The 144,179-nt window shown below is 41.4% G+C and overlaps 4 protein-coding genes and 1 long non-coding RNA gene across 8 annotated transcripts in view; 1 reads left to right on the top strand and 4 right to left on the bottom strand.

Annotated features, from left to right (window-relative positions):
* The window catches only part of LOC117270083 (anthrax toxin receptor 2-like), a 22,221-nt gene extending 11,005 nt beyond the window's left edge, over positions 1 to 11,216 (bottom strand). The window contains exons 1-8 of the mRNA XM_033647529.2: positions 10,915 to 11,216; positions 10,297 to 10,368; positions 8,515 to 8,586; positions 8,251 to 8,332; positions 7,844 to 7,948; positions 4,711 to 4,779; positions 1,873 to 1,953; positions 1,719 to 1,779 (exon numbers count right to left, since the gene is read on the bottom strand). Of these exons, the coding sequence (XP_033503420.2) occupies positions 1,719 to 1,779; positions 1,873 to 1,953; positions 4,711 to 4,779; positions 7,844 to 7,948; positions 8,251 to 8,332; positions 8,515 to 8,586; positions 10,297 to 10,368; positions 10,915 to 11,039 (667 nt within the window). The 5' untranslated portion in view covers positions 11,040 to 11,216. The remainder of the gene's footprint in view (positions 1 to 1,718; positions 1,780 to 1,872; positions 1,954 to 4,710; positions 4,780 to 7,843; positions 7,949 to 8,250; positions 8,333 to 8,514; positions 8,587 to 10,296; positions 10,369 to 10,914) is intronic.
* The window catches only part of LOC117270085 (uncharacterized), a 30,410-nt gene extending 14,018 nt beyond the window's left edge, over positions 1 to 16,392 (bottom strand). Inside the window, exons 1-2 of the long non-coding RNA XR_004502764.2 lie at positions 16,276 to 16,392; positions 14,623 to 14,696 (exon numbers count right to left, since the gene is read on the bottom strand). This is a non-coding gene — a long non-coding RNA (uncharacterized LOC117270085). The remainder of the gene's footprint in view (positions 1 to 14,622; positions 14,697 to 16,275) is intronic.
* A 452-nt stretch (positions 16,393 to 16,844) lies between these two features.
* On the top strand, positions 16,845 to 26,444 carry LOC117270084 (progestin and adipoQ receptor family member 3). Of its 3 annotated transcripts, none has more exons than XM_033647531.2 (7): positions 16,845 to 17,013; positions 17,457 to 17,702; positions 19,130 to 19,292; positions 20,364 to 20,519; positions 20,685 to 20,882; positions 21,051 to 21,141; positions 22,879 to 26,444. In XM_033647531.2, exons 2-7 carry the CDS (start codon positions 17,506 to 17,508, stop codon positions 23,022 to 23,024), a joined length of 951 nt encoding a protein of 316 aa, XP_033503422.1. In that variant the 5' UTR covers positions 16,845 to 17,013; positions 17,457 to 17,505; the 3' UTR covers positions 23,025 to 26,444. The 3 variants fall into 3 exon arrangements, with proteins under 3 accessions (XP_033503422.1, XP_033503421.1, XP_033503423.1); XM_033647530.2 differs by having other exon boundaries at positions 17,441 to 17,702; XM_033647532.2 differs by lacking the exon at positions 17,457 to 17,702.
* Positions 26,445 to 33,721: 7,277 nt separating this feature from the next.
* slc26a1 (solute carrier family 26 member 1) lies at positions 33,722 to 48,157 on the bottom strand. Of its 2 annotated transcripts, none has more exons than XM_033647058.2 (8): positions 48,029 to 48,157; positions 37,650 to 38,115; positions 37,095 to 37,301; positions 35,916 to 36,162; positions 35,514 to 35,745; positions 35,005 to 35,188; positions 34,600 to 34,887; positions 33,722 to 34,476 (listed from the first exon to the last, which is right to left on the bottom strand). In XM_033647058.2, exons 2-8 carry the CDS (start codon positions 38,037 to 38,039, stop codon positions 33,895 to 33,897), a joined length of 2,130 nt encoding a protein of 709 aa, XP_033502949.2. In that variant the 5' UTR covers positions 38,040 to 38,115; positions 48,029 to 48,157; the 3' UTR covers positions 33,722 to 33,894. The 2 variants fall into 2 exon arrangements, with proteins under 2 accessions (XP_033502949.2, XP_078018067.1); XM_078161941.1 differs by lacking the exon at positions 48,029 to 48,157 and adding an exon at positions 42,430 to 42,569 and having other exon boundaries at positions 33,726 to 34,476.
* An 11,198-nt stretch (positions 48,158 to 59,355) lies between these two features.
* LOC117269425 (5-hydroxytryptamine receptor 4) lies at positions 59,356 to 143,122 on the bottom strand. The gene is made up of 7 exons (XM_033646426.2): positions 142,955 to 143,122; positions 113,807 to 113,888; positions 111,332 to 111,496; positions 110,150 to 110,350; positions 108,417 to 108,570; positions 104,327 to 104,991; positions 59,356 to 60,270 (listed from the first exon to the last, which is right to left on the bottom strand). The coding sequence occupies exons 2-7, from the start codon at positions 113,827 to 113,829 to the stop codon at positions 60,177 to 60,179; spliced, it is 1,302 nt and encodes a 433-aa protein (XP_033502317.2). The 5' UTR covers positions 113,830 to 113,888; positions 142,955 to 143,122; the 3' UTR covers positions 59,356 to 60,176.
* Between the last annotated feature and the right edge of the window lie 1,057 nt (positions 143,123 to 144,179).

Raw genomic sequence — 144,179 nt, 5'->3', positions numbered from 1 at the left:
ACAGCAAAAGTGATGACTGGGCCAATTAAAGTCAATAACATAAAGAGTCTAGAGCAGTTTACATTAGCATGTTAAAATGCTCACAATGCTAACATGCTCATGTTGGGTAAAATGTTTACCATGTTCACTACCTCAGTTTAGCTTGTTAGCATAGGCATTTCTAGCCCATTTTTTGGGGGGGCTGAAGCACCCCTAAACTGAATCCCAGCACCCCTAAAATTTGAGAGATTTTTTTATTTTTTATTTTATTTTTTTACTGTATGTCCTTTTTTAACAAGCTAGAAAAGTGTCGTCGTCGTCCGTCCGTCCGTCCGTCCGTCCCCCCCCCCCCCCCCCCCCCCCCCCGCTGCATTTAATCGTAGGTCACTGTTTATGTTGTTAGGTAGGAGTTAGCTGACATTTTTTCTAGCTAGGAAACGTTACAGGTGGTCAGTACCACTGTCCTCTGTTTGAACTGGAACGAGAAAAGCTAGCTGTTGTGTCATGTGCATGTGTTAATATTAAAGCCAAGGTGCTCACTATAGGGGGCTGGTTTACTCCAGAAACATGCATACTGTTTATGTGAATGTTGAGGAGCTGCTGTATCAAAATGAGTTGTCTTCCCCCAGAAATTAGGGTTACGGTATGTTTCTTTTATGATTCCAATCCATTCCTCTTTTGCTGTGGCTCAGGATTTAAATAACCTTCATCAGATTTGATGGTTTAGTCACAGACTTTCCCAAAAAGTGTTTTTCTTTCACAAATGTGGGAATGAAATTGCGTTAAAATGTACAAAACGGTGAAATTTATCTTGCCTGGCCAGGCAGCTCTCTGGGTGCTCAGCACCCCTAAACCTCTGTTCCTAGAATCGCCCCTGCTTGTTAGCATGCATAACATTTACTAATTAACATTCAACAAAATGTACAGCTGAGGCTGATCGGACTGTCATTAGTTTTGCAGGTAGCTGGTCATTAACCAATTTAATGGACAAATCTAATTGTCCACCTGATGATGGCACTAAATAGCCATCACTGTCAACCTCATAGTGACAATAGGAAGTCAAGGGAGCACCAAAGGCATTAGGCTTCATCCTGCGGGGACCATGAGTGTTTCCACAATGCTGAAGGATGTACTCAGTGACAATCCCACAGTGTAGAAATACCCCTTTACAAGTAAAAGTGCCTGCATTTAAAATTTTACCCAAGTTATTCTATAAAGGTACTGGCATCAAAATATACTTAAAGTACCAAAAGTAAAAGTACTCATTATGCAGAGTGGCCCTTTTCAGAAGAGTAGTAGCCCAATACTAATATTAATACACTTAAATGTTACATAATGGTAAAAGTGGTGCTAATTTTAACTACTTTATTTACTTTTTATATTTTTCCCACTACAAAAATAAATAGTCTTCTCTTAACCCATTTTGTATTATCAGAATCTGAAAAGTAACTCATAACTAAAGCTGTCAGATAAATTGAATGGAGTATACAGTACAATATTTCCATCTGAAATTTAGTGGAGTAGAATTAAATATTAATAGAAAATGGAAATACTCAAGTACAGTTACCTCAAAAGAGTACTGTGCTTGAGTGAATGTACTTGGTTACATTCCACCACTGCATTTCCATCACTGCTGTGGAGACACACTGCTAGTGTGGCTAAATGCATTTTACATAGTAATATAACTTATTTACATCATATTTTTTGCTGCATTATTATATTCAAACATTACAACTTACCATTCACACAAACACTCGACGGCTCTATTGTGAAAACATCTGCACATGTCTGCTTCAGGATCTGTGTGGAAGATACAGACTCAGGTTGTAAGTGTGATGTCACTCTCACACTGTGTGCCTGTTAATGTTTTTGTTACATGTGACGTGACCTCACCGAGTTGACGATGTCTTTGAGGGCATGAAACCCGGACAGCACTGGGAAGACTTGTTCTGTGCCATCTGCTATGTCAGCAAGCTGAGACAAAAATGAAAAGTTTACCCTTCTTCAAAATCATTTAATTTTAAGAGCTTATACAGTACAGGCCAAAAGTTTGGACACACCTTCTCATTCAATGCGTTTTCTTTATTTTCATGACTATTTACATTGTAGATTCTCACTGAAGGCATCAAAACTATGAATGAACACATGTGGAGTTATGTACTTAACAAAAAAAGGTGAAATAACTGAAAACATGTTTTATATTCTAGTTTCTTCAAAATAGCCACCCTTTGCTCTGATTACTGCTTTGCACACTCTTGGCATTCTCTCCATGAGCTTCAAGAGGTAGTCACCTGAAATGGTTTCCACTTCACAGGTGTGCCTTATCAGGGTTAATTAGTGGAATTTCTTGCTTTATCAATGGGGTTGGGACCATCAGTTGTGTTGTGCAGAAGTCAGGTTAATACACAGCCGACAGCCCTATTGGACAACTGTTAAAATTCATATTATGGCAAGAACCAATCAGCTAACTAAAGAAAAACAAGTGGCCATCATTACTTTAAGAAATGAAGGTCAGTCAGTCCGGAAAATTGCAAAAACTTTAAATGTGTCCCCAAGTGGAGTCGCAAAAACCATCAAGCGCTACAACGAAACTGGCACACATGAGGACCGACCCAGGAAAGGAAGACCAAGAGTCACCTCTGCTTCTGAGGATAAGTTCATCCGAGTCACCAGCCTCAGAAATGGCAAGTTAACAGCAGCTCAGATCAGAGACCAGATGAATGCCACACAGAGTTCTAGCAGCAGACCCATCTCTAGAACAACTGTTAAGAGGAGACTACGCGAATCAGGCCTTCATGGTCAAATAGCTGCTAGGAAACCACTGCTAAGGAGAGGCAACAAGCAGAAGAGATTTGTTTGGGCCAAGAAACACAAGGAATGGACATTAGACCAGTGGAAATCTGTGCTTTGGTCTGATGAGTCCAAATTTGAGATCTTTGGTTCCAACCGCCGTGTCTTTGTGAGACGCAGAAAAGGTGAACGGATGGATTCCACATGCCTGGTTCCCACTGTGAAGCATGGAGGAGGAGGTGTGATGGTGTGGGGGTGTTTTGCTGGTGACACTGTTGGGGATTTATTCAAAATTGAAGGCACACTGAACTAGCATGGCTACCACAGCATCCTGCAGCGACATGCCATCCCATCCGGTTTGCGTTTAGTTGGACGATCATTTATTTTTCAACAGGACAATGACCCCAAACACACCTCCAGGCTGTGTAAGGGCTATTTGACCAAGAAGGAGAGTGATGGAGTGCTGCGGCAGATGACCTGGCCTCCACAGTCACCGGACCTGAACCCAATCGAGATGGTTTGGGGTGAGCTGGACCGCAGAGTGAAGGCAAAGGGGCCAACAAGTGCTAAACACCTCTGGGAACTCCTTCAAGACTGTTGGAAAACCATTTCAGGTGACTACCTCTTGAAGCTCATGGAGAGAATGCCAAGAGTGTGCAAAGCAGTAATCAGAGCAAAGGGTGGCTATTTTGAAGAAACTAGAATATAAAACATGTTTTCAGTTATTTCACCTTTTTTTGTTAAGTACATAACTCCACATGTGTTCATTCATAGTTTTGATGCCTTCAGTGAGAATCTACAATGTAAATAGTCATGAAAATAAATAAAACGCATTGAATGAGAAGGTGTGTCCAAACTTTTGGCCTGTACTGTATATGAAGAACTTCACATTTCGGTGTTAATTCTCGCTGCCTCTTTGGGAGGTCTTCTGCCTTGTTTCACTTCAGTGCTTCAGCAGCGTTTAGGGAGGGAAGGTCTGCTTCTAGGAGATGAAAGCTCTGGACAGCTGGCTGAAGCTTTCATCTCCTGCTTTAATGATAGCAGAACAGGAAGCCTGCCTGGCATTATTTAATTAGAGAGTGATGTAATTACTTCCTCCTCAGACCACAGAATACACTCGGTCAGTAACCGGGCAGAGGGACGCCTGCACCCGTGGACTACTGAAAACTTTCCCAGTCATGAGTTGTACAATTGTGAAGCCATTCAGATGTGCTTATTAATGCTTGTTATACAGATCATTACTGTCACAATAATATCATTAAGGCTACTGCAACAGCAAACCAAACAGCACTAATGCAGGGATGATTTAGGGTGGAGACTGCCACTTTAAATGAAATATTGTAGTATCATATTTCTCAACAAATGTAATTAAAGTCCTTCTCTTTGCACTGTCGATTTTATTATGGATGACCTAGTGTCAACACAGTGAGCAGAAGACATTCGGGCTCATTCTTATTCAGCCTTTGCTTTCATCCTTTCATCCTTCTTTGTTCTGAACACAGTGCTCCCTTTCAACAACCTGATACCTGCACAGGAAGAAGTCAAAGTCTCTTCAAGGATATGATAACTCAAAACATGCCGCCTTACAAAAATTATTCCATGTTTTTACATAAACCAAATGCAGCATGAACCACAAACTATAAATCCCTGCCAGCTGCTCACCGCTCTATCCTTAGGAGGTTTCAGCTGGACTCAAACAGACTAAGCAATGAGGTCAAGGTGTGTTAATAAATCTGGGCCAAGAACAATAGCCCGTTGAAGCTCTGACCACAACCTAACACACGCTGACACACAAAACACAGAAAGCCAAATAAAACCTCAGTGTTTGAACAACCAACAGTATCAGGAGCAGCAGAGAGACGTGTACTTTCTCACAGTGCTGCACGGCTCTCAGAGGCGAATGAGTGAGAGTAAAGAGAGAAAAAAATTAAGTCCTCCTACCTGTTTTTGGTCAAAGTCCATGACCCCGACACAGTACACTCTGGCTCCAAACCCTCGGGCTTTGTCAGCCTGGGAACACAGAGAGTGAAAGTCCTGAGTCAAGTGCTGCTACTGACACACTGATCCCAAGTTTATGATCAGTTATCATCAAAGAAGCAACTGTTAAAGTTCAGTTCGGTACGCTTTATTTCCATTTCCACTGTGAAAAGTTGTGGATGGTACCAAAGGAACCGTTCCGTACCGTCCCCATTTTTGGTCCCCCCTCTGTTGGGGTACCTAGCACACAGATCTGGTACTAAAAGGTGGAGCTGTGAACACTGCAGTCTGTTGATTGGTCAATAGAGGACGGTCACTCTGCTCAGGGCTGAGTTGTGGCTGGTCTTGAGGCTCATGTAACCACCGTTCATACTGTGGAGAGTTTTATTAGTAAACTGTAACTATAAAATGAAAGGATGTTTTGCTGCGTCTTGAAGCAGCTGGAGTCTGAGAAAAAATAACTTAAAGCTATAGTTGGTAATCCTGTTCAGAAACACTTCTTGTTATACTGGGTGAAATGGTCCTTCCATCCTGAGAGTAGTCAATACATAATGTGTTCAGAAAAAGGAACGAAAAAAATCCGACCTCTGTGGCAGCTGCAGGCCTGTAAAAACTCTGACCAATCCCTGCCATTCGGTGCAAATGGAAAGAACCAATCAGATGCCTTCATGTCTCATCCTGCCTGAGCCCCCCTCCGTCCCTCCCTCCCTCCTCCCTGCGTGCACTTATCACGTGTTACCGTTGCCGGAAATATTGAGCACACTCCTCAGCAGAAATACCGAGTTAGCAGGAGTTTACTGAACAATGGCAGAGAAAATGCAGCCAAAAGTATCACTTCCAGCGTTACTTGTAACAGCTCGCCCCGCTAAACAGGCTGAGAAGAGAAAGTCGGAGGCAGAAAAGGCTGCGACGAAAAAGGTATTGGATAAAGCGAGAGGACAAACCAGATGTCAACATCAGTGCAGCTTTTGAACGGTGGAGACAACTGAGGGAGCTGAAGGGCCTGAAAAGTAATGCAGAGGTTGCTGTCTTTCTGTTGGACAGGTAATTATATGTTTGCTTCAGGGGGGGTTTGTTATTTTACTCGCCTCTCCTCTGCCCTGCTGGCTCCTACTGCAGGATGCGCGTCCAAGTTTGTGGGACCGTGGCTTTGGACGGAGCACTGACGGGAGGGGGAGGAGGGGGTGGAGCTTAGAGGAGGTGCCGCTTTCAAATCTTGCTAGCTCTCCAACATTACCAACTACAGCTTTAAAGCTATAGTGCGTAACTTCTACAGGTCTGTAAATGTCCGTTTCACCCAAGCCACTACTAGAGGAGATGACACAATGCTGATTAAGCCGATCGGCTCCTCTAACATCTTGCGGTATTTTTCAATATATATCATTTTTAGTATGCGTGTCGACCAGCGACATTCCCGCACTGGCGCACAGGAAATGCTTCCTCACAACAAGAAGGGAGGGGGAGGACGAGCGGAGAGTGTCACAGCAAGAGGTAGAGCGCAGGTAGAAAGTGAAAGCAACATGGTGGAGAAGCGGCCAAGACACGGTTCAGAAGTGGATCCTACCACAAAGATAAACCCTGGACGTTCGGCTGAAGGTTTATTAGCAAAGAAGGAAAGTGACCGACGGAGAATGCAAACAAGGATTTGTATTGGTGTCGCTTTTCCTCGGTGGAGAGCCCCGAAGGAAGAAATTGGGCTGAGGGCAGACACGGATGTTGCCTTGCTGCTGTTGGATAAGTAAGTGACTTGGTTTATAATTATATTATGAGTAGTATGTGTTGCTGTTACATGTACTGGACCTAGTACTTGATTATTTTCTTGGAAATGGTGCTATGAACGTAATGTAATGTTAGCAGCCTGGTGTTCGCCACGTTGTGTAGCATTGTGTACACGGTGTGAAGCAAGTGTTACTCTGTGTACAGGGTGTGTAGCGAGTGTTACTCTGTGTACACGGTATGTGGCGACTGGCGAGTGTTACTCTGTGTACACAGTGTGTGTTGAGTGTTATTCTGTGTACATGGAAGTGCCGCCGGCTTATTAGTTGTAATAACGCATTATCCGCTGGGAGGCGACAGAAGTTACGCACTATAGCTTTAATTCACTGGGCCTACTGCCGGCAACTTTTAAGGTGGAACTTTAACTTGAAATGTTATTCAATGCCAAGTTGACGACGTGAATCCATCAAGACACCTTAAATTTCACTGTGACAACTTTGACCGTTACTTTAGTTTTTATATGACATTACTTTTAGTAATGAGTGGATCTTCAAGCATTTATATTAATTTCAGCTCTCACTCTCACTTTTCCTCACTCTGAGAAAAAAAAAGTGTTGAGTGTTGTTCCTGTGGGCTACGGCAACACTAAACACCTGAGCTTGCCTGAGTAGGACTAAATGCATACACCTGCTACCTTTAAATATCCCATGTATAGAGACTCTCACTGCAGCCTGTTTTATTTTGTTCTGAAAGCGTATAACCTCGTTCTGTGGACGATAAACGAGTTGCAGACTGATAAAGGAGGAAATACAGTGAGTGCTGGAAGGAGCAGTGAGTGACAACAACCTTGCCCACATTTAAGAGTACTGTTTGCATCAGAAACACTAGGGTATAGGTACCACATCTGAAGCATTACTTTTGGTTCAAAAGGTACCATACTGAAAGTGTTTGGTGGAAATGGGGCTTTTATGGCTGATATCTCCAGCATTCAGAAACTTGCACCAAAACAATCTAGTCTGATAAATAGCACTACAGGTAAGAGGAAAAATATATTTTTCTGGATTTTGGGATGAACCGTCCCTTTAAAACTCACCATTTCCAAAACATACTAGTAGGTTAGATATTTTTCTTTTTCCAAGCAGCAACTGGCTCAGTTCACCCCTTGAAACTGTTATTTCTTGACACTGAGTGTTGTAATTCAGTAAAACAACAGAGTAATTTGAGCAGCGTGAGGATGTGTCAAACAACCTTGATTTTGATTGTGCAACATTGAAACACACTGATAAAACAATAATGGAGAAGAAAACACAGAGACACATCCAAAAAATACAAAGAAGAACCATCATAATTATCATCCGTGAAGTGTGTGTGTGTTTAATACCTCCTGGACAGTGAGTTCATAGGGGAAAACCTCCAGCTTGCCATCAGTCAAAACAATGATGATGGTGGATGAGGGCGAAGTTTGTGTCTTCATCTGCTCTGACACCTGAGGAGTGGATGTTGACACACACTCAGTGCAGGTCACACACACTGTGCACACATGTAGCTTTGAAATCAAACTGACACTAAAACTGTTGTATGTGTTGCCAGACCTCTACTGCTTGAAATATCTACTTAACATATCATCTTCTTTACTTTTTTATCTAAGAGAATAAATCAGTAGAGTATGACAAGGTTCAAGGATCACAACACACTGAAGTTTTTTGGTTGTTCAAATGTTTTAGAGTAGCTTTTACAAAAGCAAATTTAGTGGGTTAACAATGGTTCCTGATGGATGAGTGTACCTACCGCTATCAGGCCCTCATGCATGTAAGTTTCACCAGCAGGTTTAATTTGGCTCAGCTTCTTCAAACCATCGTCTATTTTAGACCTGTGAAGCCACATCACAAAACACAAGTTAGTACAACACAGTTAAAATAAAGGCCGATACGAGTCCAGTTTCTGTGTGATCTGGTTATCTGTGTTTGGTTGTTTGCTTTTCAGTTTGGAGGAGGAGGAGGGAGATGGGTTAGGGGAGTGAGGCAGAGAAGGACAAAGAATAAAGGACCGTACCTGTCTCCAGTTAGTGGCAGTATTACGACCGCTTTGGCTGAAAAGACGATGTAGGAGACCCTCATCCTGGGACTGAAACACACACACATACAGCAAGCTTGTGATTCTTATCTGCAGTATAAAAGCACGTAAAATCTGAAACCAAGTTTGTATCTTTTAAGGTAAAAAAATATAAGTGGGTCTGGTACTCGTGTCAACAGAGAGGATTCCTGTAAGTGCTAGTCTTGGTCTCGTCCTGAACTTGACCACATTTGTACTCAGTCTTGTTTTGGCTTCATACAAAGAGGACTTGGGATTTTGTAACAAGACCGGTCAAGACCACAACTGTGAGGATATCACTTAACTGCCTGTACAAAAATGACTGTTGAATAAAGATGGTTATGTTAATTCCAGGTCCTTAGCAGAAAATTCCCACATAAAATTGACTTCTGCAATGCCTTTTGATAATTTTATGAAGACATTTCTCATGATACATTAGTACTTACACACATATACAGTATGACAAACCACAATAAAGAACAATAAAGAGGAATCTTGGGTGCTTTTATGGGAATTTGGGATCCTCAAGATCATTTTTTGAGGAGTGCCTATGGTGTGCATGTTCCACATTTTATTGTTAATGAGTGATGCAGTGTGGGAGTCAAACTGGTTTGGTCTTGGTCCTAACTCAGTCTCACCCTGCCTTGGTATTGGCCTTGCCTCAGTCTCGATACACTCTGGTCATGGTCATGACTTGGTCTCGGTTTAGGTGGTTTTGACCACACCACTTATGTATTACTTTGCTTTTGATTGGACCAAAAAATATATTTCCAGTAGGATGTAAACATCAATCGCAATAGGATTACATGAAATAAGATAACAATGAAAGTGACATAACATGACATACAATGACAATGCATTATTATTATTTAAATCTGTATTTTGTTGTTCTGGTACTTACTGTTTGCAATGATAGTAAACTTGAATCTAATCTAATGACATTATACGACATGACAAACCATAGCCGCCACAATAAAACATGACACAACATATGTACTGGATGGATGGAAGGATGGAAGGATGGATGGATGGATGGATACATCAAATCAAGCAGTCTGGGCCACCCACTTCATCAAGTTAAAGGTAAACTACATGTGTGAGGAGGGAATAGTCCACCTAAGCCCACCTTTAAGGTAAACATTGACCTCCATGGTAGCTGTTACTGATCCCGAATCACTAGACAGCACGGGACAATCTTGATGCCTTTCTCACCCACTGAAAACTGAACCCCTAACCTCGCCACTGTGACTTCCTCTCTCTACCCTCCAGGCTGTGAAGGGGTAAAGGACTGCCTGTTGTGGTCAGCACCACCTTCAACATCTGGCGGAATGATTCTGCTCATATTTAGCAACCCCTCATTAAACCTAAAGATATCACACACACCCTCTGCCCCGTTACCCAGAGGGGTTTTGGAGCAGTTGGTGGCCTTGTATGATGTCTGCTGCCCGAAATAGACGTGGCCTACTTTCTACTCGCTACTACTGTTTGTACTATAATTTAAAGACCTATTACGACTCCTCTGTGTATAAAAAGTCTTTTTTTCATCACTTTAAATATGACTGTAGTTCAAATTCCATATGCTTGGATGTCTGTGAAGCACTTTTTCACTTGTTTTTGAACTGAGCTATATAAAGTTTTGTATTACTGCATTTTTCTGAGGCTATTTATGGTATGAAAATCCCAAAAATCTAAGGAGGAGGGGATGAGAGGAGAAGAGAGAGACACAACAGCCTCTTTGCTTACCTGACAAACCTGTTGGTGAGCTGCTCCACAAATCCATAGATCTCATGCCAGTGTCCAAACACACTGCCTGACCTGCAAAAACAGGCAGCACCAGGGTGATAAATAACACTCAACCACACACGAAGCATCAACAACAAGATTTAACAGCAAGCATGCCTGACCTTGACGACAACAAGGGTGTATACAGTGGGAGGTGTATGGATGAGGTAAACCAGATATTTGTATGGCTTATATTTTCTGCATTTCTGCCAGTATATTCTGTTGTTGCATATAAACTGAGACCAGATGATGTACTCTGTTGTTGCTGGAGAGTCTATCAAGAACTTGGTTTGTTAATAATTAACAACAAAGTACACTGAGAGGGCCTCTGGAGAAAAGTGAACTTTCTCCAAGTGTACACATCAAACACTGATGTTCAGAGCAGAAAATATTAAAGTAAACTCAGCCAAACCTGCAGTGAAGCAGCAGAGGAACATGGGAACTAAACACAGCCATACATGGAGAGGACAGAGTCAAGACTGTCTCTGCACTTAGGTAACAAATATTAAATTAATATACTGGCCTGTCCCTGTTGGCTCTCTCAAATAAACACATGCAATGCAAACTGTATTCACTCACCTGTCTAGGACAAAATAAATATCAAATGCTCCATCACAAGAGGCGTCCTCGCCGTCATGCGACAATGAATTCACGCAAACACTTAGAAAAAGCAGGATTTTGCAACATATCCATATCAGATCCATATTCCATGTGTTTCATATCAGCAGTGTGTTTGTTTAAAAAATGAAATCCCAAAAATCAGCAACTGTGAGTCTGTCATCATCTTCACAGCATCAGCCCGGTGGTTCACATGTTGAATCACTGCTGGGTGGAAACACAGTAGGCTACATGTGGGTTCTCTGACAGCACTCTGATAATGAAATAAACGGGGCAGGGCTGCTACAGCTGCTGCACACCACTGTCACACAGCAGCAACACACACAGAGCAGGACTTCCTCCAGGATCCTTCAAATTAAACTGTAAACATCAGTGCAGAAAAATACTACCACTACATCCTTAATAAATTATTGTACATCATGTTACTTTCTTTTTACAATTCTCATTTGGGCAGATAAAGGACAGTTGCATATGGCACCTAAAATTAAAACAGCTGTTAATAATAATAATAATAATAATAATAATAATAGTTTATAAAGATACGGAGGGATAATAAAAAGACAATAATAATGTTGTAAAGATACCATAAAGAAAAGTATAATGCTACAATGTCAGATTCTAATTGGACAGTATAGTCTACATTTTCAGGTATATCTATATATGTACTTTTATCTATCTATCTATCTATCTATCTACCGACCTACCAACCAACCAAACTACCTACCTACCTACCTACCTACCTACCTACCTACCTACCAACCAACCAACCAACCAACCAAACTACCTACCTACCTACCTACCAATCAACCAACTAACCAAACTACCCACCTACCTACCTACCTACCAATCAACCAACCAACCAAACTACCTACCTACCAATCAACCAACCAACCAAACTACCCACCTACCTACCAATCAACAAACCAACCAAACTACCTACCTACCTACCTACCAATCAACCAACCAACCAAACTACCCACCTACCTACCTACCAATCAACCAACCAACCAACCAAACTACCCACCTACCTACCAATTAACCAACCAAACTACCTACCCACCTACCTACCTACCAATCAACCAACCAACCAAACTACCTACCTACCTACCTACCAATCAACCAACCAACCAACCAAACTACCTACCTACCTACCTACCTACCTACCAATCAACCAACCAACCAAACTACCCACCTACCTACCTACCTACCTACCAATCAACCAACCAACCAAACTACCTACCTACCTACCTACCTACCAATCAACCAACCAACCAAACTACCCACCTACCTACCAATCAACCAACCAACCAAACTACCTACCCACCTACCTACCTACCTACCAATCAACCAAACTACCTACCTACCTACCTACCTACCAACCAACCAGCCAAACTACCTACCTACCTACCTACCTACCTACCTACCAACCAATCAACCAACCAACCAAACTACCTACCTACCTATCAAATAACCAACCAAACTACCTACCTACCTACCTACCTACCTACCAATCAACCAATCAACCAAACTACCTACCTACCTACCTACCTACGTACCAACCAAACTACCTATCTACTAGTCTGAGTGGGCGGAAGTTCGCTGCATAGATCAGCCACTGAAGTCCTGCCCTACCACCTCAGGTTGCAGTTTTCAACACGTCCTTTACTAACTTTTGCGGTGTTTGGTCTTGCGGGGATGTAGCCATTTTTCTGCCATGGTTTGCGTCCTGTAGGTGATATTTTTGTGGGCGTGTTGCACCAAAACCTGTTTCCCCCCGGCAATATTTTTGCAAGCGCACCGTTGCTGTGGCACCGCCCAGAACGATTGTGATTGGTTGAAAGAAATACAAGCAGCCGGGGCGTTTTTTTCTCCAATGTCAAAGTGAGAGTCGGCCCAGCCAGACCTTTCTTTTCTTGAGAAAGGTCTGGTGAGCGAGACTACCTATCTACCTACCTACCCATCTATCCATCTATCTATCTATGAATAAAGTAAATACAAAAAAACCTTAAACTGTAGTTTGTAAAGCAATTACATAAATGTACTCCTATTATGTAATTTAATTAAATACATGTTATGTTACAAAATACCATAGGTTGTCAAAATAACATAGGTGTAGATTTTGGGGTACATATTTACAATATGTCTGTTTGTCTCTCCCATTAAATACATGAAATTGTGGAGGACTTTTATTTTGACACAATTAAAGACATTTATGCCATAACTTGATGCAGCAAAGGCTCAAATTGGTGCATTATATTTCATCAGAATGCAGGAAATTAAGTATATGAGTATCAAAATTCTCTGACGGCAGCTCCCCAAATCCTTTGTCTCATATATGTAACCCTCCGCCATGTTTAAATGAAACCTACACCCTTACAAAATAAAACAACATAATAAAGAATGAAAAGATTTTATTTGATTTAACGTTATTCCTATGAATGTGAGTGTGAATGGTTGTCTGTCTCTATGTGTCAGCTCTGTGATACAGAGGCAACCTGTCCAGGGTGTACCCTGCCTCTCGCCCAATGTCAGCTGGGAAAGGCTCCAGCCCTCCACAACCCCTAACAGGATAAGCTGTTACGGAAAACGAATGAATGATAAAAGAATGAAAAAAAAAATCTAATCTAATGTTATTCCTATATGCTATATCTCACACCACTGGGCTTTTATTTTGAAGGCAAATTCATTCATCTTCCTGTGTCGCAGATGCCATCTAGACTTGACATTCAGCAGCTAGAGCAGCTGGCATCGCGACTGACTGAGATAACAATACAAAGAATGACAGACTGATGGTTCAGCTGACTAATTATAACTACAAAAGAAAGTATGTGAGGCATAAATATCCCCATGTTTTAAAACAGAAGTAAAGGAAGCCATATCCCTCCTATAAAACAATGAATCCCCTTTTGTTCATATGTTAAAAGTGTCGTTATAGGGGGTGCCATGTGTCAAGATTTAATAACAGTTCAGTCAATGAACAACCCAGCAGTGGCTTATTGCAGCAATTTTTTCATTGAGTCATAAATCACTGAGTAAAATTAACTTTGTACTGTTTGCCTGATGTCTTTTTTTCTGTTCATGATAAACAAGTGCATCGTGTTCCTGTAAATCTGTTGCAGATGGAAAGCAGAATTGAATATGCTAACACAACGCCCTTGGTATGTCAGAGTGATTTGCTGCTTTGCATGAGTCCGATCCAAAATGTGAATCCCCAAAGGAAATTACTCCTTTGTCTCAAGAGGAAGGACGGGGCTTACTGATTCTTCCAAGCATGTCCTTTGAACACCGGAACATGACCACGTCCTCAAATGCACACTATATCATGTTTACAGGCAGAAGCATTGAATATGTTGAAAGCAAAATTGTCTTTCATACCTTTACATGTTTATCATCAACACATTCCAGGAGTTCGTGTGTGGTGTAATGCTGTAATTAAATATTTCATTGTGTTTGCTGCGATTCAATGTGATGACTGCCTGTGGCTTCCCAGTACATTTAATTTCAACTTTGAAGCAAGATGAAGTCATGACAGTAAACAACTCCAATAATAACATACCAAAGTCATTGTGTCAGCAAGTTGTATCTATTCTGTTTAATCCTGTGCTAGCCAGGGATCCCCCTTGGATATTTCATGGATGGCTGTTTCGGATTATGAGATCTGTGCCTTACTTTTTGGGTGTAGCAGTTGGACTGGAAGGCAGAGTTGCTGCATGTCTCCTCCAATCATTGTTCTATCTCTCGTCCTTTCAAATGAACACAAAGTGTGCAGTTTAAAACAAATAAAGACTTAAAATATATATAGGAAAAAGAGACAACCAAGTAATGGTCATAAGGCAGATAATCAAGGTCAGACAATTACAAATCAAATTGTTTTTTCCAAATTTAAAGGGACAGTTCACCGCAAAATCAAAAACACATATTTTTCCTCTTACCTGTAGTGCTATTAATCGGTCTAGATATTTTTGGTGTAAGTTGCAGAGTGTTTTAGTTATCGGCTGTAAGAGATGTCTGCCTTCTTTTGAATGTAATGGATCCAGATGGCACCTGGCTTGTGGTGCATAAAGTGCCAAAAAGAAGAGAAAAAAAGATCAGACTAAATAGATAAATTAAAAAGCTCCACAGCAATGTTTCTTTCCAGAAATCATGATCCAATTAATCCACAGACCTTGTCGTGAGCAGCTTCATATAGGAACTACTTTCTTTCTATTGAACCACACACGCCAACCAAATCACTGTGCAGAGGGAGGTGTGCATCTGCTAATGGACGAGAGGCTTATGCTTGTGACAGTGCACAACGTAAAGCTAACAGCAGATGCACTCTTCCCTCTGCGCAGTGGTTTGGTTGGTGGGTGTGGTTTGCCATCCATATTCATCTGCTTATCCGAGGCCAGGTCGCGGGGGCAGCAGGCCAAGCAAAGCACCCTAGACGTCCCTCTCCCCAGCAACACTTCCCAGCTCCTCCTGGGGTATCCCAAGGTGTTCCCAGGCCAGATGAGATATGTAATCCCTCCAGCGTGTTCTGGGTCTGCCCCTGGGCCTCCTACCAGTGGGACATGCCTGGAACACCTCCAACAGCAGGCACCCTGGAGGCATCCTGATCAGATGCCCGAACCACCTCAACTGACCCCTTTCCACGTGAAGGAGCAGCGGCTCTACTCCGAACTCCCTCCAGATGTCTGAGCTCCTTACCCTATCTCTAAGGCTGAGCCCAGCCACCCAACAGAGGAAACTCCTTGCATCCATGATTGCATTCTTTCGGTCACTACCCAGCACTCATGACCATAGATGAGGGTAGGGACATAGATGGACCAATAAATCAAAAGCCTCACCTTCTGGCTCAGCTCCCTCTTCACCACGACGGTCAAGCACAGCGCCTGCATCACTGCAGATGCCACACATAACAGGCGATCCATCTCACGCTCCATTCCACCCTCACTCCTGAACAAGACCACAAGGTGGGGTGTGGTTTGGTAGAGAGAAAATAGTTCCTACACAAAACTGCTCACAACACAGTCTGTGGATTATCCTGAGTAACCGGGTCATGATTTCTGGAAAGAGAAACTGCTGTTGAGTAATTCAAATTCATTTATTTTTGGCACTATGAACACCACAGGCTGAGTGCCGTCTAGTCCGATTACACTGGAGAGAAGGCAGACATCTCTACGGCCAATATCTCCAACACTCTGCAACTCACATCAAAACAATCTAGATTAATAAATATGGTAAGAGGAAAAATATGTTGTTTTGATTTTGGGGTGATCCGTTCCTTTAAAGCTATTCAAAGTGGAAATGAGATGATTTAAAACTGGAAAAGTTGGATACCTGTATGCCAGAAGGAGTGCTGATCTTGTTTCTTCCAGACTAAAGGGAGTGATGGCAGAAAGGAGACATCAGCAGTGCATTCCAGACATGACAGCCAGGCTTTCCTTTGACCTCAGCTGAAAAACAAAAGCAGAGATAGTATTTCTTCATGCCACTGCTGGTTAAGTTTACGACTGGTCAATCTCTTAATCAGAGACAAAACAAATTAAATTTCTTTTCGGGCGTAGCCACAAGTCTGGTGTATGAAATGAGAAACATTCATACTGTCAGCAGACAATCTGCAGTGTAATTAAACTGCTGCCAACATCAAGGGCGTGATTTTTTATTTCAGCTTTGGTGGAGATATCTACTGGGAACTGCCTCAAACCACTGTAATAAAACACACTGCAGGACATTTAATGCTTTAATAGAGAGGAGAGACCTAATTCTAACCCTTTGAGACATTAATTTAATATAGGATTTAGGAGATATTTTGTAGTAAAGCTCATGAGATTACTTTATTTTCAGAATGAATGAATGGCTCCAAGTACAATCCTCCACACTCACCACATGGCGGCGGTAACGCACCGTTTACTATCAGAAAAAGTAGGACAGGTTTGCTGGTGTTATCCAGAAGCTGAGGATGTGTGTTTATTGTTACCAAAATGTAATATTTTAATCCCAACACTAGCTTAATAGCCATCCAAATATGGCTGAGTTGCGCGAACAAGGATACTGGCGGTCGGACTGCGACTAATGGTGAGCTCTGTCACCCTGTTTTCAATCAGTGAAGCAGGTTAGCAGGCTAGCTAGCAACGTTAGCATGAACGTTAGCTAGCTGGAATTTAGACTGCTAGCTAACATAGCTTGGCAGTAACCAAACGGTCTGACACTAAATTAAAAAAACGTTAGTATCTTTGTTTTGCTTTTTTAAACATATTTGTTTCAGAGTGAAATACTAGATAAATGCTGTTGGGTGTGTGGTAAGCAAATAGTTGGTAAACATTACCGTTAGCTTTAGCTAGCTAACATGTAAACACACGTTTTTGAATGGGATTAACTGACACAGGCAGTTGTGTCATTAGCGCTAGATGTTAGCAGTGCTATCTGCCGTTGAATCTCAATCATGTCACTTGGAAAAACAGTTTCACCATTGTAAGCTAATTTTAAAATGACCTCCATGAAGGTGCCTCTCTCCCCAGCCTTACCCTCCCCAGCTTGCCTTGCACCAGACGAGCTGCCGAGCACAAGATGCTGCTTAAGATGCCTCAGAAGCTGCTGAAGACTGCCCATTACATAGAGCTGGGCAGCTACCAGCACTGGCCGGTGTTGATACCTCAGAGGATAAGACTGTACACCTACGAACAAATCCCCCTGTTTCTCAAAGAAAACCCCTACATCACAGATGGCTACAGGGCCCACCTGCCCTCCAAACTCTGCCTGAGGAGGTGGGAGTCATACAGAAATGATCAGGGACCAGTTGCACAAAACACCTTCCTTAAGTTTTTTCCTTAAGTATGACACTTAAGGCTTAATTTCTCTCTTAAAGCACATTTAAACACAAGTCACCTTGACTGAAGCAGAATAGGATGCTTAAAACACATGCATGAGAGGCAACATGACTGTCAGGTACATACGTCACACATCAGCGAAAGCCACATCAGGAGGACTCAAAACGCTAATGAATAAAAGTAAGTTTTGAACCTGGACTTAAAGAGTCAATGGAGGGGGCAGACACAGCTAAGGCACCATCACCCCTGAGTTTAAGTCTGGAGCGTGGGACAGCCAGGAGCCCTAGGGCAGCTGACCTGAGGGACCAGGGGGTAGAAGAGGGGGTTAGGAGGTCTGCAATGTAGGATAGGGCCAGACCATTAAGGGCTTTGTACACTAACAGGAGAAACTTAAAGTCAATTCTGAACTTTACAGGCAACCAATGGAGAGAGGCTAAAACAGGTGTGATATGGTCTCTCGTCCATGTACCTGTGAGGAGCCACTTGGAGGCAGGATAGAGAGAGGTCTGACTAATACTGATGAACAGAGAGTTACAGTAGTCTAAACAGGAGGAGATGAGAGTGTGGGTGACTAGCTGAGGGACTTACACAGTTGAACAGAATCCCTTAAAAGTTTTCTTTAGTTAAGTAAAAAAGTTTGTTGGCCTGGATTCACGCTTGTGATGCCTGTTATTGTCTCACTAAGTTGGCTTATAGTAAGTGAAAAAATGGCTGAAGAAAAGAAGACAAGAAAACCTTAATAGTCAGAGGAGGAAAAGATTATAGTCCTGGAGGAATACAATCAGAGAAAGCAAAAACTACAAAGTCAATTTGATCCCCAAATACCACAAAACAAAACAATTACAGGAAGAAATTGCAACGAAAATTAAGTCAGTCAGATCTAAAGTGTAAAATCAAAAGTGTATCCATCGGGTTTTCCTGGTCACAGAACAGTTTTCTCGGGTGTTTTTTTTTTTTTTTTTTCCAATTTATCACCATAAACTCAGTCATGTTGCAGTTAAGATAGAATCAGAGGTACCTTAAGTTTTTATTTTTACCTTGCTTTGGTAGGTCTTTCATGCAACGGTCTAGGGATTCCTTAAGTATAAGACAAAGTCAAGGATAAAACCATAAATACTTAAGTGAACATTTAAAGGAAACCTTAAAAAGAAGACTTAAGGGATTTTATTTTGAGGAAACCTTACTTTACTAGAAAATCTTAACTTCAGGTGTTTTGTGCAGCCGGCTCCAGAATTTCAGATGGAGTTGCTGTATGTAAACATCTTGCAACTTATAAAGTATGAGCATTACACTGGTGCATGTTAGTGTGAGTACAGACTGTCCTTGCTGACATGTGCATCTTTGTTTCCTGTTTTCTGTTGTAGTATTTTTATGCTGTCCAATGAGACTGTGAACATCTGGAGCCACCTTCTGGGTTTCCTGCTCTTCTTCTCTCTGGGGGTCAACGACCTCTCCACAGTACTGCCAGCCTCTGGAGCGAACAGAGAGGACTATGTCATCTACGCTATAGGACTGTTCTGCTTCCAGGTAAAACTTACTTTGCTTGTCTTTCCAGCATCCACACAAGAAAAATGTGCCTGGTCCACAGGTGTAGGTGTCTGTATTTTTATTCACTGAGTGCTGATCCTTTCTCTAGAGCACAAACTTCTTGTGTTTATTTGAACTGAACTATTTTACAAGTTTACAATGAACATCTTCATTAGCAGAGTATCTGCACTGTACATAAATAAAGTATGTATGGCCTAACAAACTGATTCATGTAGGTTCACGTTTCCTGACACAGGTGCAATCAGTTCACCTCAACCCACCCAGGTGTGTAAGCTGTGTGTAGGTGTAACTGTTGTATAGGTGGAGCAAAGTGTATCGTATTATAAAGAGCTACAGTGGTTCATTGTAGAGACAGTTTCAGTTGTGTCTGTGTTAGCTGTGTATGGTTTGTGATATAGGTTGTGTAGCAGCTGATTTGATTTGATTTGATTTTATTGAGATCCCCATTAGCTGCTACACCTGGAAGCAGCTACTCTTCCTGGGGTCCATTAAAAAAGGACATAAAATAATCAAATGTACATAAAATAAAACTAAATTACAAATAATATGAAAAGCTGCATAGTACCCATAATGACAAAATTATCACCAACTATATATAAAGAATAGTTATAAAGAATAAACAATCATTCACGAGAATAATTATAGAATACTAATTATAGAAGAACAATAATTATAAACAAGATAAAATTTAAAAAAAAAAAAAAATCATAATAATAAAAAAATCAAAACAAAACATATTCAATACAACAATAACATACCAATTGTTGGGATGATGATGATGGGATTGGAAACTTGTTAATGTCATGAATTACAAGCCAGTGGATTCCAACTTACAGTAAGTGTATAGAGTAGTATGTGTTACCTGCCCATCCTCCTCCTTAAACACATTTCTTTGTCCATATAAATTGATCTTGTTAGTAGAATGACCCATAAATCCTAAAAGGTAACACATAAAGATTTATTTCCATGAAAAACTCTCACACAAAATAAATTTGTGTTGGATGTTCCTTTGCAATATATCTGTAATGGTACAGTGTGTTTTCTTCTTAGGTGTGCATGTTGTGCTCTGTGGGGTACCACCTGTTTTCATGCCATCGATCAGAGAAGACTTGCCGTCGCTGGCTGTCGCTGGACTATGCAGGCATCTCTGTTGGCATCCTGGGCTGTTACGTACCTGGGATCTTCTACGCTTTCTACTGTAACGCTGTAAGTGCACTCAAGATGGCGATTTGTATCACAGTGATGCAGATAAAAATGCGTAAACTTAAACTGTTCGATAATTGTTCTTTTTCTCAAGATGTTACACTGATAAAGAAACAGATGTTCAAGCTCTTGATTAGACTACTTAATCTTTACTCTTCTGTCGTGCAGTTTTGGCGACAGGTCTACCTGCTGACAGTGCTGTCCCTAATCCTGGCTGTCTTCTGTGCTCAAGTCCACCCTCATTACCTCAGCAACGAGTGGCGACGGATACGAATGGCGATCTTCTGCTGTGTGGCTGGCATCAGCGTGGTGCCTGCATGCCACTGGGTCTGGCTCAACGGAGGATACACCACTGATGTTGTGAAGGTCAGGAGACACAGTTATATTAGAGAACAAGCTAAGTGAGAGCTTATGCATGTGCACTAAGTGTTCTCAGGTGATCATGTAACAAGTTTCACTCATGAATCTCAGCACTTTCTCCTCCTGACTGTTTAATGTTCAGCCTAACAGACTTTGTTTTTATGGTATGTGCAGCTGTTCCTGCCTCGTGTGATAGTGATGTACCTGATTGCTGGATCTGCCTTTTTGTTCTACGTCACCAAGATACCAGAACGCTATTTCCCTGGTGAGTCTTTCTCCTCTGTCTCTCTGTGTGTACGAGCCTGGAGTAGGATGCATTAGTGTCAAACCAACTGAGATATTTAGAAAAAGCTTTTTAAAAAGTAATTAAGGTGACTGCATGTCTGTTAATAAAGCAAAGTTCACACTACACAACTTTTAAAGACGTCATATTGCTATACATTTCACACTACCAAATTTCTGTCTTGTATTTGGGGGTCTTAAAGAAAGACGTTGTGTTTTTCACACTACATGACACACACACACATCAAGATGTTTCACTGAGAGGAGTCCCTGATGAGTATGTCTTGTGATGCACAGTTCAAACCAAAACCTGTCCAAAAGTGACAAAGCAGCATTCTGCTATAAGTTATTAGGCTGATAACTCACAAAAACGTTGCATGCAATAGTCCAATAGTCCACCTTCCACCTTCTCTTTTCCTTCTCTCTTTATAACTTTCTCTTCCTCTCAAACACACACAGCATGAAAAGCGCCGCAGCTCTCTCTGTCCACAGCTTGTGTCTTGTGCTCTCACTGCCTGTAGCTCGCCAACAATTCCCCCAACAGGTCCTCATATCTAACATGCTAGACATCAGGGGAGTGTCTGCAATGCATCAACGAGCCTTTCAGCTTGTCTCTTTAAGCAGTTAACACATAGTGCTTGAGTGCCGATTTGTGTGCGCCAATTTGCTTAGTGCTAATTGGATCTCAGCGTTCTGTTGGGTAGTTCCAAAAACTGTTGTCGAGCAGAAAATCGGGGCTAAGCTATGTTTCTGTCATGAGCTTAGCTGTGGCTCAGACCCTTCTTGTCTGGAACAAAACTACATCGTCTCTAAAACCTCACGGATCTGTCCTCAGAAGTAAATAGTAAAAATATTTCACCATGTATTATTATATGAAAGCAACACTTATATTACCATAAGCATCAAAATAAAGCAACCGAGTTGTCACAACTACCTCAAATCATTTTATAATCCTGTAATTTTGACAAACTGAGAAGATCAGTGTGTTAATAAATTTTAAGGTAAGGTAGTGGACATGTTGTAAGTTTGCAGCACCTGAATTGTTCAGTGTAATGAAGCCAGAATTACAGAAACATGAATCAGAGATGCATTGTAAGACAGATTCATACTGTGATTTTCATTTAAGTCAAATATATTTGACAGATTATTTACACTGCAGTAGATTTTAAGGAGGCAGTGTTACTATTATAGCGAGAAAATGTTGTACAATATCATTTACATTTGATTTATACTGATAAAAAAACAATTTTGTGATACCCTGTAGTGCAAGTAGACTAGAAATGATAAAACACACATTGCATTGCATCAGAAGTATTTGTTACACTCTTTCCGCAGTGGTGAGTGAGGTCATCTGGTCTGGAAAATCAAAGAACTGTTAATGATTTCCTTAATTGCCACTTAACGAGTGATCGCACAGTGCTGATGGCCCATTTTTACTGCCGATAATTTTGACTTGTCATGGTGGGAAAATCCTAGGTGTTACTCATAATGTTAATGGTGGCTCTTTTCCATTCAGGGGTCCCAGTAAAGCATCACAGTGTGACAGTGAGCTGTGTGTATAGGAGGACGAGGATAGACTGACATGTTTAGGTCTCATTCCTGTCGTATTAAATTTCCCCCTCAAATATATTTTCATTCTTGTACATTGTGAATAAAGTATGACAATTAAGAAAAGCAATATGTAAATAGGATTTTGAGCATTTTCCCCCTCCGCTTCCAGGCCAGATGAACTACCTTGGCGCCAGCCACCAGCTGTGGCACATACTGGTGGTGGTGATGTTTTACTGGTGGCATCAGACAGCTGTACACATCATGCGCTTCAGGCACAGCCAGTCCTGCCCGACCCGGACCAGCAGCAGCAGCTAAGTTAAACTGATCACATAATGTTACAGAAAGGCAATCATTAACTCACTATGTTAATATTTAAAGACTTCTTACCAGTTAGCTGCTGGTTAGAAGGTGCTGCCTAAAGGTTTTTCAACCACTAACTACCAGACACTCCTGACTATTAGGTGTAAAACTCACGGTAGCTAGCATCTTTAACTGAGCTGCTGGTTACTGTTTGGCTCATGTTAAAAGTCTGCTGTCTCCAACAGTAGATATAAGCTAAGTGCTACTGTAAATCTTCTCTCTTAACCACCATAACCATTAAGAATGATGCATGAAACAGGAACTAATTTGTAGAAACAGACTAAGCTTGGTGTTTTTAATCAGTGATCATGTCATCTCATGATTGATTGTAATATTTGTGTACAGAAGCATTGAAAAAATATCCAGACAGATTCTTTTGAATCAAATATTTTAGCATGTGTGAACAATGCCTTTTTTTGCATCTGATTTTGTTCTGTGAGTTCCTACAAGATTAGATTGTATGAAATGTATTGATCAAAGGTGGAAAACGCAGAACAAAAACATGATTGGAAATTCCACATATGGACACTGTGAACTACGTCTCTGGGAGGAATAACGTCTCCACACTTGAGCATTTGAACAAATAATTAAAGGCCAATCAACGATCAATATGCAATATCTAAGAAAAAATGTGGGAACCATATTGAGGTTGTAGTGATTTCTTTTCTTAGCACTGCTTGATTTGTGGTTTGTTGTTGTTTTTGGTGTGTACTGTTTTGCCTTTGGAACACATAAGGTGGCAGTTTTGAAAATAGAATATTTAAAGGAGCACTTCACTCACAAAATAGCAATTGGTGTATCAGTTACACACCCTGTGTTACATTGAATTCATGAAGGAAATTGTTGTTTTTCTCGCATGCCTTTACGATGAACGAAGAACCCAAAAAACAGAGAAAATGCTTGATGAATTAAAGTAATGGGGGTCCATGTATAACAACAGCAAAACCATATCAGAACATCCGTTTACAAACTCTCACACAACTCATGCAGTATAACCCAAGTCTCATTTATCTAGGTGTATGCTTAGTACTTCCCAGACACAAGCTTTTTTTGCTTTAAATCTTAGCATTAAAACATGTACAGCCCTTATTAAACACTTATTTATCACTTATTAAAAATACTGCATTAACAGACTGGCGGGTGAGTGACTAGCCTGACCAAGAGCGTGCGTTTTAACTCTGCTCAATGAGCAGCACTAGCAAAGTTCAAATGCATCCTTTTCCTGGTGCGCTACTCGTACGTGGAAGTGTTTTAAAAAATAAGGTTTTAGTTAAAGTGCATGTGTTTGGGAAGTACCAAGCATTAGGGCTGTCACTTTTTATTCAAGTTTCAGACATTCGTTTGGACGTGAGGTGAAAAGTTCATGTTCGAGCTGTAATTACCTGTTCGAAATGTCGGTTGCAGTCTCTACAGGTGCATCAGACAATTTAATGTAGTTTGCCTTGTGATCCAACAGAGGGTGCTCTAAGAATTCACTATCATGTTGACCTATTGCATGCCTTACTGACCTATCACTAAAGGAAGCTAATGTTAATGTGTTGTTTTGCTACGAAAATGGAGGACAATAGCGAGCAAAGCCGTCCTGAGTGGACAATCACGACTCGAATTTATTCGAACAAATTACGGGTCATTTTAAATTCGTTCAACCTTGATTTTTTTGGAAAAAGCGACAGCTCTACTGAGCATACAAGGGGATAAACGCGACAGCATGAGTACTGTGAGAGGTTGTAAACTGTTTTTAAATGTGGCTCCCTATGACTTCAATTCAGCAAGAATTTCCTCTGTTTTTGGATTTTTCATTCATCATGAAGGCATGTGAGAAAAAATAATGTTTTCTTGATGAATTTAATGTAACACTAGATGATTTACTGATATACAAACTGTCATTTTGTGGGGGAAGTATTCCTTTAATAACTCGTTACAGTTGCCAAAGCCAGTATGTTACTGTAGGGCTGCACCAGGCAAGATGTCATATCAGCCTAAACACCAGAGCAACAGAGTTAAACAACATGTTGTACAATCACCCGTTTGCTTTAATTGTCATTATTAGAGCACTGGATTTAATCATGTCAGTAAACAGGATGTGTCCTCAAAAGGCAAGTGATTTAAATTTCCTGACTAATTAACTGTGGCTAGATCCATTATCTCCATCTCCACTAGACATCATGCTGCATGATTTTGGGGTCAGCAATGTGTTAAATCTTTACTTCTTTGCCCACTTCAGCTTCCACTTGTAAAAAATAAGTGTAAACAGTGACATTAAGGAGGATATTTCCTTAAATTTGATAAAGTGGAATACAATTCTGGCTAGTAGACACGCACTTGACCTTCACTTACCTTCACTGCACATGGTTTTGATTTTATGCTCTCTGTGATTCATGCCACCTCTCCAATACAATGGAGGTGAATGGAAATTCATTTTTGGAGCACATGGCATTAAAAAATGACATTTAAAAAAATATATATTCTAGCAGGTTTTTAGGGACTATTGTATGTTTTTGTCCGAAAGTTGTTCATAAATCTGAGCCAGTAAAACCAAGACTATCTAAAAATGTTTATTGTAATTTGGATGAAATAACCCTTGAACTGCAACTTCAGACAGACGATGAAGAGAACAAAAAGGCATTTATGCTGACAGTCCAGTGAGCGGTAGCACTTACAGTAAGCTCTCCCTGATTGGCTGTTAAGGCAGGTTGCTATTAGTGATTATCAGACGTCACCACTGCAGCCGTTTTATCATAAACTATCATAAACTATCACAAAGGCTGGGTGTCGTCGTTATTATTGATTGTTTGAACAAGGCCAGTGTACAATGTTTATTCCACGGCACACTTTGGGAGATATTTTAATGTTTAGTATTTTATTTTTACATGATTCCAATTATGTTTGTACTTCATTTGCCTTATTATCCTCAAGTATTTGTACTGTAAAAGCACTGTCTGTTAAAATCTGTTTTGGGTCTTGAATCGAACATAAACCAGAACAAAAAAATGATCAAACTCAGACCAATATCATCTTTGCTGTTACACCACAAAGCCAGTATTGTTTGTTATTTTTATGTATTGCAATTTAATGTATAGAACAACTTATGGATTTTAGTTAGAGCTGCAGATCTGCTGAAAAAAGTGACTTTATTTTTGCCTTTTTGAGTGTTTTTATTTCCGAACGTGAATATCTAATTATCAAAAACCGCTTGATCTTTTGTTTTTTGAATGATCTCATGATTGTGTTAATCTTGTGTTTGTGTTTTCCTTGAATATCATTTGTACGATGAAGCACTGGCGCTGATTTGTGAGATGTATATTTATATCAGTGCCTCTGTGAAAATCTATTTTTAAACATTTTTGAATGAATAAAAGAATGCTGGGAAATAAATAGTTGCTGAGATTTTTTTCTGTTGTTCACCTTATTGAACACAAGAGGGCGGCCTTGATACAAAAATTGCCTCTACAAGAACTAGTCCAAAGAAATTGTGGGTGCACATTTTCAGATTTTTGCATATCACACCAACAAACAAATTCTGTTAATCCATTTCTCCCTGATAAAAAATAATATAGATAAATGTAATTATATAGCACTTTTCAAAACAGACGTTACAAAGTGCATCACAAGACAATAAAAACAGTTAAATAAAGCAAGAAAGTGGTAAAACGAAGTAACTTCACAAAGTAGGAACCATGTTTATTGCCCCATTTGACCACTTTACCCCTCCATTGTCTTCTGTGGAGGTGAGTTTCTCAGGACTTTCTGTTGAGCCAGGGTCAAGAGATTCACCTCAGTTAGCACTTTGAAAATTACACGCTTGTTAACCACAGGGATCTCCTGATGACTCAGCAGGTCATAGGTCAAATCGCATGCTCTCAGTGTCGCTCTCACAAGCCTGAAATATACAGTAAAACTTCCTCTGTCTAACCTTACTATCGTGCAAGAAGACTGGCAGATGCTTCAGATTTTTTTGGATAAAAAGAGCAATCATTTTGTGATTTATTTTCTGTCTAATGGCAACGCTATCATCCAGAATGACTGCTATTGTTCCCCAGTGGTTTTGTAAATGTGATGGTTATGAGAGAAAATGATATACCATCACTAAATCACCTCATGCAGTAATGAATATCTGTGCAAGTAGCGTCTGATACTGTAATGATGGGAAATCATCCTGAAAGTACAGTTGGCTTATAATTGATTTTTGCTGGGTATGCAAGGACAGTTGAGCACAGAGAAAAAGCAGAACTTTTCTGGAGCTGAAATACTGTATTATAGCATAACCGAGAATTTCTACATCTGGAACAACCTATGAAAGTTCTGAGATGAGACTTCAAGAACCATAAATGTTTCTTAATGTGCCATATAAAACTCAGTAAAACTCAATAAGATAATGACTTTGTTATGCAGTCGTTTAGTATTGTGATAAATAATCGTACTCACTATCTTGCTGAGTGTTAGATGAAAAAAAACGATGACACTCTCATCTGTCTGTTAAATTTGTAGCTGAAGGTTACCTTAGTTTAGCTTAGCATAAAGACCGGAAACAGGGGGAACAGCTAGCCTGGCTCTGTCCAAAGGTAACAAATCACTCCCACCAGAACTTCTGAATCTTGTTTGTTTAAAGTGTACAAAAATCAAAGTGAAAAAACAATTTCACCTACTTTAGGGGGTTAAAGAAGTTACTGCTCTGGCTCATAACCCCATCAGCCCATTCTCATTCCCACAGTGTCAAATACAGCAGCTTGGTCAATGGCCATCGGCGTCTGATTCCTACCCACATGGCACCCTTTTGCATTTGTATGGCTGTGGCTCGATCCCCTACTCCCACATGTTGTAGTATCTTTAGGCAAGAAACTGAACCCCAAATTGCTCCCAATGGCTGTTCCATTGGTATATTAGAGTGTGTGAATGGTTAGTAAGTCACAGGTGGCACCTTGTATGGTAGCCTCAGCCACGAGTATGTGACTGTGTGTGTGAATGGGTGAATGTGACATGAAGTGTAAAAGCACTTTGAGTGGTCGGAAGACTAGAAAAGCGCCATAGGTGTCACTTCACTATGTCACATTCTGATGAACTTGCTTAAGTAAAGTTAAGTAACAAATGTAGTTATTTCCACTCAAATCATTGTGTTTTTTTCTAAACCTAACCATTTGGAGTACCGTGCTCTGATGAAATATCTTCATCTCAAAGGAATGTCACCATCTGAATCCCACCAAGATAAGCTCAATACACAATGCCTCCTCATATGCCACAGTCAAACACTGGGTACAAGAATTCAAGCATGGCAGGGAGAGTGTTGAAGATGAGCCAAGGTCTAGAGACCACCAACTGCCACCACCGAAGAAAACCATGTCCTTGCCCTGGACACGATCATGCAAGATTGGCGATCGTCAATGCGTCAAGTAGCAGACAGGTTGGGCATCTCACATGAGCGAGCAGATCATATTCTGAAGAATGAGCTTGGCTTCTCAAAAGTTTCTGCTCAATGAGTCCCACGTCTTCTGACTCCTGAGCAGGCAGAATGTCAGTTTGAAGCATAGGGCCACTGACCAAGCTGCCATATTTGATAAATTGGGAGAATGGCGAATTGTCATTTTTACACTTCAGTTTTTTGTACGAATTGAACAAACAAGATATGACATGTTAAATAGTGAGCTTAGAGGTGCTGCCAGACTGAGCCAAGCCAGGCCCTGTTTCCAGTCTTTGTGCTCAGCTAAGTAAACCAGCTGCTGGCTGCAGTCTTATATATAACGGATATACATGAGAGTGGTATCAAAAAAGGGAAATCCAAGGCACTTTTCTTTAAATGTATAGAAAGCCTTTATTTAAAAAATGGCTGTTTCATATAGAAAAGGTTAAAACATGATGAAAGTGGGTTACAGCCCACGCGTTTCGGCACAAAAGCCTTCTTCAGGGTGTGCCTGAAGAAGGCTTTTGTGCCGAAACGCATGCCTTCTTCAGGCACACCCTGAAGAAGGCTTTTGTGCCGAAACGCGTGGGCTGTAACCCACTTTCATCATGTTTTAACCTTTTCTATATGAAACAGCCATTTTTTAAATAAAGGCTTTCTATACATTTAAAGAAGAGTGCCTTGGATTTCCCTTTTTTGATATCAACATTCCCACCAAAGAGCACCTTCGTCACATGATTAGATGAACCTTCTGAGCACTCTGAACTTTTTTGACTGAATACATGAAAGTGGTATCAAATTCTCATCTTACTGTCCACCACAAAGCCGATAAGCATAAGATGATACCTCCACGGTTAAAGTAGAAATAAATTCAGATGACTTGTAATTGTATAACCTTCCATTTTTTTTCCCACTGTTATAAGTTTCACTAAAGGAGACACCTCAGTTTCAGATTGTGTCTTTCAGTTTTGTTGCAGTAGTGAAATAAGCCATAGATTATCTCTGTGACAGGTGCGTGACTTAAAATTTTCATACAGTACAGGCCAAAAGTTTGGACACACCTTCTCATTCAATGCGTTTTCTTTATTTTCATGACTATTTACATTGTAGATTCTCACTGAAGGCATCAAAACTATGAATGAACACATGTGGAGTTATGTACTTAACAAAAAAAGGTGAAATAACTGAAAACATGTTTTATATTCTAGTTTCTTCAAAATAGCCACCCTTTGCTCTGATTACTGCTTTGCACACTCTTGGCATTCTCTCCATGAGCTTCAAGAGGTAGTCACCTGAAATGGTTTCCACTTCACAGGTGTGCCTTATCAGGGTTAATTAGTGGAATTTCTTGCTTTATCAGTGGGGTTGGGACCATCAGTTGTGTTGTGCAGAAGTCAGGTTAATACACAGCCGACAGCCCTATTGGACAACTGTTAAAATTCATATTATGGCAAGAACCAATCAGCTAACTAAAGAAAAACGAGTGGCCATCATTACTTTAAGAAATGAAGGTCAGTCAGTCCGGAAAATTGCAAAAACTTTAAATGTGTCCCCAAGTGGACTCGCAAAAAACATCAAAGCGCTACAACAAAACTGGCACACATGAGGACCGACCCAGGAAAGGAAGACCAAGAGTCACCTCTGCTTCTGAGGATAAGTTCATCCGAGTCACCAGCCTCAGAAATCGCAAGTTAACAGCAGCTCAGATCAGAGACCAGATGAATGCCACACAGAGTTCTAGCAGCAGACCCATCTCTAGAACAACTGTTAAGAGGAGACTGCGCGAATCAGGCCTTCATGGTCAAATAGCTGCTAGGAAACCACTGCTAAGGAGAGGCAACAAGCAGAAGAGATTTGTTTGGGCCAAGAAACACAAGGAATGGACATTAGACCAGTGGAAATCTGTGCTTTGGTCTGATGAGTCCAAATTTGAGATCTTTGGTTCCAACCACCGTGTCTTTGTGAGACGCAGAAAAGGTGAACGGATGGATTCCACATGCCTGGTTCCCACTGTGAAGCATGGAGGAGGAGGTGTGATGGTGTGGGGGTGTTTTGCTGGTGACACTGTTGGGGATTTATTCAAAATTGAAGGCACACTGAACCAGCATGGCTACCACAGCATCCTGCAGCGACATGCCATCCCATCCGGTTTGCGTTTAGTTGGACGATCATTTATTTTTCAACAGGACAATGACCCCAAACACACCTCCAGGCTGTGTAAGGGCTATTTGACCAAGAAGGAGAGTGATGGAGTGCTGCAGCAGATGACCTGGCCTCCACAGTCACCGGACCTGAACCCAATCGAGATGGTTTGGAGTGAGCTGGACCGCAGAGTGAAGGCAAAGGGGCCAACAAGTGCTAAACACCTCTGGGAACTCCTTCAAGACTGTTGGAAAACCATTTCAGGTGACTACCTCTTGAAGCTCATGGAGAGAATGCCAAGAGTGTGCAAAGCAGTAATCAGAGCAAAGGGTGGCTATTTTGAAGAAACTAGAATATAAAACATGTTTTCAGTTATTTCACCTTTTTTTGTTAAGTACATAACTCCACATGTGTTCATTCATAGTTTTGATGCCTTCAGTGAGAATCTACAATGTAAATAGTCATGAAAATAAAGAAAACGCATTGAATGAGAAGGTGTGTCCAAACTTTTGGCCTGTACTGTATACTTAAACCTTTTTAATCATTGACAAACCCAGTATGGATAAACAGCTGACTCAGTATTTTTACAGTTAATAAGTAAAAGATATACCTGAATGTGTGACTGTGCTGTGGATAATTACATGGACTATGTAAGCTCGTAGCTGACTCTCTGTTTGTGAGAGGGGCAGTCACACAAAATGCTGAGGTAGCACTGTTGCTCAGGTTGACTTTGACCACAACAAGACATGCTGTAGTGTTTGAAAATGTGATAATTATGTTAGCAATAGCCATTACTCCATGGACTAATGAATAGCTGTGTGGAGCCTGACTCAGCAGAACTGTGTTAATGGTTAAGGCTGCACAGGTTGTCAACACTAATCAGCATTTTGGGAAGCTTTCATTTGGAGGACCTTTACTTTGAAACATATTTGACTTGAAAATCGATAATCGATACACCCTTGATATGATAAACATCTGTTAGTAATGACAATAACTCAGACACAAGCTCGTCGCTAAAAACTTGTAAGTTTAATTCAAGTATTGGACATTAAGGCAGTATTCGTATGTAGGTGTTGAATGTCAACACTATGTCAACAATGAAAGTCAAACAGACTCCCCCAAAAACTTGATGTAATCATTATCATGATTAAAGTTAAATTAATACATGGAAATTACAGTTGATGACAAAATAAGTGTATGAAAATACAAAATGCTAACGAGAATGTCTACATCTTATTAAAACACCAGTTCATCAACAGTTGACATAACACTGTCATGACGTTTGACATGAACATGTTCATGTGAAAGTAAAAAATACATCCCTTTGAACATACATAAGTTGGGATACTTTCAGAACATTGTAATTGTTTTAATTAAAATTTCACACTTGGCTCCAACATAAGGAAAACAGTGCTCTTATTTTTCAAGTGGCAGAACAATTGATTGAACAAATCAGTGGCAGTGAAGTATTTTGATAAAATTCGTGGCATCACCTGCTGCCATTACTTTAAATATATATTTCAGAAGCATCAGATGAAAACTTGCTTTTGTCCAGCACCCGAGAAGAGATCACAGATGTGTGTAAATCCTTTATTTTATGAGAACAGATCTATAACAGATATAGCTGTCACTGGTGGGTGACCAGGGCAAGAGTACAAGTACAACATGTTGTAATGAGCCCCGGTTAGCAGGTAAGGCTCTTTCTGTGTGAGACTGAGTTTGAAAAAGCTCTCAGTCCGTGTGAGTTACGTAAAGTGTCTCTTCCAGCAACTGTTATTCAAATCTGAAAGGGTTTAACTGGCCTTTTAGAAATGATTTTGAGGTCCAAGGTAATAGTTTGCAACCCACGAAATACCGTTCATAGTGGATGAATCTCCCTGTCTGAACTCTGGACTCCTGGATTAGAACCATTATGGACTTTGGCCAAAGGCTTGTAATGACATAGAAAGGGAAAAATGCTTTCATCACAACAAACATTGCTTTCGACAGAGCATCACAAATGTTTTATATGACAGACCCAGATTAACTAGAGACTGTCTTGCAACGGGATCACTCCAGCCGCATCGTGAAATGAGTTTGGACCAGGTCTGTAAAGTGGGGGTAGAGGGTCAATTGCCCCTTTCCCTACTTCCTTTCCCAGTACTCCTGGCACCGTTGCTTGGACCACACCCGTCTATGAACTCGGCCTTCATTGTGACCTCAAATACACACCTGTAAAATTTTGTGATTGCGTCTTTTATGACTTAGACATTATCGTGGTGACACAGTCTGTCCGAAGACAGGAAAATAAACACGTTACACAAGAACCACTTCTGTGGTCTTTGTGTTTCAACAGGTGTCTTCAGGACCACATTTTGCCATGATGACACACAAACAAACTCACAAGGTAAAAAAAATACCAGCCCTGTTGTCGTGGCTGGTAACCAGCAGCTAAATAAGAACTAGCAGTTAGTCTTTGACAACGCTGGACACTAGCTGTTGCCATTATCTGCCAGAGGCAAGTCATTCTGTGATAAAAAAAATAAATTTACTTGCTTATGTATACAGTATGAATGACACTAAATTTCCTTCTGCATCCCCTGTATTGAAAAAAAATCCACTGGATGACAGAAAACATGGTTGCAGAGGACTTGAACCACATGCTGTACTTTATTTTCTGTCTGCCACTGAGGAAGGTTAAGAAGGAGCGTCTCCGATCTAAGCAAGCAAAACCGTCTGTTGTCTTTCTAGGAAAACTCATATTAAAATACCACTGAGAAAACTTGTTTTATGATACAATGTTGGAATCAGATATTCTGGGCACTTTATACAACAAAAGCTCGGTGGAGTAAAGCTGGAGGAGGAAGGGGCTTCTGTTTCTAGAAAGGAGTGTCCCGAAAGTTGCCTAGGAAGGCACCATGTGCAATTAATCCTAGTTGTTGCAGTATCTTCCACTTAAGAGCTATAGGGAATACGACCCCGTTCAGTCACTTGGCATTATTTTAAAAATAATGTCACCTTTCTACTACATAGATGACCTAGTTTTATTCAATGACCTTCTTTCCATCAATAAAATTGCATTTTAAATGTTGAAATGAATGCTCATTTGGCAGATCAGGCTTTAAGTGGTCTGGTTTTTAGAGGGGCAAGGCATCAGATATTTACTTGGTATTACAAAACACTTCCTACTTGGGTTCTCTTAGTATCCCCATGTTTTCTTGGATGAAGCTTCCTAAAAGACGTAACCTATTGTAGTATTGTTATAGGTGGCAAGATAGTATACCTAATTTCCTTCTCCTTCCTGCTGCTCTACACCACGGAGTCCTCTGCCCTGCTCTCTGCTGCTACAAACATACTGTTTGCATGGAGAACTGCCGCATGAACTGTATGAAACAGCAGGCTGCTCATGTCTTCATCGTTCTTCCCGAAGAACTTTCCCTCTTGCAGGGTATCAATGACTGAGGTGTTACAGTTTGCGAAAAGCACGTTCACCCCGATCTCTTTATATTCCTTGACCAGCCCTTTAAATGTGGCCATGCCTGTCGAGTCTATGAATGGGATGGCAGAGCAGTCTAGAACTATTGTGTGGAAATCCAGTTCTCGTTGGATGAGTCCAAGAACGACCTCTCCGTTGATTTTGTCCCCATTTACCTTGGCCTGCTTCAAGGACATCTCTTTGGCCTTCTTCTCTGCCTTTCGTCGCTTAGTCAGCTCCAAGAAAGGCTCAACTCCGACACCTTTGTAGAGGGATCTGAGGAATGCGTCCTTGTTGGCGTAGTACAGAGGAGCCTGGAAGCGGAAAACGTGAACTCGAGGTGGAGGCACGAGGTTCTTGTACTCCTCTATGTCCTCGTAAAGATCGGTGTCATTGGCCCGGCCCAGGAGAGACATCTGACATCAGACATCAGATTAGATGTTATTACTAAAGGCCAATATTTGTCTTATACATGCTGGAGTGACTGTCATTTGTATCAGATTTTAAAAAACATTATAAGTATCAAATGCATTACTCACCTTAGGGTTCTGGGTCTTGAAGATGACGCAGATCATGGAAAAAACTACTCCCACCAGGAGCCCCATCTCCACACTGATCAGAGCTGTGGCCGACATGGTGACCAGCCAAACAATGGCATCGCTCCGACTGTCACGCCATTTAGCTGGGACATCCTTAAACTTCCTGAGTGCCCCTCGAAGGCTTACAATGATGATACAGGCAAGAACACACTTCTGAAGAGAGTAGAAGAAAGGTGCGAAGAAGAGGAGGACGAGGAGGACGACCAGGGCACTGATCAGACTCGATACCTGATGGAGGAACAGAAACATGGCCTCAGGACAAACTTCAGTCGTGTTCCTAGAAACAATTTCATTATGCAAGGAAGACAAGTTAAGAAGTTAAGAATTTCTAAGTATAAAATGCACCTGTGTCTGGCAGCCTGTTGAGTCCTTCACCATGGTTTTTGCCAGTGCTGCACTGGTGGTGAAACAGTGGAAGAAGGAGGGGATGATGTTACAAAAGCCGATGGCCAGCATCTCCTGGTTGGGTCGAACCGTATAGCCATTTTTCTTAGCAAACATCTCGGACAGCGACACCGTGAAGGCAAAGCTACAAGACAAAACAAAGGTGATTAAGGTGACTTAATCTTTGTTCTCAATCTGATCCAAACATGCTTTAAGGCATCCAACAAAGTGTAAATAAAATAGTACTTATGACTTTATTTGCATCCATAAATGTTTTGAAATTAAGACTCAGTTGTTGTCTTGTAAGGATGTTGTTTTGATCTGTTTCAGGATGTACTACAATGCTAATTTATGAGTTATCATCATTCAAATGAGCACCTTTATGGCTATTAAATTGCAGTTGTGACAGCCCAGATAAGAGACACATGTTGATGCCAAGCAAACATGTTGTAAAATGGGTTGTACATTACCTAATGACAGCCAGAGGAATGGCATCCAGCGCCAACTGTGGCATCAAACTAAAGCTGGGCACCTGGGGAGGAATGAACCCTGTGGGTATGTGACCAGAAACACTGGTGCCATACTGGCTGTTCAGCTGCCCAAAGTGGCTGGCCAGTGTAGCTCCTGCCACAACTACCAGCTCAGTTGGCAGAGGGATCTTTAGACGATCCTTGTAGCGCTCCTGGATCTCTTTCCCCGCCACTGTGATAAAACAATTCATAGTGTTAATCCATCGAAAATGTATGGGCAATACCTGTCCTTGTCCCTCATCATTCTGGGAAGTGCAGTATATCATTAACCAGAAGGGCATGAGGCAGTGCATAACAGTGACTAAACATCTGATGGTCAATATGTAAAATAGATGTCTTTACCTAATACAGAGATACAGATGGCGCTGGTGATGAGGTCACACACGTTGGTCTTGTGAATGTTGGCGAATATGTTGAACCATGTGACAGCAACTGTGCCGTAGCCCTGATGACGGGGAATCTTAAGACCCAACAGGTACTTAGCCTGCACAGTGAGGATGGTGAAAGAAGCTCCCGTGGCAAAACCATCGAGCATGGGAGCCGAAAGGTAGACAGAGACAAAGCCCAGTCGAAACACGGCCATCAAGACCTGGTGGGCAGATCGGGAGGTAGAGGAGGAGAGAAAGGGGGAGACAGAAAATGGATAGGAATGAAAGTCACTTTATAGAAGGAAATATCTCAACGTTTGAAGCATGGATTGGCACAAAGTTTGGTACAGACATTCGTGGTTTCCAGATTATGTATCCTAATGACTTTGGGGATTCTCTGACTTTTCCTGTTGCATCACTACGCGGTTTACATTTCTGGTTCAGAGTAAAATTTCTCAATTACCATTGGAGCGATTGGCCGAATATTTGGCAAAGACATTCACGTCCCCACAGGATGAATTGTAACTGGTGATCTCCTGAGTTTAATTAAACCAATTGCCAGAAAAAAATGTTGGTATTGTAAGTTTTTACAAAACACAGATATATTATGCATGTTATTATGTAGCAGATATGTTGAAACTTTAAAAATTTGAACAAGGTTGAGATGAATGTGTGGTTAGGTTTAGGTATCAAAATCACTTGGTTATGCAAGGAAATTGTTTTGGCTTAAAATACCCAGTTTTGGGGGCCCAATTTCTTGAAGGAAAATTGAACCCTAGCAATGTCTATGTAAAAAAGAATGACTTTTCATGCCTAAAAAGCTGTGGGAAAAACAAAATGACCATGTTTGTTGCTTAAAAACATAACAATGACTTGCTGAATCACAACTGGTTTTGTTGTTTGTTGGTCTCGAGCAGTGGTCAACAGCTAAGCAGGCGGCATCTCGTCTAAGTGTTGTGCCATCCACCTTTTCCTCAAGTTCCACAAGACAAAGTCAGCTCATGTACTACGACATTTTAGAAACATGATATGTGCCAATATCATATTCGTGGTTGGCAGAAACGTACAATGCAAATATTTTCTTTTGGCTTTGGTTTAAAGACATTGTTCCATTGCACTGTTTGTGGTCCCAAACTGCACCTGCATCCCTTACCTGATAGATACCAGCCAGGAATGTGAGGGCAGCAGCAATGGCGATGGAATAACATTCCTTCCCACACTGCATTCCCATTAGCTCCACACTGTGAAATGTACCAGCTGTGAGGTTAGTGCCCAGTGTGGCATTAAACACATCAGGGCCAGATGCTGTTGAGTCCTCATTGAGGTCAAAACCTGCCAGGAACATCTCCTTATCCACCACCTGCAGGCAAGTCGAAATCTTAATTAATCAATGAAATGAAAGCCAAGAAATACAATTGTAAAATAATGAGTGAAAAATAAAATAATGAACATTTTGGGTGATTGTATGCAAATTTGTGTTTCTTCCCCTGCATGCTGAAAAACCAATAAATATTTTTTTATGTTAATCATAAATTATATGTTTAATTAATCAGTACCCTTTTGATTTACATTCTAAAATAAACTAAACAAGAACATGTTGTACTACTTTAGAATTTTCACTTGTGGGAGATTTACCAGTAAAAAGTACATCAACATTTCATTTAAGACCCAAATTATATGATTATTTTGTGCACCTGTGATCCATTACCTGTCCCACCATGAGGCTCATGAGGCTGAAAATCCCCACAGAGACATGTCTGGACGTCCCCATGAAGAAGTAGATGATGTTGGCATAAAACGAGGTGTATAAACCATAGATGGGCTCCACTCCTGCCAGCAGGCAGTAGGCGATGGCCTGCGGTACCAAGATGATACCAACGATCAACCCGGACATCAGGTCGCCCCAGACATACTCTCTGAGCTTGTATTTAGGCAGCCACTGTACAACGGGGAAGAACCCGGTCAGGGTGGACCGAACTTTTGGCACGGAGCAGGTCACACTCTGCCTCAGCTTGGATTTAAGGACCGAAACTGTGGGCTGTCGCTGGCGAGCCCGGCGTTCCAGGAGAGGTGGTGCGACCTTGGTGACCTCCTCCATGGTTGTGGGGAGGAAGAGGTGGCAGCAAGGTGAGAGGAAGAGGCAGGGGAGGTGGGTAATGTGGTCAGCTGTGCTCCTGGGAGGTCATTATCAAGACAAAGGAAGAGAAGGAGAAGAAGAAGAAGATATACTTTTTTAATCCCTAAGGGGAAATTCAATTTCTTTTTCACTTTGTTGTCACATACACATAGGCCCAAAATACACATGCACAAATATGACCGATGTCGTAGTGAGGGGGCTGCCTTGGACAGGCGTCCTGAGCAGTGCCAGGGAGGAGAACGGGCACCCCTTCAGCTACCAGTCCACGCTCCATATTTGGTCTGTATGGAGACTTGACCGGTGACCCTCTGGTTCCCAAGCCAAATCCCTACAGACTACTTCCTGTGAGATTTATCAAAATAAAACAGTAAATATCAGTGTCCATACATAACATTCTGTATCTTCCTGTTCACAGTAGCATGTTTGCCATATGTTTGAATTCTGGGGCCTTTAATTGCTCTGTTGGGACAGTGCAGGTTTTTTTTTTTAGGTTGGCACATCACCTTTAAACTCCTCACTCTGCCCTTTGTGTTCAGTCAGGATTACGATTTAAGTGTTGCAGTGAATGACTTTCTTATTTCCCAACAAACCAATGTCCAAATCAAACAATTTACCCAAGACAACTGTTCTGTTAAACTTCAATGAATAGTTATGCAATAATACAGACTGGTCAGTATATTTCACGGCAAAGGTAACTGACCAACAGTTGGCTCAGTGTTAATGAGCTCCTTTTCCCAGAGCACAGGTTAGTCAGTGACTGAGATGTGCTGTTGTGAGCCAGTCATAGGGAAAACTGCACTGTAGTTATGTACACTGTGAATAATCAATTTGTAGCAACGTGCAGTGTTGGGTTGTTTAGTCTGCTGTCAGTATTATTGCCTGTTCCATACAAGAGTACAATCCAATGGGTGCAGTATTGATAGTAAGACTGAAGTCAATTGGCTAAAAGCTTTCTTAGCCATATGCTAAAAAAACAACCTATGAGTTACAATTAGCCCTGGTTTTAACGAAAAATGCCTCAGATTCTACTCTTTTTTTCATCCATATCTCTGTCAGTCCTTCACCTGTACTGTTTCTTTTGATAGATTCTTTACTACTGGTACCAGTGCCGCACTCTTTGTTGTGGTCTGATATGTAGGTTGAGGCTAAGTGAGGACAGGGTTATTATAAAAGTATGCCAGAGCAATGGGAGGGAAGAAAAACCGTCTATATACGAACAGCAAAGAAATTGTTCAATCACTCTTGGTGCTGTTTGAGGAAAGGATGCTGTCTTGAGACATTATTAGCCATGTTAGTGGTGTGGCTCTACATGTGGTGTGTTAATGGAATACCAAGAAATTTGTACAGACATTCATAGCTTTGGTTATCCTTTGACTTTTTATCTAGTACCACCATGAGGAAGATATTTTGGCCACAGCTGTGCTCTGCTACTACTTAAAACTATCTTCTTACTATCAGTGTTGTAGTCAAGACCACCTAAACGAGACCAATGGTGTGTCTCAAATCACATACTTCTGTTAGTACACTTCCATGTAGTATACTATGTGCACTATCTACTCATTGGCGTAGCGCGAAATTCGACAGGGTAGTGTTGTCTCAAACCAAACAAGGCCGTTTTGCACTCACCGGAAATGACGACCACAAATTAGCTAGTTAGCAAACTAGCATTAGCATTTGCGTTACCGTATCAAATCATTACCGACTGCTAAATTAACCCAATAAACACACTGCTGGCTTATACCCAACAACAGTATAGTGGTGCTTAGCGCAAAAAACACATGTATTTATACAATGCAGCGACGTTCACGGTCGCACAGTCCTCGGCCGCTATTTCCAGTTTGACGAGTGGTCCCTCCACTTCCACTACGTAGCCAAGATGGCGACCATTGAGGGCGAGAAGTGTCCATAGTTCCACACTCAACTTCTTGACCGTTTTGAGTGCACCATCCGGGTACTCATAGTGCACTGCATTTTCCATACTTCTCAGTGTGAACGCACTTATGCACTCAAAATATTAAGAGTAAGTACAGAAGTACACTATTTGAGACACAGCACAAGTCATGACCAAGACTAGAGGGTATTGAGACCGAGACAAGACCAGTAAAAGTCAAATGTAGATTTCTCTTCATTCAGCTCTTTTATTGTCGTTCTCTATTTATGTTTGAGTGTACCTTGATAAAATGATGAAAGGGCATTGCAGAGGTGAAATTTATGTGTGGGAATTTTCTTTTGTTTTTCTATGAGCATACATACACACACACACGTAAGGAGCTGAAATTAACTTAACCATCTTTATTTAACACTCCTTTTTTGGAGTAAAAATGCTAAAAATCTCAGTACTGTTTATGTAAGTGTCTAACTGGGGAACTGTGGGAAGGACAGTTGTATAAGGCTTTTATTTTAGCAGTACACAATGGTCTAAATTCTGTTTCAGCGGGTTTTCATGGAAATTATACCATAACTGGTCTTAACAACCTAAAATTGGCACTATCTTTTAACTTATATTTTATCCAATTAATTAATTAATTAATTAATTAATTGTTCAACACGACAGTCATGAATGAAGTTACAGTGATCAATGGTTTGCAGAAGGCTTTTCTTACAAGGTTAGCCGTTTGCAGCAGCAGCTGTGTCTCCGCAGAGATTATCATGTTGCAGAAACCATAAATACTCTAAATGGTGTGTTATCAGCCTGTGCCATCACAACACTGGTATGTGCTATGATTTAGACTTCCTGTGGCCGAACTGGCAACCCTTACAGACTGATATAACAGGGGAATGATTTTTTTCTTATGTGTATTTACATCAGATTTGACATTTTGCGGTGGTTTCAATTAATTAATTAATTAAATTTCATTGTCTTTGCATTTTCTTCTTTTACTGATCACTGTTTCTAGGCAGTTTTACTTTTCAGGATGATATTTGTTCACTTTGCATTGGAATTACCCTTTAAATAACCCAATACAGAGGCCAGTCTATGTTCACATGGGTCCTATAAATCCAGCCTGACTTTCTGAACAGATAAAAGACACGGGAGATAAAAAATGAGGCTGTGCAGCTTTGAGGTACAAGAATATTTCCAAAAAGAGACTAAGAACACAAGAAGTACCTCACGCTGGTGTTCAACACTCCTGCCAACAGATAAATAATGTCCACCTGAACAAAGTTTTCTTTCAAGTAGAGAAACACAGACACCTGATTAACAGCTGAGCATGACAGGAATCACACTGAGGACCTTTTGGAAGCAAATAATACAAGTCACCTCAGTGTCAACCCTGAGACATTACATTTAAGCTGTTTCTGTGAAGCGTTTCAAATCAATGTTCTCCGCCTTTAATCATGTGATAGTAATGCTTACAAATGACCTGAAAGCTTCCCTCCTTTGTCTTTCATGTAAAGTTAAAATCTTTTTCTATCAAGTGACGTTTGAAGTTTAAAGGGGCAAAGATAACTACATACTGACTTCACAGATGAAAAGGTTAGCTGTAACAGAAAGCACAGAGATGACTCCTTGAAGTTGTCACCAGTATTTTTCACCAACATAATATCTTAAAATCAAATTTTTTTCAATCTACTGCAGCAGACAGCAACAAAATAGGTAAGTAAAGTATGTGCATATATGATATATGATGTAATTTTGTTGGCCAAAAGTATAAAGTTATCCTAGTTTTATGACAAATATGACTTTTCAAATTCTTTGGGGTGATGATTTCCTGAGTCTTTAAAAGCGCGGCTGAACCACTGGAGCCAGGAATACAGTAATTATCCCGAGTACACTTTCAAATGTTAAACACAACAATAAGATAGAACATGACGTAACCATGAAAGCTGATAGTTCCGCAGTTTGACAACCAGACAAAAATTCCCCTTCCACCTTTGCTTTGCCGCTTTTGATTTAGGGAACAGGTGCTTTTCAGAAGATGCTTATCATTGTCGAAAGCTGCACATCAAACTGTTTTTAATAGATGATCATCATTAAGGAAACTGGTTATTTCTGAAAAGCCCTTCTCAAGTGCTTAATTTGAGATAATAAAGATGACTCATGTTGAAAATGCATAAAGAAAAGATACAAAACGTGCTCCTTTAAAGGCTATAAAAAGGACCAAAGATCAACATCACCAATTTAGTAATGCTCTCCAAAATGCCATATCCTTTCTTTATCAGAAAATCAAGTCAAAGTGACACAGGCAATCCTCCTGATTGGACCATGACAGCAGAACTATAGGAGTCAACTCCAGTCTCATCGCCCTCTTTAGCTGCTTTTCAGTAGGAGTAAAACCAACTCTGAAAGCATCAGTGATCACTTCTTGGACACACACTACCAGTCAGTAAAGTGTGATAACATACTCACTTGCAGAGTCACAGCCACAGGGACAAACAGGACCACAAGTCTCTGATGCGTTGTATTTAAATCAGCTCTGTGCTGACTGCATTAACTTCTTCTCATTCTGTCTCTCTTTCCTCCGCTCTGTCTCTTTATATGTTCTTCTCTCTGTGTGTCTGATGTCATCTGAGGAGTCAGACAGCACTAGATGCGAGTGTGATCTCTGCTGGATAAATAGTGAGATAAGAGCAGCCCTTTGCTCCCCCTCAACCTGTTCTCTATTGGTTTGGCCGCCAGGAGTGGGTGGGGCTTGTCAACATAAATGCATTTGTGTGCGTGAGTGTGTGTAGAGGAGGCAACTCCGGGCATGAGGTTAAATCCAGTCAACTTTTTATGAGATCACAGTGTGTGTGCCCTGTAGGATGCCTGGGCCTGAAATCACGTTCGCAAAGTGAAAATGAGCACAGACTGGTATGTCTGCATGTCATATACTGTTTAAATACAACCCAGTGACACAATGAACTACATAGCAAACAGAAGATAAACTGTGTCTGAGGTGCAAAAGGTAAGGAAGTGCCCCCCTTATCTGTGTGAACTGTGCCAGAAACAACCTACATATATGTCTACTAGCAAATACACTCAGAGTAGATGTTATTGTTGTGTTGAAAAGAGGAACTTACAATGTTTTGTACCGGCCAGGGTGAAAAAAACTCACACTGTGATGTAATAATCACAATCTGCATCTGCTTATGTATCATATAAGTGTCTATAAATTGAATCTAAGCACATGATCTGAAGTTTTAGCCGTGCACCTATACAAATCTGATCTACTAATCTACTTTTAAAGGTTAACTATCTATAGAGCCGAATTGCACTGAACTGAACTGTGGGAGGAAGCCGGAGTGCCCACAGAAAACCCACGCTGACACGGGGAGAGCATGCAAACTCTGCACAGAGAGCTCCCCTATCCTGGGTGCGAATTAGTAACCCTCTTACTGTGAGGCGAGAATGCCAACCATTGCACCACCATGCTGAAAAGGGAGTCAAAATTGTGAATGTCATGCGGGACAGAGGCAGGGGTTCCCAGAGAACGGCTGGAGGCTCTAGAACCCATGGTAGTCAAAGCGGGTGATGTGAGCTGGATTCCAGAAGAGGATCTAAGAGTACAGGAGAGTGTGTAGATACAGTACAGGCCAAAAGTTTGGACACACCTTCTCATTTAATGCGTTTTCTTTATTTTCATGACTATTTACATTGTAGATTCTCACTGAAGGCATCAAAACTATGAATGAACACATGTGGAGTTATGTACTTAACAAAAAAAGGTGAAATAACTGAAAACATGTTTTATATTCTAGTTTCTTCAAAATAGCCACCCTTTGCTCTGATTACTGCTTTGCACACTCTTGGCATTCTCTCAATGAGCTTCAAGAGGTAGTCACCTGAAATGGTTTCCACTTCACAGGTGTGCCTTATCAGGGTTAATTAGTGGAATTTCTTGCTTTATCAATGGGGTTGGGACCATCAGTTGTGTTGTGCAGAAGTCAGGTTAATACACAGCCGACAGCCCTATTGGACAACTGTTAAAATTCATATTATGGCAAGAACCAATCAGCTAACTAAAGAAAAACTAGTGGCCATCATTACTTTAAGAAATGAAGGTCAGTCAGTCCGGAAAATTGCAAAAACTTTAAATGTGTCCCCAAGTGGAGTCGCAAAAACCATCAAGCGCTACAACGAAACTGGCACACATGAGGACCGACCCAGGAAAGGAAGACCAAGAGTCACCTCTGCTTCTGAGGATAAGTTCATCCAAGTCACCAGCCTCAGAAATCGCAAGTTAACAGCAGCTCAGATCAGAGACCAGATGAATGCCACACAGAGTTCTAGCAGCAGACCCATCTCTAGAACAACTGTTAAGAGGAGACTGCGCGAATCAGGCCTTCATGGTCAAATAGCTGCTAGGAAACCACTGCTAAGGAGAGGCAACAAGCAGAAGAGATTTGTTTGGGCCAAGAAATACAAGGAATGGACATTAGACCAGTGGAAATCTGTGCTTTGGTCTGATGAGTCCAAATTTGAGATCTTTGGTTCCAACCGTCGTGTCTTTGTGAGACGCAGAAAAGGTGAACGGATGGATTCCACATGCCTGGTTCCCACTGTGAAGCATGGAGGAGGAGGTGTGATGGTGTGGGGGTGTTTTGCTGGTGACACTGTTGGGGATTTATTCAAAATTGAAGGCACACTTAACCAGCATGGCTACCACAGCATCCTGCAGCGACATGCCATCCCATCCGGTTTGCATTTAGTTGGACGATCATTTATTTTTCAACAGGACAATGACCCCAAACACACCTCCAGGCTGTGTAAGGGCTATTTGACCAAGAAGGAGAGTGATGGAGTGCTGCGGCAGATGACCTGGCCTCCACAGTCACCGGACCTGAACCTAATCGAGATGGTTTGGGGTGAGCTGGACCGCAGAGTGAAGGCAAAGGGGCCAACAAGTGCTAAACACCTCTGGGAACTCCTTCAAGACTGTTGGAAAACCATTTCAGGTGACTACCTCTTGAAGCTCATTGAGAGAATGCCAAGAGTGTGCAAAGCAGTAATCAGAGCAAAGGGTGGCTATTTTGAAGAAACTAGAATATAAAACATGTTTTCAGTTATTTCACCTTTTTTTGTTAAGTACATAACTCCACATGTGTTCATTCATAGTTTTGATGCCTTCAGTGAGAATCTACAATGTAAATAGTCATGAAAATAAAGAAAACGCATTGAATGAGAAGGTGTGTCCAAACTTTTGGCCTGTACTGTATGTAGCACAAGTTTTGAAACTTAACGCTTCTTTACATTTCAACAACGTATTTATTGATGTGTAGTTATGTGTGGGCACAAAAACCCCTTGGCTATGTTTAGGAAAAGATCATGTTTTGGCATGGGATACCTGGTTTTGGGGCCACAATTAAGGCAGAAAATGCCGCCAATGTCTCACTAAAAAACCCAAAACAACCTGTTTCATTGTCTGCTGGTCTCAAACAGTAGTCTGCAGCTTGGTAGTGTCATGCCATCCACCAACCCCTCCAATTCCTGATGATAATGTCACTTTAGAGACATTTATATGGTACGTATAAAGTGTACAAATGTAATTTATCCATTAACGTACAAAGCCAACAAGTAATGTACCAATAATCTCACATGTTATCAATTAAAAAGTGGTTTGATATTCTCACTAAATGCTTTATACTCAACCAATCAGAGCCAAACTCAACACACACTGCATTTTTTGTCATATAGCTAAACCTTGCTACTTCGAAAACATACTTAACTGCAATTTGAGTTTCAAAATGGTGTATATTTTGCTTCTGAATAAACAACTCATTTGACATTATTTAATTTGATGTGAAAAAAGACACTATCCTAGTTACCAGTATGCAAAAATGTAGCCCACATAATAATATCAGTGCTAACCATTTTACTAAGTAGTGTGAAAATCTCCTGGCATAGACGTGCGTGAGAAAGATCAGTGAACATCTTGTCTGTACATGTAGCTGTCAAAGGTCTGTTATTTTTGTGAGTCAGTGCATCCGTAAGTTCAGACAGGCGTAAAAAGTCTGCAGCTTTCAAATAATTAATTAACCCAAGAGAAAAGCTCAGCAGTAACAAAAAGGAAAAAAACATGATGCCCTCTGTGGATTACTTGCCGCAAGAAATGTAAAACAAGTCCCTGCAAGTGGATTAATAAAGGCAAAAACAGCGGCTACTTCATAAAGGGAAAATAAGTTAATAAATCTTAAATACTACAGCGTTTAGCAGCGACACAAATTATACATGATTTTGACTTAATAGGATAAATGCGCTTGGACACTGGCACAGTCTGTCTGGCATGTTCGGTACAAAGTCTGAAGCTGTTGGACATCAGCCTGTGCTTGTAGGTCTTGTTGGGGGCATGTGAATCTTTAACATTGAATCTTTAAGTTGAACTGGTCAGCACACACACACACACACACACACACGCTTCTCTTGTGACAATTACCATTCCTTGTCCACAACATTAGGAGCCTGGTTTATTAGAAATCAAACGTGTGAACACTAGAACATGTTTGTTTTATTTGTCATTACTTTGCGTAGTTCTTTGTGTTGCATAACAGCTGCCTGTCTTGTCTCTGTGTAGTACAGGCTCTGTCCCTGTGTATCATACTGCTTTTATCATTGATTGTAATTTTTAATGTTTTTATAGCCCAGACACACCAAACCAACAATACAGAACTAGTGGTATTGACGGCTGACTGTTGCGTCACCTCACCTCACCAACTAGCTCATAGTGCCATATTATCCCACCAGAACACTGCGCTCTGAGAACGCAGGGTTACTCGTGGTCCCTAAAGTCTCCAAAAGTGGATCAGGAGCCAGAGCCTTCAGCTATCAGGCTCCTCTCCTGGGGAATCATCTTCCTGTTACGGTCCGGGAGGCAGACACCGTCTCCACATTTAAGACTAGACTTAAGACTTTCCTCTTTGATAAAGCTTATAGTTAGGGCTGGCTCAGGCTTGCCCTGTACCAGCCCCTAGTTAGGCTGACTTAGACCTAGTCTGCCAGGGGGGCCTCCTATAATACACCAGGCACCTTCTCTCCTTCTCTCTCTCTCTGTCCTTTGCTAACACTCATGTCCTGTTACTGCATCTTGCTAACTCGGCTTCTTCTCCGGAGCCTTTGTGCTCCACTGTCTTGCAGGTTAACTTATATTGCAGCGGTGACTGGATAGTGGTTGTGCTGCTGCCGTGGTCCTGCCAGATGCCTCCTGCTGCTGCTGTTATCATTAGTCATACTTCTACTGTTATTATACACATGTGATTATTGTCACATATGTATACTATCAGATATTAATATATACCTTCAACATATTGTACCACAATAGCCAGAATTATTATTGTAATATTATTACTTACTATGCAGACTTCAAACTCTGGCATATTTTCAGAAATATTAATAATATGCATTGTCCCTGTCAAACAATAAAAAGAAAGGTAATTAAGAATCAGTAGTTTTTAGCAGTGAAGCTCCACTCACTGTGACTGAGAGTCATTGTTTAGGGAATAATTTATTTTTTTTTATCACTAATAAGAAATGAGACTCTGAGTTTATGAGTGTCTGTTTTTTTTAATAAACAGAGCTAAAATTCACTGTCTGAGACAAAAGTGTGTGTGTCTGTGTGCTGCCTGGACTGAATGGCATCATTGTCAGCGTGTAGACGTGGCAGTTCACTTCATCTTCCTCAAACACAGCCAGCTACTGTTGGCGGCACATTTGTAACACACGACAGAACGACACTGAGGGTGTGTGTGTGTGCATAACATGACCATATCCACAGTATGACTGGAGTATAACTGTCCACAGACAAAAGCAGACAAAACCATAAGATGTTGGTAGTCTTGTCATCTTGGTTGACCCCTCACTGTAAAGCAAAAACCACCCAGGCTGAGAGGATTACTGCACTGTCCCTTTAAATGCACCGGCAGCATCCATCTGTCTGCCTGTCTGCTCCACCGTCTACAAGCTTCATCACCCATCCAGCATGATTTTTGGACACTATTTGTTATTCTGGCACGTGAAATGAGGGGGGACTCACCCAGAGAGGACCAGAGGAGCAAACAGGAGGCAACATCAGCCATACCTCCCTGACTGGTGCCTCTGCATCCACCATCAGTCTCCTTTACACCCGTCAGCTCTGCTGCTCTTCCTCTTCCTGCCTCTCTCTCTGCCTCTTCCTACTTCCTTTTGCAAAGCATGATGGGAGCAGCAAGCCCCCTGTCTCGTTAATGTCTGTGGACTGGAGCCAAGCGGAGGGGGAGGGGAGAGAGGAGGAAGAGATGGAGGGAGGGAGGAGGGACCGTTGCCTGTGGTTGATGGTTACCATGGTGACTAAGCTCCAGCCAGTGTGCGTGTGTCTGTTGTCAGAGTGCTGCTGCCTTAATTGATGATGTATTTAAAGTAATATAAACAGTGACACTTTCCAAGTCTGGTGATTTTATTCTAGATATCAACATATCTGAGTCATCTGAAGAAAATTCTGGCATCGTATGGTTCTGCAAAGTTTCTGCAAACCACATTTGTACATTTCATATGCATATCAACATTTCTAAAGTGACCTAGTTCTGATTACATGTATATGAGCTGAGTTTCTCATCATGAGGAGGAGAGGATGGTGTGACGCGTTGGTGATCAGTTGTTTTTTAATGAGACATGTGGCACTTCCAGCAGCATTTGTGGCACCAAAACGGTGTATTTTAAGCCAAAATAGGATCTTTTCCTAACCCAAACCAATCTTCAGAGAAATGCTGGCAGCGTACGTTTCTGCTCACCATGGATACATTACATTTGCACATTATTATGATGCAGATACTTGACTTTATGGTTCAACAACACTGTGTTCCACATGTTGTTAACTTCAGGGACAAAACCCACCTGTTATGGTCAGGAAAAGATCATATTGTGGCTTAAACCTTAAACTTATACCTGGTTTGGGTGGCACTATCCCTGCAGGAAAACCAGCCACATCTCAGTAAAAACAGCAGTGATGGGACGCTACAAAATACCCACATTTATTGCCTAAAATGCTGCTGGAAAAACGGGGTCATCCCTATGTTTCCCGGGTTCTATGTTCCCCACTTAACCCTGCAAAAAAGCTTCTATGTTCCCCGCTTACACAAAAAAGGTTCTATGCTTCCCACTTGGTTGAGCGGGCAACATAGAACCCGGTAAACATAGAACCTTTTTTGTGTAAGCGGGGAACATAGAAGCTTTTTTGCAGGGTTAAGTGGGGAACATAGAACCTGGGAAACATAGAACCCTGGAAACATAGGTGCACTCCTGGAAAAACAGCTATGACATCATGGCAACAATGGGTCTTTGTTGTTTGTTGGTCTCAGTGGTCTGCAATTAGTCTGCAGCTCGGCAGCCATCTTTCCTAAGTGACACACCTACCATGCCCTCCACCCCCTGGTGATAAAGTCACAAAGTCATATACTATGTCACTTAAAATATGTTACTGTGATACATTTGAAATATACAGCCTATGACAGGTTTTCATGGTTTGCAAAAACCTACAATACCAACAATGCAACTGTGGATCGGAGGTAGAGTGGGTCGTCCACTGATCGATCAGTGGTTTGATTTCGAAGTATCCTTGGGCAAGACACTGAACCCCAAATTGCCCGCAATGGCTGTTCCATTGGTGTGTGAGTGAGTGTGAATGGTTACTGAGTAGCAGGTGGCACCTTGTATGGTAGCTTCAGCCACCAGTGTGTGACGATGTGTATGAAAATGGGTGAATGAGACATGTAGCGTCAAAGCGGTTTGAGTGATCGGGAGACTAGAAAAGAGTTACACAAGTGCAGTCCATTCCCATTTACCATTTTTAGTGACACTATAACATACAAGCCATGGTTTATAGAAACGTACAATGCCAACATTTATTCTGCCGACTGGGTTGTTAAATGCCATAAAATTACAAGTACTGACAATCCAAAGCATGATACAGCATATCTCTGCTATTGAGCTCCATTATTACCCAAAAGCTATTAAAACCACATTAAAAAGTCCCAGTGTTAAACTGGGTGACACATTCCTGCGTAGTCAACATGTATTAGATTGCTGATGATGAGTCAACCCCAAATACACCACCCTGCTGCCAGAAATACTCAATAGAACACCTAGTTGTATTAATCCTCCACTGAAAATGGTTCCCAATAAATGCACTGTTTCCTCCTGTTTACACGATGTTTGTCAAAAACTACAGTGCCCAGCTGTTTCAGGAATTTAGCCTATTTCAAAAATGAGTTGGAGAACTGCTTAATACTAATTATAGTGCTGTCTGTCAGTAACTTTCCACTCACCTACATCTTGTCTTTTTTTGTCATTATATAAACACAAAGGTTACAACAGATCCTGCGTGTCGGTAACGTATTAACCTGTGGGTTTGCTTCGAAACTACAGTAATGCCAAATTCTACTATAATACTACTTGTGTATGTGTGGTATGTGACTAAGTGCTTAAAGCTGATCTAAATAACTGTTTTATGTGGAAAAAGCTGCATTTGTCAGACCTCTAGAAACAGGAAGGAAATTTTAAACTCAAAGTTGATAACCCCGTGACATGCCCCAAATTACCCTTTCTTCTCCCCCAACGTTTCTCAAGGATTACAAGGGTCCTTCAGCAGACACTGAACACAAGAGTTTGTTCATTCTACTTATCATTAACTCCTTGAGGTTTCTGAAGGGAACGTAAATGTTTAAGGAAGATTAGCTGTAACACAAGAAAAGTCACGCAGACAAAATGCCTGCCGTCAAGTTGTTTACTTTGATAACCTGTAACAAAGTTAAAGACTTGGTGTGACTGAAAAAAGACATCTTGTTGACTCAGCAGAACTAATCAATCACACCCTTAAACTCACAGGCTCTTTAAAATGCACTCGTCACTTTCCTCAGAACATGAACCACTTGACTCATTGAACCAGGTTTAAATTTAGTGATGAGTCTACAAATGTTTCATTCATGTCCATGCAGTCTGGTGCAGTGTTCCAGGAAAGTGTGGTACAGTTATTACACAACATCCTCCATGAGGACGTGGAGTACACGTTTTGGTTTAAAAAGTCACCAGCAGCATGAAAAAATAGTAACGTTAGCTATTTCTGATTAACCACGTCAGAATGATGTCACTCACAGGGCGTCAAAATACACAGCTTGGGCAGAGTAGTAAAAAGAAGCAACTGTAAGGCTATTGGGCTCTACCTGTGATGTGTTCAAAAAATCCATGCTGAAGTCCAGATGAGTTTTATGATGTTTATTTAAAGATAAGAGTGACACAGGACAAGACTTATTTACGTAACATGACAATGTGAAGTCAATGGAAAATACCGCAGCCTAATCTTCTTTGTTTAAAACCTGCCATCCCACTGAGTGAACAGGTTGGTAATGTAAAACTGTGCCAATTACCCGAAGTGATAGTTACAAAAAGAACATGTACCACTTAAACAAATGATAAACAACACAGGGTGCTCCCAGTGTCATTATAATGACACCAGGGACACACTTAAGCCTCTGTGTGAGACGCACCAGGCTTTCAACTCCAATAAACCCATCCATTTAATTGTTAGACATTCTGGACAATGGATGTATGAAGAGTGTGAAAGCCGGCTTAGGGTAGGCAGGAGGATGGGTCCAACAAGCACAGGACTTTGACCCAGTAGCCTAGAGTTTGTGTCTCGTGTGAAACTAAAAGTAAACATTGAGTTATTTTTTCAAGTCAGTTGTTACTCGCATTAATCAGTCGTTACTTAATTTAGTCAACTCACTCAACTACAATCTTTTCCCCACTGTAACCAAGTAGTTTTGATGCTGTCTGTTCCTGGAGTCACAGACACACAGTGACAGGGCTAACTATTAGCATTACATGGCTAACATTAGGTTTAATGTCAGTCAAGCCATTTTGCTGTCAGTGTGAAGTTAACTGCTGCTGCTGGGCTTCTGTGTTAGCTTGTGCTATACAGACAGATAGAACAGAAGAGGAGCCTCTCAAAAATGCCTATATAACATTGCAACAAGCACCGCAATTTTTTGGAAAAGCTTCCATGAAATGAGGCATTTCAGGCAGCAACAATCACAAAAAAAGCCTGTGAAAACCTCGAGGGACTGGTAAAGCATGTGGCACGCAACTACATTTTTTTAACAGCTTATCAGCAATGAACAGTCACTGACAGCTGTTTGACAGCCAAACAAAAATGTCAGAAATTCTTTCTTTCTTTTTTCTTGCTTGTTTTTCTTCTCTCTTTTCTTCCTTTCCATTATAACAAGTGTGCTGCTGTGGAAGTTCCTCTTTGTACTGAGTTGGCAGCTCATTGATTGCACCTGATTGATGGCTCATTGACTGCACCTGTGCCTGCTATATTTAAGTGACCTGAAAGCAGGAAATCTGTAAGCAAAAGAGTATGCATGGGTGCACCAAGCATGCAATATGTCTGCACTATGCAATGAAGCTGCAAGGAAAAAAATATTTGAAGTGTTTAAGGCTGCTTGATTGTATTTTTTGTGTGGAAATAGTAGTATAAGTTGTTGTTGTTTTTTACAACAAAGTAATTCAGCAGGGAAAAGGGCAGAAAAGAACATATACAGTCATATAAAACCAATAAATCTGCAGGAATGTCAAAACAATGCTAAAATTAAACCAAAGGTGACAGTGACGATGACACTTTAGGGTTTGTACTAGCAGAATGTATCATACAACATTTCCATCGCTGTTTAACAAGTCTGTATCACAGCAGCAGTTTTGTCATGGCAGGAAAAGCACAGGTGCCAGCAGTAACATTAATGATGACTCAGTTCTACTGAAGTGTGTCAGTGAGCTACAACAGTGTGACAGAGCCAGCATGCACAACACAGGGACCCTGAAAACAATGCAGCTGAATGTATTCAGTTTTAATTAATTTTGTTGTCTACACCTGTGCTTTTCCTACTCTAACATGTCAAACTGTCTATTGCGGAAAAAAGGCCTACTGCTGAAACTCTTTACAATATAAAGTCACAGTCAACCTGACAGTTAGACAGCAAGACAGTTTTATAGCTAGTATTGTAGCTACATCTAGTGGTTAAAGAGGAGATAGACATGTAGGATGTTAGAGCTGAAATTACAGCAACTGATGCTGCTTCTATCTCTCTGCAGTCTGTAACTGAGCATACACACATAGCCTACTTCATACAGGGCGGTTACATAGTGTTTTCAAGAAGGGTGTGGGTCTCAGTGCTCACTTTAAGTGGCTTACTCTGTTGATCAGGTTGTATCATTGTGTTAGCCTCATAGCATAGCAAGTCATGTTTTGGCCAAAACACAACAACGATTGCAATCATTGTTTCTGAATTGTCTTTAAGCAAAGCATGTCATCAGGCTCAGGGTGACCCATTTGGGACAGTCTAGTGAAAGTCAGACCCTAATGGTTCCTTTAGAGAAGTTCAGGGGAGCAAATTGGCAAGTTAACCAGATGTGTGTGGCCAAACTGACCAGTTAATCCTCATCCTTGACGTCTTTTCTCTTGAAACACTGAAGATAAATGTTTGGAAACACCTCTGATGAAGCATGAATCTTTGTGTCACACCTATTGATTGTTTAAAAATACAAGGGATGTAGTCAGAATGACGTCACCTGTTGGTTTTGTCATAACCCGGCTCCTAGGCCATGACAGATACGGGAAGATACAGTGGATGACGTTAACTCAAAATTGTAACAAAGTAAAACACTAAAAAAACTACATGTGGAGTGTGGCTAATCAGTAAATCAGTGATATAGATTTGAGTGAGTGAAAATAGTGTAGTGTAATTTAATTCCCCAGGAGCCCTCAGCCCAGGTGCTCCGAATCAGCCTTTGCAATCCCGTGATGCCTTCAAGAACAGCAGGGAAAATCAAATACAGTTGACTCCAATTTTTAGGCCTCAACTTTGACAGTTTGACCGTCGCCATATTGTTGTTTTTTTGTCACTAGAAGTGACCAAACTGGGACAAGAGGGTGGAACTGTGGAGGAGCGAGGTGTGGACTTGACTAACTGACTGTGGGGATGCCTCACAGACAGCCTGTCACTCAAAGACATGACGTTCATGTACATAAATTTAAGCCTTATTACATTTTAAACATGTGAGTTATATTTTGAATTCACCCACTGTATAGTTGTCATGAATGTGGAAATTAGGTAAAGAGACCAAATCTGTTTTTTGTAGCATGCTGTGAACATGTTTATTTGTGCTGTAAGCGTTTTAACATAGGAGTTTACGGGGTTTGACTCGCTTTTGGAGCCAGCCTCTAGTGGCCATTTGAGGAACTGCAATTTCATGGTTTCATTTTTCAGCCTCAGAGGTTGCCGCAGGGGGCAGTAATGAGCCCAATACAGCTTGGTGCACCACAATGAGTGAGACACTGTGCTAGAAAACTTAGCTGGAAGAGGGACACAAAGGTGAGATGTTTGCTTTATCAGAAATGTTTTCAAACAGTATTTTGGGGGGTTTTACAAGAGAAAAGGTCAAAAGGATAAGGACTAGCTGGTTGGTTAGGCCTCAAGCTTCTCCATGGGAGCCAATCCTGAACCTCGCTAAGACTTTCTGTTGGAAGCTGGGACATGGTCTCTGACCCCATGGTATCTATGGGGTATGACCAAGCAGCCTCCAGGGCTAAAAAATGAAGTGCCAAAAAACTGCAGTTCTTTAAATGGCTGCTTGAGGCTGGCTCTAGAAGCCAATAAATTCCCATAGACACCAAGGTTAAAGCGACCAACTCTACAGCAAAATGAACACATTTACAGCCTGGTACAAAAAACGCTCAGGTGCTCTTTAACTTTCTGGGTATGCTCGAATGGATGGTGGCCAGTATACAGTAGAATGTTTTTAAATAGAAAGCTTATGGCTTTTGTTAATGGTCTTTTATTTAAGATCTTTACAATAATTGCAGAACATTTTGCAGATTTAATGACGTGTGTTCCTCATCTTTATTTTTCATATAAAATATATTCCAACCCAAAGTTGACTTCGACTGTCTCTATGAAACGAATCTCCCTATTTTCTATGATTGTGTGCCTCCCATTTAGCCTTTTAGCAAGTGCTCAAATGGCGCATGTGTTTTACATCAATAATATGACATAATATGATGCTTTGACTTCTCCTTTTTTTAGCCTCCTTGAACCTGGCTAGGCTCACGGTTATTGCTTTGATGTTAAATCTCACCTCTTACCTCCACATGGAACACGATAAATGATAATCCCCTGAAGGACTTTATTAAAAAATCATATTTTAAATCCTACAGCAAAATGTTTTTACAGTGGACATATCTCTTAGAAAAGCAGATTATGCTGGATTCACGCAGGAACAAAAACTAACATGACTAATTTCCAGCGGCCCATAGAAGGATGAAATACGGCATCCCTGTCTCATATGGGGTTAAAAATAATTTTCTGTTCCTCTGCTAACTTCCGAATAATCTCCGAGCCAAGATGCTTTTAGAAAACCTGGGTCCAGCTCTGGCACTGCTGTGCTATGAGACAAAGCCTTGAGATCTTCATGCTTTAGACAGTAAGTAAACCCGAGGAGATTGTGTTGGAGTCAGTGAGTATTGAGAGGGCTCACAGAATAATGAAAATCTCCTCTGGATTGTCCCTGATTGGTTAATAGCAAGCAGACTCGGGGGTCAGCACCAATCAACCCAGCAAATCAAGTCCAAGATTGTTTTCAGAGGCGAAGGGAATGATCGGGGATAATCATGTTTGCTGTTACCAAATAGGCTTCCTGACGAGGGGCTTTGTGTGTAATTGCCGTCTGCCACTGCCAACAGCAATAAAGGCTTGTTAAAAATGTGTTTCAGGCCCACACGGTATAGTATTAGTCTGGGCTTGATGCTCATATTGTCTTACTGAAGATGGAGCTCAAGTTATGATGTGGATACCATGACATAGGATGTGCAAAGACTGAAATAGTTACTCACCTGCCAAAAATGGGGGAAAAATGTATTTGCTTATAAAAAACGAGTCGAAAGTTCTCACCATATTTGACATGTGCAGGGCAGTGGTTCTCAAAGTAGAGACTGGGACCCTCCAGGTGGTCATAAAGTGTATTTTGGGGGGTCATGATATGGAACAATACCACTTTACGAGGTACTGTACACCTTGCTAGTACCAGGTGGGACCCCTTTTGCCTTCAGAACTTCCTTAATTCTTGGTGTCATAGATTCAACAAGGTGCTGGAAACATTCCTCAGAGATTTTGGTCCATATTGACATGATAGCATCACACAGTTGCTACAGATTTGTCATCTGCACATCCATGATGTGAATCTCCCGTTCCACCACATCCCAAAGGTGCTCTATTGGATTGAGATCTGGTGACTGTGGAGGCCATTGGAGTACAGTGAACTCATTGTCATGTTCAAGAAAGCAGTTTGAGATGATTTGAGCTTTGTGACATGGTGCATTATCCTGCTGGAAGTAGCCATCAGAAGATGGGTACACTGTGGTCATAAAGGGATGGACACGGTCAGCAACAATACTCAGGTAGGCTGTGGTGTTTAAACCATGCTCAGTTGGTACTAAGGGGTAGTGATGGCCAGATGAAGCCTCATGAAGCATTTTCTTTATTTCTGAGCCCACTAGATGGCGCTTTTTGTTCAACAAAAGGTTTAAAACACACTGAATTGCCATTCTTTGAGACTCTCTCTTTAAACCAAGAGTGCCATCTAGTGGGCTCAGAAAATAAAGAAAATGCTTCATGAGGCTTCATGAGGCCATCACTACTAAGGGGTCCAAAGTGTGCCAAGAAAATATCCCCCACACCATTACACCACCACCAGCAGCCTGAACCGTTGATACAAGGCAGGATGGATCCATGCTTTCATGTTGTTTACACCAAATTCTGACCCTACCATCTGAATGTGGCAGCAGAAATCCAGACTCATCAGACCAGGCAATGTTTTTCCAATCTTCTATTGTCCAGTTTTGGTGAGCCTGTGTGAATTGTAGCCTCAGTTTCCTGTTGTTAGCTGACAGGAGTGGCACCTGGTGTGGTCTTCTGCTGCTGTAGCCCATCTGCTTCAAGGTTGGACGTGTTGTTGGTTCAGAGATGGTCTTCTGCAGACCTTGGTTGTAACCAGTGGTTATTTGAGTTACTGTTGCCTTTCTATCATCTTGAACCAGTCTGGCCATTCTCCTCTGACCTCTGGCATCAACAAGGCATTTCTACCCAGAGAACTGCAGCTCATTGGATACATTGTTGTGCTTGTTGCGATCCTGCCAAGTAAATTCATGCAGGTTTAATGAGCTGTAACTGCATTACTCTACCAACGCTGATCTAACACGGCACTAACGTCAGGATCTGGAGACATTTGTATGGCTCAAAAGACTTGCCACATTTGATAAAGCTGATATAAATGTATTTAGACTAAATCATTGTTAAATTCTGTTTATTTATCATCTCCATCACAAACAATAAAGGGCAGAGTGAGCTATTAAAAGTTGTCACACTGTAACAAGACATTCATTCAGCTCGTCACCTTTGAAACTGGACTTTGTGGTTGCGTATTGAAAATAAAAATGCAAGATGATGAGTTAACTGCTGTTTTCTGAGGCTGAGATGCAGAGAGACACTGAAATGAAAATGTGATGACAGAGTGTAGGCGGCTGGTATCACACCTCTGTGTGTCGATCTCCTGAATGTGTTGTGATAGACAGACAGATTGAGACAGACTGAATTTAAATATATAAACTCAGCATCAAACATCAGAGAATTAAATCTGTAATAAGGACATTTTTGAATCTACCTTCAAATCACATGGCTGAGTAATGTGAGCGGGTCCCTCGTGCTGACAAACCCAGTGAGAGGAACAGCCAGCTCTGCAGTTCCTCATCGATTTTAGCTGTATTTAGCAGCTTTTGGCCACTGTTTGTTCATTATTTTGTTTTTTCCAAGCCCTGGCTCTCACAGGCCTCCTGTAAGTGAACTCGCTCTTAGAATACGCTACATGCCAGACACAAAACTGCAGGGAGCCAAAACTAATAGCTAGAAAATGATAGAAAATAGAGACCAAATCAGAGCTAAAGTGAGAGTGAAAAGTGATCTCTAGTGGTCATAAACCACTTAATGCAGCAGTAAAACAGTCGAACCATCAAAGACTCAGACAAATCTCGTCATTTGAGAGACATCAGACCTTCATATTCACCTTGGCCTCAATGTGCTTATCATGTTTAATGAGGAACATATTCATATTGTTTGCCAAAATGTTTACAAAACTGATTGTTGGATATATTTAATCATAAATATGAAGTGTTATTTAGATTTGAGGATCAAAGGTATCCATCTTCAGGATCATTTTCTTTAGAAGGGTTTGTCTCCTCAGCCTCATCATGGTGCTTTCCAGCTGTTTTCATCCAGCTGCAGGTTCATGTTTCACTGTGTGGGTCCTGCAAGAGAAAGAAATATTTGATCTGCAGCTACAGAATTACAATATACTCACTGGCCACTTTATTAGGTATACCTTGCTTGTTGGACCAGAACTTCCTTAATTCTTGGTGTCATAGATTCAACAAGGTGCTGGAAACATTCCTCAGAGATTTTGGTCCATATTGACATGATAGCATCACACAGTTGCTGCAGATTTGTCGGCTGCACATCCATGATGTGGATCTCCCGTTCCACCACATCCCAAAGGTGCTCTATTGGATTGAGATCTGGTGACTGTGGAGGCCATTGGAGTACAGTGAACTCATTGTCATGTTCAAGAAACCAGTTTGAGATGATTTGAGCTTTGTGACATGGTGCGTTATCCTGCTGGAAGTAGCCATCAGAAGATGGGTACACTGTGGTCATAAAGGGATGGACACGGTCAGCAACAATACTCAGGTAGGCTGTGGTGTTTAAACCATGCTCAGTTGGTACTAAGGGGCCCAAAGTGTGCCAAGAAAATCTCCCCCACACCATTACACCACCACCAGCAGCCTGAACCGTTGATACAAGGCAGGATGGATCCATGCTGTCATGTTGTTCACACCAAATTCTGACCCTACCATCTGAATGTGGCAGCAGAAATCCAGACTCATCAGACCAGGCAACGTTTTTCCAATCTTCTATTGTCCAGTTTTGGTGAGCCTCAGTCTCCTGTTCTTAGCTGACAGGAAATCTGTGTGAAATCCCAACAGACCAGCCCATCTGGCACAAACAACCATGCCACGTTCAAAGTTACTGAAATCACCTTTCTTCCCCATTGTGAAGCCTTCCCCCTAGTAAATTCCTACATATGTCCTAATCGCTCCCTCCAGGAAGAGTGATGTGAACATTGGCAGTTAAGCTTTCTCCCATGCTGCAGTGATGTAGAGCTGTACTACCACAACAACATCACAGCTGGGTGTGAACAAAGATGCAACACAATTCAACACAGAGGTAAGTGCAACAATATTTTATGTGCCATGAAAGGTTTAGGCAAGTGTTTCATCACAACGATCAATGACAGAACTGTTTGTATGATGCTGTATTTCATCACAAACTGACTGTGAAGTCCTCAGCCTTTGGTGTTTGTTTGTAACTGTTTCAAAATGGAATATGACATGAAGGATATGAATAAAAAAACATCCACTTTTGACATTACATTCAGCAGTTTCAGAGTGCAGTTGATGCTGGTAAAAAACAAGAATACAAACAATAAACTGGACTTAATGAGACCTGCAGTCACCTGTGTGACCAGCTGGTAGTTACAACTATGATGTCATCACAGAGGTTAAAAAGCAGAAGAGGCCTCTTGCGTCGCCAACCATGTTAACCAAAGTTTGGCTTGTAGTCTGCTGTGGTTTTCTGTGGTGCACGATGTTGACTCACGTCCTGTGATCCGGATGTTTCGACTGAGAATAAACACTCTTTGGGTTTTGGAGAACCTGGAGACATATTGGCAGTGTGTTTCAGTCCGTAAGCACTCAATACTTCAGCTCTGCACCAACATGGTTCATTTTTTTCTCATTTTGAGTCACTCAGATCTGACCTTCTGTGCTGGTCTGATGCTCAGCAACAGTGCCTCTAACTCTGGACAGCATCAACATACGTTTTAAAGAAAGTCATATGATGATGCTGGATCATAGAGTGCATTTCCAAAGACAACCTCCTCAGGCCAGGTCAGCTCACAGCCACCTGTTGAGATCACAGAGGTCGAGAAGTCTCCATCTCTTAGTCCCCCTCATCAGCTGATGGTGTCACAGCTCTGTTAAGACACCCTCATAGTGGTCCAAGAGAGTCCTGGGACTCCTGGTCATTGGCCAGTATTGTCCGACCGTTGTCGCTGTAGCTCCGGTTTGGCAGGAAGGACAATCTGAAAAAGAGACAGACTTAAGTCAACTTTAACAAGCCCAATACTGATAAATGTCTCGTCCTTTTAATTTTCATGAAATTGCACCCCATTTTTAGTTTATTTAGCTTTTTTTCTACACATGTGCCATGTATTTACACTCTGTAATTACGTCTCTATATTAGGGGTGGGAGTCACCAGAGGCAGGGGCCACGATACGATATTGTTGCAATATTAAACATTTGGGATATGCTGGGTATTGCAAGAACATGTATAGTGTTTGTTTGTTTTTTATTTTGATAGGGACGATGCAATTTATCATAGTTCCAGTACAGAGTAAACAACCCACAATACATATACTTAAGTACACATAGCACAATACGCCAAAACACTTACACTAATACCCTTTAAAAGTTTGAGCACATTTAGCTAAGAATGGGTACAGCTCTGGTTTGCTTTTCGCCAGCCTTTAAACTTTGTTGTGAAGGATTTTAAATCACAGTTGACAGCCTTTAATGGAAAAAGATGATTGTCCAGATTTAGATTTACAAAATGATATTTTACAATTGCCTTGATTAAGCTCACTTGGGCCTTCCAGGCTAAAAAAAGCTGCCCCAGGTAGGTGTTAACCAGCGGCTCTGCACCTTTTGCACCTGCAACACCTCTACAGCACACTTGACACACATCCATGCACGGCTGTCACTACTGAATTTGCTGATTTACACACTCCATTGTTAATAAATTATGCTTGTTTTAACTAAATCTTTTGTGTGGACTTCCTCTTATTGTGTTCACTGAGCCAGAAAATTGTGATTTACAACCGCAAATTATGTCCCCAAAGGAAAACTTTGTCAGCATCTGTAAGATGAAGTTTTCAGTCTGTTCATCTCCTTTCAATCATTTTTATTGCAGTAAAATGTATCTGGTGGCCTGAAAAAGTCCTTGATTTTATTCTTCTAGTACGCTACTAAAAGTTTAATTTGTATTTGCAATATTAATAATTTATATAATTTTAAACTGATATAGGCATCTGTGTATCAATTAGATATTGCAAAGCAAAATATTTCAGTAGTTTGCTGTATTGATTTTCTCTCCCGCCCCTACTGTAGTAGGTTGGGACACACTAGCAATCTTTTATAAGCCTTATTGACTTTTTTTTTTAAACGTATTGATTCATGCGTGATTGATTTTGTTAATTCTTTTAATCTCACAGTTGCACAATAAGTAGGCCATCCTACAGGGTTTTCCCACTGACTTTAATCTGTCTCGGATGTCAGGACATCTATTACCACACGGACTTGCACAGTAAGAATAAAACAAATCAAAGCCCAAACATAAGATAGCAAAAAAAGTCAAATAATCAAATAAAAACAGATTTGATTGATATTGTAAGAAAAGGTCAGGAGGAAAAGTTAAGGTCAAGGCACAGTTGTATAAAAGCAGAGAGGAGTTTCTGTGGCAGAGTCAGTGGGAACAGAGAAGGAAGGAGGCATGGGAAATGAAAAAAAAAGCGACTGGGAACTACTGTCGACATTCTTCTCAAGGTAGGCAGTTAAGTCCTGTGTGAAGAGGGAGGAAGAGGAGGGAGACATGGGGTGAAAAAAACAACAACCCTGAAGCATACAGCAGATAGTAATGGTTTAAAATGTCAGAGGGACATTTTAGCATGTGTTTAGTTTCTGCAGCCACAATTTATTTAAAGTACAAAGATAAAAATACTTAACAAAGCAAACAGGAAAAATATTTAGTGATTCAGTGTGTTGTATGTTTTCTTTGGTCCGTGGACCAAGCTCAGCAGTAAGATCTATTTGTTTATAATCTGAGTGGATGTTTGTCCACAATGTTCTGGTGGTTTTACAGCCTGGACAGTTTTATTGTTTCAAATACAGAAGTAATCTTTCTCAATTATTACTTATGTCCCACTACGAGTGTGTGGCAGAGACTCTGCCTTCTGCTTCAATCTTATTTTCTTTTTATTTAGCTGTGCTCAGGACATTCCTGGGCACAGCCACTGACTATAAAGATGGACAACATGTCAAACAAAGCCAAAATATCCCAGATTCGCCTGCTGGTGATGTCATTTGGAGCCAAAGTCGGCGCAGTAGCGATCCCCACAGGATCAAGTTTCCACCTAAACACCTGTCTGACAAATCATTTGATCCCAAGCACATAGATTAGCACACGTAGCTGTCAATCATGACATCAAACGCTCTTTGTATAGCATCGAACAACTAATAAAAACCAAACTTACGAGAAAAATGAACTCTTAAATATACATCAGCATGATAAGAACTACCTGAAAACAGAAACAATCTTCTGTAAGAATTTATTTGATGTGTACTTTGATGTTTTAGTTTGGCCCATGTCCCATCTGCTAACATGGAGCAGGCGGGTTTATGACCTATACTGCATACCAGCTGCTGTCATGTCGTCCATCCTTATTATACAATCTATGGGAAAAGCGCACAGGTAAGGTTGGGACTTTCTACAATAGCGGCCAGGTGCCAGACTGTGAGCAGCATTCCAGGAGGAAGAAGATTAGATAGATAGAATAGAAAGCCTTTATTGCCATTGTCCAAGTACAATGAAATTAGGAGTGCTACTCCTGGTCAGTGCAATTAATTCAAGACAGATTATGGTAGTTTTCTATGGTGTCTGTGTTGGTGGAGTCAGGAGTTCTGATGGCCCAAGGAAAGAAACAATTGGTAGAGGGTCCCATGGCCCATGGCTGCTGCAGCAAGGACATAGCCTTTGTACATGGGGTGCCAGCTCTACTAGTACCCTTTTCCCATAGTCACTGTTGGCCATGCTGCACCGATTTGTGTTTCCATTGTCAGTTTAGATGCTCCATGCCACACTAAGCTACACCGCCGATGGACCTTCTCAAGAGTAGGTCCAAAAGCCAGGCCACCTGCCCTCAGGCAGGTAGCGGTGACGTCTTGCCAACCACAGCCAACTCTAACGACTCCACTTCTCCAAACAAGTGTGTGTGTGTTGCGAGACTCTACTCACCTCTGTCTGCAGGAGACCAGAGAGAAAGGCGTTTTAAAAGTCTCTGTACTTTTGTAGCTTCTAACTGAATCTCTGTGGTTTGGAGTTTAGTTTCGCTCCTGCGTCCTCTTTTTACTTTAGATATCTGCTTTATTTTACTGTTTCAAGTTCGCTATCAGCTGTATTAGAAGTTGTGTGAAGTTGCTGTTTGAAAACTCAACATTTCCTTATTTTGCTGCTTCACAATAAAAGTTTATACAGAACAAAATAACGACTGACTTTTATTGTGAAAAATCTATAAGAAATCAAATGTGTTTATCACTGCATTAGTGGAACTATCTCAGTGGCTTTTCTTCAATAGAGACAAGTGTAATAATGAAGGATAAGGAAGGAAAGTGAAAGCAGAAACAGCCACAGTGAGATGTTGACGAAGAGCTGCAGACAGCAGGCTCTTACTGCACCTCTGCAAACAGCTCACCTCCAACAGGTAAACTTCTTTTACCTGCCCTGCTGTGGGAAAACATGTGGCAAAAATAACAGGAGACTTAGCTGTGGATCAGCACTCTGCTTTTTTAACGTCATCACTCAAGACAAGCCATCATCAGTTTAAGACACACCTTCAAGACGGTAGCCTTGTTGTAATGAAAGCAAATCCCTGCTGTGCTGGGCTGATGGCCCACACCAAACCAAATCAAGCCAAGCCGACCCGTAACTGCCGAAAAAGGGGTACAAGTGAGCTACTGGGTGCCCCCCAGAGCACAACAGAGCAGAAAGGCTACTGTGAAGAGACTCGAGTTGATGACGACTGCAGTTTGCAGCTGCAAAAAAAACCTTTGCGAGTATGAAGCCAAAGCCAAACTGTAAAGTTTATTAGAGTAATGCACATATTCAAGAAGTATAAACTGTTTTGCATAGTTTGCCACTTATCTTAAAATCAGGCAAATTCTTGTAAACTTAGCTGCAAGCTGAGACAAACAGCCCCTCAGGGAGTGAGGAATGAAACTAACCTAAACTTCTAAAAACCAATCTAGTAATAAACAAGAACTGATAAGATAAGAGTATCAATAGAGCACTGAACTGATAAGGAGTATCGATAACAGTAGTAATCTTAACAATACCCATGTAGCCCCATTCACTTTAACTTGTTTTCAGTAATAAGCAGTTGAGCGTTCCACAGAGAGAACAGAGAGGAGTGTGTCTTTCCACCAGTGTGTGTCACTGGTTAAACTATACATGAACTTTTACTCAATCCAAGAACAAATGGAAATCCTAAACTAGCCTGAAGTGGCAAAAAGTCCTCGACTGTGGAAGAATTTAATAATGTGTCCTTAGTGCGAAGACTGTGGGACCTCACACGCAACTAGAAAACACACACACACTCACACACACACCTGAACGGAAGTCCGGGTGGATTCCCCCTGGTCAGTCCCTGCGATTACCTTGTTGTTAGCAGACCATTCACCACAGTAACCACAGGAACACACACACACAAGCACACACATGCACAGAGTCCCATGTGGAGGCATATCCAGAGTGCGGAGGCGAGGGGGGGAACTATAAACAGAAATGTTCTGTAACTTCTGCTCCTCTGTTTTGTGTGTTTTCTGTCCAGCGAGTGTGTTTATACTCTAAACACACTCTTGTCTGTCTGTCTCTCTGTCTGTCCGTCTGTCTGTCACACACACAGTCGCGGCAGAGACTCCCAGCAGCCACCAGGGGAGAGGATCAGCATTAGATAATACTGAGGAGGAAATTCAGGGAAACAGGCATCCGGATTACAAACAAACATGGAATGAGAGTCTGAGGTCAGAAACCTCACCACAAACATGAAACCATGTCCTCTACAAATTACATTCAAGCACAACTAATTTGCTCTGGCAAATTTGTTTTGGAGGAAATGTAACTGCGGCAGCATTTTGTTCCAATGCAGGAAGTGTCGCTTGGGGTGGATTGTTGGGAATAAAAAGTACAAGAGAGCGGGGTTAGCTTCCTGTGTCCCAGGTGTGGTTTGGATTGGGATGCTAAAACTCTCGATTAAGGTCAGAAAAAAAATCTGTAGTAAAAGATGTCAACATGATTCAAGATTCAAGATGGAGTTAACTTAGGCTGACTTTAGTACTGAACCCAGACCACAGTCTTTCCTTGACCTTTACTTGGTGGTTTGAGCTGCCCAGGGTGAATCTTGTCAGGAAAAACAAATGGTGGACGCTAAAAATATCAACGATTTACAGATGTGCTCAATAAAAAGGTTTTAGTCTTGACTTGGAAAACAAAGTAACCCTGGGCAATGAGGTGTCAAACTGCGGTAGGTTGTACATTTTTCTGTCAGTATTTCCTGTTTGTACACATTATTAAAACTACAGTACCCAACATTTGACCAACTCATTGCCCACAAACCCTTCAGTAAACTGCCAACAGTGTGTCAAACCAGCTTGCATGGTTTTGATAATAATAAGAATAATAATAAACTTGACTTGAATAGCACCTTTCAAAACATTTAAAACACAAGGAGAATAAAACAAATAACATCATAAAATTTCATCTAAGCAAAGGATAAAACAAGGAAGGCCAAAACTGAAGTCAAGATAATAAATGGGAAACAAAATCAATAAGATAGCGATAAAATAGACAGCTCAGATAAACTCAGGATATGCTTTCCGATAAGAGTGTGTTTTTAGGAGAGACTGAAATGAAGCCAGTGACTCAGACGGGAACTGCCCATTGGTTCGACAGCCCATTGGTTCGACATCCCATTGTTCCGACCATATTAAACTCATTGTTCTGAAGTCCGTTCTGAAATCATCATGATGCCCTGTGGTTAAGGTCTGGTTAGGTTTAGGCACAAAAACCACTTGGTTAGGGTCAGGAAAAGATCATGGTGTGGGTTAAAATGAAAAAGAAAGTGACAAACACATAAGCCGTGAGCCTGCTCCGCCTCAAGCCGGTCGCGGCGCACCATAAGCCCGCCGCGAGCCATTCAGCACTGCGGACAGTCGGACTAATGGGATGTCGAACCAATGGGCTGTCGAACCAATGACATGGACCCACTCAGACAGCCTTATATCCTCAGGCAGGTTATTCCAAAGCCTCAGGGCCCTGATTGTAAAAAGCTCTGTCCCCTTTAGTGTTCAGCCTGGACTCTGGGACAAGCAGAAGACCTCTTTAACTTTAAGCAGTTAATGAAATCAGAATACGATACACTAAAATGCCCCTGCAGGAAAATTTGTCTTGGACTTAAATGCTGCATACATGACACATCCCATATCATCTTAAACCTGAAGCTGTTACACAGGAACAACATTTTTTTGCCTCCTCCTTTTAACCTCCTGTCTGTTTCTGTATACTGACACCATTTCCCTCAGTGGAAACGAAGCTTGTATTTACGTGTATTTCACAGATAAGAAACAATAGATGAAGACAGTAAAGCCTCCACTAAAATAGCATTTTAAGTTGTGTGTGATTTATCCTTCAGGGGTTTATACTTCGGGATTTATCCTGGCTTCTTATGAGCAGAGGAAATCTCTGCTCGTCGCTAGGCTAATGATACCATGTAAAATGCTATAGGCTGGTGCTAATAACGTTAGCATGTTGTATTTGCTTGGGAAACGTGTTTAGTATAAGACAGTTGTTTTGTCAGTGAACCTTGTGAGTTGTAATGGAGCCAAATTATGTACCGTTACCTTTGTTAAATGTTGCTGTTGTGCCTGGTTTTATATGAGAAGAGGAAAAGTCTGCTAGCCGCTAGGCTAATTTATACAATGTCAAACGCCACAGACTTGTGCAAATAACGTTAGCATGTTGTAGTACCAAGATTTTCTGTGGTTGACTACAGCCCTAAAGTTATTATTACATCATGAGATCAAATCATGAAAAAAATACTACTTTAATCAAATATTAGTCAAATTGTGGGCAGAACTGAAACAGTGTAAAGACTATTTATACCATAGTCTGGGTGAATACTCTTCTGATTGGTCGGCAGGTATGCATTAAAACCCTTTAATGCACACGTAGTTTGGCTAAACTTTATAGCTGTCTAAATTCATCCGCTAACCAGCCTGTAACCATAGCAACATTAACAAGCGCAGCTGTCAAACTGTCAACTGCCGAGGGAAAAAAAACACTGCAGCCGTCAAACAACATTCGAGGGAAAAAACAAACAGAAATGACTGATTTTAACTTATTTGGAGAGTACAAGGATTTTGAGGAATGGGATGCCTACTACTAATACTTTTGGCTTTGTTAAAGCGATTGAGCCTCATCCTGTCCTACTGTGACTACTGTAACTGCCGTGGTTGTAAAAGGGACTAGTTTATTCCTTGTCATGACAATGGTAAGCTCTTGCTTCAAAAACTTTCGATTTTGAGTACGAAACTTTCACCAAAAGTTGTCGAATCCTTTTATTCCTATATTCTTGGCAAATGACCATGGTATAAGCGGGTTAATCCACTAGTAGGTGTGTTCCAAACGGTTTTAATGCACTTCGCAGAGGCGAAGTGCATCGGGTAGTTCTTCGTCGGGTAGTTCTTCGCCCCCACGTCGTGCATTAAAACCGCTTGGAACACACCTACTAGTGGATTAACCCTTACATTGCTGACAACTGTCTATTTTCCAGTCATACCTAGTTTATGGAATTACAAGACTGTTAAGGGACCTCAGTGTGCAGAAATACAAAAGAAAAATGGCTTCCTTCCTTTTTCCCTCGCCAAAATTTAAATAGCTTTGGAGCATTATTTGGCCCCCTTTCCTTCAAGATTGCAAAACATGGTTGATACCAGTGGATGTCTTAGATCCTCTAGTTTAATAATATTATCCTCACTGTAGCTTTGTATACAATTGTATTGTCCATGATATTGTACTCTTGTACTTGATCTAATTTAAAGGTCAGCCATTGACCTTTTCATGCCTCCCCGGCCTTGGGCTCACAGTCATCTGTACCCTTTGACCCTAACACTAATGTCAAGCCAAGCTCCATCTCACTCTGCATAACTACAGTAGCCTGGTGAAGAGGTTGAACATGGCTGAATGTCTGAATATTAAACTAACCTCTGTCTTTTTTCAGCATATGTGTTTACATTTTGGCACATCTGCATCATGTAAAAGTCATGCTATGCTGCCCTTCCTGTTTGCACTGTGCAGACCTGGATTAGTCTGATACTGACGACAAGGTCTGAATCTGACAATTATCAGCTGAGATCTGAAGGAATAAGGACGTCTATCTGGACATCCTGACACAACTGTAAGGAGGGAATTCAAGTCAGCAAAAAAATGTCTGCCAGCAACAGTTGTCCCCACTGCCTCGAGGAAGATTACAAGTTTATTGAGTTCATTTTAATCGAATTGTCATGCAGAAATCCTCAAACAGACCCTCCTGCGAACTTATTTTTTTCATCTATTGCTCTTCATGAGTCAAAACAAAGCCCTGCTTATTCCAGAGATATGACCCCGCACGACATTATGTGAAAACTACATGCAACATCTTTGTAGGGATGAAGTTAAAAACCATTTTAAGTCAATCATAAACAAATTTGTGATTCAGCATCATTAAATTAATGCTTTCCTAAACATCTGGGAGCATTTTGGATTCATGCAGCAGCTTAAGACTCACATTTAAATTCACATGCGCAGTTGGATCAAAACACTAATATACTGCTTAGAGAGCAAAGATGATGTTTATACTTCTTATCACCACAAATTCGAATTCTCATTCAGTTGAGACACGGGTCACTTGGCTGGACTGACTTATATGGTGTTCTTCAAAAGCAAAACACGGACGTATTATCCTTAAATCTTCTCTGTGAGGCCCCAAGTAGATGTTTTGACTTCGTATATCAGATGATACATGACACTTAAACATATACACGTTAAACATATGAGCCCCACACACTGCACATATCTTCCCTCTGACGTCCAGCAGCAGCTTTTGACCACGAGTGTAGCTTCAATTCAATCTATAGCATTAAAAATTGGAACAGATACCCCCTGCCCCCATAAGAGAACATTCCCTGTGTTTTGTAATTTTCCCACATGTTCAATCAAATCTCATAACATCACTTTCATGAAGAAACCGCAGCGCTGACGCTTTGTCCAGAGATATTAGTGGTCAACTCCCAACGGAGCGTTCCCTCATGTGTCTCCTCTCATCTGTCTCACTTTCTGCTTCTTCGCCGTCCAATTTTGGGGGTAAAAAAGGAAAAGGTGAGAGGGGTGTCTCTTGCAGTACGTGTGTGCTTTTTGGTCATTTTCCATAATTTTCTTCAGTTTGAGGGCGGTGAAACGTTTTGTGCGGCTGTGTCAGCTGTCCGTTATGATAAAAATAAAAACTTGTAGGGAACAGCGGAGCCTCGTGCGCGGTCAGAGGGAGAGAGAGCAGAAACGACTTGCGGTGTTTTGCTAACTCCTCTCATGGGAATCTTCAAATATGTTCTGTTTCTATTCTGACACTGTGAGCAGCAGGGGCGAGGACAGCAGACGGTTGTTTGTGTAGGATTTTCATGACATGAAACCCCATTTGTGACGCTATTTATAGTCTGCGTTTTGTTAGCTATAGCCATACATTCAGTAATATCATCTTTATATAGTAGTTTTCATGGTGCCTGGGTGGTAGAGTTGCCCATTCCCACACTGGATTCAAACTGCCTTCATTTACACATTCAGACGAATTCTTGTACTTCAGCCTTACTGTTTTAATTAAATCACATTAAAGGGATTGTTTGGATCTTTTGAAGTGGGGTTGTTTGAGGTCATTATCCATGGTCAGTGTATAACATACAGTAGTTGTCGTTTGGTACACCCCCAGTTTGGAGAAGCAGGCAGGAGTACTGACACAGAAGCTAAGCAATTTACTGCTGTGGATGGGGGGCAACAAAACAAATTTAAGCCACCTAAAAAAGTTTATGTGTGCACTGTATTTTGAATATTTTTCACTGTTTACTTTGCCACAGACAGCCCTTCCCAACAGGGGATGCTCTCGTCAAAGCCACCAGACTCCATTAACGAAAACAGTAATTTTAACTTGCTGAACACAGGAGCTGCTGGTCTACTGCTGCCTCAATCACTTAGTTTGTTTGTCTTACTTTGTGACTTCGGGTGAATCCAAATCAACCCTTTAAATGCTTATGTCTTGGGGGAGTGAGTTGTGTGAAGAGTTAGACAATGAGATTTGTCCTTTTCAGCTGCAGAGACTCATGACTAGGGTTGGATATCGTTTGGGTTTTTCCTGATACCAGTGCCAAACAGATTCTTTTAAAACGGTACCGGTGCTTAAACGGTGCCTGAACTGATACCTCAAAATATGAGGGTTTTTTTATGGAGGTTGAAAAGTGGCACAAATGGGCCACCTTTCAGAAGTGTGTGAGTATTTTGTACAACAGTTTTAAATTATAATAAAAACAATGTTTTTATTTTAACACTTTTAAAATATAATAAAAGACACTACAATAATATTAACTTTATTAAAGTCTGGTGTCTGTAGGCAGCCCAGGCTCCGCAAATGGCAACAAAAACATTTGGGTCCAGGCAGAACCAGCCAGCGCGAGACCAGCAAAAGCAAGCGCACACACATGAACGCGGTGCCCGGAGAGGCAGTTAGAGCTACAGGCTACAATGAGGCTAAAAACAGAGTTCAAATGACGTTTTTCTGAACAACTTCTTATGTCGGGGCTTCAGGACACTTGGATCACTATGGACGAGCAGTATGGAGATATTTTGTGGTTTCAATTATGTGTTTTTGGACATTTGAATCTGGGGCGCCATCAGCCTGCATGAGATGGAGTTGTGTTGCTACCTCCTCTCCCCGCAAGAGTTGTGAGGACTTCAAAACTTCACCTGACCCTCCATCGGCATGAGGGTGAGTAGATAAAGGGTGAATTTTCATGTTGGGTGCACTATCCCTTGAACAGGTGTGTAAATCCAGGGTAACTAGCAGCTATCGCTTGTTCATGACAGAGTCACGGCGGTTGAGGGGGCGAGCTAGCTGCGTTGTGTTTGATAACATTGTTGAACATAAACAGAAGTGACGCCCAACGGTGCATAGTGTGCCTTTAAATAATAATATACACTCAACAAATGAACGAATGAATGATGAATGATTCTGTTACGCGTAACGTCCAATAGAGGGAGACATAGCATTAAAAAAGCACCAAAAGGAGGCACCATAATGTGCGTTTTGTTTCAGTCCGGTAGGTATCGGTTGTATAGGTACCGGTTCCATATAAGCACCTACTTTCACTTCCAGACTCGACAACTGCAGCAGTCTCCTCTACGCTTTATCACCCAAAACTCTCAAGAAACTACAGTATATCCATAACTTAGCTGCTCATGTTCTCACACACTCCCGCACCCCTTCATAACCTCCACTGGCTCCATATACCCCAGCATATTCACTTTAAACTCCTCATCATCACTTACAAAGCTCTACACAACCTGGCTCCCCTCTACCTGTCTGAGCTCCTCCACCGGCACACTCCCTTCCGCACTCTTAGGTCTGCTGATGCAAACCGTCTGCCCCCCCGCAACAGGGGGGGACAGGACCTTTTCCATTGCTGCTCCAACCCTCTGGAACTCACTCCCTAAAGACATCCGAGACTCCTCCTCACTCTCCATCTTCAAGAAAACCCTTTTCAAAACTGCCTATAATGTCTAAATTCAGTGTACTTCATCCTTTCTGGACCATTTCCCTCCCTACCTCCCTATGGATTATTATTTCATTTTATTTTATTTTATTTATTCTATTTTGTTTTATTGTATTTATTCTATTCTATTTTATTTATTCCATTTTATTTTAAAAATTCTATTCTATTTTATTTTATTTTATTTATTTGATTAATGTTTCGTTAATTGTTTACTTATTGGAAAAATTTATGTGAATGTTTCTCTAATGCCTTTGAGTAGAACTGGGAACCTAACCTACTAGTTGCTGTCCTAGGTGCCACCAGTATGTTAACTTTGGCAGACAAGTATGAAACTCAGGCTGTTTCATTTGGTAGGGTTGTGGTGAGGAAACTTATTCTACTTATGTGGAAGTCAGACTGTGCACCAACATATAATATGTGAATAAGAGAGCTGATGAATGTACTTTATTTAGAAAGGTTTAAGTTCTCTAATAAAAATAAGATTCAAATATTTGTCAGAATTTTGAGCCCTGTACTTGAGTATCTCAAGTGAAGTGAATTTTAATGGTCTAACTGAGTAGCAGTATACTCTCTATTGCTGTGTATGTGTATTTTATTTTACTAGCAATGTTGAAGGACTTGGTTTTTGTTTTTCTACCTGTGAAGATATTTGTAACTGTACTGAGAGTTTGTTTTACATTGAAAATCCTAAAATAAAGGTTAAAAAAAAGAAATCGCAGTGAAAATATTCTCACTATAGTATACACTTAAACTTGCATACATTTTTTTTAGGTGGCTAAGATACGTTTGTTGCTGACCCTGTTTCCTGTTTTATTTTGAAAGTCTGTTATTTGTCTCCCATGTCCTGTCAAGTTTCCCACCACCCTGATTGTCTGATTGCTGTCACCTGTGTCTCATTATCTCCCCTGTCAGAGTGTATAAGTCTGTGTCTTCCCTTTTGTCTCTGCTAGATTGTCTTGTCCTTCGTGTGAGCGTTCCTGTGTTCTTCCCAGTGTGTATTCCTCATGAGATTGACCTTTTTTCATATTCAGACCAGTGTTTTTGCCTGTTGATTTGGTTACCTCTGCCTGAGCTGACCGCCTTTTCGTGTATTAAAAACCCTGAACTTTGGATTTTGTGTCTGATACCCACCACAGCAGTACATTGCAAACCCAACATTTTCTATGGCTGCTGATTCACATTAAAAGCATTTATCTGGCTCTCACTGTAAAGAAGCCACAATAATGCAATGTACTCTTCACTGTGTTTCGCACTGACCATGAACGTTCATTAAAAATGTGTTTGCAAACAAGAAACGGTCATTTTGGCAATTTCTCTGCAACATGGAGACACTTGCACACCTCCAGCTCCTCCGAAAGATAACCAACTCCACTGTTTGCTGTTGTGTGGGAACTTAATCGAGCCGAGTGCAGCATGAAATCAGATCTCGGTTGCAATCATTATTGACTGACTCGCTTATTAAAACAACGTGAGTTTGCTTGGCTGTGCTGTAAACAGACCCACCAACTGCCCTTCTGTTGCACTTTTGACAAAAAGTTGGAAAAAAACCTGGCTGGATCGACATATATCTGAACTTTTAATGCCATCTAGTAACTTTTATATACTAATTTATTATAATTTCTTCAATCCACAAACTTGAGATCGTTCACTGGAAACGTGCCTGAGTTCCTGAGACGCAGCAGGGGGAAAGAAAGCCAAGTTAAAAACAGCCCAGTACAGGTCATGCATTCAACTTACTGTGCACGACTGCATCTGGCGCCTATACGCTGCCAGATCTGCAGTTATCCGTCAGTTAGTTTGATCTGTGGCTGAATTCCAGTCTGACAAATTGAAACAGTAGATCAAAACACACATCAAAAAAGCTACATGCTTAAAGACGAGATCGTGAGAAAGACTGCTTGATCTGATTTTCAAAGGGATTTTTAGACTTTTAGGGGAAAGAGGGGATTGAGAAGGACAGCGGGCATTGCACATGAGGCTTTATAAACTGTATTTATTGCTTTATTTTCTGTTTACGTAGACATTTGTGTATGTTGGCTGTTTCTTCTTCTCCTGTCTGTCAACAGTTTGTACTGCTTCAGGCTGTTGATTGTTTTCTGATGACAAATGGACTTATTTGTCCCTGTAAATGTACTGCTCTTGCGATGATATGTGGAAACAAATAATGTTTTGCATTTTTTAAAATAAAAAAACACTGAAAAAATATCAGCTTTTAATTCATTCATTTTCAATTTGACGCTTAAAATGTCTGTGTATAACCATTAATCGGTTCACACTGCAATCATGACTGATCTATATATTTGTTTTATGATGATCATGTCAAGATAACAACGCATATGCACACATCCTACAAGCAACTTTATCTCGACTGTCGACTATGATATCTCAAGTACACTCCTGTTGTTGCTGTCAATACCCATGAAAGTTCAGACTCCCCGCACCCTTTAATGTTTCCATTATGTACACCACTTGAATAGCTAAAATTCCTTGTCTCCTTCTCAGTCACAAAATAACAACGCTGTCCTGTCATCTGATCTGTAATGTGACCTTAAGAGAGATCGGCACAAGATACAGACGAGGTTTGTGTTCCTTTAATTTAGCGCTAATATCTTTCAGGGACATTAAATAATCAAATTTCAGTCTTATCTCCTCGCTTTGGGAGCTGAAGTAGCGAGGAGGGAGCGCTGATGAGGAAGGGAGATAAGGTGTGTTTTCCCACAGCATCACTGAGGATATGATGGGAAGAGCTGGTTTCGCTCTGTCTATGCATCTTATACATTTCCTCCAGAGACACCATCTAGCGTTTGAATTCTTCTCAGTGGAGAGCAGAGTTCAAACACACACGTGCTTGACCAGACTTGCTACTGTTAGGTGTTTTAAATAGTAAGGTTTAAGCAAAAATACGTGTTTGGGAAGTACTGAGCATACAACTGGATAACTGAGACTTGGACTATACTGTACGAATTGTGTGAATGTTTGTAAATGGATGTTTTGATAGTGTTTCGCTGTTGTTAAAGGAATACCTCACCCTCCAAATGACAATTTGTTTATCACTAACTCACCCCATGTTACACTGAATTTATGAAGAAAAAATTAAGAAAGAAACAACAGCCCTTTCGAACAGGGAGCTGAAATAAAAGTGAAACTTATTTATGCTCCCTTCAAAGCCAGACTACATTAACAAAAGCAGCAATTTTACCTCGCTGAACACAGGAGCTGCTGGTCTAACTCTGCCTCGATAGGTAGTGTGTTTAGCCCTGTTTCCACTGAGCAGTACACGACAGTTTAGTTCAATTTGGTACGCTTTTTTTTCCATTTCCACTGTGAAAAGTTGTGGATGGTACCAATGGAACCGTTCTGTACCGTCCCCATTTTTGGTCCCCCCTCTGTTGGGGTACCTAGCAGGACGGTCACTCTGCTCAGGGCTGAGTTGTGGCTGGTTTTGAAGCTCATGTAACCACCGTTCATACCGTGGAGAGTTTTACAAATATTAGTAAATTATAACTATAAATAGAAGGGATGTTTTGCTGCCTCTTGCAGCAGCTGTAGGTGGAAAAAAAATAATTTAATTCTCTGGGCCAACTGCTGGCAACTTTTAAGGTGGAATGCTAACTTGTAATGTTACTCAATGCATGAGCTGACAATGTAAATCCATCAGCACACCTTCAATTTCAGTGTGACACCTTTGACCGTTCTATTAGTTTTTATTGTCTCTCTTGGATGACATACACTTTTAATAATGAGTGGATCTTAAAGCATTTAAAAATATATGTTCATTTTGACCAGATTATCCTCAATCGGATCAAAAAAAGCGTAGCAGAGCATTGTTCCTGTGGGCTCCGGCAACACTAAACCCCTGAGCTTGCTTGAAAAGGACTAAATGCACAAACCCGCTATTTCTAAATATCCCATTGACAGAGACTCTCACTGCAGCCTGTTTTATTTTGTTCTGAAAATGTCGGTGTGAAATTCCGTACTGTGGACGATAAACAAGGTGCAGACTGATAAAGGAGGAAATACAGTGAGTGCTGGACGGACCAGTGAGTGACAACAACCCTGCCCACATTTAAGAGTACTGCTTGCGGTGGAAACACTGTGGTCTAGGTACCATGTCTGAAGGGTTACTGTTGGTTCCAAAGGTACCATACTGAAAGTGTTTGGTGGAAACGGGGTTTTTGTGTTATGTGTGACTTTGGTGAATCTGATATGACTGATCAGGCAGCGTTAGACTAGCAGCTCCTGTATTCAGTGAGATAAAGTGACTGTTCTTGTCCTTATCCAAAAGAGCTGTGTGTTTAGGAAGTACTGAGCGTACAATTAGATACATGAGATTTGGATGATACTGCACGAGTTGTGTGAGTGTTTGTAAATGATGTTTTGACATAATTTTGCAGCTGTTAAACGTGGACCCCTATGATTTCAATTCATCAAGAATTTTCTCAGCTTTTGGATCTTGTGTTCACCATGAAGGCATGTGAGAAAAGCAAAAAAATTTTTCTCAAATTCAGCATAACACAAGGTGAGTAACAGATACACATATGCTCATTTTGTGGGTGAAGTATTCCTTTAAATAACATAAACAAGACTTTTACTTCTGTCTTTACTCTCACTTCAACTGTTGTGTCTATGCACACACACGCACATAAATAGAACAACAAGTACAGACTGAAGCGTTGCTTGGACAGCTCCCGGCACTCGAGGGAAATTCATCGGCTAATTGGAAGTGTGAATGTGTAAGGATACGCTGGAATCTGGGCCAGTGAGGGCTTCAGTGTTTTCAGTACAACAAATATGTCGGGCAGGTCAACTGGGAGTCGAAGGATGCAACTTGGGACCTGAAATCCAGGTATGCTGGATCTAGTTTATATAGTAGGAGCAGCTGAACTGTATTGAAAACACGATCCTCAAAACAAAACAAAGCAGAATGACTGTGCTGTGATATATGAGCTCTTCTTGTGGTAAACAAAAAGGCATTTTACTAAGCATCACCCTGCCATGTGTTACAGTGGCTTGATTTGTTTTTGTATTGACATGTTAGATTGTGGACACTCAAACTCATTAATTATATATTACAGGCTTTCAGAGACCCAGATTCGTTCTTCTGCTTCTTACTGCGAACTTATATAAACAATGTCACTTCCTCCCTCCTCCCTGAAATTAGTTTTGCTCCCGGTGGGCAATGCATAAGATTATCTGCTTTTCTAGGACCTTACTTTCCGAAACCTCAAGTCATTTCAAACTGAAGATTCTCATCTCTCTTCCTTAAACCAAACAGAAATAAAATATTGAGGGGCACAACACAAACGTCATCTTATAAATAGACAGTGCACTAAAACAAATCAAAAACTATGGATAGTCTGAGCATTCACAGAGTACACAAACACATGCAACAAAAAATCCAAACATGAGCAGTGGTTAGGGTCTTGAGCCAAGTTCATTCCTCTTAACATCAAAACATGCTGTGAGAAACCTGAGATGCTCCACTGGAGAGTCTATGTTGAAGTCTGTGCTCCGGGATGACTTCAACTACATTCACATGGCCAAAAAAATGCCTTAAATATTCCTTAAATATTGAAGTTTTAGCACAAACTTTGACACTGACTGACCAAACCACAAACTGCTCACTTTAGCATCACTCCACACTGGTGTCCTGCAGCCCCTTCGTGAGCACAATCTGGGTTTCTAGGACAGAAAATCTGTTTTCATGCAATGACCTGACACTACCTCCCAACAGGTCTTAGGCCCTGATCACACAGAAAGCATTTTGCAGGTTGCAAAGCACGAGGCACATCTCACAATTAAATGGCACTAGTGAAAAAAAAAAAGCTTGCTGCACCTTTTTAATGTTGCCAGGCAACCACCCCATCACATCCTTCCACTAACCTTCCCGTTTTATCAATAGACTGATTTTTTTTTTCTCACAGTAATTAGTATCTAGTTCCTAAAGTGTTCAGTCAGAGGGTACTTGCTGTAGCTGTGGTTGAAGGTGAGAGGCTGTCAGTTAATAGTTTGTTGGGCACAGGGAGACAGAGATCTGTGTGGGTACATGAGACCCTAAAAAAGAGGGTGGATCATGGGGAGTACCACCAGTTGGTCCAGGAGCTTCCCCTCGATGATGGACGTTTCCAGGCATATTTTAGGATGACTCAGGGGCAGTTTGACAACCTGCTGTCTATCATCAGGCTGTATAGCTCTGGGTATCCAGCAGCCGCTACCACCAGTTTCTCCTCCATTGTTTACCAACTGTAAACATGTTGTCTCTGCCCCTTTCGCTCAAATCATCCAATTGGACAATGGAATAAAGATGATGTAAAAAGAGATGACGTGGGGCGCTTTTCCACTTTGAGTTGAAATTTTTCCACTAAAGGAGTTCAGAGAGCTCTGGCAAAAATGCCAGGCACCTAGAGCGCAGACACGCAATTACAAAAAGCTGCCTCCAGCTGCTAAAATACTTTCTGTGCAATTAGGGTCTAATAAGAAATAAATTCAGCACTTCAGTCATTTTTATTAGCATCAAACAGCCCAGTCACTAGACGAAAATGTTGGCATGGTACATCTCTGCGAACCAGGGATACATTATATTTGTAGATTTCATACGTATCATATCAAAATAATTTTGTAGTTGACGTAGTCCTGAATACATCTATATGAGTTGAATTTAGAAGGTGGAGGGGATGGTAGATGGTGTGAAACACAGGGGGGAGGGCTGCAAAGCTGCAGACCACAAAACGGGTTGTTCTTGGGTTACACATCAGCAGCATTTCCAGCGGCAATTGTGCCAACAAAACCGTGTATTTTAAGCACAAAGATGATTCCCAACCATAACCAAGTGATTTTTGTGCCTAAACATAATCATACGTTAACCAAAGCAATGTTGAAATGTAATAAGTGTAAAGTTTAAGCATATGTGCTTCATAATAACGTACAAATGTTACTTATCTGTGGTTTGCAGAAACGTACACTGCTGACATTTATTCTGGTGACTGGGTAGCATCAAAAGGCCTATTGTACGAGCATTACCAGGGAATCTCATGGGATTTAGAAATAAGGTTATCCCCACATCTATGTTTCATGTGGCGCATTGGTAAAGGACAAGCAAAGTCTTTATGATACCTGAATGTACTGACATAATCCCCTAGATATGATGTCAAGACATAACAGTGGCTTCCTGAATGACAAGAGTAATGGCCGCTATGAAGATAAACAGGCAATGGGCACGCAAAGAGACAAGTTTAATTCCTGTATTGGTTGGGTCTTCATGCTGTGTAGCGACATAAGCCTTCTGAATTTGCACCCAGAATGCTGTAAAAACTGTCATTTATAATTGCTAATGTAGCCTCCACAATTCTCAACTGGGAAAGAGGAAGAAAGAAGGCATGGAGAAAACAAAACAAAAATATATACATGACCTAAATCACCAAGACGCTGATTCGCATGGGACTAATATTTCTAGTTACATGACTTCTGTGTTTGGCTAAATATGGTAGGTAATTTGCAGTGGAATTTTTAATGGACAAATTATAGAAATGGCAGATTCACACAGCCTTAAGATCATAGACAACCTCCTCTATTACTACCTATTACCAGAGGTCCCCAGGTGCAACTATTCCCCTGAAAATAAGGCTCACTGTCAAGTGTTTTACGTAGACTGTCTGATGGGTAATTAAGTTTAAAAAGAGCGTTCTTTCGTCTAAATCTGTATCTTAGAATCTACAGCTAATCTTTCAGTTATGTCATACTTTGCTGAAAGACTGGTATTTCCAAATCAAAAGAAAATAGTTCCCACAAAATCCCACAAAATGAGAACACATATGAGGTAATATTATCAGAAGGAACCTTTAAATCATACTTTATAGGGCTCTGCAGCCCACTGGAATGAGATCAGTGTATTTATTTAACGTGGTTCTTCAATATACTGATACCATATTATATAATTTTGTCCATATTGCCCAGCCTCAGTGCCGTCTCTGTTCAGACGCCCGTCATAAAGCAAGCACTGGTTTTGAGAAAACAAAGAAAATCCCTTCCTTTCTCCAAACAGAGCTTGTTTTGTTAGAGAAGATCGAAAACGATTTCATCTGATGGAGTTTTGAGGTTAAACCACCTCACTTCCTGCTCAGAGATGGACTACCTGATAGTGAGACGCTGCTCCTATTTTAGACGCCGTACGTCTACGTGCTTGCACATGTGTGTCAGAATGTAAGATGATCTCATTTGTTTACTTTTTTGACAGGTACAATCATGCTCCATCATTAAACTTAACTTAACCTTGTAACTCATTGCATATTAGTAATTATTTGGATAAACTCCTTGGCTGTACGTGTGCTACTGATTTTCTACGGTTCAAACTTGCTTGATTGAATATCACTAAATATCACATGGCCTTTTTTTGTTTGTCAGGACTATTGGTGAAATCCAGGATGCTCAGATGTTTACCAAAAGTTACTGTAATTTTGTCCTGCTCCATTCATCTGCTGTGGTAAACTTTGAGCATATTGTAAATCTAGTGGTCTGAGAAAACTAGACTTATGCACCTCCTTTTGGCTCTGTTTTCAGGCTTTAAAAAATGTAGGCTTTGAAAAGAGACTTTGGTCAATCACAGGTCATTTCAGAGAAAGAGATGCGCATGCATATGCCTTAAGATGGTAAAACCCTGATTCAGTGACAGAGAATCCTGCAGAGAAAGTTGCTACATACCCAGCATTGGCAAAAAACGGCCTACACTGTAAAACAACCCAAAACAGGAAGACAGACTTTAAAAAAAACAGAGTATAAAGGTGTCATGATCTTGCTTCTGTTTATATTCTGTTATCTTATGGAATTCGTTTAGGAGTGTTCTGTTTGTGTTCCTTGTTTCATGTTATTCATTCACATTTAATCTGTTTCTTGTTTTATTTTGTAGATTCTCTCCTCATGTGTCGTTTTTTGATTTTACTTCCTGTCTTTGTTCTGTCACACCCGTCTCATCAGCAAAGAGCATGGATACCAAGAGGCGAAGCTCTGTTGAATTTCTGCCAACAGCCACTAGGGGCGCTAACGCCATTTTGGACTGTTGAGCTTGGACTGTTGCGCCCAGACAACATGCAAGATGTCAAGGAGAGAGGAGAAAAAAAGTAAAAGAAAACAGTGTAGTGCAATTAACTGCAACAACTATCAGTGGAACACCCCACACCTGGCCTTCCACCGTTTCCCGAAGGATCCCGACAGAGGTGTATGTTTTAAAGTGTTTTAATATCAATTTAATATGCCAGTTTTCGTGGGAAGATGTATGTATGTATGTATGTATAGGCCTATATATGGCCTCTTGGACCATTTATATCAGAACTGATTACTGCTTTAGCATTAAAATATATCATATTAAAATAGCCTATATAGTAGTATTATTATTATTACTGTCCCCTTACTGTACAAACTGTAAATAAATCTTTATTCCTGACTATGTGACGTCGCCATTAATGTGTTTCTAGTTAAAACATTGATTTTTTTTTTATTTATTTTTTTTTTTTGGTAGATTGGCTTATAGGGTGATTTTGAAGGAGTAATTAAGTTAATCTTCTCATAAGTGGATGTAATATGTAGAGATGCCATCTCGGCCGTTTTCCTCATTTTGTTTTTTTTAAAGTCTATATTTTGTTTTACAAAAACGTGAAAAAGCAGCTGTGACCAAGCTATCACGAGGTGAGTAGCATTGTAAGCATAATTAATAGCAATATACTTCAGTTTGTCTGTGTGTTTTTGTATGCAAACGGGTCTGCTGCGGTCTGCTGACGGTCCAAAATGGCGGCGGTAGGATGAAACCATGGGGGAATTTGTTGCTGTGGGGCGTTCTATTGAGCTTCGCCTCTTGGTATCCATGCTCTTTGTCATTAGTCCTTCCCTGTTCCCAGAGTCTTCCCTTCACACCTGTTCTGTGTTAGTCTTGTTTGCTCCACCCTGGTGTTCCCCTCCACACCCTTGTTGTTAGCCAATCCCCATTTCCCTTCTTTTCCTCGTGTCCACCTACTCCAGCTGTGTCTCGTTCTTGTTATTAGTTTTCTGTGTGTATATATACCTGTGTGTTTCCATTTAATTCTTGTCATTTCGTTTGTGTATCATCCTAGTGTTCATGCTGTTGTTGCTTCCCTGATTTGTTTCAGTTTATTTTTGGTTTTCCTTTCTACTGGACTTTGTGTTTTGTTGCCTGCCTGTTTGAGGATTTTTTCATCAGCGTTAAAGCTTGTTTTTTGTTTAATTTTCAACCTGCCCCCTGCTCTGCATTCGGGTCCTTCCTGAACTGATTCCTGACAAAAGAGAGTCTGACAATAAATGAAATAAAACATGTTGATATTAGTAAAGCATTTCAGAGATGGAGGGAAAATGTTGCTAATAGTTTCTGATAACTGGAGCCAAAGGCTCATGGCTGCAGCTTCAAGTTGACATTTACGTGGAGACTCAAATCACAAGTGTGTCCTTGACCTCAGTCCCCATGGCTATAGACCACCTTGCTGGGAGGGGAGCTGGCAGCAGCTCCAGACACTGACCCCCAGCCAGTGGCATCAGTAAACTTTCTGTTGTTGCTGTTACGCTACCAGCCCGCTGGGAGACCCAGTGCAGGGGGGTTTGTGTTGGCTGAAGTTGAGCTCCAATCGAAGGCCCGCCTCCAGAGCTGCTGCCCACTCTCCTCCTGGGGAAGCAGTCCACAACAATGTTTGTTGTTTGTATTTTCTTTCTTAAGTTCATATAACTCTGAGAGAAACAGGGACTATTGGCTGTCAGTGAGCCTTTCCCATTGATTCAGAATTCCAATCGTTATTTATATCTATACCCAAGAGTGAAAGTTGTTTTTATTTAATAAAACTCAATTAAAAAAAAAAAAAAAAGATCGACATGCAGCCTAGCCCGCAGTTTTATCTGGCTGCACCAGAGTTTTTGGACAGAGCTCTAAGGACTGCCGAACTCCTGGCCAGTCACTACTGTGCACCTCAGACCAAAAACACGCAACTATCTTTCTGTCAATCAGAAACACACAGTCTCACTCACATGGACACACACAGCCTTGTCACTCACTAACTAATGAAAAATATGACTATCCAGATTCAATCTTTTGGCAAAAGCTGAAATAGTTAGGAGCTGTCTGCAGCCAAAATCAATCTGGAGAGCAGCAGAAGAAGAACATCAGTGCTGATGGATTATGGCAGATCTGACAGCGGTTGAGACGCCTCACTTCAAGCTGCCCGTCATTTTTCATTGTCCCGTCTTAGTGCGCATCCACAGTCTCTGCAGACGAGCTGCCTGCCACTAATTTCTGATGGCATCCATATCTATCCGAGTCTTTGAAGGTCAGTGTTTTTGAAACACCAATTTTAGGTGGCAAAATTGTTGTGACCACAGAGAGGAAAGAGCTTGTCACATTCATTATTTTTGCTTTCTTTGACAGTCCTAATTTTCCTACAAATAAGGAATTGAAAGACGAAGAAAGTTAACATTTATTTATGCCATTTGTGAAGCCAAAGACGAGATTTTACCTTTCACCCATGTTCTTTCCTTCATTAAATCTTTTAAATATTTATGTATTAGCAATTTTCTGTTACAATATTTTTTGGAGCATCTGCTTCTTAAAAAAGAGTGAAGAATGAATGCTCCTTAGAGTCATTGTTAGCAGCTTCACTGAGGAAAAAAAGTTGTTCTATCAAAATTTCCAGACATGCAACACTGTTTTTCCAAATGGACTACACTTATTCTGTGCAGTTTTTTTCCACCGTTAATGCTTGCTCAATTTGGACCCCAATTTCTGAATCTTTTCTGCAGGGGAGAACTGAAATTAAAAAATTAGAAAATAAAACAGAGGAAAAAGCTATTTGCCATGTTTTGCAGGGTGCCAGGTACACAGCACACCCTCTGTTTCAGTTAAAGGGGACATATTATGTTTTCTCCTATTCTCTGTCATATAAAATGATGGATGTTCATATTAAATAAGGCCAAAGTTTAAATGTTGAGGTACATTTACATAAAAGTAATCCCTGTGAGCAAAACCTCAGGCTTCAGACTGTTCTGAATACTCCAACATTTCTCTACTTTCGGGACAAGCTGACATCAACTCATGATAGATTTCTTTATATTTCTGCAAGTGTTAACATTACATAACCTACACTGCTACATGTAGCTACATGCTAATATCAGGGAAACATATAATCTTGGCTGACCATGTTAATTTCTCTACAATTTCGGATCACAGTCCTCTTGGAACATGTCCGGTTTAGAAGCTTGGTAATTATTTTTTATGTTAGAAAGTGCCACTATTATACATTAAAATCATTCCCTGGCTTTAAGTACATGACTACATGTAGCTACATGTTAACATGTAGGTAGTCTTGGTTGCCAATGTGGTAAATTTCTCTCTGATTTCAGATAGTATTCCTGCTGGAACATGTCTGGTTGTGAAGATTTTGGTTTAGAAGCTTTTATTGGTGATTTTTCAGTGTAAAATGTGTTGCTTTACTTTGTAGCATTCATCCCCCCACTGCAATGACTGTGCAGAGAGCTCAGATATGGAGGACCCGCAAACACTGACCAATCAGAGCAACACATTCTCACTCTGACCTTGTCACATACTGAAGTTTTGTCATGGACTTTATACATCGATATAAGACATGCAAGGTACCCTGGGTGTATTGGTTGTTGACGTTCTGGTACGCCATGTCAAGTTCTGCCTGTTACATGCATTTTCTGTTTTCAAAATACACTTCAGTTTTCACAGGAAAAGTACCCTTTGCTGACAGTCTCTTTCAAAATAAATGTACTACATTGGTAGGCTACAACACTGTGAATCGGTTACCGAACAAAAATGTTTTTTTTTCCTTCAACAACAAACACGTGGTTGGGTTTAGACAACAAATGCACATGGTTGGATTTTGGAAAAAATATGGGTTTGGCTTTACAATCTTACAGAAGGCATACAACAGCCTCCCGGGTGGAAGTCAGTGGTTGTTGAACCCATCTATCACCACTCCTGCCCACCCTACTCGGACTTCTGCTGCCTTAACGTTCAGTGTTGTCCTGCCACATTTCACCCTGATGCTACTGGCTGCCGTCAAACAATAATGATGACCGCCATGCCGACGTGAAAGGAGAGATTTTTTTATTGGTGTCTGACGCCGGAAGTCACTGACCAAGTGCTGGATTTAGACTTTAAAGTGAGACTTGATCAGAGCAGACTGGGCTTTTTCTGGAGGGGGATTTAAAGAGACAGGCACTAAAATGTAGTGTCTCAGACAGAGGGTGAATGCAGGTGTTCCAGCACGGAGAGTATGAGGTAAATAAACTGTTTTTCAAGCATTAAAGCATGTTAATATGTTCTAGTAGAAACCTGAAAATGAGCATTATAGGTCCCCTTTAACCATCATCTGAACACCCCAACACCTATTCTTCAAAAGACTCACAGAATGATGACTATCATTAAAGCTATTTACTTTTTGCTTTTAACACATGAACACATTTTCACCCACAGACATAAGGCTGTCAGACTGATGTAGACTACAATGATTCTGTCTTATCTGTTCAGTACATTGGAGTGAAGCTGGTCTGTGACCCATTTTGATGACTAACCCATGAGTTACAAAAAGCATCATTTTCTCCTACCTGCTTGCTGTTGCTAAGGAAACAAATAGTAAAAAAACAACACTGAAAGCATAACAATTTTAACAAATCTCTTTAAATGTCTGGTTCATCAGAGGGCTCACAGCATACAGAACATTGCAGGAAGGCAGGAGGGAATGTGGAGGAAGACAGTAAATAAGAAGTGCTCTTTGTCTCCTCAGCTGCTACACCTCATGTGCAGTTTGGCAAAGTGTGTGACCACAGAGTGGAGCAGCTCAGCGACCAACAGCAGAAGGCTGAGGCTAAATTCAGCCGTGTGAATATGTGTTTAAAAAAAAAACAGCAAAGAAAATCTGTCTGTTGTTAAAATCCAATCAACAATCTACAATCAAATTTGATTAAATACAGTACACACAAAAACAAGAGAATATAAGCAACAAAGTAAATGTGTGCTGATACTAGGAGTAGAGTAATGAAGGAAGTGGGACACATACTAATCAGATTTGTGAGGCGACCTTGTTTGGCATCAGCTGCAGTCTGACCACACCAAGACCCTCTTGCTTTTATCACTTAATGTTTAGGCCACTGTCAGCCTGATGGTTACATCCAAAACAGTGGCTTTTATCAAAATCAACACAAAGAGCTAACATGAGATAAGGAAAGATCATCTAAAAATCAGTGCAGTTTTTTTGAAGACACATCTATGATTAACCATCAAGAGGCAGAGCGCCAAATTCAAATTGCTGCATGCAGCACTTTACTTCCTGAGGCTTTCATGCAGTAATAACCTCAGGTGAGCATGATACATTTGACCATCCATGTTATTAACTAGCCATTAAAGGCGCTGTATGTAAGAATGTGGCCAAAACAGTTACTGCATTCAAATTCAAAATACTGCCGCGAGTCGTGTCGGCCCCTCCCTCCCCTACAGATTCGAGGCTGCTGCTCTGTGCTGAATTGCTGCGTTGTGCTCCGGCATCTGGCAAAAATAGAAGTCCTGTGTATCTGTTGCGGAGGGCTCCGGAGTGCCGCAGCAGAGACGGAGCCGGAACGCAGCACAGCTGTAGCCGGTGGAAACACACACATTGACTAGAACTGAATCCTATCGGCTCCGCTGCCGTGCTGGAGCGCAGACGCAACCAACACGCATCTGGTGGAAATTGGGGGTAATTTGTTTGCCCACGGGCGGTTGCCGTGGCAGGGCCGCGTCGCCGCGTCCTTGATCTTCGGTTTTCCAGCGGGCCGTTCGAGCATGTCCGGCTTCTCTGCCACTGCTGCCGGGGTACAGCTGAGGAGGAGCCGGCTGCTAATGCTATGTACTAGGGATGTCCCAATCCGATATTCGGATCGCTATCGGCTGCCAATACTAGCAAAAAACGGGCATCGGCATCGGATCGGACTGCATGGAAAAATGCTGATCCAAGAACTCCGATCCAGTTTTTCAACGGAATCTGCTCCAGGTTTTTCAGCCAGCCCAGCGCTCCGCGAGTCAAGCAGTCCATTCCAGTGATCCGCTCCAGCTCTTACTATCAATCCACCAGGCCAGCATGCAGACGGCAGACACACACGGAGGATAGGAAGAGTAGCGGTCAACTTAGTTAACTGACTATTTGTTTTCTGCTCTGGAATAAAATAACTGAAAAGGAAAGGCTGCATTGTTTGTTAAATGTCAACAATGTCTTGTGGTGTTAATTTTTTTTTTATTTATTAGGGGGCCAAAGCACAAGTGTGTGGAGTCTTGCTGCTATTTTAATTTCATTGTTAGACATTTTAAAGATTTCTTGTGTTGATCTATTTTCTATTTATTAAGTGGCCAAAGCAGCCAAAGCAAACCAGCTATATTTTTTATTTAAAGTTAATGTTCAAATTTAAAGTTTGTTTATTTAACCCTGTTAACAATAAACAGGTCAGTTTCTCATACTAACTGTTGCGGATCATTCTAACTAACCCGATTAAGTAGTTGTTCTTGTTAGAGTAATATTGCTTGATCAAACCTTTTCTAACATGACTGACAACAAAATAAGTGAATATGTATAATACATGCTTGGATCGGATCGGTATCGGCCAAAACTCAAGGCTGTAATATCGGTATCGGATTGGAAGTGAAAAAGCTGGATCGGGACATCCCTACTGTACCGGGACACTGCTAATGCTGCTTGCCGTGCTGCTAACATTTGTTTCTCAAATGATGACGATGACCCACCTGCACATGGGCTACAATGTATGATCGAAAATGAATAACAGTTGAAAGTATTCGAAATGTCCATCCCCGTCTAGCTATGATGCTAGTTAGCCAACTTTGGCTAAAGCTTACCTGTCGAGGAGAAGAGTAGCCACTTCAACATCCGATTTCAAATTCTTATCCGCTTTCAACCGTCTCCACCGTTCCAAAGCATCTCCTATATAGACTCTCGCTTTGCCTCGAGTTTTGTCTTGGCATTTTTTGGAAATCATAATGGGGTCGTTTGGGTTTAGTCGCACCATCAGCCATTGTAGCTCAGTTGTAACTGTAACTGATGCTGAGACTCTACTGACTGCGTGACTGGTAGACGGCGGTGGGTGGCACAACAGGCCAAAACCCAAATTCAAAACATAAACATGATTTGGTTTCACCCGGAACACGAACATCTCCTGGGTGAAAGTCCTGTGCCCATCCTTCTCCGACTTTTTCGCTCTTTTCATTATGCTATTGCCACACACAGGATTACACTGGAGTTAGCTGAAAGCCTGTTAAGTCTCATACAGATAGTAGCCCCTTTTACACTGCCAGGTTTTCCGCAAATGTTGGGCCGTTTTGCTGGCAAGCTGTGAGCGTTTAGACACACAGAGCCAGATTGGCGAGTTGATCCGAGGTGCCCAATTTTCTGCCTCGTAGGGTAGTCATATTGGCGGAACCCTTTTAGTTTAAAAAGACCGAGGCGGCCTTCCGCAACAGGAGGAGCTGTTGATGACGCCGCACGTGCGACCCACTGGCGGTGGATAAACAGGAAACAGCTGATAGCAGGAATTAGCGAGTAGCTAGTAGCAAGAGGGAAACACAAACCTGACAGATGCTGTAAAGATGAGCAACTGGGGAGACAAGGAATTGCACGCCCTCCTTGCCCTCGCAAATGAAGAGGCCATTAAATGCCAGATGACGGGAATGGTGAAGAACGGGCCTACTTACAAGAGAATTGCCGAAGGACTGACCAGCCGCGGCTTCCCTCCCACGTCACTGTTTACGTCACATGCTGAGCTACACGTTTTGTTACTTGCTCACACACCCCATTGCCCCGAAAAAGGCGCATTCTGTATAAACAAAAGTAGGTAGGCAGCAATTTGCTGCACTCACCAAATTTTGTTTTTATACTGCCAATGCTGAAAGAAGACTGATTGGGCTGTCCTGCAAATTTGCACAATTCCTGTTTAAAAAGGGCTACTGTAAGGTGCCTTGTCTGTCAGTAACAGAAGTCGAGGGCCACTGACCAGGCTGCTGTATTTGACACCTCTGGCAAAGAGAACAGGCTGAGATAAACAGTTTACTGTCTTAACTCTTTTTCCACTCTCTCACCTGAGCACAGAAACAGTGCCCTGATCTGACACCCTGAAGTGTTGCTGCCACATCTATTGATCCACAATTTACACTCTCTCACACATACAGGACAACATTCAACCCTATTCCCACATAAAGATGGCAACTTGAAACAGCTGTCAGATGCCATATTTGTGACAGAGATCATTTCTGCCTCTATCCCAGCCATCCTCTCTCCGTCTTTGTCCTTATATCTAGATTTTTTTTACTGCTGACCCCCTTAAATTGATTTTTTTGACTCTTTCTCAGAACAATTTTTTTCCTGCTATTTATCTAACTGTACATTTTACAATCTATAAAACACGTACAGCAACAAGCTACCAGATATCTTCAACCCACACAGTGAGCTCATCAAGTAACAAAGGGCAGTAAAATTATATTGTGATGCAGAAAAGAGAATGCTGAAGCTCTGACTGAAACCACAACATCCAACCAGTTTCCTAAAAAGCAATTCAGCGGAACTGTTGCTCCTTTGGGGCAAATTTGCTCTGCAGACAGAGTTTAAAGTAAAAACACATGATAAGAACAATGAAAACAAATGAACAAACAAATCCGCAGAATGTCTGAACCTCATCCCCAAATTCAATATCAGCACTGCACAATACTCAAGCTGACCGCCGGTGTTTATGACAGATTTAAATGGAGCCACTGTGTCGTCTGTATCAGACACAGGTCCATTGCTTTTCTCTCGTTTGAGCAGATGGAAAAATGTTAAGTATCTGATTCACCTGAAGCTAAAACAAGGTCAGCAGGTAAATATTGACAGAGACTTCTGACCTCTCAGCTACTCTAAAAGCAACAGAAATAACAGGAATGAACATGAGTCACTCCAACTAAAGGAATTACCCCCAAACACAAGGGATTATGGGTAGCAGAAGATCAATGCACCATGTGATAAGCAGCAAGTGCTCATGGTTGGAAAGTTTAGCAGAACCAAAATGAATCATCAGTTTGTTTCTGCTCATTCGTCACTAAAATGTCTAACCTGGCACGACAACAGGTTATCTCCAGTAAATAAACTGCTTCTGAGTCATGTGATTTTTTTTTTTTTTACAAGTTTAAGCCCGCTGAAAAAATGAGACCGTCAGCACCCAAAGAATCCAAACACAACAAAATGCAACAAAGCTGACATTTCCAGAAGCATTTGGACTGTTTGCAGGTGTGATCACATCCTTTCTCATCTTCACATACAGCATTCATCCATTTACCTTCCTTGTGTTGTTGGTGACATCAGTTGGAAGAGATGCATGGCAGATCAGTGTTTGTAAAGGTAACACTGAGGGACTGAGCCTGCTCACAGAACGATGGGAAACCCTGACAGTGTCCTCAGAAGCCCCTGTAGACGCCTGGCAAGAGCAACGTTCAATTACAATGTTTTAACGTGCTGAAATGAAGTTAAGATTTATTTTCCTGCTGCTGTGTTGTTTTTAGCAGAATCTGTGTTTCAGGCCGACAGTCAGCTGAGGTCAAGTCTTATAGTTCTGGCTGAGGATCAGGTTCTTTTGCCAATTCTGTGAAACGGTGCCGCACATCTTCTGTTTGCTCCCAAATCAATTCAGATGTGTTTGTTTTTTTTCTCTGCCGGTGCAAGAATGTGTACAACCAATTTCTTGGCATTCTGCCCATTTGATATTTTCCATTTGTTGTGTAGAAATAAAACTCTCAGCCTGATGAATTTTCATGGCAATATTGCCAATCAAAAAGTCAATTGGCTGAATGACAGACCAATGGACCATCAAACTGATGGACTGCCTCTGACATCCTTTTTTGTGCTTAGTAATATCCTAAGTAATTTTGGCATGCAAATATGATCTTGATGGATCTAACTGAGAATTTAGGAAGTGCAATGGATTTCTATTACTACAGTCAGAGTGGATGTGATGTCATTTATTGGTTCGAGACCAGTCCCTCAGGATTTCTTCTTGAAACATTTCTCCTGTAGGGAGGACTGTGATGAAGACTGTGTATGCTGTTGATTATTTTTATTTTTATTTTATTTTATTTTTGTTTTATTATTTTTTTCCCTCCTTTTTTATTTTTTTTATTTTTTATTTTTCATTTTATTATTATTATTATTATTATTATTATTATTATTATTATTATTATTATTATTATTATCATTTATTTATTTGTTTTTTCTTTAATTGTCTTATTTTTTTCTTGTGGGGGTGGGTGGAGATATATATATTTGTTTTTATATACATTTTTTTCTGGTATCGAATATTTCTTTTCCATATATGGCTAAATAATGTGTATATATATACTCATATAGTTGACTCCTGATTTTTTTGGAGAAAGAGATATATATGTACTTTTCTTTTTTTTATATCTTTCTTGTTCGCCTCGTCTGTGTCTCAAGAAAATGTTGTCAAAACAAATTTTTGTTTGAAATATGACAAAACTATCAATAAAAAGAGTTGGGAGGAAAAAAAAAAAAAAGGATTTCTTCTTGAAGGTTTCATCTTATGTTCCAGAGTAAACCAAGACCATAAAGCTGCTATAATCAATATATTTATATTAAAAATAGACCACACAACTACATGTTTATGGAAGAAGTTGTTTGTCGTGATGAGCCTACAGCAAGTTATTGCCTGACTCTGCAGTTCCCCTCAGCTCTGTGGAGTATTTTGGCATCTTTCAGCTCACTGTTGGTTTTATGGCCCACAACTTATTACTTGTTATTTTTGTGTTTGAGAGTGAGCATTAGACTTACATTCAAGTGTCTACTGGATGTGTAAATAAACCACTGTTTGCTGACAAGTTCGTCATATCAACCAAAAAGGCAAAAATATGCCAGTGTTTACAGCTGGTTTCTGCTGCCCAGGAGTAGCCAAAAAATAACTGCTGTAAGTTTAATAGGCCTTTTTCACAGCACATTTTGACTTTCTATAGTAGGATGTCTGATCCATCTCATGCTCAGTTTCCTCACTGACAGACTGCGAGCTGTGCAGGTGGGCACATCCATATCACCTGCACTCACCACTTACACTGGAGCACCACAGGGTTTTGTGTTGAGCCCACTCCTGTACACTTTACACCAATGATTGCACCAGTCCGACACAGTCATTATCACAACACAGTTGTACATTTCACCCAGTGGTGTGAGGACAACCATCTTCACCTCAATGTCAGCAAGACAAAGGAAGTAACAATTGGTCCCCCCTCACCTCAGCATCCTCATTAATAACCAAACAGTTGAAGTAGCTGACAGTTTCAAGATTGACCCTGGACAATAGACTCAGCTTCGACCAGCACACTAACAACATCATAAAAAGGAGCTACTGATAACTATTAACCATCTGCAAGCTTAAAGGCCTCTGTATTGACCCCCATCTCCTCTTATTGTTGTACCGAAGCATAATCTAGTTCATCCAACTGTACATGTTATAGGTTACAGGGCCATACTCGCATGCATAATCAACACCACTGCCAGCATAATTGGTCTCCTCACACCTGACCTCACACTGCTACTTTAATAAGACTGGACATCACACACCCACTCAATCACCACTTTACGACAGCCACTCAATCACCACCTTACCCCAATGCCCTCTGGGCACAGGTACAGAGCAATGAGGTGCATAAGGGCTTGCTCTGGGAACAGCCTGCTCCCCGCAGCCATAGCTACCTTCAACAACAGGCCTCACTGAACAGGCCCAAGTGTGAACTGCTGTCTGTTGCTGCATGTTGTTACTGTGTGCTGTTGCATATGCTGTTGTCTGGTAGGGTACAATGCTGGGAAAAGGAATCCTGAGTTCAAATCGGTGGAATAACATCCAGAAAGTCTTCTACGACTAAAAATATGTAAAGAAAAGAAACCCCAAACAAAACAAAGCAAGTCCTTTGTCCTTCTCGACTGCCTAAATGAATTTCAAAGACCCCATTTGACCAGGTGGGTCCATTCGACTGTCCAATTTGTCACCAAGGAAACATTTCTACCATGGAGGAAATCAGAGCCAGAGATTGAGGGAGAGATGAGTTTCATTTAGAAACACAGATGAGTTCAGAACGTCTGAACCAAATCTAAAACTAAGGAGGAAGAGACATGACAGCAGCTGATGTACTCAACCTAAAATGGAACAGGAAGCTATCAGGACAGCAGTCAAATGGGTCTTGGTACTTTCATTATATAGCCTATTTTTTATTAAGCAGATGTGAGTTTTTCATGTTCTCACACTTTCTTTCCTTTCTTTTTTTTGTAGTACTAAAAAATATCATAACTCAAATTAATCCCATTTTTTAGAGTTAAAGATGAGAAGCAGGGACACCGTGACGTGCCAGTGGAGACTTTAATAGCACAAAATCATCTCCTTCCTCTTCCCAGGTGTTTTCTTCCTCCGTACTCTCAATTTAAGGTGAAAAACCTTCTTCTGAAAGCCTTTCAAATCACATTTTTTGGACATAATTATACAAATCATCTTGGTAAGGCGAGACAGAGAAGGAAAACAATGGTAAGAAGCAGGCCAGAATTAGAGACGAGACAAAGGGTGATGACAGAAACAAGACAAATGTTTCACACAAATGTTCAATAAAAACAAGTAACAGAGGAAACAGAAGATAAAAATTGTCTGGGTGAGAAAAAAGACAGAGAGAGAGAGAACAGTGAGATGTAGAGAGGAGCAGCTGGACGATTTTAGGTCTCAATCAAACAATAATAAATCATATAAGCCTCATAATAAATCCTAGACCGGAGTGTTTACACTGTCCGGCCTGTCTGTCTAAACTTAGTGTCTCTGGTCCACAAAACCTGGCTTTTTATTGATTCTGGCATTGTTTGACTCTGACAACTCGGGACAAGCAAGGTCGCACTCTCCTGCTGACATGAAGAAGAAACCACGTGAGAGCGACAGGTGATCTGTAATCACACCAAAACTTCTTACACAGTCCTGAAGAATGAAACCATGAACCCTCGGCCAAGATGGACAGATCTATTCTGGGACATTATTTTTCCAAAGATGAGAAGCAGCTTAGTCTTTAATTCTGATTCTCTTCCCTAAAATATCCTACCAGAGCTGCAGCCTTAAAGGAATTCTTCACCCATGAAATGTACATCAATCACTTACACCTTGTTAAACTGAATTCCGGGAAAATCTTGCATGTTTCCATGGTGAGAGGAGAATCCAAAAACAGAGAAAATTCTTGATGAATCAAAGTAAAGGGGTCCGCGTTTAACAACATCAAAACTATCTCAAAACATATATAAACATTTTCTTAAACGAGTGTGCATTGGCAACCATGTGCATCTGAACTCATGAGGCACAGGCGTGCTACTCATCCATGCTACCGAAGACCAACATGTCCTTATCTTCAGGGCCTGGACACATGCTGTGTTTTTTGCAACTTAAAATCCATTGTCGTTAATCTAGATGCATGGAAGGCGTGTTCAAAAGCAAAATTGACATCGTTGCTGTGTGCAAGTGCTCCTGAGTACCTATTTTTCGGGGTGCAACAACTACGCCCTGAGATAAACAAAGTTCAACTTTTGGAACGTATGCAGCAGGGCGTGTTGAGGAGCAACTGATCACAGCCAGAAGATATCTTTCTTCTGTAAACATAAGTCAGTGGTTAATATGGAGGAGAAGTTGACTGTTCGTTTTAGTGCATGGCTACTCAAAGCTTTATGATCTGTCCCACCAACACATTCTAACTCTGACCTTGTCACATATCGACTTTCCACGTCCAGATACGACGTGAAAGGTACCCTGGGTGCGTTGGTTGTTGACATTCTCGGGCACTGTGTCCAGTTCTGCCTGTTACATGCATTGTCTTCTTTCAAAATACACTTCCATTTACACAGGAAATTTACCGTTTACATACTGTCTCTTTCAAAATAAAGGCACTGTGCTGATACAACACTGTGAATTGAGGCAACACAAACCCCCGGTTGGGTTCAGGAATAAGGAACAGGATTTGGTTTTATAATCTTAGAGGACGCTAACACAGGTCCCGCCAAGTTTCCCCCTGATGCCACCACGCGCCATTAAGCTATCATGGCGACCGGCTGTGAGTCCCTGGATTTTGATAACTTCAAAGTGAGAGCAGATTGGATACACGGACAATATTTTAATACACCCTTAAAAAACAACACCTGGTGAATGATCAGCTTTGAACTCAGGATTTCTGATAAATAGGTTAGGGTACCATGCCTGTTACGGTTGCTTAGCAGCAAAGTCAGGTGCAACCTGCCTCTGCACCCTTAAAGGGAAATTTCGGTTTATTTCAACCTGTCTCCTATCGTCCTAAATTTGTTTCAAGTGACTAGTGACATAAAAATAATAGTTAGCATGTTAGCCATTAGCCTAGATACAGCCGGGGCAAACAAACATGGCAGCACACCGGTAAGGTAAGACAACATGTTTACATGTCGTTTTCTATATGTTTTCTGACATTTATCCTAATGATATGAGGCGGTCTTTGTAGAAAAAAAGCTTGTTTAGTGGACTAACTTTGCACTTGAAGGTTGCCTGTTCACTTACGTTTTAACAGGTCTGACGCTACTATGCGCCCCGGCTGTATCTAGGCTAACGGCTAACATGCTAACTATTATTTTTATGTCACTAGTCACTTGAAACAAATTTAGGACGATAGGAGACAGGTTGAAATAAACCGAAATTTCCCTTTAAAAGTTGGCACGGTGTATGCACAGGAATAGCTCTCAACGCCTGGTCTCACGTTTCCCCAGGTGGGAAAAGGGTAGGAAGGGTAAGGGTATGTTTCCTGACCCTTAGTCCCTTATATGGATTAAGCTCCCCCCAAAACACTGGATACTACATTTCCCATAATCTTTGTCTTAAACCCACTTGCCTGAACGCCAACGTCTTCTAAACTCCACAACTCCAGTTCATAGCAGGGGCTTGTTAAGTTTGTTATGAGAAAATATGAGAAAACTCTGATGATATCACTATGACATCACCACTGTGATTGTAGTCTCAGGCTTAAAAAAAGCTTCTCTAGAGTAACAGAAATAATATATATATTACAAATCTGTTTTGACAGGCTCAGCAGTGCTCCTTCTGACTACTAAACTGATCCTGTGTGTGTAAAACTCTGTTTAGTGCCCCTTTAATACAACCCAACGATCACTGACACTGTGTCTAATACCTTTCTGATTTCATTATTGTAGTGTTTCTGCAGCTATTCTGCATTTTTAGACTCTCAGCCCATTTGTCCTCTTGCCTAGTGAAGCATAATGTCCTTACATGGAGCTAAATGTTTTATCTCATCTAAATCATCAAAACACCAAAAAACACTCAGAATGGAAAAATAATAACAGCTTTGATTTAATATGGCGGCAGGGCTCTGAGTCGTCTCACTCCTCTTCCACATGAACCTTCACTCCAGAGAGATTTCATATTCTGCTGTTTTCAAATCACTAAACATCCCTGGCATTGACGGGCAGATAGTTGAATCACATAACAATCGCACTGATTACACGTGGCTGATAACAACGGACGCTGCTCGGCCGTATTTATGGGACTCAATGGGGATTGTGATCACCGTGCAGAGCTGAAGGTGAAACTCAGGATGGATCACACTGATTAACGGTCACAGGAAGAGTGAGTTGTAGTTTGTTATTTTCCACATCAGACATTTAACACTTAAAGAGAGCAGGTTTTATAAAAGCCCTTCCTGCTTCCCTGTAAACTGTTTAACTACATGCTGCTATATTATATAGCACCGAAATGTGTCTGTTTACCTGTACAGGCAAAGGGTTGTAACCCTTTCTAACCCTTTCACTCATGCTTGAATCACCTGCATTTGATTGATTTTCCAGGAAGTAATTCACTAGAGCTTCAACTATTTATCCATTAATCAATTATTTGTCAGCTTTTAACTTACTGGCCAAGTAATGTGATGATAAATTAATCAGTTTGAGTCATTTCTTAAGACAACAAAGTCAAAAATCTCTGATTCCAGCTTCCGAACTGTAAATATTTTCTAGTTTCTACACCTCCATGACAGTACACTACAGATCTTTGGGTTTTGGACAAAACAAGAATTTCGAGGACGTCATGTTGGGCTTTGGGAAGCACTAATGGACTTTTTTCACCGTTGTCTGACATTTTTTCAGACCAAACAACTGATTGATAAATCAAGAAAACATGCAACACACCTGGCCTTAAGTAGGCAATTAAAGGTGCATAGGTGTTCTGGTTTATTACGGGGGTATCACATCTTTACAGTCTGGAGTGTTTCATCTCAAAAAAGACCATCTTGTTGAATCAACTGTAGCTAAGCACTAGTACAGGGTTTCCACTCATTTTTACCAATGAATTTTCTTCTAATACATTAGCCTTGTATTGGAAAACACAGCCTTATGTAGTCTTAACCTTGACCCCAAGGTGTGGTGTTTCTTTTAAACAGGTATGCAAGGTTATCTTGAAGCGTATCAATGAGGACAGTTCTCTGTGTATCAAAGATGCAGCGGCAAATAATCTTCTTTGTTTGACAAGTGGCCATTGCTGATGTCATAGGTGAGGACTGTATTAACGTGTTGCTGTTGCTCATGTCAGCTGGAGACTCGGTTGAAGGTTGTCCGTGCCTGCTTGCAAGCGTGACAATAAAACTCGGAGAGACACTCTTTGTAAGCCCCTTTTACAGATATTTCCACCACAGATACATAGCAATCATATTGCACAATAATGAGGCTCTTTCTCTAGTTTGCTATGCCCTAAGGAAGACATTGCAGCACAAATGTAGCATTGAATGTCAAATGGAAGGCCATTGTGTCTACATATACAGTAGGAATAGAGTGGTAAAGTTATGTGGCCTGGAAACAGCAGGCGTGAGATATGTGCCGATGATGTGCTGCTTTTTGCTTGTCTTGATGCTTTTGCCCTTTGGCATGGCTCATTAGAGCTGCTTCCCCAATGTTACCAACATCAGATGTAACGGAGCAGAGCTTATATCAGCGTGGTTCGGGCCTGCCTCTCTTGAGCCATGTCGGCAAAGCAGTAATGATTGTGCTAAGTGGCTAATGGGCATGTAGCTACTTCCATGTTTCAGATGATAGGTCATGTTTTGACCAACAAAAATGAGTTTACATATCACCTTGGGTTTGTCCTTCACCTTATCAAAATCATCCCACACTTTGGATTTCCTGCCCGACATGTTATGCCCTGGAAATTAACTCTTGTCTGATTCCTAAGCAAGGCCACTTCCTGTGTCTGTCCTTTCAGATTAAATTCCCACATGGTCCAGTCATGTTTAGACATGTTTTTAGATTTTTCTTTATGATCATATTTAAAACAGTAGCCCAAACAATGTATATGCATAACTTTACCAAATTCCAAACCCTTTCCAGGCCTGGAAAACAGCTTTAAATTCATAACCTTTCCAGGAATTTCATGACTGTAGGAACCCTGTTAGCTCTAACTTCACCAATCTGGCATTAACTATTAATTGATCCACATTGTCAGTGCCATATCCTCAACATGAGTGAACAACAACCCTCGACCATGAGTTTGTCCGCTCCTCAGCTTCCTGTAAGTGTGTCAAGAGTGACCAAAGACTAAAATACTGTAAAACAAAGCGGCACAGTATCCTCTTCAGCCACACAAGGACCCAAGGGACACTGCGACTATATTTACTCAACAGCTTTAACCTGTTTCAGATGGTCTTGATGTCTTTCCTACTTTCTTTGCTAGTGGGCACAACACAAAGTCTTTGTTATGACTCTAACTACAAACAAGTGGCTACTATCCACTGCTGGAGCCGTGAGTGTCTACAGTGTGTGTGTGTGTTTTGTTAGGGCCACTCAGGAACACAGCCTCGGGACGCTCATAGTGGAGAAACATCACAACAATGCTGTTTCTTCCATGAAGATATTTTGTCGGCAGAGCAGGAATGCAGAGTGAATCATAAGCCACAGCTTTTTTTTTAATGAAAAGCCTGCAGGTAAACAGGTACAGTATTTATAAATGAGAAGATGTCAGACGTCAATAAGATTCATTTAGAGATTGAAGAATTTCACAGCGACTAAATTAAAACTGACCTAAAAGAAGAGGAACGAGAGAGAGGAGCTGCTTTGTATTCATCCTCATCTTATAGAGGCATTCTGGTGGTTTTGCATGTTGCTCCGCAGTGATTTAAACTGTGTACTCAACATTACTGCTGACTATTTTCCAAAGTATTTTGAGGTTTTGTACTGATTTTCTTCCCTGCAGGCAGTAACTGTTTATTTTCAGTCAAAATCAACTTGCAAAAGACAGCTTGTAAGCAGAGACAAATATTGGTTAATCCCCCTCTGCCACGATATTGGCTGAAAATGACCAAGAAAGAAATGTAATTTATTTGTAGCCAGGATTTGGTAGGAACTAGATGACTATTGCTGACCACAAAATGAAGTGGACAAACAAGTTTTATAAGGTGCAGGGAGCTGAAGGTTGTTTGCAGTCCTTGGAAGAGAAAAATTGTATTTTTTACAAAACAAATCTGCCTTGTTGTGGGTCCAAGTCTTACAAACTGACCGATTTTTTCCACGTGTGCCCACAAGGACAGATAGACACACACACAAAGGAAAAAACATAAGAGTTGGATGACACTTTTTTTGTGATTCTGAAAACTACACAGCAGAGAAACACCCACACAAACACCATCCGCCCACAGACTGCGCCTAAACGCCCCACAGCTCACTGACAAAATGATTCGACAGGATTCCTCCAGTAATTTCAGTTTCCAGTATCCTGCCGGCCGTAATCTGATTGTCTGAGTCTGTTTTCTGTCCGAGACAGATTTTAAGAGAGGTCATCAGATTGGAGTTAACACTGTTTGCCTTTCTGTTTCCTACACACAAAGACGGAAAGCCCAAAAAATGCGCACAGACACCATGGAAACACACACACACACACACACTGACTGCACACACATTGTACATATTAGAATGAAACCACTACGACTGGAGCGGAGGCATTAGGTCAGCCCACTTCCTTTCCGCAAACTACAGATGACACGTATCGCTGTCTGTGTGTGTTTTTGCACGCACAATATGTCAAGTGCTTGTACGTATTTTGTATGAATCAATTTGTCAGCTGTGTGTGTATGCCTCTGTTTCTCTCCGGCGGGTGAAGTACTTGTGTTAAAGTTAAACAGTGCAGACACAAGCAGGTCACCTCCTCCATCATCCGCACTCGAAGGAGAGCACAAACACAGACGTCGACTAAATCACCGCCATTAACGTCAACAGCAACTCTGCTGTAAAAAAACAGACTGCTGGACTATTACGGTGATGTCATACATTATCAATCAATCAAAGATCCTTATCTATAAAAACAGACAAATTTGGAAGAAATCAATCCATTGTTTCTGGAAGTCCATAACTGTTTCAACCCCTCACCCTAAGCTCAAAAAATGTCTACGGCCACATGGATAAACGACTTCAAACGATTCATATTTTGAGGTTTATTTTGAAACCAACATGCATTTTATAAAAGTTGGTGTCAGTTTTTTACTGAGTGCTTTTTAAAGGCAATAAATAAGACAAGACAACACAAGCAAGACATAATTATAGTTAGATAAAGTCCTATTAATCTGCATTCTTCGGTTTAGTTATTAAAACAGCTTTTGTGTGAAATGTAGTACTGCATTTCAAATAACTATTTTAAACAATGGGAACTATTTATCCAACAAGAAAACTGCACTCAGTAGATGACAGATCTCTACCAGGCGGATGCTGCAGCTGACTCCAAACAATACATGCGGCGCAGCTGCATCCAGTGGAATTGGCCCTCCTGGATCCCTTACAGTCAAGATGATGTTAAAGATAACATAACGGGGCTTTTTTTCACCTCGTAGCATGCCTGACTTTAGTGGTTCATAACATATCATATCAAATCTGCAGATGCTCCTATCAAACCTTTTTTTATGGCTTTCAGTTTTTGAGCCATGATAAAGATCAAAATGTGGTCCGCAATAGCTGCTAAGGCTTCTTGGTTTTAGCCTAGTCACATGCTGGAAATGCCTTTTGCTCTATGCTTTTGCCTGCAGGCTCTTACTGGCCAGTTAAGGTGAGTGAGGAGTCAGCAGTTAGTGATGGTATAAAACAGTCAATATAACAGGTTTTTCAACAATGTGAATTACTGCAACCATGAAAGGTCCTTGCGCATACAGTCATAAATGTGAACTAAAAATATTAGGCTGATTGGTCCAGTAGTTTGTGAGATTAGTTGCGGACAGACAGACAACGAAACACATGCAGAGATAATGACAACCTCACCATTTGAGAGATTGTACAACCATGCTAACATCTCTGTGAAGCTGTACTTAGTCCTTGTGGTGCTTTGGGCTAAATGCTAACATTAGTGCTAACCTGTTAACCAGGTAATGTTTACCACACCAACATCTGCTGTTTAGCGCTAAACACAGAGTACAGCGGCTGTAAGGCTGATAGGAATGTCAACTTTTTTGCAAGTGATAAACCAAAGTAATGGACAAACTGAACATTTCGACCACCAAGTCATACATAATTCAGATTTCTCGGCAGTCCATTCAGTGGTTATTGAGACATTTTTGTCACAGCTCAAGTTTCTTAGGTTATGTTTTTTATTTCATTCATTCATTCATGTCGTTTCCTGTTTTACTTTGAAACTCACATTTCCTCTCGTTTCGTATCACTTCACTACCTGCCCCGTGTGTTTTCCCTCCATTTTGGTGACTTCACATGTGTCTGATTAGCCTCACCTGTGTCTCGTTATCCTCCCCCTCAACAGAGTATTAAGAGGCCGTTTACACGTACACGGTGATTTTGATAAACGGAGACATCTTCCTTCGTTTGTGCCCTTCGTTTACACGCAAACGGAGATTTCTCCTCTGAAAACGAGTCTTTCTAAAAACTCCGGCCAGAGTGGAGATTTTGGAAAACTCCGGTTGCGCGTTTGAGATAAATGGAGTTATAGGCAGCCGACGTCACAGTATGCGCCGGAACTTGCGCCTGTGTCAAAAGTGCGACCTATGTTGCTATGGTGACAATGGATACATGGAAGGCTTGAGCCTCTCGTTACACTGCCACCTACAGGTTTGGCATGCTCTTGTGTATATATACACGGGTAAGTGTAAACGAAGATCTTTTTGAAAACGGAGATGGTGAAATGTCCGTTTATGAAAATAGCCGGCGACGTGTAAACGGCCTCTTAGTGTGTGTCTTGTGTTCTCTCAGTGCCAGTTTGTCTTAGCTCCTTGTGTGTCCAACCTTTTGTTTCCCTGTGTCCTTGTCTTGGTTGTTTGGATTTAGTCTGTTGATTGACTCTGCCTCTGTCTCATCCCTATTGGATTTGCCTCCACTGATAGTCCTTCTGTGTAGCGAACCTACCTTTTGACCAGTATAGACTTTGTTATTTTACCCGAACTGTCTCCAGAGTCATGCGTTTGAGTCCACTCTGACCTGGTTAACCAGTTGTTACAATATTAGTCTGGACCAAAGCAGTGGACTGACAGAATGACACTGGAGGTGCTAAAGCTACATCACCAGCATGGCTGAAACATCTGGACTGACAAATGCATACTGCCACCTTATTATATAATTCAATATTCATGAACACAACCAAAGCCTTAATAAGATATGATTACAATTGTAGAAACAAGACAATCCTTAAAATCTGACCAACTATCGCTCTCAGCTTTTCTGATCATGATGTTTCTGCTACTGGTTTGTGACTCCTATGCAGCTGTTGTTACTGTCTGTGTTGGCCTATTTCTCCTTCCACTTCCCCAGCTTCTATTTTTCAAGTTCCTTATTACTGTACATGTTTCTAAGCTAAAAAGGAAGCTCAAAAACTGCATGCGTGCCACTGTCAGGACTACAGCCTGAAATTTCAGTGCAGATTTGATCATATTCCCTGATGGGGGCATGAAAGAAAGAAGATTACATGATCCAGTTCATGAGAGGACCTCATATCTACAGGACGAGTACACACTAAGATCCCAAAATGACAGATCTCGACTATTAAATTCATTTCAGTCTGAGTGATGGACAGTTTTCTTTTTTTTTTCTGGTAAAATGTTCCATCTGCAGAACATCACAGCTGCTTTGACAACGAAAATTTATTTCTAGAGAAGGCACAGCATGTTCACATCTATTATTTACACATTAGGCTATGACACATGGCCTAAATGAAAAATGATGACTAATTTCAGATAAGATGACGGTTGTACCAAGCCATGATATTTTGTCTCAATGCTGGTTTTGATGTACCTCCAGTGTATGATATATACAGTGTATGGATGAATGAAACTAAACCAATCAGTCACACAAAGTATTTCACCTTCTACTAAGAAATGTGGTGTCCCAGTTGGCTTTGGGCCCAGCTGGCTTAACTTTTGACATTGCTGTGACTGTCTATCATTCTCTTTTCAGTGTTACAGTAATTTGCACCAAATAAAACAGACTCGATGCACATCTGTCTCTCTTTGCAAGAAAAGACAAATGAACCTGGTTTCCTGCCTGTCGACTTGATTTCTACCCTTGATTGACTTTTAACACAGAGGACAGCAGGACAAAACACACATACACACTTACAGATGGAAAACGAGAACCTGTTCCAATTGAGAGCCGGTTCCAAATTGTCATATCATAATCATATGCCTCCAGTCTTAGTTGCGCATTGCAAAACAGTGACCTGAAACGCTTGTCTATCCTGCATGAAACTTGCAACAAGAAGGAGCCATGGCGCAGAGAAAGAAACACTCCAAAGACTTCATTTCATGATGAAAGATGAAAATAGTGCTACTTAAATGTCTCTAAAATGATCATGTCATCTAAAGGTAGAAACTCCAGAAATATGCTCAAACATCTTTCTGCGCAACTTGTGCTTAAATTCCAGGAATTATGTATTTAACACTATGCATGAGTGCCACTGCTTTCTAATTGAGCAGTATGTCTGTTACCAAGGGTAAATATCCTATGTTATATCAACATTAGCGCCACACAGGTGGGCTTAACAGATTATTTCTAGTGCTTCGAAGCTTTGACACTTCATTTGTTGTCATGGCGATCAATATTCAATTCAGTATTCAGTTGTTTCATTTTCAGTTTTGTTTTTTCACCAGTAAACTGGTGGAGGAAACTGAAAGGAGGTGACAAGTGATAATAACTTACAGAAACATTGTGTGCAATAGTCCACCTTCCACCTTTTCTTCCCCCTCTCTATCAATCTGACAATCTGACATACACACACAGCGCTGAGGCTTAACCCGAGGCCGACCCAACCCAAAGCCCGTTCAGGAACTGGACCAACAAGCAGAATCGATAATAGCATTGGTATCAATTGAATAAATATTCACAAAAACTAGAGAAAATGTGCCTTTACTGTGTGTTTACCTCAGTGCCATAGATGTCCCGTTGACCGACGCAGCTGAGCACGCTCTGTGGGTGTGTACATAGGAGAAGCTCCCATGCCGTGCGTACCGCTCATTCCCACAGCAGAGAATCACCAGAAACGCCCTCCGAAACGCCCGGTTCAGAAAGGCATACAGGAAAGGGTTCAACCCTGAGTTAATGTACCCAAGCCACAACCAGGCTGTCCACAGCTGCCAGGGCACTGAGTAATGGATGAAGGGGTCCACCACGTTGGTGATGAAAAACGGTGCCCAGCATAGGCAGAAACAACCCATGATAACTGCCAGCGTCTTCGCTGCCTTTGTCTCAACACGCATGCGGCTATTCGCTATGGGAGCCTGCTCTGAGGAGGTGGAGCCCGTTGTTGTCCTAAGGCGGTAGTGCTCCAATGGATCTGAGGAAGTGGAGGACCTCACGGTGATCACTGGAGCTGTCCCGGTGACAGGAGCGGAGCCGGCCCGCTGTAATGTCTCGATCTGCCGCACGTGGGTCATGGCGGTGACGTAGATCCGCTGGTAGGCTAGGACCATGAGGGCCAATGGGACGTAGAAGGCCACCGCAGAGCAGATCAGGGCGTACGGCCGATTGACCAGGAACACACAGCTTGTGTCGTTGGAGCCTCCTACCAAGGCTCGCCTCTCCTCAATCTGGAAAGAAGAGAAAACACGGACACAAAAACGACAAGTCATCATCAGAAATCATCAAAAGTATAGATGAGAACTAGACCTTTTGACCTTTTCAGTGCAACCTGAATGCAACTGAATTTCATCACCATGAGTCATGGCGTGAAGTTAAGGATATATATATGTGTCGTTCCAGATTTTGGGAAATAGGCCACATTTTCTGTCCCAGAGTTAGTCATGCCTGTGTGTTAAGAATGGAGTTGGACCCAGGAGGTGATTAGCGAAGCTTGGCATATAGAATGAAAGCAAGAGGAAACAGATAGCCAGCTCTAAAGTTTCAAAACATATTTTCAGTTTTTGCTGGTATATGTGTGAAATAATCAAGAAGCACGTTAAGTGTTAAGGTGTGAGAGGCACTGGTAGGAGTTTTTTTGGACTTTGGAGAGGCTAGCCGCTAAGCTAGGCTAAAGAAAGATGGAATATGCTAAATACTGTGTAGCTACTAATAAAAAGAGGTTGACTGGGTGCCCACTAGGTCATCTGGTAGGGCAGGCGCCCCATGTACAAGGGTTCGATTCTAACCTCCAGCCCTTTGCTGCATGTCATCCCTCCTCTCTGTCCTGCTTTCACACTGGATCTGGCCTATCAAACAAAGCCAATAAGACGCCCCCCACCCCTCCAAAAAATGAAAAGAGGTTTAGCCAATGTGGCCAGCTGCCCATATCTTTGACCTCAATTGAAAATACACTGAAAAAAAATATAAACGCAACACTTTTGTTTTTGCTCCCATTTTTCATGAGCTGAACTCAAAGATCTAAAACATTTTCTATATACACAAAAGACCATTTCCCTCAAATATTGTTCACAAATCTGTCTAAATCTGTGTTAGTGAGCACTTCTCCTTTGCCGAGATAATCCATCCCATCTCACAGGTGTGGCATATCAAGATGCTGATTAGACAGCATGAATATTGCACAGGTGTGCCTTAGGCTGGCCACAATAAAAGGCCACTCTAAAATGTTCAGTTTTATCACACAGCACAATGCCACAGATGTTTTGAGGGAGCGTGCAATTGGCATGCTGACTGCAGGAATGTCCACCAGAGCTGTTGCCCGTGAATTGAATGTTCATTTCACGTCTCCAAAGGCGTTTCAGACAATTTGGCAGTACATCCAACCGGCCTCACAACCGCAGACCACGTGTTACCACACCAGCCCAGGACCTCCACATCCAGCATGTTCACCTCCAAGATCGTCTGAGACCAGCCACCCAGACAGCTGCTGCAACAATCGGTTTGCATAACCAAAGAATTTCTGCACAAACTGTCAGAAACCGTCTCAGGGAAGCTCATCTGCATGCTCGTCGTCCTCACTGGGGTCTCGACCTGACTGCAGTTCGTCATCGTAACCGACTTGAGTGGGCAAATGCTCACATTCAATGGCGTCTGGCACGTTGGAGAGGTGATCTCTTCACGGATGAATCCCGGTTTTCACTGTTCAGGGCAGATGGCAGACAGCGGGTGTGGCGTCGTGTGGGTGAGCGGTTTGCTGATGTCAACGTTGTGGATCGAGTGGATCGAGTGGCCCATGGTGGCGGTGGGGTTATGGTATGGGCAGGCGTATGTTATGGACAATGAACACAGGTGCATTTTATTGATGGCATTTTGAATGCACAGAGATACCGTGATGAGATCCTGAGGCCCATTGTTGTTCCATTCATCCACGACCATCACCTCATGTTGCAACATGATAATGCACGGCCCCATGTTGCAAGGATCTGTACACAATTCCTGGAAGCTGAAAATATCCCAGTTCTTGCATGGCCAGCATACTCACTGGACATGTCACCCAGTTAGCATGTTTGGGATGCTCTGGATCGGCGTATACGACAGCGTGTTCCAGTTCCTGCCAATATCCAGCAACTTCGCACAGCCATTGAAGAGGAGTGGACCAACATTCCACAGGCCACAATCAACAACCTGATCAACTCTATGCGAAGGAGATGTGTTGCACTGCGTGAGGCAAATGGTGGTCACACCAGATACTGACTGGTTTTCTGACCCCCCCAGACCCCCCCAATAAAGCAGAACTGAACATTTTAGAGTGGCCTTTTATTGTGGCCAGCCTAAGGCACACCTGTGCAATAATCATGCTGTCTAATCAGCATCTTGATATGCCACACCTGTGAGGTGGGATGGATTATCTTGGCAAAGGAGAAGTGCTCACTAACACAGATTTAGACAGATTTGTGAACAATATTTGTGAGAAATGGTCTTTTGTGTGTATAGAAAATGTTTTAGATCTTTGAGTTCAGCTCATGAAAAATGGGAGCAAAAACAAAAGTGTTGCGTTTATATTTTTGTTCAGTGTATGTACAGGTCAGAGTACACTGAAGGTAGAGAAGTGCCTCAAGCTGAAGAGTAAATTCTATTTCATCATCATGTTTGGTTTGGGTACTGATGAACAACTTTCTGAGCTCTGCATGGTCATAAATTGATCATTTTGTGTTACAGGGCAGTGAAATCCCACACTGGAAATGTATAAAAAAGTCTCACACAGTGACTACTTCTGGTTTTAGGGCTAACAGAGCAGAGTCTCCTCAGATTCACAGAAAGATCCTCATTCTTTATTTGGTGAAAACAGAGCAGACGCAGTTCATACCAAGCAGACAAACTATAGCGGATCATCTAACTTGTGTCACAATTATTAAATCAGTTCTTGTGGCTTTGTGACAGCTGGAGTGAGAAGAAGTTTCAGTTTCAAACAATTCCTTTTTTGGGCAGAACAAGAGTGCAATGAAAGTTTTCAGAATGTTTTTTTAGAGAAGACGAGCGACCAAAGAAACGTACACACAACGTATAAAGAAACCTGGTCTAAATGTGCTCATATCAAGTCCTCTGCAATTCTGTCTCTGACATATATCTTCAAGACACCCAGTCAGCTTTTAAAAACAATAGATTGCTGTTTGAATGAAGTCTGACTGCAAGACAAGGAAAAGGGACATGTATTTCATTAACTCTGGCTGAATAAATTCATCTATTCTTGTGTGCCTCTGGGAGTCCTGCAGCTCATTTCAAGGCGACTCTGAAATAACCCCACGCCAAAACACATCCAAACCAGCAGGAAATGCTTGTTGAAGAGCTGTCTTTGCTCGCAGCAAGAGAGCCTCTGCAGAGACTGGAATTGTTTTGTGATCACTGCATTACAGTGTCATTGTTGAAGGGATTGGAAACGTTATTAGAAACAGAGAATATTGGGTTGGAAAGGTTTACACTGCATTTGTCCTCACAGAAAGAACATCCTTCTCTTTAGGTATTGAGGGGGGTATATGAGCTCTTAAGTGGGCTACTTTGTTAAAATATTCAGTGTATTCTGTTGATGCGGGACTGTAATAACTGTGTCATCTCTCGACCCTTCCTTGATATCTGATCTTAGCCACTGAGGACTCACAATGTCCTCAATGCCGATGGCGTTCCAGCTTTGCATGATGGGTAGGAAGGAGATGAAGGTGGGGATGAGCCAACAGCCGCTGAGCATCACTGCCACTCTGACTGGGGTCATCTTGTGTCTGTAGACCAGTGGCTGGCAGCAGATAGCATAATACCTGTAATAATATACAGAAACAAGCTACATACATAAGTACACAGTTTTTGAAGTGACTGTAAATATAAAACCAAAAATCAGTGCATTTTCAATACAAAATGGATCTTATGTCATCTTACAAAATTAAATTTAATACACTTTTGTAATTGCAGAAAAAAATGTTGGAGTTGTATGTTCCTGCAAATCACGGATATGTCACTTTTCTGCCCTTCTGCGTGCCGACACGGAAAGCCTAAGGCATGAGAGCACACCTCTCTGCCCTTCCATGCGCCTACCTGGAAAACCTAAGGCAGGAGCAGCAGCAAAGACTCCCCCGGAAAGCAGATACATTAAAACTTTTTATTTTAACAATGCTGTGGATAATGTGTGGTTAGATTTAGGCATAAAAACCACTTGGCTATGGTTGGGAAAAGACCATTTTTTGGCTTCCTCTGCAAGCCTGCAACCCACCTCCACCCCGGCTCCTCCTTTTCATGTTGTGTCTGACTTATCAATATCAATGTCATTTCTGTTTGTCATTGACGCTGCTCTGTTTTGTTCCTGGGTGGTCTTTGCTGCTGCTCTCTCTGCCTACGGTCATGTAAGCGCATGGAAGGGCAGAGGTTTGTCCTCTCTGCCTTAGGCTTCCCACGTAGGCCCATGGAAGAGGCTTTCTGCATTTGCCTAGGAAAGGCAGAGAGGCCCCAGAACAGAGCCGTACCGCCAACTGTAATACTGCAAATGGAAATTAAGTTTTCTTGGACCAAAGTGGTCCTGACTGGACTGCTGCTTGTGGCACTATCTCCACTGAAAAAACAGTGACTGGTCACTGAAAAACACCCATGTTTGAGGGCTGAAAAGACGCTGGAAAAAGAGCCATGTCCCTAAAAAACACCCACTGGTTTTGTCATTTGTTGGTCGTGAACAGTGGTCTGCTAGCCTGAGTGTCAGACTGAAGCTCCCAGAACCTTCAGTCTGACATGGCTTCCATTGAAGGCGATTTACAAGGGGGAGAGAATTTGATTTTTTCCCTAACCAATCAGTAGAGATCAACGATTCACCCAGAATCTGATATCATTAGTATCCATGCCTCGGGGGTGCCGAAAACAAGCGAGCATTGCCCGTTTAAAATGTCTCCGTCGTCGTGCACGCCCAGCTGCATCGCCGTTAAATCCAGTTTAGCAGCTTCCTTAATTTGGTCCTCCATTAACGCGAGTAGTGGCGAAATACCTCGATAGCATCGTTAATGTGGTCTGTAGGATCTGTAGCGGTCACCATTGTTGCTATCCTCACCAGTTACCCACCAGCATACAGCTTGACATCAGCGTGGCGCTGATTGGCTAATCGCTAGACCCCCAGCGTTCATTGGTCCGTCCAGCGTTTGGATGAGATAAATCGCAAATTCATTGAATTATGCCAGACCACAGATGCAAGCCTACTCAGTTGAGTGGGCGGGGTCTATGGTCTGGAACCAGGCTAGTGGTCTGCAGTGATCTGCATCTTGGCAGGCATCTTGCCTTAGTGTCATGCCATCCATTGTTTTCAGTATGAATGAGTTTCAAATCCTCCCTCCCCATCATCTCTTTCCCAGACATACGCACCTGTCCAGCGCAATGCAGCAGAGGTGCAGGATGGAGGCTGTAGTCAACAGGACATCCAGAGACGTTCGAACCAGGCAGAAGATCTCTCCGTACCGCCACTGGCCAGTAGTCAGCTCGATCGCAGCGAAGGGCATCACCAACAACGCAACCAGCAAGTCAGCAAACGCCAGCGACACAATGAAGTAGTTAGTCTTCTTCTTCCTGAGAGGAGAGGAGACAGCAAGAAATGAGTCGGCATCAAAAAATAATCCACAAAACTCAACAGTAGAAGTTTATGGCGTACTCTATGTTGTACTGTACCATCATGTCCGACATGACTTAAACCAGCTTGCATCTCTAACCTTCAAAGGTGCTGCCACCCAATTTGCCAGCTGTCAGTGTGACTTCACAGAAATTTGAAGCGATTGTCATGTGTCCTGTTTTGCACTTATAAACGAAGACTGTCTGATGTCAGTAGGATTTAAATGTCTTCTCAGGTCTAGTGTACAGGATTCAGTGGCATCTAGCAGTGAGGTTGCAGATTGCAACCAAATAAAAGTTCTCTCGTGAGGCAAGGGTGTAGGTAGAAATAACCGGCACATTTGTACGTAACGAAAACAAAGCGATTAATATTTTCAGGTGATTATACACTAATGACAACATACTTAGATATTATCTTCAATTCCTCCTAAATCCTACATGCTGGAGCGTTAAAATGTTTTTTATAGTTTGACTTAGATTTTAGGCAAGCATGAAATGTCACAGGTACCAATCTACCTGTCAGCCAGAGAGGGCATTTCAGGACAAACTTTCTATAACGTGAGTGCTTTGACATTTCATGGGTTACTCCCAAAGCGTGTGGAATTTTTAAACACTGTTTCCCAGAATACCTCACAGTAACATATGTGTTTTCAGTATGAATAGCAGGAAACAAAAAGCACCTTGCTTTGTCTCTTTGTTTTTGTCACATTTATCTCATGAAAGTCTTATCTGGCTTATACATCAAAAAAGATTGAAGAAAGGTTCATGGCAGTGAAAATGTAGTCGCCTTTATTATTTGTCTTTCATGTAGCCTAACACTCTGAACCGTGAACTTGGGTGTGTCTTCTGCAGACAGACCCCTGTAACTTCTCTGGGACTTTAAAGCCAGTTGGACAACTGTTGCTGCTTCCAGCATTGAAAAAAAAAAGACCACAGGCTCACCGTAGATGTCTGTCCCTGCAGAGTGCCACCATGACCAGCAGGTTGCCAAACACCGTCATGATGATAATAATGGAGAGAAAGATGGTGAGAACAATCGTCTCCAGCAAGCTCAGGAATTCCTGCTGCTGCTCCTGTTGTCCTGTGTTTATGATGTCATCCAACAAACTGCAAGAACACAACAAACAAACAAACTCAGCTATTTAAATGGCACAGATTTCACAAAACTGTTTTTTTTCTCCTAGATTTTTAGGTAATCTGTAAACTGTTTAAAGGGCAGTTAGATTATTTTTGGGTGTGTGTGGAGGTTTTTATGTCATTCTGTAGCTTTTCAGTAGCGTTACGTATGTATTCCAAAGGTTCAAATTTTAGTCAAAGTTTGTATGTTTAGTGTCAAAATGCTATTTTCCCCAGCCCCTCATCTCACGTGACCTGATGTAGGTTTCTGCATGATGGTGTGTCTACATATAAACCCACGTACTGCCATTGATTCCACCTTAGCACAGTGAGGAAAGTCGCACAGTAACACAAACAAACCAGACAATCTACACAGCGGTAGACCAGCAACTCCCATGTGCTGTGAGGTAAAATTACTGTTTCTGTCAATGGAGTCTGGTCACTGGCGGCCCTTGCACATTTGGTGCCCTGGGCGATCTTTTGTTTTTTGTTGTTATTTTATTTTCTTTTGTTCCAGGGAAACACAAAAATCTACACTATAAAACGTTCTTTCACATGAAAAACATCTTTTTTTTTAAAAAAAAAAGCCTTTGTAAGATATATGATACATCACAATTCCCTCTCTAATATCTATTTTATAGTGCTGTGAAAACATCAACAACTTTCTCCTTCAAACAGCTGGATTTATTTGAGTACCTCACTAAGAGCTACATATGACAAGATTCCATTGAACACATCATGAGAACATTATAATTGACCTGCGCCTAATACTAATTACGCTTCACAATGTAAACCAATGTTGGTTGTGGCCATCGGCTGCTCAGAGGAAACAATAACTAGTGCTCCTTCTGCTGATTTCAATATGGATTTGTTTTTTTTTTGTTCTTTCTCTCCAAATACGCTCCTCTCAGTAGTGTAGTGGCAATCTGCAAATCCATCGGTAAAAATAAGAAAAATTTTTTTTTTTTGTAAATTGCAGAATGTCTTGAGAGATTAGTGTAGTGGTTGTTGAATGGGCACCAGAATGCTTTTGTCGTTATGATATGATAACAATACAGTGCGTTTCAGGGTCTACCTGATATTGGATAACTCGCCAGTCCCTCCCAGAGAACAGAAGAAGTGTAACAAGCTGTGGAGGGGGGCCAGAGGGCGGCAGGAACCCTGACAAAAAAGGCCTCTATTATTAAGTAGGCTTTGCTTTGTACTTATGTTGTTGTGGCCTAATGTAATATTTCAAAATAGCAATAGTTAAAGTATTAGCAAAAAAAAAAAAAAAAAGTAAAAGGTAAACATTTTGATTTGACTTTCGCCTATACTGCCTATGCCACGGGCCAGCCCTGAGTCTAGTGGCTTTGAAAAGCGCCATATAACTGCTTCCATTACCCATCAGAAAGGGCTGTCTGATGGCAAAGTAAAGCATTGAAAATAAACTAAATGGGGTGACCTATAGCTCAACAGGTAGAGTGTGTGCCTCCCATGTAGGCTAAATCTTTACAGTGGCCTAGGTTTGATTTCAACTTGCGGCCCTTTTGCTGCATGCTATCCCCATTCTCTCTGCCCCTTTTCCTGTCATTCTTAAACTGTCCTGTAATAAAGTTAAAAAGCCCATAAAGATAATGTATAAAAAAATAAAATAAAAAGTACAGTGTACACTACTTTTTTTGATGGTCCTTTTATGGGATGCTAAAAGACATTTTGCTGCTGCCCCCGTCCACAGCCACCAGACTTCCTTGACAGAAACTGTAATGTTACCTTGTACATAAAACACATTGAGTTACTGGTTACCACTGCCCCTGACATGTTTGTGTAACTGTGAGACTTTTAGGACTAAGCTAGCATGTGCCATCCGAAGCAGTACATTGCTTAGCTTCTGTGCTCCAGTACTCCTGTCTGCTTCTTCAAACTTGGAGTGTGCTAACCGCCATCTACTGTAGGTAATACACTGACTGCAGTATTTTAAATGTAAATACAGCACAAGCGCAGTATTATATTGATTATATTGAATCTCAGCGCGTCTTCTCCAGGTTTAACAAAGATTTGATTTAATTTTTAATAATAAGACAGCACCATCTTCCACCTCCAAGCTCAAATCTTCCAAGCTAACACTTTACTCACTCTCCCATCTTACACTGGTGTGTGTGTGGGGAGTGAGGCAGGGCATCAGCGCTGAGACCTACGTCACTGCTGTCTGCTAACAGCTGAGTGGGAGTTTCCATTTGAGAAACGTGCACAAGAACGCACATGGACCCACTGCTTTTTGTTTTTTAACTAAATGTAACAGAGTCTGGAATCATGACTTACTGTTGAGGTGATGTTGTGGCCATCACTGGTCATCTGCATCGAGGTCAGCAGAGGATTGTCCTCATCACCCCATGCTCTGGCCCTGTTCACATACACATACACACACATACACACACACTCATGATGTATTTGTTCTGGCTCTTGCAGTAAGTCTGCATTTTTCTGAAAATAGTAGCCAGCTCTCGTGTACAGACGGGCTGGATTTCTCTCTGTTTGTCCATCTTGTCAAAAATGTGATATTTGTACCTCAAATAAGGAACAGGATCACGGCTTGAAAGTGTGTGATATTTAGAAGACAAATAGGCAGCAACGGGCAGCAGCTGTCTCTGCCAGATTCCATCAGCATGTTGGTTTGTCTTTGTAATGCAACAATAATACCATGCTTTGGTGAGTACCACAAGGGAAATTTTCCTTTCTTCCTCCCCTGTCAGGGGAGGTCAAAAGGTCAGATATCAGCTCCTGAACAGCTCCTCTGGGGCTAGTAAAGATTCAGCCGGTCCTGGTCCTCCCTGATGAAGGACAGTGTGTCTGACCCTGCTGCCCTTATCTAACCTGGTGAATAAAGCAAACATATTGATTTTACCAACAACAGCCTGAGGTAACGAGAGGACACTCTGTTTATGTACAGATGAGGGAGGTTAAAGCACTGACTCTAAGTCATTGTCCACAAGGACCCTGTTTGACTTTCTTTCTTTCTTCAGTCAAATCAATAACTTCAGATTCCGATCAGTATATAGCGACTTTTATTTTTGCACCTCAACAATTAAGTCCAAGAACATCAGCAGTTGCTCCTGAAATGAACCCTACAAGAGCAAGTCTTTTTAACCCCTGTGTTTTTTCTCCAGTGTTACATGGCTTACAAAGATGAACATGAATGTTTTTAGAATTTTAACCTCTCTCCAGCAATTCTGATGTTGTTGTCACCACCTGTTTTGCTCTGTGCAACATGACTGCTGTTTTTATCTATTTACACTACATAGCTACAAAGATGTGGTTTCTCTAATGGTTGGCTCTAGAAAAAGGTCCTTAAAATATGAAACTGAATGGGGAACCCCCCGACATCTATCTTAAAATACAACAAACGATTTATTTCGACAACAAGTTTAGTTATCAGTATTTAATCCTCCATTGTGTCTTGATATCAGTTTTGAAAATAGAGATATTAAGAAGATATTACTGCTTAGGTAATACAGGGGTATGACTGCATTCAGCCCAAACTTTACGCTGCAAACATTACTTTTGTCAGCTTCTCTCCCAGGGCGAGAGACAGGGCGACAAAAAACAGAGCTTGGTCACTAATATTAAGCATCAGATATGGACACACTTTAGCGTCTGTATAAGACGCACTGGTCTTTCAATCAACTCCAGTGTAAACCCTTTTGCATCATTATTAGACATTCAGAGCAATAGACATAGTATGAAGAGCGACAAAGTCTGTTTAGGGTAGTTGGATGGGTCCAACAAGTACAGGACTTTGACCCAGGAGACCAGGGTGTGTGTCCCACCGGAAACTAAAGGCAGCATTAAGCTAATTTGTTACCTGAGTTATTAGTCAGTTATAAGTCACTTGAGTGTCACGTCAGCGGTTAACCATGTGAGTCCAGTGATGACACTTATGTCAACCACCATCTTTTCCTAACCCTGACCAAGCAGTTTTGTTGCCTACACCTAACCACCAACGCCCTGCATCAAAATAGCTGTCAGTTCATTCATTTTCTGTAACCACTCACCCTGTTGGGGGTTGAGGGGGGCTGGAGCCTATCCCAGCTGTCATTGGGCGAGAGGAGGGGTACACCCTGGACAGGTCACCAGACTATCACAGGGCTAACACACAGAGATAGACAAGCACTCACGATCACACCTACGGGCAGTTAACCTAGCCTGCATGTCTTTGGACTGTGGGAGGAAGCTGGAGTACCCAGAGAAAACCCACACGCAAACTCCTCACAGAAGACTTCCCCCACGCCGTGGTTCAACATCCCCACCCTGGGTTCAAACCAGGAACCCTCTTGCTGTGAGTCGACAATGCTAACCACTGCAACACCGTGCCGTTCAAGGGGTTATTTCCAGGTCTGAAATATAAAGCCAATGTGGAAGTGCCCTAATTCTGCATTCTTTCTAATGGCCAGCAGAGGGTGACTCCTATTATTGCAAAAAGACGTTCAATATAGAAAATTACTCTACTTCTCACTTGATTTATTCCCTCAGTAAACATTTTCCTAATTTATTTGGTCTCAAACACTTGTTTCAAGTCTTATTCAATTAAAAACAATGTTAATTTTGTGAATTATGGTCGCATTCAGAGTAAAGTTGGCAATAAAACAGGGTATGCTTGAGGGCATGATGACCTTGTGATTGATAAGTCGCTATAAATATGGTCAGGTCTGGTTCCAAAAAAACCAAAATGTCAACTCAAGGCTTCAAAATATCAGTCTACAGACCAAAGGGTAACATCATGGTGGCTGTGTCTACTTCTTTTACACGGTCTATGTAATTTATCCACTAGAAATCTTGAATTTCTGTCAGTAGTAATCCATGTAATAGTACAGTTGCTGCTAGAATGGCTAAATACTGATACAACATATATATACAGAAATGCATTACACCATGGCAAGACAGTTGATCTCTATATTTACGATAACTGAGAACATTTTATCAACCAGTGTGAGAGGAAATGATTAAAAAAAAGGTTAAAAAGGTGCTCTGAGTCATTTTACAGTGAGTATCTGTTCATCAGAGAACCTTTCATCGGTACAGTTGTGGATGCCTTATCACCCATTACAAGCACCTATTACAACATCTGCTGCATCTCAGGCTTTTTATGACAGCTGTCTAGCCTTATCGCACTGGAGGGTCAATATCATCCGACAGACTGTGACAGCCGGTGATCCTGTCAACAACTCTCACTTCCCGCAGGCAGATCACTGATTACAGTTTATCACGTCTGCGGGTCATCTTGTCCAGTCATTCTCAGTTCTCTCACCTGGTGATGGTGTGGTGTTGGCTCAGTGTGCGTTGATCTAAACTTACGTATTTCATCTTGACACTTTTTTTTGATCCTGTTCATGTTCTTACAGCATCCATCAGTCTTGATATAGAAAACTTCGGCTTATCTCAGTTCAGAATAACAGTGATTTATTCGCTGGTCCCCAGAGACAAAAACGCTGAGAGGCCCTGACCTAATCAACACCTTTTCCAGTTCTGACTTGTCCTGTTTGTGTTGTAGACATATACAGAACATTCACTGGCTTGTGAAATTGAGCTGAAATTGAAACCAAGATAGAGATGATAAGAGTGTTTTCTATCAACGGCTCCACTTCCTTGAGGAGGGCAGAGTGATAACGCAGCCCAGGCAGATGACACCAGAGCCTCATTGTTTCTTGGCTGAAGAGCACACATACCATTTTTACTTACATTGGCCGGTAAGACAGTCTATGTTGTTTTTCTGAACATACGAGCACCATTGACAGATACATATTTTCACAGAGACTTTTTATAATTTTCTAAATACACAACCTGGGTTTACATGGAAAGATTAAGTACTTCAACTGATCTGAAAACTCTTTGGTAAACAGAGCAACAAAATATCCACATACTTGTGTTTTAGGAGACAAAAATAAAGCAACTGGATTACAATTTGGTGTGACGCTAATCATTTCGTATCTTTAATTTTCATAATAACCACTAAGCTTCCACCTACAACAGGCCAACTGTACAGGACACGCCACCCACCAACCTGAGTCAGTTTTAAACCTGAACACCACATGCTACTGTTGAGAGTTTGTGAGAACTAGTTAGCAAACAAGCAGAGGAGTTGAAACAGAAAGATAAATGTCATTAGAAAGTTTGAAACATGCAGCATCAGCACTCCAAGGGGGAGTAACACAAGCCTGACAAAATCTATCGAAAAATAGAAAATAAAGAGACTAACCCTGAACATCTATAGTTCCAGAATCACTGCTTCTTGTATGAAAACATTTAATACATTTTGGGTTATGGAAATCCATTCAAATAAACACATTTGTACTGATGTAAGGGTTTGTATGCTTTAAACAAATTCAAGAGCTGGATAGGTATTCTGTTTTCAATTTTGAGATTTGGATATATGTTTGTTTTTTTTGGTCTGATTTTTTGTTTTAAGACATGACAATATAGAAATTCAAAATAAATCAATATTATCCAGACAGAAGCTGTGCTTACATAGCCATCAGTTCATTTCTCACATACTGCCAGTAGTCCAGACGATCTAAATTCAGCAAAATATTTATTTCAAGCACATTATTACATCCATAGATATTCATGAACTGCCGTTGCATCATTTCAATTTCATTTTTCCACATATTATCCATAATTTCCGCATTATCTCGTGCTAACTAGGCAGACGTTGAACTGACCACTTGCCAGGAGGAGAGCAGCTCCAGAAATAGTTCTTCAGTGTTGCGTAAGAGAAATACTGACTCAAATATAAATCTCAAATCTTAAATTTGTTGGAACTAGTATGCTGTTTCCGTACTTCTGTTTCACAGTGCTTAGTCAGGTGTTATCCCGGATTCGGAGGCTATAATACTTGTCTAAAGGCCGATGTAAGTGTTTTGACCTACCCTGAAAGACCTACATTATAAAGAGGGATGGGAAACAATGAACAAAGACACTTGAGAAACTAGGGAGCCGTACACATGCTGCATTTTGGCGCCCTTGAATTCACTGTATTTAATGTAGACACATGGCAGGTGCACTAAAATGCAAGAACGACGCCATTGTGGTGCGTACGTGTTCTCAAATGCCTACTTTTCTGGGTGCAACAGCTGTGCCCTGAGACAAACAGAGCTCAACTTTTGGAACCCAGCAGTGTGCACCACATGTCATTGATGAGGACCAACCAATCACAGCCCACAGATATCTCTCTTCTTTTGTAAATGTAAGTAGAAGTTGATCATTTTAGTGCAGGGCTACCCAGAGCTTTACATCTGTCCCATGGACAATAGGCCTACACAAACAGCACCTGGAGGAAGGTCAGCTCTGCAGTCAGTATTTCATGTAAGTAGGCTATGATAGGTGCTTGTTAAGGTTGCTTAGCAACCTCAGGCACAACCTGCCACCGTGTTCTTGAGAGCTGGCACAAAAAAGGCACAAGAGTAGCACCCAGCGCCCAACCTCGTGGTTTCCAGGTGGTTAAAGACGCAGCATGTGAACAGCTTTTTGCTAAAATCCTGCTTACTTTCACACCTCCACACACCTGGCCAATAGACCATGGATGAATTGCAGAACTGGCTCTCTGGGCACAAGGCCAGAGGCCCAAAATTTCATTGCCCCCCTTGACCTTCACCTGCGAAATGTCACTTGAATTAACACGTACAGACCAGAATAAACTCACAAATGACCAACACAAAGTAAATTAATCACTTACAAAACTACCACAGAGAGACACAAAACCACAAAAAAAAAATGCATGATGACACAAAATAATGAATAAATTTTAAAAAAAAGGGCAAAACCACCACAAAGGTGAGGTGCTGGGGCCTTTTGTGTATCTGTGCCCAGGGGCCCATTGTCTCATAACTCACCCATGCAACAAAAAAAAAAAAGCACCTAATTTAAAGCACAATAAGACCTTTGGGGGTCCCTGATCCCTTGGGCACCTGACCCCTGTACCCACATCCATATTAGGACACAAAAACACTGATTATACACACAGTAAACGTGATTAAATGTCAAGTTGCTGCAGGAATAATTTGGCTCAACAATGGTGCACAGATTGGACGGTGTTCAGCTTTACATTCTCATTACAACACCCAGTTTTTAATAGAACACTGAAAAATGACTGATTGTTCACTTCAACGCTCCACATTATTCTCCCGCACACACTGGCACACAGAAATCATCGCTGGATAACAAAACTAACACTACCCACCGACGTACCCGTTGCTCACTCACACATTGGAATGTAAGGAATGAGAAAATATTTGCTCAATCTGAATTTCAACGATAGGAGAAGAAGAAGAGCGAAAGAAAGAGTGAGTAAGGAGGAGGGAGAGGAGCTGCACCTCTGACAGATTTCTGCGGCTCTCCTGTGTGATGTGCGTCCAGGGAGGCGTGTTTTCACAGCTCACCGTGTCCATTTCACATCTGACTGACACGGACTCGAAACAGAACAGAATGAACTCTGGAGAGCGGGCAGCAGGGAGAGACTGGGTTGCTTCTTTCTATTTTTAATGTCTTGTATCACCCACAGTTATCATTGTCATTATTATTTTTTGAAAGAAGTTTCTTATGATTTTATTATTTTTTTATTATCATCCTCACTGTCATCATTATTGACTTATCAAAATACTCCAAATACTGTATAGTGGAACATATTTACAGAGTTTTGATTATTGTCATTGGGCGTGTATGCCCTAAACAGAGGCGTGGTCAGATGCATTGTTGGCGTATTGCTGATTTAAAGGCAGCAGAAACAATTTGACCAACAAACACCTGGTCTAAAGTCAGAATGGCAGAGTATTTTCCTGCTTTTTTCAAGGCCCCATTATTCAGGGATGGGTTGTGGATCATTAATGAGCAAAATATCAATCACATTCTCTAAAATGTGAACATAGCAGAGAGCAGAGCAGAGCTGCAGAGCTGCTGTGCAACTCCCCACTAAGAGAGATGCTGCGCTGAGGAGGAGCGTAACTTCATTAATTATTTCAGAAGCGAAAAGTTAAGTTCTGTTTCCTCTTTCAAGTTCATAACTACAGTTTTTAGATTTGCTACTTAAATGTCCCTCTATATTTACTACAGTGACATCACTGCTCTTACTGGATTACTCACAGCAGAAAACCACTCACTTCTACAATTTGTCAAATCTGCTATGTAAACAGCAGTGTGGTCAGTGCAGGCGTACTTCACTTTTAAAGGGAGTGGGAGATGACACTCTGATTGGTTGAATATATATGTTTTGCCCAATACACACCTATGATTAATGGGACGACTCCTTTGCCCTTTGCTTGTTAAACAGTGCATAATCTGAGCACAAAGTCAGGCACAAAGTGAAGCTGGACACACCCTAAATGCACATGCACCATGCACTTTAGACTGGTGGTTTCCAACTGGTCCAGCCATGGGGTCCAGATTTCTCCTTTGTTATTAGTTCAAGGTCCACACAGTGTAATACATGCAACGTCATACTTGTGTTTGGCCATGTTGTTGCGCTAGTTTGTTGTCTCTGTGAAGTAGCTGTTTGTTAGTCACTGACTCTACATCAGGAAACAGCACTTCAGAACAAGAGCTTGGTACTGAAAATTTACTATACTTCAAAATAAAGTGTCACACTGTGACACATTCCTGGGACCCACTTTTGGAAGGTGACCCACCAGTTGGGAACTACTGCTTTAGACCATGCACTAAAGACTGTTTAAATAGGGCCCCATCAGTTTACAGCCATACTAGCAGCTACCTTGGGCACAGGGGCGCTTTAAGCTAAATGGTGACGTCCGTCCTAACATGTTCACAATGACAATGCTAACATGCTGATGTTTAGCAGGTGTAATGTTTACTACTGTCATCATCTAAGTTTTGCGTGTTAGCATGCTAGCATTTGCAAATTAGCACTGAACACAAAGTACAGCTGAGGCCATTCTCGGAACCCATCGGCTGTATTCGGTGTCTGACTTCCAGCAGACGGCGATACAGCCTCTGGGGGCAGAGCCCCGATTTTTTGGCATTCCGGTTTGATTTGGGCGGAGAAGGCGAATTTCCATTTCCGACTTCCGTTAATATATAAGTAAATATGCTGAACCATTGCGATGGATTCAGAGTTTGCAGTGACGCCAATTATGTTCCACCTCGTTAGTTCACCACACGGAGCATTTAATCTGGCAACAACTGCAGCCGGCTCAAAGGTGATTGGTCAATATCACGCGGACTACAAACAGCCCACAACAGGAAACCAGGGCTCTTCCGCTCTTCTTCCGAAGGCAAGATCTCCGGGGTTTGCCTACAGACTCTACACCGAATGTAGAGTCTGTATATAGAGACTAAGATGAAGCTGATAGGAACGTCAGTTTTGTAGGTTATGGAAACAAAGTATTGGGCAAATCAAATTCTGACCTGATGATGGCACTAGATGGAAAGACAAGGGATTAGCAAAGTTATTCCAAATCATACTGTGGGGAACACTTTCTAGGAAATCCATCCAATTCTTGTTGAGATATTTTACCTAAAACCACAAGTCTGAACCTCATAGTGGCACAAAAGGAAGAGTCGGTAGGCATCGAAGTCATAAGGATTCATGATGGGCTCCATGAATGTCCATGCAAAATGTAGTGCTGATCCATCAAACTAGTGTTGAAATATTTCACTGAATAAATGCTAACTTTGACCTGCTGTGGACTAAAGTTGTGTACCAACCTGCTGATGTAGGGTAGACATATTGGCGGAACCTTTTTGGTTTAAAAAGAACTAGGCGCTCTTCCGCCACAGGAGGGGCTGTTGATGACTTGTGGGAGGAGCTGTTGATGACGCCGCACTTGCGAGCCACTGGCAGTGGATAAACAGGAAACACCTGTAGCAGGAATTAGCAAGCAGCTAGTAGCAAGAGGGAAACACAAACCTGACAGACACTGTAAAGATGAGCAACTGGGAGACAAGGAATTGCACGCCCTCCTTGCCCTCGCAAACGAAGAGGCCATTAACCGTCAGATGACGGGGACGGTGAAGGACGGGCCGACTTACAAGAGAATCGCCGAAGGACCGACCAGCCGCGGCTTCTCTCCCACATCACTGTTTATATCACACCCTAAGCCAACGTTTTGTTACTTGCTCACGCCCCCCATTGCCCCGAAAAAGGTGCATTCTGTATAAATAAAAGTAGGTAGGTGGCATTTTGCTGCAGTCCCCGATTTTGTTTTTACACTGCCAATGCTGAAAAAAGACTGATTGGGCTTTCCTGCAAATTTGCACAGTTCCTGTTTAAAAAGGGCTAATGTGTCATGTGAGTTCGGGTCAAGGTCGGAACATGTTCACACCACAAACAAACCGCACCAGAGTTCTTTTGTAACCGGACCGAGACCACCTCTTCAAGAAGGCCTCTGTCTGGTCATTTTGGTGCGCGCCTGAGTGTGATTGCTGTGTCCACACCTGGCAAAATGACTGCACTTAGGGGGCAAACAAACAGGTGTGAAAGTACCATTAGAATCTGTACATGTTGGCTTCATTTGGTGATTCCTACATGACTTCCTGACTAATGCATGCATGACACTCGTGTTCTGTCTACTGTGCTACTATTGTGAGAGTACAAAGTGGTCTCTCTGTCTCTTCTACAAAGAATCTCACACTTAATGATGGCACTTGCTGACAGATTTACATTAGCACCCAAGAGAAAGGCTGACATACAGATTGGTGCTGTACTTGCACTTGCTATTTTGAGTGCATAAGCACATTACGTTGTGAAATATGACAAAATGCAGTGCACTGTAAGTACCTGGATAGTTTATCCATAACTTTACTGTCATAAAGTTGGGTGTGGAACGCTGGACACTTCTTACCCTCGATGGTTACAATCTTGGCTACCTAGCAGAAGGGGAGGTACCACCAAATTTGTGAAAATTATACCAGAGGAAGTCGCAGCAGTTGTGGTTGCTCCAGTAAACATTCGTGCAAGCTAGCAGATATTTTGGTGGGGACAGTTGCAATCACAAGAGAAGAAGAAGAGGTAGATGCAGTCAAATTTTGTGACCGTCATTTCTCGTAACAGCGTAGCAGCCATATTTAATTCATGACAACACTACCCTGTTGAATTCATGCACTATGCAAGTAAGTACATAATGTACCAAGTGTACTACTTGGAAGCTTGACAGGGGAAGTATCTGAATTGAGACACAGCACCAGTTTGTGATGGATAGTGCTGCTATAGATAGATAGATAGATAGATAGATAGATAAACAAAAACAAACAGGCAGACAGACGATGTAGGAGGAGTGACTGACTCATCTGATGCAAGCTGTAATTAGAAGACGCTCACTCGCCATCTGGGAAACTTCCCGATCGTCTCGGCTGCACAACCCGCCGACCTGATGCATGTCTGAAAACCCGACTCGACTTGAATGAAGACAAAGTTTGTGTTAGTGTCAAAGACATTCCTGGAAAGATATAGTTTTCTCCTGATGCTATCACATCATAATCAGATTAGCCTCGCCTTCAACAGCTACCACATCACTCTATTTCTGTTGGCAGTCGATGACAGCAGCTCAGGGCCTGTTTTATATACAGCATCAGCGTCCAGCTTTCTAAGCACTGAGATGTCCGCAAGATACTACAGTACATTTATTTCTTTGCTACCATCTAGATACTGGAATACTTGTAATCATTTGATAAAGCTATTTTAAATTTACATCAGGATTTGAGTATTCAATGGGAAAACAAGTGTGTGCTGAGATCTTTCGTGATGTAACAAAAGTCTCAAAGTTGGAAATGATATTAATTTGTGTTGTGACCATTGGATCACTGTTAACACAACAAATTCAGCCAATTAAATGCTCTTGAACTCTTCAGCTGCTCGTGTTCTCATCAGGTGGGAGATAAATACTTCTCACATAATCTCACACCTCAGATTGTGAGAGGGCTGAACCATGTGTGTGTGAGCGTGTGTGTGTGCTCATATACACATTTTTTTTGTTTGTATGTGGAGGAGGAGTCTCTGGTCCCGTTGCCAAGGAGACTGAGAGGTATCGTGCTCTACAGACTCTCCTCTTGTAATTTTTTAAATGTTTGAGTAAGGACAGCTGGCTTATTAAACAAACTACGGCTGGGGCAGATGCTCTCACATGAAGCTGTGCTGTAAAGTGTGTGTTGTCTTTAAGTGGCTGCTGATCAGTGTTCATATACATTAGAGGGGAAGGATTCAAAGGTAAGTACAATATAAAATGTCACCAGAAATCCCAGGAAAGGACATCACCACCATATAAATTGATCCTACTTGCCTGTGTAGCCAATGTTATTATTAATTCCTGATGATCTGCCTCAAACGCAAAGCACTAGTCCATGTGAGTTAATGAAATTTTTTTAGTTGGGAAGCATATTTTAATATATAGTCTACAGTATATTATTATATTTCTCCTCTATTTTTGTTGTTTATCACTGTATAATGCACGATTTTCCATGTAAGATGTGACGGTTGGTCTTTGTGGTAGGCTATTTGTCCAACCCTCCTTCACTGTGTTTGGATAGCAGGCTAAAAAGAGACAGTGTCGAGCACAGCATCTTCCCCACAGATGAATATTTTTTAACTTTCAGCAGCCAGAAGAGATGCCAAATGTGCAGCACTCAGTGCAGAATGGACACTCTCTTCACACAGCTGGTGTTTGTAGCAGAAAATAAATACACGGTGGTAATATTGCAAAGAATTAACAAAATACACCGGCCTCAGGAAAAAAAAACTGTTTTTCTTTTCGACGAGTTGTTCTTTTTGACATGATGTTGTTCCATGCTGGTAGCCATTCTTCTTCTTCTTCCTTTGGCATTTAATGGCAGGCTAGAACCCTTGTCGGTTTATATGCTGCCCTGTCAGGTCAGGCAGAATTGTATCCCTGGTACATACTGTACTGGAGAGTATTGTCATGTTTTCAGAATTTTGACATTGATTTGGATCTTTTGACATCCCTAGTCCCTTCATTACCATGAACATGGGACAGTAGTTTTTGTTTTTTAATCAAGACCAAATTCACCATCCTGGTGCTGTTATACTCACAAGAGAACCAAATGTATACTGTATTAATGCTTCACTGAAAATAAACCCTAAAAATTACTTATTACTTTTGTTTCAGTAATGCTTTGTAAATACTAAAGTCCCCAAGTGTTTTCGAAGATTTAGCCTCTTCTTTAAAAACGAAAAGTTAAGTATTAAGGGTGCTTTCAGACCTAGAGTTGTCTTGCTTTGGTCTGAATCAGGGACTAATTTTGTTACAAAGTTGCATAATTGCCTAGAGTTGGTTCGTGTTCTCATGGCAGCATAGAGTGCCGAAGTCACACCCCTTCCGGTGGAGCTCATGGGACCTTAGATGGGAAAAAATATGAATGGCAGTGAATGAGAAGAGAAATATTATCTTTTGGTCCCGTTTGAGTTGCGACATGAAATCCAAATATGTCGTTAATGAATTTAAAACATAAATTTTAAGGTCAAGAAAGTCATACTTTGTGGTAAAACTGTTGAGATACGCGACCTCCTCCTGTGTACTCTTGAGTCTTTCTAATTAAAAGGCTTATATCTCAACAGTTTTACCACAAAGTATGACTTTCTTGACCTTAAAATTTATGTTTTAAATTCATTAACGACATATTTGGATTTCATGTCGCAACTCAAACGGGACCAAAAGATAATATTTCTCTTCTCATTCACTGCCATTCATATTTTTTCCCATCTAAGGTCCCATGAGCTCCACCGGAAGGGGTGTGACTTCGGCACTCTATTTACAAGCGGACCCGATAAAATGCCTTGTGCGAGAAAGCTGCTCTTGATTGGTCAGAATTTCCATGTGGGAAAAATCCAGGAAGTGAACAAAACATTGAAGAAGAGTACACAAGATAAATGTGACACTTTCTAATGTCACAATGGAGGGACAACTACGCAGGTTGATTTTAGCGCTGCTCATCGTGGACTATATTGCTGTCATTGTTCATTTTAGTCAAACCATACAGTTTGAAAACGAGGCGCGGCTCCAACTAGAAAACAATGTTTTGATGCATTGGATGTGCTGAATGTGCATATTAAGGCAGTACAGGAGGAGGTGCACATTAATAATCCTCCAGGACTGTAACATGCTCATGTTTAACCCAAACAATGTGTCATGTGACTGCAGTTGGTTCGGATCAAGGTCGGAACACGTTCTCACCACAAATGAACCGCACCAGAGTTCGTTTGTAACCGCCACCTCTTCACGAAGGTCTCGGTCTGGTCATTTTGGTGCACACCTGAGTGTGATTGCTGTGTTCACACCTGCCCAAACAAACTGCACTAATGGGGCAAATAAACTTGAGTTTGATTGAAGTGAACCAAACAGGGCAGGTGTGAAGCACCCTTAGAATCCATACATGTTGGCTTCATTTGGTGATCCTGCATGACCTCCTGTCTAATGCATGCATGACACTCATGTTCCGTCTACTGTGCTACTATTGTGAGAGTACAAAGTGGTCTCCCATTCTCTTCTACAATGAATCTCACACGTAACGATGGCACTTGCTCTTTTTCTTTTAGGTCTAGCAATATTTTTGGAGTGTGTCTTTAAACATTTGCCAAAGGGTGGCATGATTAGGACTCACTGATGGAGGTGTTGTTTACTCATATGTTAAGACCTGCAAACAACGCTGAACGCCAAGCTTGTTTCTCCAAATGCACTAGGAGCCCAGTGTGTGTGTGATTAAGGGTTATGTTTGTCTTTAAAGAGCCATACACACACCCTGCACGAGTTTACATTTAGCCTATCAGGTTGCTTCCAGCTGGTCCCCGACTGTGAGAAATCACAGGTGTCACGAAACTGACCAGGACATCACCTCTACTCTTCTACACTTCAGTGAAAACAGGATCTGATCTTCAGAGTTAATAAACTAGATATTTAAGTCATATTGCATTAGAAACAAGGACAGATACATCACACATTCACAAGTTCAGACGCTCTTCATCTTGATAGACCCAGAGCTTGAAAGATGACGAATGTATTTTGCCACTATTTTTACAGCCGCATAACTTAAAGAGTACAAAACAAAAAGCAGAGCCTCTGTCAGTTTAAATCAGAAATGATCAGCCAATAGCAAAAAACACCATCCGGTCTCCCTCACACAGTCACACACACACACACACACACACACACAGCCAAGGAGTTTAAATTCAACGATATTATGTTAAGTGAAAGCAGCATCAGGAAACACAGGAACTGGACAAATCACAAATGACTTTGCTCAACAACCAATTGGTTTGGGACACCAGTTCAAAACCATGAAATAACTTCCCACCACCACCACCACCACCAGCAGCAGCCAGCACACCAACACACAAACTCTTTTCTCCGGTTGAGTTGGAAAGGCCTCTTCAGTAGAGCCATGTAACACTAAACTCTCAACTGCAACCAACACACATTACATTTTACATCTGCGGTGGAAAGAGCGTTTAAAGTGTACTGAACGTCACTAAAAGCCTAAAGCCTAAAAGCAATTTAAAGTGGTAATCTTCATCTTTGTTGCTCAGCGCTTGTTAATGTTGCTGTGTTTTCTTCTCTGCGGTACCCAGGGATCACCTGTCAATCAAATGAAGGTTCGCTTGCTTTGGATTCTGTCTGTGTGGCTAACACTGCTCATGCTACAAACCACGTTTGAGTTAGTAAGTGATGCCTTACTGTACGGCCAAGTTCTTCTTCAACATACAGAATATTTCACCCTCCAAATCACCATTTCTATATCAGTTGCTCCCCCTAATATTAATATAGAATTCATGAAGTAAACTTTTCTTGCATGTCTCTAGTGAATGAATAATCCAAAAATGGACTAAATTCTTGATGAATTTAAGTGAAAGTGGTCCACATTTAGCAACAGTAAAATCATATCAAATTATGCAGTATAATCCATGTCTCAGGATGCTCAGTATTTCCCAAACTGACAGCCCTTTCTGCCGGGGAACTGAGGGAAAGTGGTAGTTGTCTATGCTCACTTCAAAGCCAGACTCCATTGAGAAAAACTGTCATTTTACTTCACTGAACACAGGAGCTGCTGGTCTACCACTGCCTCTATCGGTTAGTTTGTTTGTGGTATTGTGTGACTTCAGGGAATCCAAACGAACCCTTTGACCCACCAAGGTCACACAGTAACACAAACAAACTATCGATCGAGGCATTGGTAGATCAGCAGCTCCTGTGTTCAGTGAGGTAAAATTACTACTTTTGTCAATGGAGTCTGGCTTTGAGGAGAGCATTGATACGTTTGGGAAGTTTGTTTGGGAAACACTGAGCATATGACTGGATAAATGAGACTTGAATTATACAGCATCAGTTGTGTTATTGAACGCAGCACTCTTTTACTTCAATTTATCAAGAATTTTCTCTGTTTTTGGATTCTTCGGTCACCAGAAGCATGCAAGAAAAAACGTTTTTATTCACAAATTCAGCGTAAAACATGGCAAATAATTAATGTACTAATGTGCAATAGGCAGTATTGTGGTGCAGTGGTTAGTATTGTCGCCTTACAGGAAGAGGGTTCCTGATTTGAACCTGGACTGGGGGGTTTGAACCCCAGAATCCCTGTGTCAGCGTGGGTTTTCTCTGGCTACTCCAGCTTCCTCCCACAGTCCAGAGATATGCAGGTTAATTGGTGACTCTAAATTGTCCATAGGTGCGAATGTGAGTGTGAATGGTTGTCTGTCTCTATGTGTCAGCCCTGTGATAGTCTGGTGACCTGTCCAGGGTGTACCCTGCCTCTCATCCAATGTCAGCTGGGATAGGCTCCAGCCCCCTGCGACCCCTAACAAGATAAGCCGTTATGGTAAATGAATGAATGGTCATCGGGGGTCACATCTATGAATCAGATAATTGTTTTTTTCTCAGAAAAGCGATACCAGAGTGACTTTATCTATAGGTGCAGGACAAGGGGACATTTCTGCTGTGACAGCAGCGAACCTTGACCCCACAACCCTCTGAGCCATCAGCCTGGAATAGTTGCTGTAATGACAGATCATGTTGGACAAAGTCTGCTGAGAATCAACTCATTATCTCTATCCAGGGTCTAATGTAGAGGGGGGAAAGGACTGGAGAGGAGAAACGTGACAAGTTCTGCTCCACTTGCTGACTTCGGGTCTTTCTGAGTCCACATAAGCTCGGTAGATGCGGCATGTGATGTGCAAACAGGACGGTTAATCTGGTGGGTTTGTATAAACTACCAGTGTGTGCAACAAGCAGCTGAATAACCAGGCAGCAACTGGAGACATCTTTTCCAGTTTAAAGGCCATATTTGGCAGATAAAATAAAGATTGATTTTTGGGAACATCCAGTTTCCCCTAGTTATCTAAAGCCATTAAAAACTCAGTTTCAAAAAGTGTTTACTTGAAGCTCAGTCATGAATTTCAGTCGCCTGTGAGAAAACTCCCAATGCTGGCTCCTTGAAGACTAATATCACAAATAACTGAGGATATTAAAACTGACTCATTCCTTGATTAATTATAATCTTGTTAAATTTAAAGCACTGAAGCAAAACTACTTCAAATTTTGAGATGCAAAAATTATTTTCCATCACCTATAATCTTTTTTCCTGTGTGTGTGGACATGATTGCATCTGATTATACTGTACTTTCTTCATATGGACTCCAGGAAGACAAGTTGTTGCCAAGGTAACAACCAAAGGGAATCCAAATAAACAACCAACAGCATTTTGAAAGCGCAACAAGTCAACATTTTACACCCAGAAATCATCCGTACACCTGCTGTGCGGCAAAATGAATCTGCTGCTCCAACAAGGTTGAGCAAACACAAATGAATAATGTCACCCACAATTACTGAATATTCAAAAACCCCCTTCATTTATCCTCAGTTTGAATAGGCGCTGACTTTTCCATGCGCTCACAGGGGCGCACTAAATCACAGCTATCCTGCTGCACGCATGGCTGGAGCAAGATGCAACTCTGAGCGTCTGGAGCGTGTCCTCTGAATAAAGCTGTGTGGGTGAGGGTAATGGGCTGTGAGCGGGTAATTGAGCACACCAGGCTCGTCACAATAAGGGTGCCAGCTCGCTGGATGGAGGGGGTAAACGGAGAATGACTGCAGAATAAAGTGAGTAGCATGCAAACATGTGCATGGAAGGCAGCACACACACAAAGTTACATGTGCGCAAATGCGAAAGACAGGCAGGCTGTGGAAATAAAGCCACTACCCGCGGCCATCACCCACTCTGTGCCTCCCAGTAGGTTTAGTTAGGACTGATCAGTTTTCCACTTTCTCATAGCACCACTGTCCACATCAATATCTCCTTTCCTTGCGTGTATGTGCTGCTGGGAAATCATGCTTAAAATACCTTCAAAGAAACAATTATATCCCAACCAGTAAAAGGGGAAAACAACAAAAAGCTTCTCCCTATAAAGATTTAATGCCAAACCAAACAACACAAATAATAAAAACTGTTATTGTCAGTCTGTCGTCATTAGTTCATCTTCAGATGTGTAATGGTTAACTTGAGGCTTTGCATGGCCACCTTTACAACAAATATGAGGCTTAATGCGCAGATTCTTTTTTAATATTGATAGCATTTAATTGAAAAGTCGACTCAAGAAGAGATGAACATGTCTGAGTGACATCACCTCATCTCACTGAATAAACAACCTCACTCAACTCATGTAGTCGCCAAAAAAAATAGAGGAAACATCTTCCTTGTTCCCCTCGAAAAGAAATCCTACCCTGTTTTCCTTCTACCTGCTTCCTTCATGAAGTAACTTGCGGCAGAATTAGAAGTTCAATGATTCAGTGATCTCCAACACCAGCCTGAAATGTAACTCCAGCTGCATGAAGACGTAAACATACCAACAGCTCCAGCAGCCAAAGTTTGGGTTCCACTTCTGCGTACAGAGACAGCTGATAGTATCTGCTTTGGATAACTGGAACTGAGCTTTGTGTTTGTTCATTGTTATGTGTGATGTTGTCACGCACACTGCTTTGATACATTTCAGGATTTACAGACCACCGGTAATCCTAGACTGCTCATACAGGAGGAAGTCAGAGAATGTAAATGAAACTGGAGAGAAAAATTCGAAGGCTCCACTTTCTGTCTGTCACAGAAACTCAGCGCAATCAGCAGAAAAAATGTTGGGATTGTGCATTCCTGCAAACCATGTACAGTACAGGCCAAAAGTTTGGACACACCTTCTCATTCAATGCGTTTTCTTTATTTTCATGACTATTTACATTGTAGATTCTCACTGAAGGCATCAAAACTATGAATGAACACATGTGGAGTTATGTACTTAACAAAAAAAGGTGAAATAACTGAAAACATGTTTTATATTCTAGTTTCTTCAAAATAGCCACCCTTTGCTCTGATTACTGCTTTGCACACTCTTGGCATTCTCTCCATGAGCTTCAAGAGGTAGTCACCTGAAATGGTTTTCCAACAGTCTTGAAGGAGTTCCCAGAGGTGTTTAGCACTTGTTGGCCCCTTTGCCTTCACTCTGCGGTCCAGCTCACCCCAAACCATCTCGATTGGGTTCAGGTCCGGTGACTGTGGAGGCCAGGTCATCTGCCGCAGCACTCCATCACTCTCCTTCTTGGTCAAATAGCCCTTACACAGCCTGGAGGTGTGTTTGGGGTCATTGTCCTGTTGAAAAATAAATGATCGTCCAACTAAACGCAAACCGGATGGGATGGCATGTCGCTGCAGGATGCTGTGGTAGCCATGCTGGTTCAGTGTGCCTTCAATTTTGAATAAATCCCCAACAGTGTCACCAGCAAAACACCCCCACACCATCACACCTCCTCCTCCATGCTTCACAGTGGGAACCAGGCATGTGGAATCCATCCGTTCACCTTTTCTGCGTCTCACAAAGACACAGCGGTTGGAACCAAAGATCTCAAATTTGGACTCATCAGACCAAAGCACAGATTTCCACTGGTCTAATGTCCATTCCTTGTGTTTCTTGGCCCAAACAAATCTCTTCTGCTTGTTGCCTCTCCTTAGCAGTGGTTTCCTAGCAGCTATTTGACCATGAAGGCCTGATTCGCGCAGTCTCCTCTTAACAGTTGTTCTAGAGATGGGTCTGCTGCTAGAACTCTGTGTGGCATTCATCTGGTCTCTGATCTGAGCTGCTATTAACTTGCGATTTCTGAGGCTGGTGACTCGGATGAACTTATCCTCAGAAGCAGAGGTGACTCTTGGTCTTCCTTTCCTGGGTTGGTCCTCATGTGTGCCAGTTTCGTTGTAGTGCTTGATGGTTTTTGCGACTCCACTTAGGGACACATTTAAAGTTTTTGCAATTTTCTGGACTGACTGACCTTCATTTCTTAAAGTAATGATGGCCACTCGTTTTTCTTTAGTTAGCTGATTGGTTCTTGCCATAATATGAATTTTAACAGTTGTCCAATAGGGCTGTCGGCTGTGTATTAACCTGACTTCTGCACAACACAACTGATGGTCCCAACCCCATTGATAAAGCAAGAAATTCCACTAATTAACCCTGATAAGGCACACCTGTGAAGTGGAAACCATTTCAGGTGACTACCTCTTGAAGCTCATGGAGAGAATGCCAAGAGTGTGCAAAGCAGTAATCAGAGCAAAGGGTGGCTATTTTGAAGAAACTAGAATATAAAACATGTTTTCAGTTATTTCACCTTTTTTTGTTAAATACATAACTCCACATGTGTTCATTCATAGTTTTGATGCCTTCAGTGAGAATCTACAATGTAAATAGTCATGAAAATAAAGAAAACGCATTGAATGAGAAGGTGTGTCCAAACTTTTGGCCTGTACTGTATATGTTAGATGAAACTAAAAATGTTGTGTTTAGGTAGGAATTAAAAACACATGGTTATGGTTGGGAAAAGATCATGTTTTGGCTTAAAGTACTTTCGTGGCATCATTCTGGCTAGAAATACAGCAACGTCTTGGTAAAAACAGGCGGTGGAAAAACAGGGACAGGACTCAAATAAAAAATTCCACAATTGATGCCTGAAAAGCTGCTTGTAAAAATGCTCCTTGTCACTTAAACGCAACCATTTTTGTTTTTTCTTATTCTCAAACTGTGGTCTGCAGCTTGACAGGCATCTCATCCAGGTGTCACGCCATCCACCATCCCCTCCACCTCCAGCTGACAAAGTCATCTTATGAAAAACTCTTTTGATTCTTTTGATTGGTGGACCCTTATGGACTTATGAAATATAACTAACTTAGATGATAATCAGGGAATTGACACATATTCTGAGTTTATGGCAGCTTCAGAGGAATGGTGTCACCACTTGTTTTTTCATCATGCCAGTAAATGACTGATGACTTACTGTCTTCTCTGGTGCTCATGGTTTTACTAAAATGAAATGTAGCAAGCTAACGATGTGTAGCATCTCCATATTGACAAAGGTTTAAACATTTCTATTTGTAGGTGTGATCTTAACAGCTAACTAATGTTAGCTCAAGCGGGTAGTCAACATTTCAGTTTTATACATCCAAAGAACTTCTATAAAAATTAACTGCTTGGCAACCAGACCAGGCTTCTAATGGAGACAGGCCTTTATTTGTCACAATGTGTAGCCACACCGGGTTAGTTGAAGAGACAAAAGCCCCTTTTACACTGCCTGATTTTCCGCAAATGTTGGGCCGTTTTTCCGGCAAGCTGCAAGCGTTTAGACACACAGAGCCAGATTGGCGAGTTGATCCGAGGTGCCCAATTTTCCGCCTCGTAGCGTAGTCATATTGGCGGAACCCTTTTAGTTTAAACAGACCGAGGCGGCCCTCCGCAACGGGAGGGGCTGTTGAAGACTTGTGGGAGGAGCTGTTGATGACGCCGCACGTGCGACCCACTGGCGGTGGATAAAAATTAGCGAGCAGCTAGTAGCAAGAGGGAAATGCAAACCTGACAGACACTGTAAAGATGAGCAACTGGGGAGACAAGGAATTGCACGCCCTCCTTGCACTCGCAAATGAAGAGGCCACTAACCGTCAGATGACTGGAACAGTGAAGAACGGGCCGACTTCCGAGAGAATCGCCGAAGGACTGACCAGCCGCGGCTTCCCTCCCACGTCACTGTTTACGTCAAACGCTGAGCTACGTGTTTTGTTACTTGCTCACGCCCCCCATTGCCCCGAAAAAGGCACATTCTCTATAAACAAAAGTAGGTAGGTGGCATTTTGCCGCACTCCCCGATTTTGTTTTTATACTGCCAATGCTGAAAAAAGACTGATTGGGCTTTCCTGCAAATTTGCACAATTCCTGTTTAAAAAGGGCTTAAGTGTTTAATTGAGACAAAGCTTTTAATCGAAGTTTTAAGGTATTCGTTATTGGCAGAATGTACATTGCCGACATTTTCTTCCGGCATCTGGCCTACTACTCACTTGTTGACAACACAAGTGCACAGTGTTTTTATCAGTACAGAGGGGAATCCCTGTTCACTAGGCTGGTACAAATCAATACTACTACAATACTAATACTGTCAGCACTATCTTCTGTTACTTTTTTAAGTATAAAAGAGATAACTGTCATGTGCCAGTAAAACAACAACAAAAAACAAACATTACACAACATTATGGCTTGCAAGAGTACTGCTGTAACAATCCAACATTCCTCCTCTACACCTAGCACACTTGTTTCGTTTACTTAGGTGTTTGTTCAGGTGAAAGTGCAGTTGTGTGTATGTCAGTGGGCGGAGTTAGACTCAGTCAGCGGTTGTTTTTTCATATTGGACAAAAATAAACAGCTGCAAATGGTTTCCTAAATGAGCTCTGATATCTTCAGTGATGCTGACTGTGTACTGGCAAATCATGAAGAACAGAAAGCTGCAAAAAATATATGTATTTTAAGGAGAGTAAGACATATTTTAAAAACTTATAATGGTCACTAAGTCTAGCTGGAATGCTCATACTACCCCTTTATTTCAAACTCTGGAGTCAATAAACATATTTGGCATCAATAAAATTTGAAAAGACATTTTAGTATTTCAATTTTTTAACATTTCACACCCCATTTCCTTTCAGTTTCCTAGTAATTAGGTCTCAGATCCACTGTTATCACACCAGATCTGTTGTGCACAGAGGTCCAGTTATATGGAGCAGCTTTACAGTCACTCTTCTTCTTTTTTTTTACCTTAAACAACTTCTCTTGAAAGAGTACAGTACCCTACTGTGTAAATAAGTCATGATACATTGCATGTAAGCAGTGTTAATATATGTAAATATAATAGTTGTTTTTATTTCCTCCTTTCTTCTCTGGTATCTCTTATTTGGAAAACTGTGTTATTTTCCTGAATTCCTGTTTTCCTGTATTCTAAAAATATTAATGTCTGTTGGTAAAGTGGTAATCATAGACAGCTGCCTTTAATTTCAATGTTAGGTGTGTTCCTTTTACAATACCCCACCTATTCTACATATTTTCTGTTTTATTTCATTATATGCACAAATAAATAACTAAAGAAGAGAAAAGTCTGGATGCCGGCACGAACATGAAGAAAAGCTGCGTAATTATCCTTAAGAAAAAGTACTGTATCCGCAACAGGACCAAAACAAAGAGCTTATATCAGTGTTGATAGCACTGTGTTGAATTTACTAATGCCCACACGATAGCTTATCTCTGCTGATAACCAAAAGGCAAAAAGTACATACGGATATGTGGCTTTGGCTGAGGTGACACTGATAATGAATAAGGCCCAGCTAGCCCTGGGAATCAGGCTAATGAGTTGGCGCCAGTACAGACGGCCTAAAATTAGCCTGTAGGCGGTGGCTCGCTCCTAAATGTCCACAGGGAGTGGTCTAATAAGGACAGGACAGTAGGTAATAGCGGGGACAAGAAGTTAACTATTTCTGGTTCATGGCTGATCCCCTTAAATCACTTTTTCTCTGACTATTACGCTGTTTTACCTTTGTTTGCCAGGGCGGGTTACTTGAGTACATTCACTCTCTCACAACTCCACTTTGTTTCACCTGCCTGATTCATTTACAGATGCTCATAAGGAAAGCGGCCAGAGCTGCGTATGGCTGCCAGCCACTGTTGGAATTGTCTCTTGCTTAGGCTTTCAATTTTTGGATGAGGCAGGAGCTTATTTTCTCCTAAGATAATCAAAATCAGATTTAAATTTTTATCCAGATTCAACTGTTTATGCAATAAATGCTCTAATAATGGTGAATCACTGTGCCTGCTTGTTTTCACAAATTGCCTTTTATCTGGATGTTGCCAGAGGTTACACAATTGGGACTATTTATTCCTGGGAAACAACTTAAGGGAAGATGAGTGATGAGGATCTGTTGGTTCTCGATGCCGAATAGGACCAATGCTGTGTGTTTAAAGGATTACACGGTGCGGACTCCATGTAATATGTTTTTGTGCATGCGGACGAGCCAAAAGATGTTGGCAAGCTAACGCTGGCTTGGACGAGATTTGCTGAGAAGAGGAGCCGTGTCAAGGGAAAGCAGTGAGAGTGATTTATTACCAGAGAGGGGATTTAAACGATGGCCTAGGGAGCTGACATCAGATGACACCACTGTTTGAAAACACGACATTGCGTACGACAGCTGAGACATATGCCAGTCTAATTTATTAAATATGAGTGATCTTTTAAATATCTGTTTATGCTTTAGAAAAACTCTGCAGGCAAACAATGAGACCAGAAGGAGTGAGTTGTGGGTTATCCAGCTGGGTCGCCAGAAGAAAACGTTGGCATTGTATGCAAACCATGGATACATTACATGTGTTCATTTCATACATATCAATGCTGCATCAATGTTTCTACAGTGATGCAGCAGACATCTAGAGCCCCGTTTCCACCATGCAGTACGGTACAATTCAGTTCAGTACGCTTTTTTTCCGTTTTTCCACTGTGAAAAGTTGTGGATGGTACCAATGGAACCTTTCCATACCGTCCCCATTTTTGGTCGCCCCTCTGTTGGGGTACCTAACACACAGATCTGGTATTAAAAGGTTGCCTGAGAAGGACTAAATGCACAAACCTGCTATTTTTAAATATCCCATAGAGAGAGACTCTCACTGCAGCCTGTTTTATTTTGTCCAGAAAATGTCAGCGTGCAGCCTCATTCTGTGGACGATAAACAAGGTGTAGACTTCCACCTGTGTCACTGGTAATGAGGAAATACAGTGAGTGACAAAAACCCCGCCCACATTTAAGAGTACTGTTTGCGATAGAAACACCAGGGTCTAGGTACCATGTCTGAAGGGTTACTTTTCATTCCAAAGGTACTATACTGAAAGTGTTTGGTGCTAATGGGGCTTAAGGGAAGTCAGCTGCCAGGCTGCAGACCACAGTTAGAGACCAAAAACACCAAAACTTGTTTTTCAGCAAGACATCAGCAGCATTTCCAGCCACAATTGTGCCACCACAAGCGAGCATTTTAAGCCAAAACATGACAGACAAACTATGTGAAATTGGAAAAACCATCTCTCAACAGAGGAGGAGGTCTGCGACACCACCTATCCACCACCTATAATGCTGTCCTTTCATCCTTGCCCAGGAGGCTTAACAACTTAACCTCTAAAAACAATAGCCGTTCACAAATGGCCTCATGTGACTCTAATGACTCCAACGACCACCGTTGCAGCAGGAGTTTCAACGACCATCGCTGACACACCATTGGAGCACTAACGCACCAATGACATCATTGGCCTTGTGAAGACCTCCCCAGAGGTTAAATACCTGGGTTTTTCCACACCAGCTTGTCAGACTAGTTCCAGCCTAGTCAGACAAACATGAACTGATGAAGCCTCTTGGATAAGAGGTGAAACGTCTTCTAAGACAAAACCAAGTCCAGTTGCGTTCGATTCAATTGCCTTGAGACAGAGATTGAACATGTTTCAGCTGAGCTCAGTGACAAAAAGTGTTTCTAACAGACATAAGTAAATTTCTTTGTCAGACTTGTTTTTCCGATTACTGAGCTGTCTATGGAAGCCCCTGAATCCAATCATATATAATCTTAATAACTGTCATGTTGCCTAAAACACAGCACCATTTTGAGCTATATGACCAATTCCCGGCAAGTGTTAGCAAAGCTAGATAAAACTTCCACCAAGCGGGGTTAGTTGTTACACGGTGTGACAAGGCCTACAGCGCATTTTCTCTATTTTTGCACTTGAAACTCATGTTCAGTTTGAACTAATGACCTTAATTACATGAGATATACCTTGTATTTTGTAAAAACTCAGGTATCTGAGGATTACCTCACGGGCCGGCCGCAGTACATCAGGGTGGATGGCTGCTTATCTGAGGTAGTGTCAAGTAACACCGGGGTGCCCCAGGGAACTGTTCTGGCACCATTCTTCTTCACCCTCTACACCTCTGACTTCCGCTTCAATTCTGGTTCCTGGTTCCACCTCCAAAAGTTTTCCGACGACTCCTTGTTCGATTCAATTGCCTTGAGATCTCAAGAGAGGTCAGTGAATGAGACCCTAATACCACTGTCCGCTTTTGCAATTTCAGTAGCCAAGTATAAATTTTATCCAAACCTTCCTTATCCTTTGTGAAAACAACATGCTGGATGAAGTCTCGTGAAATGATCTCTGCTCACTACTATAGTATTTTTCCATGAAATGGAGCCAAATATTTTCATGTTTGCTTAACTAATGGATAACTTAATGCAGCTGTGCGCTCATAAAACTAGGTAAAGATGATGTACCTCACCAAGACTAATTAATCCAGCTCTTGTTTTTTAGTAAAGTAGTGTTAGGCAGGCTTGGTAGACTATCTGTGGAGGAGGTTAGGAGTTTAAAAAAGCCTGAAAATGCATCATCAGATGTTTTCCTGCACTTCTCTAGACCTTTACTTACAACAATATAGCAATGACTGACTTTCAATCCACTTCTACTTCGCACGTTACGCTCTTTTCACAACTTTTCAACGTCAGTTATTTGATCTTTCTCTTTATTTCCTCCTGTCATGCACACACACAAACACACCACATGCTCACATAGTGTAAACAGTCCAATCTACAGTGTATCAGAGCAGTTATCTCACTGTTGTACGGCGCAATGTTTACACTCAATTAAAAGCTTAATCAATTGAAAAGCAGCCAAATATACAGCAGCAGCTGCCCATCCCCGCTAAAGTGCATTAACATCAATAGGCGGTGTGTGTATATGTATGTGCATGAGCATCTGTGTGGATACATTTATAAGTGTGTGTGTGTGTGTGTGTGTGTGTGTGAGGTTCATGCCCCCAATAGACAGACGATACTGTAATAAAGTAACAAGGACGAAAGTATTGCAGTACGTCAGCACTGAAATGTCAGCAATCACTTCACTGTGTTCGGGATAATTGAACAACAGCAGACCTTTTCAAGTGTCCGACGGCCAGCAAATATTTTTTGAGACGTTGACGTAAAGCAAACTTGCTAATCTCGCCGTGGAAGTCTCAGCAGGTCAACAGACCCGGCTGATGCCTCTGGTCCTTTTTATCAATGGCTGATGTGGAGACACCTATTCACACATTTGTACAGTCCAGACTCGACTATTCACGTGCTGGGACTCCCTAAAACTTGGAATTCCTCCCAGGGGTCAAACATCCTGCATCACAGAGTGTTGTGTGCTTGGCAATTTCTTGTCAATTCACATTGGTTTGTCTCATAACCTTTTGGATAAGCTTGCAAAACTGTGACCAGGAAAGTTGTTGTCTTCAAGAGACCTCATGCCTAAATATAACTTCAAACAGAGATTACTTTTCATTTTTTGTTATCATAGATTCACAAATATCCACTTTTTTTTTGCTCCTTGTACTGCTAGCACGACTGCAACCATGACTAGACTTCTCTGGAGACTTTCAACGGACCATCATGAAGTTATACTGGAAAATATGTACAGATAAATAGTGCTAAAACATATACTGACATTCAGATGTACTAAATCCTGCTATCAGTGTAGCACCTTCCATAAATAGATACCAGCCCAAACAGGCTTACGAGGCTGAAAGTCAATTTCCATATACACAAACACCAAACAAATTAGGAAAACATGGACAGTATGTTCTGTATACATGTTCATACTTGACATTGGATCAAATTGACTGATCTCATATTGTATGCGTCTATTATTCAGTCTAGTTCCCTTAATTTTCTAAGCTTCAGAACTTCTCCTTTTTATCAAACCAAAGGAATTTAGTTTTTTTTTGTCCTGCATTCTTACAAAGGTGCATGTAGGTTGTCATATAAGCTTTCAAAGCACGAGCTGAGATGGTCACAGAGCTCACTGAAGCACACCCTGCTGTGTCCTGCAACACCATGCCCATACAGGTGACAAAACAAGTTCTTGGGAGTCCTGACGTGTGCTAGTAAACATCCTCACATGGTTCAGAAAACTAGAATACTTGACATCTTTACATCACTTTTATCTTCTCTTTATTGGCTCCCGAGCTTTGTTAGATCAGACTTTAAGGTGCTTTCAATGACCTACAAAATTGTCAGTGAGCATGCCCCTTCCTACCTGTCTGATCTCCTTAAAACGTATACTCCAATCAGGACTCTCTGCTCTCAGAGTAGAGGGCTCCTGACTGTCCTCAGAGTTCCAAAGAAGTCACCAGGTCCCAATCCTGTTGTGCCCCCTTCCTCTGGACTAAGCTCGCTATTAACTTTCAAGCCTCAATGAATATTATAATATAGTTTGTCCTGCCAATGACAATAATATAAATGTCTGAAAGCCACTGCATCTAACTCTGTGCTGTCCGTGTGCCTTTCTCTGAACCATCAGCCGTCCTAGGACATTGGCTCTATCGCCTGTTTGGTTCCTCATTCCACATTTTGGATCTGGAGGAGATTCAGCCTCTCCTCTATTCTCTCTTTCTCTCCCTCTGTATGTGTTTGACTCTTCTATCTGATGTGAATGAAGTGCTTCACATTTCCTTCTCATGTGTTAGTGTGGCTCTACAGCGGTGAGCATGTGGTGCGGCTCAGGTTCTATCTGTTGAAAGCTGTTAGACATCCTCCCGGATCCATTTACTTAATATATGTTTACATTCTATGTATAATTAGGCATGTGGGTTGTCCATATTGTCATTTTATCACTGTGATTTTTTTTTCTCACGGGTTACATCACATCTCCTGTATGTTTACCCATCTATACTCTCAGATGGACACACCTGTCATAAACCAGGCGATAAGACCTCCAGTTCAACTTAAGTTTAAGCACTTTTTCAGGGGCCGAGTTTTGTTAACTGAGTAGTTAAAATGAAACAAGAACACAATCTGTCTTCATTCAAAGTTCTCAACCTGAATCCAGTGCACACTTTTAACATCTTCATCATAAAAACTCTCCAACACTCTATACTTCTGTCTGAAGAAAAAAAGTCTCATATACAGCACATATACATTTAGTTTTCTATGGTTTAAAGAAAATAACAAATAGTAGCACTAGAAGTGGTCAAATCAGGGACATCAGCTCATTTTGAAAGGTAAATACAGTTTACAGACTAATAGTACACTCTACAAAATAACCCACTAATTCAACTTTTAAAAATTAAGGTAACAATTTGGATACGTCTTTTTAAGCAGTTCCAACTCTGACCTTACTGAGTCAATCCAATGAGTCTTTAATAATACAACAAACTCAAATATATTAGTTCAACCTACAGGATTTGCTTTGACCTCGAAAAACATAATTAAGTTGAACCAACTTAAACATTGTGGTGATAGTTATGGGCCAAATTATTTTATTTAAGATATTCTAACTTATTCATTTTAATTCTATCCTACTCATAAATGTCAAAAATATCTAAAAATAAGTTGTCAACTGACCAAAACACATAAATAAACAAGCGTAAATTCTTAATATTGAAAAACTTCTATATTTCAAGCGCTATCCACTGACCCCATGAATAATTTTATAGAGTGTAGCACTACAAGTGATGAAATCAGGGAAAGTTTGAAAGGTAAATACACAGTTTACAGACTCATAGTATAAAGGTGATTTACAGTAAATGTCCTCTTAGAAGACTTAGTATGTCTAATGAACATCAAATGTAGCTCAAAGGTCATCTTTTTTTGTTTACAAATGGGCTGATATATACTATACTATACTATACTATAATACAACTAGTAGTAATTGAGTTTATGGATGAGTCAAATGGTAAATAATTATTACAAAATTAGAAACAGCCAATATTTAGCGTCTTGCATTGTTAGACTTTAAATAAAGCCAGGAGGAGAATGAATAGAAAAATGGATTCACCACTTGAATAACCTGCTTCCATATCAATGTCATTAAATAAATGTGACAGTGACCATTAGAAAATGTGTAACTCTTTATTGGTGACAATACAAAGTGAAGTAATCATTTTCAGATCTTTAAATTGTACTTAATTAAACTGTCATTATCAGAACAGTATCACGTTTTTTCATATTGAACTCGACACAATAAAACATGATTGTTACATTCTACAAATTCCTCTTCTAAACACAGCTTCTGTTCCTTCTGTCTGTCAGAAACTTTTGCAGAAACACTCCATATCAGCTGCTCACCTGTGCCGGGCTCCTCGCCTCCGCTCCTCCGCTGCAGGCGCCCCAGTGCGCGCTGCTGTCTCTCATAATCCGGCTCCACACAAGAAAAGGAAAAACAAACGTACCCAGAGAGTCCGATCTGCACGAGCTGCAGATGAGTGACACGGAGCGACAGTCTGCCTCGTGCCATTTAGACGGAGGGAGAGAGGCAGAGAGAGGGAGAGACACATGGAGGGAGGTGATCGAGGCTGCCATCGTGTGGCCTTATGATGCAACACAGCCTGAGACACGACCTGATATACAGACCAGGGGCCCAGAGAGAATGAACTATGGTGAAAACTCTCACTTGCAGCATCTGTGTGATTTACGGTGTATTTTAATATATATATTTATGATGCTATAGTTGCATAAAAGCCACTACTATGGACCCTAATGCATCTTGCCATACACTGCCACCCACTGGCCAGGTGTTGTAAGTGCAACACAAATCTCTGAAACCCAAGATGGATAGAACACAAAACATGTTGTGCAGCTCAGGAATTTATCACCAATCCTACCATAACAGGAGACCCTTGCAGGTAAATAAAATGTGTTAACATCAAGTAATGTCTAAGAAGTCATACAGAGTAGGCCTACAACCTCCTGTGACGTTATAGAAATAGTTCTAGGTTACATTTTCGCAACTAGCTACTCTTATTTAAATAAACAAAGATAATACAAATAAAAACCTACCCTTATTCACTTATATGAGAAGATTAGCACCAAAGTCTAGACACTCAGTCAGACAAATCTGACTGTACAATATGATAAAGTCCACTTACAGCACCGCAAAAGCCCCTCTGGGGCTCAGTCCATAGGGACTTAGGTTGGGAACCGGAGGGTCGCCTGTTCAGGTCCCTGTCCGGACCAAAAAATATGGAGTGTGGACTGGTGGCTGGAGAGGGGCCAGTTCACCTCCTGGGCACTGCCGCATTGCCCTTGAGCAAGGCACCGAACCCCCAACCGCTCAGGGTGCTTCACCAAGGGCAGCCCCCTCACTCTGACATCTCTCCACTTTGTGCATGTATAGGTCCTGTTTGTGCATGTGTGTGTCTTTCGGACCTGTGTGTAATTGACAAGCAAGAGTGAAAACATTGAATTTCTCCTCAGGGGGATTAATAAAGTAAATAAACTTAAACATAAACAACCTGGGGGTCCCAACCTCCACTAGGAGTCGCCAAAGCTTCAAGGCCCTCTTGATTTGAGG

This window comes from Epinephelus lanceolatus, chromosome 19 (assembly GCF_041903045.1).
Source record: "Epinephelus lanceolatus isolate andai-2023 chromosome 19, ASM4190304v1, whole genome shotgun sequence".
Classification (NCBI taxonomy): domain Eukaryota; kingdom Metazoa; phylum Chordata; class Actinopteri; order Perciformes; family Serranidae; genus Epinephelus; species Epinephelus lanceolatus.
Note: the sequence above shows the minus strand (reverse complement) of the source record. Positions and strands in the feature narration are given on the sequence as shown.

Coding starts and splice junctions, on each gene's coding strand:
- LOC117270084 (XM_033647531.2), top strand. CDS start 17,506: ATGCTGCTTAAGATGCCTCAGAAGCTGCTGAAGACTGCCCATTACATA. Junction 19,293..20,363: donor TAGGACTGTTCTGCTTCCAG/GTAAAACTTACT, acceptor TTTTCTTCTTAG/GTGTGCATGTTGTGCTCTGT. Junction 20,883..21,050: donor ACACCACTGATGTTGTGAAG/GTCAGGAGACAC, acceptor TGGTATGTGCAG/CTGTTCCTGCCTCGTGTGAT.
- slc26a1 (XM_033647058.2), bottom strand. CDS start 38,039: ATGGAGGAGGTCACCAAGGTCGCACCACCTCTCCTGGAACGCCGGGCT. Junction 37,302..37,649: donor TGAGCCTCATGGTGGGACAG/GTAATGGATCAC, acceptor ACTTGCCTGCAG/GTGGTGGATAAGGAGATGTT. Junction 34,888..35,004: donor CAACAGGCTGCCAGACACAG/GTGCATTTTATA, acceptor TTCCTCCATCAG/GTATCGAGTCTGATCAGTGC.
- LOC117269425 (XM_033646426.2), bottom strand. CDS start 113,829: ATGGCCACAACATCACCTCAACA. Junction 111,497..113,806: donor GCCACAACATCACCTCAACA/GTAAGTCATGAT, acceptor GTGTTCTTGCAG/TTTGTTGGATGACATCATAA. Junction 110,351..111,331: donor TGCAGGGACAGACATCTACG/GTGAGCCTGTGG, acceptor CTCTCCTCTCAG/GAAGAAGAAGACTAACTACT.